The sequence below is a fragment of the Lichtheimia ornata genome (assembly GCF_029851405.1).
Source record: "Lichtheimia ornata isolate CBS 291.66 chromosome Unknown scaffold00088, whole genome shotgun sequence".
Taxonomy (NCBI): domain Eukaryota; kingdom Fungi; phylum Mucoromycota; class Mucoromycetes; order Mucorales; family Lichtheimiaceae; genus Lichtheimia; species Lichtheimia ornata.
The window spans coordinates 1-121,262 of NW_026695408.1; the positions used below are offsets into that span (position 1 = coordinate 1).

At 43.4% G+C, this 121,262-nt stretch overlaps 42 protein-coding genes and 1 non-coding gene across 43 annotated transcripts; 24 read left to right on the forward strand and 19 right to left on the reverse strand.

Moving 5' to 3' along the window:
- Positions 1-464: 464 nt before the first annotated feature.
- Positions 465-547, reverse strand: O0I10_011345. Its single transcript has one exon. It is a non-coding gene; the product is annotated as a tRNA-Leu (tRNA).
- Positions 548-4,724: 4,177 nt separating this feature from the next.
- Positions 4,725-8,017, forward strand: O0I10_011346 (uncharacterized protein; the record flags this gene model as incomplete). The annotated part of the gene is made up of 4 exons (XM_058491314.1): positions 4,725-6,076; positions 6,130-6,530; positions 6,597-7,704; positions 7,762-8,017. The coding sequence occupies 4 exons, from the start codon at positions 4,725-4,727 to the stop codon at positions 8,015-8,017; spliced, it is 3,117 nt and encodes a 1,038-aa protein (XP_058337879.1).
- Positions 8,018-10,115: 2,098 nt separating this feature from the next.
- Positions 10,116-10,516, reverse strand: O0I10_011347 (uncharacterized protein; the record flags this gene model as incomplete). The annotated part of the gene is made up of 3 exons (XM_058491315.1): positions 10,116-10,254; positions 10,313-10,396; positions 10,452-10,516. The coding sequence occupies 3 exons, from the start codon at positions 10,514-10,516 to the stop codon at positions 10,116-10,118; spliced, it is 288 nt and encodes a 95-aa protein (XP_058337880.1).
- A 4,096-nt stretch (positions 10,517-14,612) lies between these two features.
- Positions 14,613-14,945, forward strand: O0I10_011348 (uncharacterized protein; the record flags this gene model as incomplete). Its single annotated transcript, XM_058491316.1, has 1 exon — positions 14,613-14,945. The coding sequence occupies one exon, from the start codon at positions 14,613-14,615 to the stop codon at positions 14,943-14,945; it is 333 nt and encodes a 110-aa protein (XP_058337881.1).
- Positions 14,946-15,497: 552 nt separating this feature from the next.
- On the reverse strand, positions 15,498-17,513 carry O0I10_011349 (uncharacterized protein; the record flags this gene model as incomplete). Its single annotated transcript, XM_058491317.1, has 7 exons — positions 15,498-15,920; positions 15,979-16,215; positions 16,279-16,504; positions 16,567-16,850; positions 16,903-17,106; positions 17,165-17,241; positions 17,354-17,513. The coding sequence occupies 7 exons, from the start codon at positions 17,511-17,513 to the stop codon at positions 15,498-15,500; spliced, it is 1,611 nt and encodes a 536-aa protein (XP_058337882.1).
- A 278-nt stretch (positions 17,514-17,791) lies between these two features.
- On the reverse strand, positions 17,792-19,222 carry O0I10_011350 (uncharacterized protein; the record flags this gene model as incomplete). The annotated part of the gene is made up of 3 exons (XM_058491318.1): positions 17,792-17,897; positions 18,083-18,585; positions 18,680-19,222. The coding sequence occupies 3 exons, from the start codon at positions 19,220-19,222 to the stop codon at positions 17,792-17,794; spliced, it is 1,152 nt and encodes a 383-aa protein (XP_058337883.1).
- Positions 19,223-20,314: 1,092 nt separating this feature from the next.
- Positions 20,315-21,244, forward strand: O0I10_011351 (uncharacterized protein; the record flags this gene model as incomplete). The annotated part of the gene is made up of 5 exons (XM_058491319.1): positions 20,315-20,331; positions 20,425-20,518; positions 20,580-20,787; positions 20,865-21,020; positions 21,111-21,244. The coding sequence occupies 5 exons, from the start codon at positions 20,315-20,317 to the stop codon at positions 21,242-21,244; spliced, it is 609 nt and encodes a 202-aa protein (XP_058337884.1).
- Positions 21,245-25,101: 3,857 nt separating this feature from the next.
- Positions 25,102-26,265, forward strand: O0I10_011352 (uncharacterized protein; the record flags this gene model as incomplete). Its single annotated transcript, XM_058491320.1, has 2 exons — positions 25,102-25,473; positions 25,537-26,265. 2 exons carry the CDS (start codon positions 25,102-25,104, stop codon positions 26,263-26,265), a joined length of 1,101 nt encoding a protein of 366 aa, XP_058337885.1.
- A 3,809-nt stretch (positions 26,266-30,074) lies between these two features.
- O0I10_011353 (uncharacterized protein) lies at positions 30,075-31,407 on the forward strand (the record flags this gene model as incomplete). Its single annotated transcript, XM_058491321.1, has 4 exons — positions 30,075-30,273; positions 30,345-30,733; positions 30,794-30,851; positions 30,917-31,407. 4 exons carry the CDS (start codon positions 30,075-30,077, stop codon positions 31,405-31,407), a joined length of 1,137 nt encoding a protein of 378 aa, XP_058337886.1.
- A 208-nt stretch (positions 31,408-31,615) lies between these two features.
- O0I10_011354 (uncharacterized protein) lies at positions 31,616-33,664 on the reverse strand (the record flags this gene model as incomplete). The annotated part of the gene is made up of 8 exons (XM_058491322.1): positions 31,616-31,990; positions 32,058-32,148; positions 32,203-32,501; positions 32,566-32,710; positions 32,766-33,021; positions 33,085-33,210; positions 33,280-33,483; positions 33,556-33,664. 8 exons carry the CDS (start codon positions 33,662-33,664, stop codon positions 31,616-31,618), a joined length of 1,605 nt encoding a protein of 534 aa, XP_058337887.1.
- A 717-nt stretch (positions 33,665-34,381) lies between these two features.
- On the forward strand, positions 34,382-35,307 carry O0I10_011355 (uncharacterized protein; the record flags this gene model as incomplete). The annotated part of the gene is made up of 5 exons (XM_058491323.1): positions 34,382-34,384; positions 34,458-34,622; positions 34,691-34,795; positions 34,852-35,112; positions 35,173-35,307. 5 exons carry the CDS (start codon positions 34,382-34,384, stop codon positions 35,305-35,307), a joined length of 669 nt encoding a protein of 222 aa, XP_058337888.1.
- A 447-nt stretch (positions 35,308-35,754) lies between these two features.
- On the reverse strand, positions 35,755-40,320 carry O0I10_011356 (uncharacterized protein; the record flags this gene model as incomplete). The annotated part of the gene is made up of 24 exons (XM_058491324.1): positions 35,755-35,888; positions 35,948-36,027; positions 36,085-36,266; positions 36,323-36,431; positions 36,493-36,643; positions 36,704-36,793; positions 36,854-36,953; positions 37,012-37,101; positions 37,164-37,252; positions 37,310-37,393; positions 37,452-37,636; positions 37,690-37,791; positions 37,854-38,158; positions 38,212-38,318; positions 38,386-38,490; positions 38,542-38,702; positions 38,759-38,880; positions 38,931-39,178; positions 39,227-39,395; positions 39,451-39,656; positions 39,722-39,791; positions 39,851-39,936; positions 40,000-40,129; positions 40,186-40,320. The coding sequence occupies 24 exons, from the start codon at positions 40,318-40,320 to the stop codon at positions 35,755-35,757; spliced, it is 3,240 nt and encodes a 1,079-aa protein (XP_058337889.1).
- A 615-nt stretch (positions 40,321-40,935) lies between these two features.
- On the forward strand, positions 40,936-42,809 carry O0I10_011357 (uncharacterized protein; the record flags this gene model as incomplete). Its single annotated transcript, XM_058491325.1, has 4 exons — positions 40,936-41,333; positions 41,421-41,654; positions 41,725-42,078; positions 42,140-42,809. 4 exons carry the CDS (start codon positions 40,936-40,938, stop codon positions 42,807-42,809), a joined length of 1,656 nt encoding a protein of 551 aa, XP_058337890.1.
- A 171-nt stretch (positions 42,810-42,980) lies between these two features.
- On the reverse strand, positions 42,981-44,216 carry O0I10_011358 (uncharacterized protein; the record flags this gene model as incomplete). Its single annotated transcript, XM_058491326.1, has 4 exons — positions 42,981-43,651; positions 43,708-43,801; positions 43,873-43,957; positions 44,014-44,216. The coding sequence occupies 4 exons, from the start codon at positions 44,214-44,216 to the stop codon at positions 42,981-42,983; spliced, it is 1,053 nt and encodes a 350-aa protein (XP_058337891.1).
- Positions 44,217-44,759: 543 nt separating this feature from the next.
- Positions 44,760-54,397, forward strand: O0I10_011359 (uncharacterized protein; the record flags this gene model as incomplete). The annotated part of the gene is made up of 22 exons (XM_058491327.1): positions 44,760-44,873; positions 44,939-44,984; positions 45,051-45,151; positions 45,205-45,480; positions 45,551-45,889; positions 46,034-46,278; positions 46,400-47,096; positions 47,158-47,376; positions 47,437-47,523; positions 47,589-47,817; positions 47,885-48,207; positions 48,271-48,321; positions 48,374-48,398; positions 48,468-50,700; positions 50,760-51,045; positions 51,114-51,582; positions 51,642-52,238; positions 52,289-52,423; positions 52,490-52,685; positions 52,755-52,774; positions 52,841-54,181; positions 54,255-54,397. 22 exons carry the CDS (start codon positions 44,760-44,762, stop codon positions 54,395-54,397), a joined length of 8,172 nt encoding a protein of 2,723 aa, XP_058337892.1.
- A 165-nt stretch (positions 54,398-54,562) lies between these two features.
- O0I10_011360 (uncharacterized protein) lies at positions 54,563-55,206 on the reverse strand (the record flags this gene model as incomplete). The annotated part of the gene is made up of 2 exons (XM_058491328.1): positions 54,563-54,871; positions 54,958-55,206. The coding sequence occupies 2 exons, from the start codon at positions 55,204-55,206 to the stop codon at positions 54,563-54,565; spliced, it is 558 nt and encodes a 185-aa protein (XP_058337893.1).
- Positions 55,207-55,439: 233 nt separating this feature from the next.
- On the reverse strand, positions 55,440-58,557 carry O0I10_011361 (uncharacterized protein; the record flags this gene model as incomplete). Its single annotated transcript, XM_058491329.1, has 7 exons — positions 55,440-55,682; positions 55,742-55,925; positions 55,989-56,330; positions 56,385-56,551; positions 56,616-57,431; positions 57,493-57,741; positions 57,802-58,557. The coding sequence occupies 7 exons, from the start codon at positions 58,555-58,557 to the stop codon at positions 55,440-55,442; spliced, it is 2,757 nt and encodes a 918-aa protein (XP_058337894.1).
- An 879-nt stretch (positions 58,558-59,436) lies between these two features.
- On the forward strand, positions 59,437-59,961 carry O0I10_011362 (uncharacterized protein; the record flags this gene model as incomplete). The annotated part of the gene is made up of 1 exon (XM_058491330.1): positions 59,437-59,961. The coding sequence occupies one exon, from the start codon at positions 59,437-59,439 to the stop codon at positions 59,959-59,961; it is 525 nt and encodes a 174-aa protein (XP_058337895.1).
- Positions 59,962-60,333: 372 nt separating this feature from the next.
- Positions 60,334-61,848, forward strand: O0I10_011363 (uncharacterized protein; the record flags this gene model as incomplete). Its single annotated transcript, XM_058491331.1, has 6 exons — positions 60,334-60,488; positions 60,548-60,758; positions 60,821-60,877; positions 60,924-60,972; positions 61,039-61,197; positions 61,247-61,848. The coding sequence occupies 6 exons, from the start codon at positions 60,334-60,336 to the stop codon at positions 61,846-61,848; spliced, it is 1,233 nt and encodes a 410-aa protein (XP_058337896.1).
- A 5,291-nt stretch (positions 61,849-67,139) lies between these two features.
- O0I10_011364 (uncharacterized protein) lies at positions 67,140-68,332 on the forward strand (the record flags this gene model as incomplete). The annotated part of the gene is made up of 3 exons (XM_058491332.1): positions 67,140-67,395; positions 67,466-68,210; positions 68,272-68,332. The coding sequence occupies 3 exons, from the start codon at positions 67,140-67,142 to the stop codon at positions 68,330-68,332; spliced, it is 1,062 nt and encodes a 353-aa protein (XP_058337897.1).
- A 397-nt stretch (positions 68,333-68,729) lies between these two features.
- On the forward strand, positions 68,730-69,482 carry O0I10_011365 (60S ribosomal protein L12; the record flags this gene model as incomplete). The annotated part of the gene is made up of 5 exons (XM_058491333.1): positions 68,730-68,784; positions 68,842-68,871; positions 68,941-69,147; positions 69,209-69,405; positions 69,474-69,482. 5 exons carry the CDS (start codon positions 68,730-68,732, stop codon positions 69,480-69,482), a joined length of 498 nt encoding a protein of 165 aa, XP_058337898.1.
- A 269-nt stretch (positions 69,483-69,751) lies between these two features.
- Positions 69,752-71,868, reverse strand: O0I10_011366 (uncharacterized protein; the record flags this gene model as incomplete). Its single annotated transcript, XM_058491334.1, has 7 exons — positions 69,752-70,111; positions 70,258-70,578; positions 70,730-71,104; positions 71,192-71,250; positions 71,305-71,351; positions 71,416-71,702; positions 71,782-71,868. The coding sequence occupies 7 exons, from the start codon at positions 71,866-71,868 to the stop codon at positions 69,752-69,754; spliced, it is 1,536 nt and encodes a 511-aa protein (XP_058337899.1).
- A 904-nt stretch (positions 71,869-72,772) lies between these two features.
- On the forward strand, positions 72,773-73,814 carry O0I10_011367 (uncharacterized protein; the record flags this gene model as incomplete). The annotated part of the gene is made up of 4 exons (XM_058491335.1): positions 72,773-73,053; positions 73,118-73,385; positions 73,449-73,563; positions 73,621-73,814. 4 exons carry the CDS (start codon positions 72,773-72,775, stop codon positions 73,812-73,814), a joined length of 858 nt encoding a protein of 285 aa, XP_058337900.1.
- Positions 73,815-73,936: 122 nt separating this feature from the next.
- O0I10_011368 (uncharacterized protein) lies at positions 73,937-76,266 on the reverse strand (the record flags this gene model as incomplete). The annotated part of the gene is made up of 7 exons (XM_058491336.1): positions 73,937-73,984; positions 74,038-74,453; positions 74,524-74,685; positions 74,758-75,367; positions 75,442-75,885; positions 75,986-76,158; positions 76,212-76,266. 7 exons carry the CDS (start codon positions 76,264-76,266, stop codon positions 73,937-73,939), a joined length of 1,908 nt encoding a protein of 635 aa, XP_058337901.1.
- Positions 76,267-76,561: 295 nt separating this feature from the next.
- O0I10_011369 (40S ribosomal protein S2) lies at positions 76,562-77,530 on the reverse strand (the record flags this gene model as incomplete). The annotated part of the gene is made up of 4 exons (XM_058491337.1): positions 76,562-76,641; positions 76,704-77,281; positions 77,340-77,421; positions 77,506-77,530. 4 exons carry the CDS (start codon positions 77,528-77,530, stop codon positions 76,562-76,564), a joined length of 765 nt encoding a protein of 254 aa, XP_058337902.1.
- Positions 77,531-77,923: 393 nt separating this feature from the next.
- O0I10_011370 (uncharacterized protein) lies at positions 77,924-79,314 on the reverse strand (the record flags this gene model as incomplete). Its single annotated transcript, XM_058491338.1, has 7 exons — positions 77,924-78,064; positions 78,125-78,197; positions 78,253-78,388; positions 78,458-78,573; positions 78,635-78,858; positions 78,913-79,145; positions 79,212-79,314. 7 exons carry the CDS (start codon positions 79,312-79,314, stop codon positions 77,924-77,926), a joined length of 1,026 nt encoding a protein of 341 aa, XP_058337903.1.
- Positions 79,315-80,131: 817 nt separating this feature from the next.
- On the forward strand, positions 80,132-81,042 carry O0I10_011371 (uncharacterized protein; the record flags this gene model as incomplete). Its single annotated transcript, XM_058491339.1, has 5 exons — positions 80,132-80,252; positions 80,306-80,371; positions 80,433-80,519; positions 80,577-80,854; positions 80,932-81,042. 5 exons carry the CDS (start codon positions 80,132-80,134, stop codon positions 81,040-81,042), a joined length of 663 nt encoding a protein of 220 aa, XP_058337904.1.
- Positions 81,043-82,884: 1,842 nt separating this feature from the next.
- On the forward strand, positions 82,885-85,442 carry O0I10_011372 (uncharacterized protein; the record flags this gene model as incomplete). The annotated part of the gene is made up of 4 exons (XM_058491340.1): positions 82,885-83,101; positions 83,192-83,290; positions 83,371-84,066; positions 84,139-85,442. 4 exons carry the CDS (start codon positions 82,885-82,887, stop codon positions 85,440-85,442), a joined length of 2,316 nt encoding a protein of 771 aa, XP_058337905.1.
- Positions 85,443-85,974: 532 nt separating this feature from the next.
- On the forward strand, positions 85,975-88,036 carry O0I10_011373 (uncharacterized protein; the record flags this gene model as incomplete). The annotated part of the gene is made up of 12 exons (XM_058491341.1): positions 85,975-85,986; positions 86,040-86,082; positions 86,156-86,193; positions 86,260-86,328; positions 86,388-86,508; positions 86,568-86,898; positions 86,964-87,200; positions 87,261-87,313; positions 87,368-87,402; positions 87,457-87,606; positions 87,671-87,827; positions 87,891-88,036. 12 exons carry the CDS (start codon positions 85,975-85,977, stop codon positions 88,034-88,036), a joined length of 1,392 nt encoding a protein of 463 aa, XP_058337906.1.
- A 158-nt stretch (positions 88,037-88,194) lies between these two features.
- Positions 88,195-89,012, forward strand: O0I10_011374 (uncharacterized protein; the record flags this gene model as incomplete). The annotated part of the gene is made up of 6 exons (XM_058491342.1): positions 88,195-88,297; positions 88,355-88,394; positions 88,470-88,579; positions 88,642-88,771; positions 88,837-88,928; positions 88,990-89,012. 6 exons carry the CDS (start codon positions 88,195-88,197, stop codon positions 89,010-89,012), a joined length of 498 nt encoding a protein of 165 aa, XP_058337907.1.
- Positions 89,013-89,272: 260 nt separating this feature from the next.
- Positions 89,273-90,477, forward strand: O0I10_011375 (uncharacterized protein; the record flags this gene model as incomplete). The annotated part of the gene is made up of 6 exons (XM_058491343.1): positions 89,273-89,638; positions 89,729-89,779; positions 89,850-89,940; positions 90,004-90,114; positions 90,171-90,311; positions 90,395-90,477. 6 exons carry the CDS (start codon positions 89,273-89,275, stop codon positions 90,475-90,477), a joined length of 843 nt encoding a protein of 280 aa, XP_058337908.1.
- Positions 90,478-90,584: 107 nt separating this feature from the next.
- On the reverse strand, positions 90,585-91,342 carry O0I10_011376 (uncharacterized protein; the record flags this gene model as incomplete). The annotated part of the gene is made up of 2 exons (XM_058491344.1): positions 90,585-91,220; positions 91,292-91,342. The coding sequence occupies 2 exons, from the start codon at positions 91,340-91,342 to the stop codon at positions 90,585-90,587; spliced, it is 687 nt and encodes a 228-aa protein (XP_058337909.1).
- Positions 91,343-91,428: 86 nt separating this feature from the next.
- On the reverse strand, positions 91,429-92,436 carry O0I10_011377 (uncharacterized protein; the record flags this gene model as incomplete). The annotated part of the gene is made up of 6 exons (XM_058491345.1): positions 91,429-91,487; positions 91,541-91,654; positions 91,712-91,783; positions 91,838-91,943; positions 92,008-92,250; positions 92,317-92,436. 6 exons carry the CDS (start codon positions 92,434-92,436, stop codon positions 91,429-91,431), a joined length of 714 nt encoding a protein of 237 aa, XP_058337910.1.
- Positions 92,437-93,072: 636 nt separating this feature from the next.
- Positions 93,073-95,526, forward strand: O0I10_011378 (uncharacterized protein; the record flags this gene model as incomplete). The annotated part of the gene is made up of 12 exons (XM_058491346.1): positions 93,073-93,150; positions 93,238-93,451; positions 93,516-93,883; positions 93,944-94,055; positions 94,121-94,187; positions 94,251-94,445; positions 94,514-94,727; positions 94,796-94,946; positions 94,999-95,074; positions 95,126-95,194; positions 95,252-95,347; positions 95,412-95,526. The coding sequence occupies 12 exons, from the start codon at positions 93,073-93,075 to the stop codon at positions 95,524-95,526; spliced, it is 1,755 nt and encodes a 584-aa protein (XP_058337911.1).
- Positions 95,527-95,596: 70 nt separating this feature from the next.
- Positions 95,597-96,572, reverse strand: O0I10_011379 (uncharacterized protein; the record flags this gene model as incomplete). Its single annotated transcript, XM_058491347.1, has 2 exons — positions 95,597-96,417; positions 96,488-96,572. The coding sequence occupies 2 exons, from the start codon at positions 96,570-96,572 to the stop codon at positions 95,597-95,599; spliced, it is 906 nt and encodes a 301-aa protein (XP_058337912.1).
- Positions 96,573-97,562: 990 nt separating this feature from the next.
- Positions 97,563-98,880, reverse strand: O0I10_011380 (ornithine carbamoyltransferase; the record flags this gene model as incomplete). The annotated part of the gene is made up of 5 exons (XM_058491348.1): positions 97,563-97,664; positions 97,730-97,883; positions 97,953-98,356; positions 98,430-98,563; positions 98,637-98,880. 5 exons carry the CDS (start codon positions 98,878-98,880, stop codon positions 97,563-97,565), a joined length of 1,038 nt encoding a protein of 345 aa, XP_058337913.1.
- Positions 98,881-100,146: 1,266 nt separating this feature from the next.
- On the forward strand, positions 100,147-101,776 carry O0I10_011381 (uncharacterized protein; the record flags this gene model as incomplete). Its single annotated transcript, XM_058491349.1, has 4 exons — positions 100,147-100,211; positions 100,295-100,451; positions 100,523-100,621; positions 100,676-101,776. The coding sequence occupies 4 exons, from the start codon at positions 100,147-100,149 to the stop codon at positions 101,774-101,776; spliced, it is 1,422 nt and encodes a 473-aa protein (XP_058337914.1).
- A 194-nt stretch (positions 101,777-101,970) lies between these two features.
- On the forward strand, positions 101,971-102,906 carry O0I10_011382 (uncharacterized protein; the record flags this gene model as incomplete). The annotated part of the gene is made up of 7 exons (XM_058491350.1): positions 101,971-102,058; positions 102,117-102,260; positions 102,330-102,350; positions 102,413-102,481; positions 102,536-102,571; positions 102,639-102,693; positions 102,759-102,906. 7 exons carry the CDS (start codon positions 101,971-101,973, stop codon positions 102,904-102,906), a joined length of 561 nt encoding a protein of 186 aa, XP_058337915.1.
- Positions 102,907-103,038: 132 nt separating this feature from the next.
- Positions 103,039-106,571, reverse strand: O0I10_011383 (uncharacterized protein; the record flags this gene model as incomplete). The annotated part of the gene is made up of 13 exons (XM_058491351.1): positions 103,039-103,152; positions 103,216-103,329; positions 103,399-103,806; positions 103,873-104,122; positions 104,184-104,309; positions 104,367-104,447; positions 104,512-104,684; positions 104,742-105,575; positions 105,630-105,726; positions 105,789-105,983; positions 106,043-106,145; positions 106,211-106,386; positions 106,444-106,571. 13 exons carry the CDS (start codon positions 106,569-106,571, stop codon positions 103,039-103,041), a joined length of 2,799 nt encoding a protein of 932 aa, XP_058337916.1.
- Positions 106,572-107,779: 1,208 nt separating this feature from the next.
- Positions 107,780-109,676, forward strand: O0I10_011384 (heat shock protein 60; the record flags this gene model as incomplete). Its single annotated transcript, XM_058491352.1, has 4 exons — positions 107,780-108,054; positions 108,111-108,333; positions 108,391-109,139; positions 109,199-109,676. 4 exons carry the CDS (start codon positions 107,780-107,782, stop codon positions 109,674-109,676), a joined length of 1,725 nt encoding a protein of 574 aa, XP_058337917.1.
- Positions 109,677-110,902: 1,226 nt separating this feature from the next.
- O0I10_011385 (uncharacterized protein) lies at positions 110,903-112,823 on the forward strand (the record flags this gene model as incomplete). Its single annotated transcript, XM_058491353.1, has 3 exons — positions 110,903-111,074; positions 111,178-111,774; positions 111,832-112,823. 3 exons carry the CDS (start codon positions 110,903-110,905, stop codon positions 112,821-112,823), a joined length of 1,761 nt encoding a protein of 586 aa, XP_058337918.1.
- Positions 112,824-113,373: 550 nt separating this feature from the next.
- O0I10_011386 (uncharacterized protein) lies at positions 113,374-115,440 on the reverse strand (the record flags this gene model as incomplete). The annotated part of the gene is made up of 4 exons (XM_058491354.1): positions 113,374-113,520; positions 113,574-114,679; positions 114,741-114,879; positions 114,949-115,440. 4 exons carry the CDS (start codon positions 115,438-115,440, stop codon positions 113,374-113,376), a joined length of 1,884 nt encoding a protein of 627 aa, XP_058337919.1.
- Positions 115,441-117,186: 1,746 nt separating this feature from the next.
- O0I10_011387 (uncharacterized protein) lies at positions 117,187-118,923 on the forward strand (the record flags this gene model as incomplete). The annotated part of the gene is made up of 5 exons (XM_058491355.1): positions 117,187-117,318; positions 117,380-117,672; positions 117,749-117,939; positions 118,001-118,393; positions 118,451-118,923. The coding sequence occupies 5 exons, from the start codon at positions 117,187-117,189 to the stop codon at positions 118,921-118,923; spliced, it is 1,482 nt and encodes a 493-aa protein (XP_058337920.1).
- Between the last annotated feature and the right edge of the window lie 2,339 nt (positions 118,924-121,262).

Genomic DNA, 121,262 nt, shown 5'->3' on the forward strand with positions numbered 1-121,262 from the left:
AGCAATAAAAGATCATCACTTATCATAGCAACACCAAAAGTTATATCTGTCGTGATCAAGAATGGCTGCAAAGCAAAGGCCAAGACAACAAATGATAGAAGATGACTTTTTACAAGAGATAAAGATGATGATTTATTTTAGAATACAACATGTTCTTATATATGTGTGTGGATGTAGATTCTAGAAACGAAGGGAAAGGGAAAGTGTTGGAAGGCTGTGACCGTGTGTGATGTGTAAAGGAATGTTGAGGAAACATGGATGGAAATCATGTGATCTGCCAAAAGGTAAAGAGGTGTGTCCGAAAATGTGTCAAAAGGAATGTCATGGAATCATGGATCAAGATCATGTGATCTCGTCAAAAGGATAAAGAAGTACATCCGACATATCATTGGCCACTGATCTAATCAGCCATACGATAACGACAACAAAAACAAAGTAATCCTTTTTGATCAATGGGAAAAGTTTGGTAACAGTGAGATTCGAACTCACGCCTCTTGCGAGACCAGAACTTGAGTCTGGCGCCTTAGACCAACTCGGCCATGTTACCGTATATTTTACGATGTTTGAGTTACATTTTGTTGCATTAACATACCCAAAACGGAAGGTGATACAGCGTAAAAACCGAATGGTAAACATAACAATATGTATACCATCATACAGCGGAATACCTACGGATTGCAAAAATAAAATCGTTGAATTTGTAGGGAAGGTCAATCAGGAGTAATGGGCGCATAAAGACATTTCAACATTGAGATCTAGCAATTTGCCCTCAAAGATTTCGAGCTCAGATCTGAGAAAGGCCACTTTCCCCACGCCGCCTGCCCTCTGATCTTCATTATGCATACAATGCTTGTTGTATCCAGCTAATGATGATACCATTACAACACGTTAAAGCTGCGACTGCATTTACAGAAGCCCAACCCATATACACCAAGCCATCAATACACGACAACCCGTACACCAATCATGTGTTGCCAATGGCAACTGCATCGCAACCACAATTGCACTCAAGGAAACCAACGTGTTAGCGGTGGATGTTATTCATGCGTAATAACGTGTTTATTTAACAAGTGCGTAAGCAGATACAAAAGTAACAAGAGCGTTGAATGATAATAAAAGCAAAGGCAACTTGGTTCATGTTGTTGTGTACGCGTCTGAGAAGTAGAAAGGATAAAACAAAGAAAGTACAGTGAGACCTAAAGATGGTTGTCTTTATTACCATGTCTGTATTCAGGCTATTTATATGGTGGTGGATTAGGATTAAGGAGTAAAAGATAGATAGGTTGGTATTAATGCATATACATGCATTCCACACATGTTGCTTCTTGAAAGTAGTATAAATTACAACACGGCGCATATGTAGACGTTCCAAATGACTCAATCACGTTGTTGCCACGCACAAAAGACATCTCTTTATTATCGTTCAAGCCAACGTCTACCCTAGTATGTCGCTCTTTGCATAAACAAACACAGGGGCCTCGTCTCCTTGTATTGGTCGAATCGGATTGTTGTAAACTTCTGCGAAGTTGAAGGCATCCAGCATGTTGTATTTCAAGTATGATCCATTTTTTCATTCAATAAGGCCAACAGTACAGATGTCGTGTGGGTGGTGAGTACAATAGATGAACCATGTAGATAATGTTGGGATGAATCTCGATATCGGCTACTGGCCGATGACGACTTGGAATCCATTGTATCGCAGCTGATCAGAATATGAGGTCATTGTTGTTCATTGTTGGTGCTTTCATTGTTGCTTCCCGTCATTCAATCAAGTAGTCATAACTGCTGCCGTGCATTCAATCACCAAATTTGTCGGGCGTGGTTCCTGATGCTCATGACCAATCTCAACGTTTTTGTTCTCTTGAAATGATCCATATCCATTGACAATCAATCATCATCGCTCTCGTCATTTATCCAAAGCGCCATGTACGATCCTCACGTATTCCTTTGCCACAGCCAACAACCTTGTCGATTTAAATCATGTGCCGCGATCCTTCAGGTGGAATCTCGGGTGATGTGGTAGTAGTACGTGAATGCAATGTCGAAGCGGCTCCCCATTTGCCATCATCTGATAACATAGCATCATCCACAATGAATCTCGGCATGTCGTACAGTTTCACTACACACTTTGGCGATTTCAATCAGAATCCGTTTTTAGCGTAACATAGCATCTCGTTCACCATTTACCTTGAAACCCAAGATCAAGAGCGAATGATCATTGCTTGCTGATAATTGATACAATGTGATGCTGTCCACTGTATCCAAACATCGCCTTGCGTAATAGCGAGATAATGGATCAACGTTGAAAGGCGTATAGCTCGTGTAGAAAAGTGAATGTGCTGTTACAAAATCACCCCTGGTTGCCGTTGACTTGAGTATGCATATCATCCGTAGTTGTAAAGTCCTTTGGTCATATAGACGAACCGCCGTATGTAATCCTCATTCGCATATATATGTGGCATGATCCATTCCCCCCTGCTGATGACATGAAAAGTAAGCCGTAGCATTCAATCTTGACATATCCATCCATAACTCCCATACGGAAGGCAAGGAAAGCATAGGCCGTAGGATGATGGAGCCGTACGAAAAAAGGATGCATATTCAAGTCCAAGCAGTATCGTAAGTCGCACCCATTTCAGCTAACACAACAGGGTCGTTTCCTCCCGACGGTACACTAAATTGGTTTCGTTGACGTGCTGCAGTGATAGAAGTAAAAAACCCGCCATCTATTTCTTGCCGTAAGTTCACTTGAATCCAACCAATCCCAGAATGACCCATTTACCTTGAAGTATGTTCCAATTCCTTTATCGGTGCTGTAAATAGCCTTGTATCCAATCCATCCAGCATATGCTGTTGCTTTTTCATTGTAAGACTCGTTAATCAACAAGTCATGCGTTGTAGACCCAATTCCATGCGTACAGTTTCCAGCCAACGTATAGCATTCTTGCTTTGAGATCAAGGCTTTGTTGCTGCCACTGGTATCATCATCCAACATGTTCAAGCTATATAGAAGCAATGTAAGAAGACATGGATAGCATTCGTTTTTGGTGTAGACATACCCAAAGTAACAACCTTGATGACAATCATGGAAAGAACGCACGTAACACACGACATCCCCTGGATCTTGTATGAACATAAGAGCAGCAAACTAAACGTCAATTTTAGTGTCCCAATGTCCAACTTGAATAATAAAAGAACTGTAGCGATGGAACGTACATGTTGTATTACAATCGGAGCTTGAGTCATGGGTAGATCGCACGCGTACTTGTTGTTGAATGTCTGCTACTGGAAGGTGTCGCCATGGACCACATGTCCACCTGATTGACGCTGTCCGTTGAAAGGGATACCAGCGGTTAGTAAGTTGTATTTTGTCAATGCAGACAAGCTTACCTTGCATTGTGAAGTGGGAGGGAAGAAGAAGCAGGTTGTTGTTCCTCCCACTTCCCAATTTGTGCACAACACGCCACCCCTTGGGTCTGGCTCCCTACTTAAACAACCTTTCTTGATTGAGGAAATCATAGCTTCAACACGTGAACAGCATCATCACCATGTGAACCACTCTCAACCAGCTGTGTCCATCATTATAGTCCATCAGTAGGAGCAACCTGCAGGTCAACGGCACTTGTATCGGAATAAAAAAAGGCTTGGTTGCTATCGGATTGCTATCAAGGATAACAATGGTGAGCTTCATGAAGAATCTCGTGGTCACATATACAGTCCTATTGTTTATGAAAGCACTTATAAAACCGAATACGATTACGCAGCGGTGGCAAATTCTAACTGCGTAGGCGTGGTTCATGAGCTGTGTGCATATGTCAAACCATTATGATTATGACTAAACCCAGATACGGGACGAGAATTATGGAGGCATTGAGGCTCACGTTAAGTTGTTGACATTGCGCGGCTAATTAATACGCATTGTTGTGAGGGTTGATGGATCAGCATATGCCACTCGTGACCACAGATGTAGTAAACGGTCATTGCATCTTCCATATCTGTATTATTCCAACATCGTGCCCTGTAAAATGATCGTCCCGTAAAACACACGCATATGGCGCGTTCGTGCGTTTGTTTTACGTGCCTATTTCATCAAAGGTCGAACCTATTCTTGGAGGGTAAAAGAAATTAGAACGGATCAACAACACCAGTATGGAGGTACATCATTATCAAGGGTTAGCGCCTCAGTAAATGAGCCATTATTATTGACTTGCATCGATAACCTAGCTACAACTTCACGTTTATTGTGTATACCGTCAAAAGCATCTGCATCGATAGAATAAAGAGTTTGTAAGGTATCCTATGTTTTGACAAGTGCCATGGAGAATAGATGATTGCACCTTCTTCAGGAGGCTGTTATTGTCGTTGTGATAACTACCCAAGTGATGGCAACATCGTTATGAGCACTTGTAGTGAGTTTTTCTGATTGAAGTTAAGCCTTGATTAGTATAGGATATAGCTTTATTACACCGAAGTGGACGTATTCTGCATAAGTTCGCGTCTCATTCCATTTGTATAATAAAGCTGGATTATCACATGTACACCGCATGCTGATAATAAAAGCGTGATTCACGTGATGTTGTTGCCATGAATCCATCACTCCATGAATCCATCACTGTTTGAAACGTCATGATGCAATCATCGAGCCAAGTTAAACAACTGGCAGACTTGTAGGTTTTACCTTACATCTTCCTTTTTATCACTTCCCCTTTTTTTATCAGTCAACCATGAGTCAGCATCGCAACGCGTACACGCTGGATCACTTACACGAGCTCAACGACTATGTTCAACTTGTACAAATTTTGAGGAATCGTCTTGATGATAGCCAAGTTGATATCAGCTTCGAAGTATTGTATCAGCTTATCGATCGCTTGGTCGTACGTGATACAAGGCATGCAAGCGACAATGTCTTGCGTGGTCTCCTTGATATCGCCAATGAATCGATTATCAGGCCAAATCAAGATGTAATGACGAGTCTTTCAGCATTACCAGCCACGTACAACAACACACCCTTTCCTCAGAATACCACAGTTTACTATGTACGATCATTACCTTTGACAATTGAGCAGCTACACCAGATTATGGAGCGTTATCATCATCATTATGCAGACAACTTGTTTTATGAATCTATGCATGCATTTATCCAAGCACACGTCGACCAGCCTGGTACTCAAGTGTGGATTCGATATGTTGGAGCAACATCGAATACGACACCAGCAACACGGCTACAGGACGACTTGGATGCTGCACGTGTCGTGGGTCGGCGACGCTTTAACAACTTTTATCGTACCATGACCGATATGGATATTCATTCTCAATTTCAAGTTCATGAGATTTTCCCATTACGAGTTCAAGGTCTATTTGGCCAACGAGGCCCCAATCAAGAGGTGTTGGACGCCACCGAGCGATTCTTGATACATCTGCTTGACCGCAATTTCTTACTCAACAGCCAACCTGGTGGCTATTTCATATCATATCAACCGTTGGCTCAGGATCAACAATTCATCCATACAATCAATGCTGCTTATGCCTATGATCATTGTACTGTTCTGCGTCAAGTGCAGGTGGCGCGTCGGGAATTCAATCAAGATGTTGTAGCCGCTTTCGATCAGTATACAGCACAACTTACACAGCATGACGAAGCTCTTGCAAATTCCATAACGCAACAATATCTACAATCAGTATATCAGCAAACCACTCCACATGCAGCACAACAATTCCAGCACGATCGCACCGGCATTATTTTTACCCCGCTGATCCTCTTTGGGAAAGACGTGACCAGACACGATTTTTCGACTGCTTCAGGCTTCTACGACTCCAGATCAGGAACTGTGACCAGAGACTTTATTGATTCCATTCTATCGGCTACATTACATGGAGAGGGAGTAGAAGGTGGTGATGAAGAACGACAACTTTTGCAGCCTGCAATGATCAATCTATGGCCTATACCACGACACCGTTTTTTGTGGGAGTTACACATCAACCATGCAGCAACATTGCTTGATATTTTGAGACCACTTGTCTTAGTCACGTTCAGTTTCGAGGTAGCAAGGGTAGCTCGCTCGAATTTTCATGGAAGGTATGGCTTGTCTTGTGAATTTGTTCTTCATGCCTCATACGCTATCATTATAGACACTCTTTGTCAAGGGAAGGTTACAGACAGCTGGCAGGAGAGGCACGCATATGCAACTATGACATGACTTTCAACTACGACACCGAACCCGAGAATGCTGAACCTGCACAACATTGGTGCGTTGTCGTTTACCATAACGATCCAGGGAATGCAAACTATGGTAGCGTTAATCCAATAATCACAAGATTCATGCATTTATGCTGGGTGCGAACCATCATCTTGCTCAACACATGCCTTGATTTCTTGCAAAATCCAAACCTTGTTACTGCTGCACCGGGAAGCCGAATGTTTTCTGAACAATTGCTTCAAGCATCCCAGGATCGTGAACCAGCGGAGTTGACAGCATCATTGGAACAAGCACGTGATGCATTGAATGAATATCGAACTAATGACGCTCGAGGTATGTATTTTGATTTTATTTCATCACTCGATTCACGTTGAATGATCACTAACTATTACATTCCAGATAAACATATGGCATTTGCGATACGTAACGAAGGGGTGGTGGATTTCAGAAACCGTGGCGACATTGGTGAAATAAGCCAAGCGACATTGCGTAGCCGTATTGACATGTGGGGTGTGTCAGCTGCTCGTGGTAGCCAAGAGCGTATACAACAATATGCAGCACTTATTCGACATGATTACCCGGACTTGTATTCCAGCCCATCTTTTACACACAATCGAGCTGCATTCCGTAATTGGTTTATCTACGTCATGAACGACAATATCAATATATTACAATCCTTTTTGAGACGTGTACAGGAAGAAACGACACCCACTTCCGAAGGCCTACCGCCTGGATTAGTACGGTACCTGTTGCAAGTCTGTCAACGTCCTCCCGAATGGCCACTGGGTGATGATACGTGGATAAATGTGAAAGAGCTGAGAGATATCGCCATGGAAGGGGCACGACAAAGATTTGTTGATAGAAATGGAGCACCGACCGGAAGACGGCAGGATCCTGCAGCAGCACGGGACCTTCGCAATCGTTATCTGCAATCCATCGGCAACGTGCCTTATCATCTATTCAATATGTGTGAACTGCATGTAGGGAGCCGAAAAGCAAGGTTCCGTGTCATCGTTGATGGACAAGAGCGTTATGAGACAAATGGTATTTACGTTGGCCAAGCCATCCAAAATGTTGGTCCCACTGTATACATCGACTACGATCCCCAAGTCACACGTCATGGATTGGTGTTCAAGGATGAACATGGAGACTTGCTACCTACACGTCAAAATCCCACTATAATATATGATCATAGCCTAGTGTGGCATTCCAAGGACTCTTATTTTCGTACGTTCATTAATACTTTGCATCACCACAATATCCAGCCAAGACAGCAAGTATTGGAGGAAGCAGATTTCAATGAAGGATTTACTTTGGAACGTGTACTCAAGCCGTATTGGATGGATGTTTGCAGAACAAACCACCATGATGTATACTTGCATGCGGCTGATTCTTTTGACAACGCAGCGGATTTTGAGACGGAGATTCTGGATTACATTGACAACCATGGTCGTGGTATTGATTTCCTTGTTTGGCATGAACTTCTTTCAAATCGGAGACATGGCATGTAAGTGGCATGATGGATAAATTAGGTTTCCTCAGTGTACTCATGTCTATGAAACAGGGTGACAATAAGCTGCGCTTGGCGCGATATGTTGCGAAAGTATGGCCTTGAGATTGAACAGTTGCAAGATGATAGAGGTGTAAAGCAGTGGAGATTACCAAGATATCCTGGTGAAGGAGGAGGGATGCAAGAAGAAGTAGCGGGTCGTGGCGGTGGTCGTCAATTACGTGCTAGGGATTATAGTAGGAGCTCACGTAGATATAGTCAACCACCTGGAACTCGACCACGAGGTAGCAGACGAGGAACCGAAGATTGAACGCTGGATACTTTCATCATCTCTTGTCAAAATAGTGTAGCACTTTTGGTATATGTAAAAGAAACGATAACGAGCTGCTCATTATTTATTGTTTCTTACATAATCCCATTTCATGTAATACATTCGTCATATTCGAAGTCTAATCCAATGTTATTGCATTTACTTGTCATGTTCTCTCTTACACAGCAACATGCTCTTGACAGTCTTTTAACAATAACTGCATCATATTGATGGGAGCATATTAACATCAGGAGGTAAACCAATCAATCAATCAATTTAATACGCGCGAAGATGACAGTATGATGTATTGATGGGTCCTCCATCCTGAAACTCAATGCACGGATCACTTCACTTTTTCTCTTCTCAAGGTCGTCCCACTACTCCTTATTGTATCACAAAAGCCATATACTTCTTGCATGACCGATAACCGGACCACCTTTATTATTCTATCTTCGAAGCTACATTATGTAATCCACAGTCAAGCAAAGTCCGTACGTAATAAACAATGCTTTATTGCATCTAGCTACATTGCCACCATCCTCGTCTTCGTCGTCTTCGTCGCCCCTCATCATTCGTACTCAATCTCATCGTCGCCCAATATCAAAAACACGCAAAGAGGTCGAATGGGATCTTGCAGGCTTCTTCTCTTTGAATCTCATTGTTGTTATTATTGTCATTGCTGTGAACATGGTAATCATCGTAATAGTCGTCATCTCTATAAAAAAAAACAGGCAAGTTATGCAACCTGATATCCACAGAAGATGGTAAGGGCAACATTGTCTCCCCAAGAAGACAGTGTACAGTACAATAACATTCCTGAGATACCAGTGATATAACCGAGGAAAGCCTTCTTGATCCTGTCATTACATACCTTCCACCGTAAGTGCACTTGCATGCGACGCATCCCATAATGAATACTCTTACCTGTGGTACTTCTCAATAGCATCCTTCCTTCAAATAAGAACCCTGTCTCCATGCCAACCACTCTCATGACAACCATACCATGCCGTGGTGTTCCATTGTAAAGCTCGTTAATTGATAGCACTTGTATTGTAGATCCAATGCTATGCATACCAATGAATCTCCAAAGGAAAGGAGATATACTTGACGACAAATGCCTTGAGCGATGGATAAACCTTGATAGCACCAAAAAGACATGTCTCAATGTTGCTTGTTGCTGATGTGACACCCATAAGAGACATGCGCTGCCGAATGTTCTTGAACGCAATTGGCAATAACGAGAATCACCAGAGAATTGAGTAAATGTGGCTGGCACTAAATGTATAGGCTTGATTGCTGGTTGTTGCTTTTTGGTGATTGTGCTGATATGATCTGCCGATAATAGGGATATCCATCGAAAGGACTGCTGAGAACCAGAACCACCAGAAGATGAAAAGCTTGCAGACACCAAAGCTATACAAGTTGTTCCTTGCTGCTGATGTGATCATCGATAAGAGAACTTCATTTCAGGACGCCCACCAAATTGCCGATAACGAGAAAACCAGATCATGGGATAAAGCTTGATGTGGAACCAACGATATGGATGCTGTTGCTAGTTGCTGATACAATCCACTCATAAAGACGTTCATTGGCTGACATTCTCCAAAGAAATCGCCCGTTGCTTGGTAACCAACCACCCGAGACGCAATAAAGGTTGACACCACCAAAGACATAAACACTTCCCCATGGCTGACATGATTCACCTATAAAAGATGCACCATAAACAATTGTCCAAACTCATCCAACAATACTTAGCAATCATAGCTGTGATCTTGTAAACTCCAAAGCACCAAAAGACAAGCAGCTCTCTGCAATAATCCCTCTAAATAATGGTAGGCGTTTCAGCAAAGGTCTCCAAAAAGCATGAGAGTCATACATACCTGAATCACGCAATCATCACCCGCAGACTTGGGAACCAAATAGGCCATCAGGATGTAAAGTAATAATCAAAGCGCACAGCCAAAGGAACATCATTGTACCGGTACCCTCCTGTGGATCGACGCGATGAAGTGCATCTATAGAGATACCATCTTCTCTCTAAAGGCAAGGAGATCAATAGCCGTAAAACGATGGAGCCGTGCGAACAGAGGATGCATTTTTAAATCCCTGAGGCCGCAACATGAGTCGCACTGTCCCCGAGCACAACATGTAGAGCTCCACAGGAAAGTGTAGTACAACGACGTCCTTGACGTGCAGCCTTGATAATAATAATAGTATCGCCGAAAGAGGCTCTGCCACTGTATGATGTTTGTAAGTTCACTTGAATCCAACCAATCCCACAATGATGCACTGTACCTTGTGGTATTCCCAATACCATTCCATTGATGCTTGTAAATAACCTTGTATCCATCCGATCCACTATGTGCTGCTGCTGTTTCACTGTAAGTGTCGTTAATTAACAGGTTTCGTTTTGTAGATCCAACACCATGCATACCATTGAGCCAACCATACAGCATTCTTGTTTTGAGATCCGTATCCTGTTGCTGCCAGAGGTACCATCATCTAACATGTTCAACCTACCATAAACGCAATGTGAGATAACGAGTAAAACCAACCCACACGCTTTTGTTGTCAGCATACCCAAAAGAGGCAATGTAAAGACGTCTTGAGAACTCTCATTGTGGACGACTCGATAAGGAAGGCACACGACGCCCTGAACCATGGTGATCACAAGGAATTGCAACCAAATACACCATCCGAAGGCAATACAATAATCAACCTGCAGCGCCAAGGTATGCCGCCATATGTACCATACTCTCATTGGATCCTGAAATTGGCATCATAAGAGATATCCACCTTCTCTCTGTAGGCAAGGAAATCAATAGCCGTACCTGGATGGAGGCCGTGCGAACAGAGGATGCATTTTTAAATTGGCCTTGCCATCGCATCTTGAGTCACACTGTTTCCGGGCCAAAATTCCCCAGGAGAGCACAGTACAATACAATGACATCCTTGACGTGCAGCCTTGATAATAACAGTATTGCCGAAAGAGGCTCTGCCACTGTATGGTGTATGGTAAGTCCACTTGAATCCAACCAATCCCACAATGAACACTCTTACCTTGTGGTATTTCTCAATAGCGTCTTTGCCTCAAATAAAACCGTATATCCATGCCATCCAGTAGATGCTGCTGCTGTTTCATTGTAAGGCTCGTTAATTAACAGGTTTTGCTTTGTACATCCAATGCCATCCATGCATACCATTGAGCCAACGTACAGCGTTCTTCCTTTGATATCAATGTCTTGTTGCGACCACAGGTACCATCATCCAACGTATTCAAGCTGCAGTAAATGCAATGTAAGGTAACAAGGATAGCATTTGCTTTTCATGTCGACATACCCAAAGTAACAATGTGCTGGGACGTCTCCTTGATGACTACCATGAAAAGAACACACACGACACACGACGCCCCCTTTGGAACTTGTATAACGAGAGAACAGCAAACTACACGTGAACTTTAGAACCACAATGTCCAACTTGAATAATAAAGTAATGCAGCGATTGGACGTACATGTTGTATTGCAATGGAAGCTTGAGTCATGGGCAGATCGCGCGCGTACTTGCTGTTAAATGTCTGCAGCTGGAAAGTGTCGCCATTGACCACATGTTCAACCCAATGAGCGCTGTACAATGTAAGGAATGCCAGCAATTAACGCGTTGTAGTTTGTAAATGGAGACAAGCTTACCTTTTTTTGTGAAGCGGGAGTGAAGAAAGGATTCTACTTCTATATTTTTTAATGTTTGAGTGCATATATAAACCACAAAATTTCCTAATTGAGAAAGCCAAAATGACATGAACGACATACCTTTCGTGGTATCAATGTGTAGCGGAGGCATGTGTGAATGCGATGGTACACTTCATGGAAGTCAATGGGAAGATGCGCAGGACCAATTTTGATCAAAAGAGATTTCGTTGCTGTATTTGAATCCATCACGGTGGTCAAGGGACGCACCAATGCATCTCCGACGCATGATTTATATCCACCAACTCAAAAACCTTATATCAAAGAGATCTTTTTAAACTAGGCATTGCATTAAAAGTGTCATTTTAAACATCATCCTTGGATACTAGTTTATGATCCTATGTTTTATTGCTCCTTAATTCTTGCTATCTTGCACATATATAGATGACCCACATACATCTAACTACATTTAAGTGATAAAGCATTGGTTGTTCCTTGATCTAGTTGTCTCATAGCCCACATCTCTAACCTTGTTGAATCCATCTAACACGTGTGTACATCTTCGCATTCATCAACATCATCATCCCAGTAGTGCAACTTGTACCTCAAAACCAATGCCCGTTTGTTTCATGTGTACCATCCACCCATCCAATAAAACAATGTTCAAATGTACATGGTATAAGACTTTCTTGTTGTAAAAGCGAAAAGTTAAATTCAATCTGATACTAGGAATGCTATTGTAAAGGGCGGTGTGCTGTAACAAAGTCAATGGATATAGAAGAGATTCAACCTTCTACATAGGCAGTATTCCAAATCACCCACGGCAGTAAACCATCTCCATCAAAGATAAAGCCATCTCAACCATGCCATTCCAATCCACCACCATCTTCAGCGGTATCCACATAACATGATCCATCCTTCCTGCTGACGACGCGATAACCAAAGCAACATTCGAGGATTCTTTCTCATCCCTGCACTTGATCGCATCCTTCCATCCATAACCATTGCAAGTACAATAAGAAGCTCTCCAACGCTGCCGGTATGCTTCCTTTCCCATCCTGCTGTTGGACTATCTCTTTCTTGGTCATGTTCCATCGTAGCTCAACCGTGTAAAGAGTCATTGTATTGAAGTGTACTTGATAGCTGATATGGCATCATCCATAGGAAGTCGTATGTAATAAAAACAAGAGGCAACACCTGAATAAGGCTGCTTCGATACAATGGCTATCTGTTGTTCGCGTAGAAAAAGGCTGGAAAGCAAGTTGCTGCAAGTAAAGAAAGTGTTCGAGGGAATGCATAAAGATTTCGCTAATAGCAACAGCTGCAGCGTTTGATCGTGGCAAGAGCGTGTGTTGTAGTAGAATGACAAGGTTGTGAACACTGTTTGAGACAATGGAGTAAAGACATCGCTAATAGCAGCTGCTGCAATGAATGCTGTTGCGTTTGATTGTAGCAGAGGAGTATGCAAGAGAGTGTGTAGTGTCAAGAGATGAGTGTGTTGTAGTGGGGTGCATACGCCATGGAGCTTGCCATTCAGTCGAAAGCATTCGGATCAAGAGAGTTGTAGGATTGACATGATGGGTCGAAGCAGGACAATCGTTTGCAGGTGGTAGTTGTGCTTGAATGGGTCAACAGTTAAGATTGGGAGGAAAAGGCAATACGCTAGGAGTGGAAGAAGTGGAAATTAAATAGGTCGGATACCTCTTGTATAAATGCATGAACACTGTACATCAATCCTTGATATTGAGATTGCCCCTCTGAAACATGAAACTTTCACACAAGGTGCTCTTTAGCATGCTGATCAACTCCATTCAAATAAAATTCGCAGACTTCATTGTGAAGATTTAAAATGCGGGGAGGTCCAAATGGTGGATGATGGGACAAAAAGAGCGGACGGCCCACCGCCCCGAAGTTGCCCACCTCCAACTTGAAAATTGGTCAGCAGGGTGCTCTCGAACATGCTGATCAATATTTTCTAATAACTACTTCACGCTTCATTAGAAAATTTGGAATGGGAGCGTCCATAAGTTTGAAAGACGGAGACATTCGCAGGGTCTGTCTTTCAAGAATTGACACATTCTTTGTTTGAGCGTAGTTCAGCCAAATCATCTCGGATCAAGAAAGTTGAAAGATGGGAATGATGGGCTGGAGCAGGAGAATCGTTCACATGAAGTGGATTTTGCAACAACGCTGATTGTGAAGAAATGGCTGCTAGCGGGCAGTATATGGGCTATTGTCAATAGTATACAGTATCATCCTTCCATCCTTCCAGTCATGCAAACGTAGCTGTGTTACACAACACGACCCTCTGCATCTTTTGCTCTGTCAGGGTCTAGCCACTTCACAATGAACAAAGACCACTTGTCATATAGCATCACGCTTACAAACATAAAGGTGCCTGTATCTCCAAACTTTACAATGAAGTGTGGTGTTTTTATTAGAGCAATGTGCTCGGCTTGGCCAACAGCACCTTGTGTGAAAGTTTCGCGTTCAATGTCGCAACTAGCCCAAAAAAATATTTTTTGGTCGTCGTCGTCGAAGAGGTCGACCCCCAGATCCAGTTTGGCTGGTAGCGACATTGCGAAATCTGGGATTGGCCACGATCAACTTGAAACTTTCACACAAGGTGCTGTTGGCCAAGCCGAGCACACTGCTCTAATAAAAACCCCACGTTTCATTGTAAAGTTTAGAGATACAGGCACCTTTATGTTTGTAAGCGTGATGCTATATGACAAGTGGTCTTTGTTCATTGTGAAGTGGCTAGACCCTGACAGAGCAAAAGATGCAGAGGGTCGTGTTGTGTAACACAGCTACGTTTGCATGACTGGAAGGGTCGATGCATGATACTTGCAACAGCCCATATATTGCGAGCTAACAGCCCATTCCTCCCATATACTATTGTTACCAATACAATGCATGTGAACGATTGTCCTGCTCCAGCCCATCATCTCCATCATTCAACTTTCTTGATCCAAGTGGATTTGATTGAGCAACGCTCAAACACAGAAGTATCATCCAACACCGAATCAACTCATTTAATTTCCACCTCTTCCACTCTCAGCGTATTTCCCTCTTCCTCCCATTCTCAACTGTTGACCCCATTCAAGTACAACTACCACCTGCGAACGATTGTCTTGCTTCAGCCTATCGATGTCAATCTTACAATTGTCTTGATCCGAAAGCCTGCAACTGAATGGCAAGTCCATGGCGTATACACAGCTCACTACAACACCCGCATTTCTTGACACTGCACCTTCCCTTGAACACTCCTCTACCACGGCCAAGCGTAACGACGTTCATTCCAGCAGTTGCTACGAGTGAGGTCTTTACTCCATCGTCTCAAGTTACGTGCAGCAACTAGCCTTGCAGCCTTTTTTACGTGAACAGCAGATAGAACGTAGCCTTATTTACGTATAGCAACTTACTTCAATACATACAACTTCTTATTGATATGAATATGAATATGGATATTGGGTTGGTGAATGAGATGGAAGGATTTGGGTATACGTATACATCACGTGGGAAAAGAGTGTATCCATTGGCAACTTGATCATTATGCTTGATGCTATCATCCTGAACGAGCGGTGCATCCAATTATCGTACTTTGCACGTTATATCATCACAGCAACAATCATCATCCTTTATGCAGCCTGTCAACCATGTATAACCATCATCATCCAACTACATATTTTGACACGTCATGCATATAGTTTTTATAATAAATATCTATCTGGTACATGGAGGAGAAAGAGGATGGGAGGGTGGAAGAAAAGAAATGGAACGAGTCAACAAGTGCCTTAGATTTTTCTGTTGGGCATCAATGATTGAGGGAGCTTTTCTGGAAGTTCAACACCGTTTTGGACCGCTCGAATAAGATGCATAGCAACACTGAATTCATCCACATCCATATATCCATCAGCATCCCAATCAGATAATCGCCAAATTTGTGCCAATTGATCGTTGGGTACACCGGATTCCATCAATACTGGCCTAATGCTTGCTCCCGGTACTACACCTTCACGGGGATGGAGCGATTGGAAAATGGGTGCATAGGCTTTCTTGTCAACAGCAGTGAATGACCAAAAGTTGGAAGGTAGTTGGCCATATCCAGTATTCTCTTGCTCAAGCATCTCATCGAAAGGATTCCGTTCATTCTCAGGAAGCTCGGCATTACCAGTAGGAAACATGGACATGAGTTTTGGTAAATCCACAGCAAGAGCCTAATCCATGGATTAGTCACCAACTCCCTTCGTTCCCTTTCTTGTCCTAATCCTTTACCTGATCCACTTTGGCAAGCAAATCTTCCTTGATCGTCTTGAATTTATCCATGTCATAAAGCTCAAGATTGCGTTTGAACTTTTCTGGGTTGGGGAAATCACCGGCTGGAAGATGATATCGTTGTTGGATCTTCATAAACTCTTGGTCCAAGTTGTTCAAAAGTGCGTTGCGTTTCTTCTTTTTACCAAACATGGATGGCATCTCCTTCTTCAGATGGCCGATAATAAGAGCATGTACCTATACAAGTAGCCATGGGTTAAAAACCATTCCCAGGGATAGTTTCAATACCAATTCACATACTCTTGCCAACCGAGCACGCTTGACAATCTCATTGATCTTTCGAATAGCAGCATTGCGTCGAAGTTCCTTAAGGTCCCGTAATAAATCCTTGGATTCGGCTTCAATAAGTTCACGGCAATCCTCAAAACAATTGGGAGGCTTCTCGACCCAGAATGAACCAAGATAAACGCGCATTACTTCAGGTGTTTGCACCACCTTGCCCAAAGACCACATCATGGCACCGTATCTATAACCAATACCCCATGTTAATTTCCTTGACCCAAATAAAGCAATCCTTTTTTTACTTACACACGCATCAATTGTTGCTGGCTGACCATATCACTCTTGTTAAGTACAACCCGTACTTTTTCTTCTTGGCCACGGAGACTGTGGATAGCCATCTTGAACTCGTTGGAGATATCAAGTTTGTGCGAGTCAAACAGTAGCAAGATCAGATCAGCTCGTTGAGAAAACCATTCGATCACTTGAGTAAAGTCGTAGCCACGTTCAATGCGTTGCTTATCGCCAGCCAAGATACCAGGCGTATCAACGATAGTCATGTTTTCCAAGACTGGTGATGGGGTTTGAGAAACCTAGCAATAATCATTGAGTATCCTCCCTCAAAGCTTTGCTATCCATGTTTACCTGAAAACGAGAAAGAAATGCTTGACCAAAACGATTAAGACCACGAAAAGGAAGTTCCTGATTGACAGCAGCAGCATTGCCTGGGATAACCCGATCTTCAGCACCATGCATGACTGAAACGAACTTGTCGGTGGTAGGCTCCACACCAATGTGTTCACCAGGATATCGCTTGTCCAACAAGTAACGGATAAATGTCGTTTTACCCTATGATGCCCTTTTAGTTCACCATCCACACCATCCTCCTTTAGGTTTCCATGGTTACCGTTGAATACTGGCCGATCAAGAGGACAATAGGCTTGGCTTCAATATCCGAGTCGGTAAGTGGTGCGGAATGAAATCCTATATCATGCCTTTAGTATTGAGCTTTTTCTATTGCATTCACAAGGAGAGCATGCTATCCACCATCATCCCAACATCCACTAGGAATATAAGCCATATAAAGTAGACGCACCTTCAAAGTTGTATGTCACCTCCAATGGGCGAATCCTTGACTTGTAAATCTTCTTGACTCCTTCAATGATTTGAGCATACTCGTCGTCCTCCCAACTCTGAGTAGTGTGTGGCGATGGAGGTTTGGGTGACCCGTTCGATTTCTTCACTGAAGTCGGCATTGAGAGAAAATGGGAGTGTGAGGACAAGAGAGGAAAAAAGAAGCGACCCAAGAGAGCAAGCTTATGCTGATTCAAAACGACGCGAGACTCTCCGAAATCCCCTGCAGCAGCAGCTATCCCATATCGCGTTTGGCACCAAAAAAGTTCTCTGTATCATCATCACTTTCTTTGTTTTCTCCCACATGCGTGATTGAATCATTCTTGCTCTATATGCAAAGATAGGGATCGACACTTCATGTAACACAAAACATGCCAATAGAGTTTCTGCAAATAAAACATCAGTGTCCTTGTTCATACAAATGGGTAGCTAACTCCATGTAAAAATCTGTAGGATCAAAGTTGCTATTGCTAGTTTTTTCTCTAGATGTGGATCGCCAGCGATACCTACAAAGAAAAATTCCGTGATAGATTAGTACATCTCTATCGTCTCTTGTTGTTGCAAGGGTGCATGTGATGGGTGTGTGTGTATATGTGTAATGTATATATACCCGCTTGTACGGGGAGATTGGTCCATGATCATACAAAAGAAGAAAAGACACCCATTTGATTCAAAGTACACGGATACAAACCTTTGCCCATTGAGGTTCCAGTGGTGGGCGTCGAGCGTTTTGATATACTTGCCCCATTTAGCGCTCTCCACTGATACGATGCCGTCATTGTCTCCTTCACGTTCATTCACAACTTGCCAAGTCATTCCTAGGAATGTCCATGGTGGAATGGCAGTGTTGGCTCCATACGAGTAATAGGCAACGGATGGATCATCAGGGGTATTGGGATTAAAATGATTCTTGCAGTAGTCGGTAGTTAGATTGGCATAGGCTGGAGTATCAAGTACTTGGATTACGGGATCGAAGAAATTGGCCATGCTCTTTTGCTTTTGTTGTTGATGGCATGGTGAGGTAGCATTGGCAGCAGCATCCATGATAGCGTACGTTACACCCACACCCACATGATCTCGAAACCAATCCATTACAGGTGATCCTTGGTGTGGTGTTGATATAGTGGTGAGTGATTGAACATGATAAGGTCGATTTCGGATATGTGACAAGAGACATCGACAATCCAATCCACCCTGTTGTTCGAGTACAAATTGTGATTAGCACTAAGCATCCTCAATGTGATACAAAGTATGCTGCTTGCCCTGAAGAAATAAATAGAACACTTACCATCGAATGGGCAACGAAATTAACTTGCCCACCAGAAAGGATACCTTTGAGAATATCATGCAAAGCTTGTGCACGCTCCCATACGCTACCAGTGCGAGGGACCTTGGTTACAATCACTTTGGCACCGAGCTTGGCAAGTGCTTCCTCAACTCCACCCCAGTAGCGTATTTGAAACATGGGTAATGATTCAGGGCCACGTCTGTCAAATCCATATAGCCCATGGCAAAGAACAATAGGAGCACGAGGTGGGCGGTATTGTGGAGTAACCGGTATATCAAGACCGTTACATAGGTTATTTTGCCGAGATGCTGTCGAGGGAAAGGTGAATGTAGAGTTGGAAAAGAATTGGGCAGCTGCAAGTGTATCGAACACCATGCTGTTTTTGCTATCTCGTCGTTTCATCAACAAGCGAGGATATAGTACAGCGAGTGTGTTTTCGTGTGCATTGTGTTTCTTGTTGGCTTTCGAGCGTCGTATCGGGAGAGAGTTGTGGAGGACATGTCGTATATTATTGATGAGCATAGATAATGTGATGGATACCATAGTGTGTAAATGAAAAGCAAGAAAAAGAGAATAGCAAGGTACCATTATCATGTGTTCTTTAACAAGCGTCATTACAATCGGTTGAAACCCAGAATCTTATTAGTGGTTCTCACAGTCCCCTTTGTTTGGGGGTTCCAAGAAACGACGATGGGGTCATTATTGGATGGTGTTGTGATTGAAAACATCGAACGACCATGGTCGAAGATGGATGGTTCTAGAAGAAAAATACTCTCAGTGGTAGGTGGTATGCCAAGCTTTTACTTATGATTGGTCGAATTTGTTTCTGGTAGAGGAGCCTTTCAAGTCCATCTTTGAATTATCATTTTCTTTTTTGAAATGGGGGTCGGCGTCACACAGCTGACAGTGTCAGGCCGCGGACACCTGTGGTCCTCTTGATGGCAAGCCAGAGCAAAAGGACCGGGCGTAAAAAATTAGATTAACAACGAGTGGATCGGAATCCACATTATAGTTGTTAAACTATAAAGAACAGATACTACACTTGATCTTAGCCAAAAGGCCTGAGAGGATGCCGTTCATCGAGTTGCAAGATGGGTGCCTTTTTATAGTTTTTGGGGACCAAAATCCCTTGGTGACACAACACATTCATTGGTTGAATTTGATCTGGGACCCCATCATATGTTCGGGTAACCCTTGTCCCTTACATTGCCTTTCTCTCCTCTCCTTTTTCCCTTTCCCTTGCCTACCGCAGTCTTATATGATCAAGAGCATTGAAACATTCGTATGAGAAAAGAAAATGATGAACATTTCAATAATGGATCCTTTGTTGTTCAATGATGCTACCCATATAGAAAATAAATCATGCATAAATGATACTCTCTCAACCTCATTTTCCTTCCCAGTATCATCATCATCATCATCTGGTGAACGAAGAACGATGCTCAATTGCCTATTTCTCTTATGGAAGATGTATAAAACGTTGAAGATGATAAAAGAAGAGGATTGGTTTTATGGATGGTTGATATTGGAGTGTGTCGGTATTCACGATGGCTACCATAAGCAGCGGGGGAGTAAAACTCTGAGCGCTCTTTCTTTATCCAAGCCTCTTTCTACAAAAGACCAACCCATTCATACATGCCAGAATCGTCAGTGTACGTCGATCTACAACACCATTGAAAGCGTCAATGCAACGAGGATACGTATTGACTCACATTGTGCTTATGCGATTGCGCCGATCGTAACAGAATACCAAGTGGCTTCGAAGAATACAAAGGCCAACCTCCCTTTGATATCGACGACGACGACAAGGAGCTCTGGCTTATTCGTGTTCCAGACAACGTAAGCATTGGGGATGACAAGTTTGATATGGAATGAGTATCTCAAGGTGTAATGGTGATAGGTCTCAGTTGAACAGCTATCAGGCATGAAGATCCAAGTGCCATCAGAAAAGAACCAGGCAAAGTCACTTGGCAAGCTCAACCTTGGTGATGAAGGATCATTTGGATTATATCAAGTGCCCAACGAGGATCAGGATACTGGTATCAGTGGACAAGAAATGAGTGGATTTACGATTATGATGCCCACCAAAGATGGCAAGCTGAAAATTGGTAATGAGAGAGTGATGCATGGCGGTTTAATCAATATTGTAAAAGGGAGAAGGTCACTAACGTAACATCCTTCACAGCATCCAAGGAGGTCAAGCACAAGTTGATCCTTGATGAACAAGTCGCTATCCCTGATTCCACAGAAGTTGCAAAGGAGATCTTGTCTCGACCAGTGGAGCCGCGACCACAACCTGATGGGCTCAAGATGCGATTTAAACCTTATGGCTTTGATACAGGTAACTAGGGTGATGATGGAGAGGAAGGAGCCAGCTACTCGCATATAGATCATCTTTGTACTAATGTGTCATGTGCATTCACACAAACAGGTGCACCCATCACAACCGAATCCACCAAGACATCCAACAAAGGGGCTGTGAGCAAAGAGGAAAAGAAAAGGAAACGATCAACCGAAGAAGCCAAGGAAAAGAAGAAGAAGAAATCCAAAAAGTCATCAGCATAAATCAACTAGGCAACCATTTACCTACATAGTCAATCTCTCAACAGCACATTTACACACACACACACACACATTATACACGCACATCCTACACTTGCAATCCCGAATGTAAAATCAACATGTTATTTTCGTCTATCATACATCATGTTTGAGTCAATAAGACGTCAGCGAGCATTTTGGAAATGGGTTGATAAGGAGTCTATTACTGCAATGGGGTATCAAAAAAGAAGTTTCTTGTGCATAGATAACTAGATGCACATCATTTGCCTTGTTCGGGATGTAAACAAGCGAGGGACAAAAGATGGAGTGTTGCTGCTGCTGCATATCCTGTGCGATGAATGGACCGGACGACGACTTGTTAATCCCGCGGTATTTGCATTCATCATAGTACAGCAATATCACACATCCATCCACGGCTCAAGCACGGACATGGTTACTTGTCTGGTCGATAAGGTTTACCAGTGGTGTGTTTTATCTGGTGAAACATTGATGATCTTGTAATGTTGCTATATTGTAATGCATTCGAAATGCGGGAATACAGCGGAGGATGTATTGATTATTGTGTTTACGCGGAAATAAAGGATGATGGTTTATAGCATGTGTGTTAGGTTGAACAGCAATCGTCCCTTGTAAAAATAGTTGGATGATGGTGGTGGTGGTGTGGAGGAGTTATTACAAACGAGTTGAGTTTCCATTCGTGCATGCGCTTTTCTTGATGCCCCAAAAAGAAGCTTTGTGTATGAATGTTTCACCAGCCAAGCGGCTAAAGGTTGGTAAGATCTTGGCGCAAACTCATAGTTGGACCATCATCACATTGTGTGTGCATGTTTAGCCTCTTCATCTGCCACACTTAATAAAGGTACCCAGTCCACATGTTGTGTATTGGCTAATCACACACACACACACACCACGTACGTAACCCACTACCTTGGCGCCCTTTTTTTTCCACATGAATCTTGATATCAGCACTTGCCAAAAAGAAAAAAGGAACTCATGACGATCTCACGCCCACGCAGCAGCAAGTTTGCATTTGGTAAAAGGCAACTTTGCTCCCTTGGGTGCTGACAAAAGAGAGGAGATGACGGTATGTGGTGGTTTGGCTGTTGTTCATGATAAGGCAAATCTTGCCTAAATTGAGCAAATATCTCCTTGATATAGTTGGATCGTGAGAGACGGATTGCTCGTGGAGCCAAAAAAAGGGGGGGGGTGTGAAAGAGAGCGAGAGCGAGAGCAAATGATAGATCAGTTTATCCATGTGGGGGTGTTTGACGTTGAACGTTCTCCGTTCAACTAGGCCAGGGACAACACAGGCATGAATGAACAGGTTTGTGGATGTGTGGATGTATATGCGTATGTAAATGCAGATATTTGTGGATCGCATATATACAATACCAATCCCTTTATTAGCATGTTGACCCCTTGTTATTAACAAAAAAGAAAAACTTGGCTGCAAAGACTGCAGGAACAAAACCAGCAGCAGGGCGCTAACTTTTGACAGTGGTGCGAGCATTGCATTTTTTTAATTGCTTGATTTAGTTTTTGGTGTACCCTACTATTCTCAGCCCAATTGCTTTCTTGCTCTCTCTCCTTCGAGTCTGTTCATCTCCTCAAGGTGCATGGTGCATATTAGACGCATCCACACGCATATAACATTGCTTACGCAATAACTGTAGGCGGAGTGCTAGCCTAGGTTTGTTGGGCGGGACCATCAACCAAAGGGATATCAACGCCATTTTGCCGATTCAAAGATAGGATAGATGGATTAGTTTAGAAATCCCCAATCATGGTATTACTATTATATGGCATGATGTTGTGCCTCGGTTGGGGTCATGCCAAGTGATCCATTTATGAAGGAGAAAAGAAAAAAGAAAACTGCAACCATGAATGGTGATGATGATGATGATGACACATGCTGCCCAATGGGACCACATCCCCATTTGTTACTGTTAACCGGTTCCGATAAAGTTCAAACAACAACAAAGCACACGAGGCGCTGCATGCAGGAAAGAGTGATCCTGATGCGTAAGCCTTTTTTGTCATTTGCCTGAAACACCACATTTGCACATGCCGATCAAACAAATCAGCCGGTTGATGATCTACCAAAAGGGCTTCGTACCAAAATGTTTTATCAAAAAAGGGGGAGAATTCTCAAGCACCAGGAACATAAGAGATCGATATTTCAATAGAGGGCAATATCATATTACACAGGGCAGGGGAGGAGCAAGAGGCTGTGTATGGTTGTACGTAACACCTCCCTTGTTTCTGTCTCTTTTTTTCTCAGCCAAGATGATGCATGAGGATACGCATGTACCAAAAAAAGGTAAACAGATGTATATCTTGAATCATCGGTAACACCTCAGGTGCAACAATGGTGTTGTTGGTCAAGGTCGGGTGTCGTTTGTTGATGGAGTCGGCACGTGGGATCTCACACAGGGACCATCATCATATCCAAAATAGTGCTCAGCTGTGGTTGTGGTGAAGAAACGTTTATACAATGAATAAATGCCAACTACCTCCTCAACGATCCTTGCAGCAAGGGAATTTCCATCAAGACGGCAGGATTGTTTAACCATCAAATCGAATTGGTAGGATGGAGGAGACTTTTTTAGCTGCGAGATCATTCTTTGTTCCATGTACACCAAGGTATCATCATACCTGTGGCAAAAGAGAATTCAAGGAGCACACGTTGATGGGGGACAAGAGCAGTTGCAAATAAATGGGGGGGGGTGATGTTGAAAGTGGAAACAAAGATCCAACAAGAGCAACCAACACAATCAAGCGTGTGTGTATGTATTGTGTGTGTGTGTGTGTGAGTGTGAGGATAAAGATGAGGGAGAATAAAGGGCGCGCATCATCCAATCACCCCCTTGCAATGCGTGTGCAAGTACCTTGTGTGTGCGTTTATGTATATGCGCCTTGCAAGCAGCAGCCCCGTTGTCATGGCATATGCCGAACAAGAGGGGATGAGAGTGAAGGAGTCAATTGCTTTGCTTGCTTGCTGCTGCTGCTGCTGCTGCTGTTGGCTTTCCTTCCGGTTACATCCCGCGCCCCTTTGCTCTCCATATTCCCGATGACACAAAGAAAATGAATGTGAGAGCGAACAAGGAGACCTGCAAATCTTAAACTTGCATAACAAGTAAGCCATGTTGAGTTGGTCAAGTTGTTATTTTGGTGATGGGATGGCAATCGTGGCGTTATGACGGCAATGGTTGTGGTTGTGGTAATGGTAAACTAGAAAATGCATGACTTGGTCATGCATATATGAAAGTGTTCAATAACAACATATGGGTCACGGCTAACGGCGGGATTGGGGAATGATCAGCATAACGATACTTTTGACATAGGCTGCAGCATGCTTTGATTGCGAGTGAATTGAGGGGGTACAAGGAGAAAGGGTCATACGCCGTGGCCCGAGATGTTGTCAAGTGTGTGTGCAACCAAAAGCTGGGCATCATTTCAGTCATCAGCGGGATGAATTGAGAATGGGCGATTGAAGATGTGCGTTTTTTTTTTTGTTTAGTTGGGGGGAGAATAAAGAGAAGGCTACTTTTTTTTGGGGGGGGGTGCATAAGAGGAGGGGAGAAAGGGACACACGGCTGTGTCACCATAGGGATTGTTATGGAAGGTAATGAAAATGCAGTGTGGTTGTGTGTGCTTCTCCCCCTTGCACACCCACACACAAGCGGTACATGGTGAGCCGAGCATGCACAAAAGCAGCGGAGGAGATAAAGTGGAACAATGGACAGACTCAAACTATAAATCCTCCGACTCTTTTTGGCAGATCGCCTTGTAAATAAAATTGATCCGGTTGTTGTGCACATCTTTCATTTCTCTTTCATTCCTTTTGCCAAACAACACACATGGCACCCTGCAACCAATACGCACAACCATCAACTTTTCTACTCGCTTGCTTATCTTCAATGCAACTTGCAGACTTGTGCGCTCTTGTTGTCCCTTCCATTTGGGCCGGTGCATTCACAACTCCACACCAACAACATCAATGGTCATCTACATCCACCAAACGGCATGAATCCTTTAAGGTCTTTTGCCATAAAGTGCTAAAGGCCACCCAAATCTCTTCTGCTTGCGTTTTGCTATCACTCTACTACATCCATCGTTTACGATCAGCTTACCCAGCCATTCATGCATCGATCGGCTCCGAGGTGCGTCTCTTTACCACAGCTCTTATTCTTGCCAACAAGTTCCTTGATGACAATACTTTCACCAACAAGGTAAAGACATCAATTTCATACACTTTTACAACATTTATATGCTCACCAATAATCTCATTATAGACCTGGTCCGATGTATCAGGCATCCCTGTACGCGAGCTTAACATCATGGAAGTGGAATTTTTGTCAGCTCTCAACTACAACATTTACATCTCCCATCACGAGTATTTTGCTTGGGCTAATCGATGCCAACAACACTATACCAATAGCCAGCAACAACAACATCATAATCGACCCATCAAAGTACCAGCACGATTATCTGTCAAGCCAACCTTGTCGATGCCATCCTCCATATCAATGCCTTCAATGTTACCATCACCTGCTGTCAAACGACCTGCATCACATCCACAGCAACGAGCAGCTAAGCGACGCTATCATGTACCTTGCACACCTCCAGATGAAAGTATACAGCATCAACCAGTGGTTGTTCATAGCAATCCACCACCACCATCATCCATGCCTTATACATCCTCGTATCCACGGACGCCATTGTACACACCATTGCTGCAATCAGAAATGCACTTGTATCCAACGACCCCAGCAACATCTACCTCATCTTGCAGCATCAGCTCTTCATCATCAGCATCCTCCACCACCTCTTTTTGTACTTCTACACCATCCATTTGCCAGCCTGTCTTAAGCTGGTCATCATCATCATCTGCTTTAGCGTCTTCACGCCATAATACAGTACTTGCTTCATCGATTGCTTCAGCTGCAGCAGCTGCCGCAAACGTATCCGCTAGCACCTCATCATTCTTGGCATCGCGTGTACGATGTCTAGAAATTGAGTAAATACAACACCAAAAACAAGCCTATACAACATCCATCGTAATTAGAAGCATTATTCCCATTTCCCCGATTCCCTGCACTTGTAAATACAAATCACGCATATACACAATCCAAATACATATACACACACGTTCTGATACTTGTACAAATGACAAACAATATCATAGCTGTCATATCACGCGGATCCCCAAATGTGGAATGTATACGTGCCGTAGGACAAAAGATGCCGCGGTGTTCTTTACAATAGGCCTAAAAAAAAGAAACGCCCCTATCCATCATTATTATTATTGTATCGCCGTGTGATATCTGTTTTGGGGGGCTGTGTTGATATGTTTATTAGAATAGCTCTCTAAACTCGTCAGCCGATCTCCTCTTGAAATCGGCATCTCCTCAAAAGAACCGAATGGATTTATTTTCAAGATCGACGTATACGCAGCACGGTGAATCTCCTATGCCGTGAATGGTTTAGCAAAGTCATCCGACAAAGGGGGAAAGGATTGTGTATATGCATGTGTGGCGATGCGGATACACAAAGGCACTAGAACCGCATATCTATAAAGAATATGGAGATAGCGTGTGAGAGATGAGGTATACAGCGTATAGAATGGGTATTAGTACAGCAGCTCCACGTGTGTTGCTCTCGCACAAACGTCATGATCGCATCGACGCTGTGTCACCATACGCTTTTCGGTCCAACTTGCAGATCGTTACATTGCAATAGGATTTGTCCAACAACGACCAAACGCATGTAAATTTGCAGAGGCAATGTATCATGGTGATGGGGGTCAAATATCATGGTTTGCCTTTTGGGGGGTATCATTGGTGTTAGACGTGGGGACCTTTAGAGCGGGCCGCTCCGCCTGAAATGGATAGCTGGAAACAATTCTTTTTCTCATCTCATGATTGGAAATCGGCCGGGCAAATGGTTACCCTCATTTCCGGTATAGCGGAGGAGCCAACTTGGTAGTGCTTCAAAATGCTCTAAACCACTGACATAATATAGTAACACTCATCTTCATTATCCCCAAGCCCAAACAGATGATCATATCCTTGTTCCATTTTACTAATATTATACCAGCTAGAGTTAACAAGAAACAAGCCAGGTAAATTCTCATCAAACTCTATTCCAGATCCGCTCCTTAAGCGGACGACGACGTGATGGCTTGTTTTTTAGCTTTCTCTTGCAGCAACGTATGTTTTCGGGCATGTGACACAAAAGTACAAACACACACAGATGCTTGCATAAGCTGTGAATGGATGTTGTGGTTTGATATGTATGGTGATGTTGGGCTGTGTGTGTGCGTTTTCGTGTCACCCGAGCCAAAACAGCTGTCTTAGTGCAAATCAGCTGAACGATACCGCACATAATAAATAATCGCTTTGGCTAATTAAATGGGCTTGAAAGGAATGAGTCTCCACAACTGAGTTGATTGTTCTCCTCTTGTGCGCGCAGCAAGATATCGTCATTTGATCTGCAGCAGATATCAGGATGACTTGGTCCACTCCCTCCCTTCCTCAAATGTTTCCCCCCTTGCTTTGATATAAACAGACATATCACTCTTTTTGCTTGATCAATGATGCATACAATAAAAGCTAATGTATAACATCACGGCATGTGACTAATTGCAAGAAGGGGGCTGGAATAAAAAAAAACGATGAGATCCTGCATGAAATCTCCGTTATCCTTGTGGGAGAGAAAGAGAGAGACAAAGGACCACGTCGTACACATACATCAACGCATAACAAATGACAAAAGGGGGGAGAGAGCTGATTTGCTTTGGCTCCGCCCATCGTAGTTAGGCGTTGCTTATTGAATTGAAACATGGTACGGGTTCATGATTCTTGTTGACGGCACCAGATGACTCGCGCTCTTGTCCAAACAATGCACACACGCAAAAACAAAAAGTATCCACCCACTTTTAGAACATTCTCACCCGTCAACTCACACTCGACAATGTGCATCATCATCACTTTTGCTGTATCACGGGGAACTACCATTTGCCGCGCCTTTGTTTTGGTTTGCTCGTGTCTCGGCCTTTTTGCTCATATTCAGAAAACCAGCATACGTTTCAACTGTGAGACAACCCTGTCAGCCTTTACATAATGAGTCAAAGTCGTCATCATCTTTACACCGCACAACCCCCACCACCCCATTACCCAATGTCACATGCCATGCTGCTCATGGTGATGATAATATTCATACGTACACGCTGACTCCGTATTTTTAGTCCATAATGCGACATAGGTTGCCTAGACTCTTATCGATCATCTCTTTTAGGCGCACTTGTATATGTGTATGTTTAGAAGAGGTCCCAAGTTTCAAAGGAACCTTATCACAAACGAAGGCTGTAATCCTCTGAGCCATTAGGATTGCCATTTTTGTCGGCAGGCCGTGCAAAAAAGGGAGACGAGTCGAGAACGTATGAATTGCTTTTATTTACCCAAAGCAACAAAAAACAAAGAAGCTCCTGTTCTTGCACCAAAAGGGCTCCTTCGCAAGGTTAGCCATCTCAAATAGTCATCAGCACCCAACATTTGAATCATGCAACATACCATGTTTTATTGATGTTGCATGCGACAAACCATTTGTCACATTGTTGGCGTTGTCTTTTTCATCCCCCAACTCAATCACGGCTGAAAGGGAGATGCAAAGGGCTGTTGTTGCTGTCCCATCCCTGGGTTTCTTCAATACGGTACTTGTGTCAGCCATAGATTACAACCACCGATTCGAATGAAGCCTTTGGCTTATTGCATCTTACAGAAACCCCTTTTTCTTTCGGCAGCTTCGCTCCGTACAAGATTTTTTGATTTCCTCTCGGCGGCATTTATCCTACAAGCATCTTCATTTGCTCTCTCATGACCCATTTATCATAGTAGTGCCAAGTCATACATGGGATCGGGATCATTTTGTTGAGCGTTGGATTGTACTATATACCGCTGTTCCCCGCGACAGAGACATTGCATTCATGTTTTTCTTTCGAAGTGTTATCCATTGTATGTTGTATTGCAGTAAAAAGGCATCTGAGCCCAAATCCAGAAAATAAGGTGACAAGGGGACATCTACAGTACTTCCTGGTTTTCCATGGTATGCGATTAAGACTAAAAATGGGCGGAAGGCACGAGAAAGGCAAAAGCAAAAAACGCCTTTCACCTTGCCATTGTTTCATTTTCGATGTTCATAAGACTACGTCAATGGGTATATGATTAAATGGTGTTCATGTAATAAAAAAAGACAAGGCTTAGTGGAATGTGTTGCTGCTGCTATGTTATTGGTAGCTCCTGTGATTCGATCGTTGTCAATGCACAAGCCCATATTATTATACCTGACTTTAGATTTCCTAAGAAGGCACAACTCTATTCACATATCAATGGTGCTTCAATGGGGCTAAAAATGGATGCAGCAAAACGAATTTGCATATGGTATACCTGCTGCGCCCTTAGTTGCTGATGAAAAACAGCCATTGCGGCTCTTTTTGTTGCTTTCACCAACCAATTGAATCCATAGGTAAGCATCACCATATGATAGGCTACATGTATCATAGGCACTTTTAGCACTTGAGACTTGGATGGATACAAATGAGCAACGAAGCAATGTCCCTCTCTTATGGCTGGAGGCTCGTGCAACTCGACTCCGTGGATTCCTAGAATTCATTGTGTTACACAAACGTAACGTGTAGAGATCAAAAATAAACTCGCATTATGATTATTTAAGAGGTTTCCTTTACCTTTTTCTTTGTCCATTACCTCGACAGTCTTTAACTTTCCTTGATCATTCCTTTCTCTCCCGCGTCACGTCACGATCTCCTTTCCTTATGTTGTCTAATAAGCTCTTTCTCATCGCCTCTCTCGGTCTTGTCGCCTTGACCAACGCCCAAGAAACATCCACATTCCAATTCAAGGATACCTACCCTGAACCTTACAAGGTGCCCCAACCAAAGAAGGAATGGCTTGATCTCATTGCCAATGCCAGCATTGCCGATGCACCCTTGTTGAAGACCGATGCCAATGGTGGTAAGCATCATTACAACCACTTTCAATGATCACGATTGGCTGACATGGTCTTTTTTTGTTTCGAATTGCAGGTCTTGTATTGCCTGAGAATCCTGAAAACGATCCTCATTGCTTGTGGACTACTACTCAATGCTTGGATAAGGAAGATGTTTATACTTGCCCTACCACTGGTGAATGGGGTGTCACCTTTGATGATGGCCCATCCGAATTCAGCCCTGCATTGTACGATTACCTCGATAAGAAAAACGAAAAGGTCACCTTTTACATGGTGGGTGGTCAAGTGAAGCAATTCCCTGAGTTGCTCAAGCGTGCCTATGATGCCGGCCATGAAATCGCCATGCACACTTGGTCTCATAGCTACATGACCACCCTCACCAATGAAGAGTTGGTGGCCGAACTCAAGTGGACTGAGCAAATTATCAAGGAAGTCATTGGCGTTTCACCAAAGTATTACAGACCTGTACGTAATCATTGATGCCTTATAAGCAATATCCATATCCACTCAAATTGCCCATATTAGCCATTCGGTAACATTGATAACCGTGTCCGTGACATTGGCAAGGCCCTTGGTTTTACTCGTAAGCATTAGTATACCACTATTAAGTAGCATGGAATCACTCATGTTTTTATGTATGTACTATAGCTGTTATTTGGTCTGTGGATACCAATGATTGGTACTTGCCTAGTGATCCCACCTTCCAAGCTCAATGGATCACCAACAATGTCACTGAATGGGCATCCAAGAACACCACCCAAGGCGGCGTATCATTGGCACATGACTTGTACAAGGAAACTGTTGATGCTGCTCTCAACTACTTGCCTATCCTCGAGGATGCTTATGATCTCAAGACCGTTGCTCAGTGCAATAGCCAAAACGCCTATAAAGAAGGCAAGGGTACTGCTGCTGGTGGCAACAATACTACCCAACCCTCCGCCTCATCATCCGCTGGAGCAAGTGGCAGTGCTAGTGAATCATCCAAGCCCTCTTCTGAAGCTGGTGGTGACAAGAAGGAAAATGCTGAAAAGGATTCTGCTACCAAGGGTCAAGAAGATGATGAAAGCGCTGCCTCCACCTTGGTCATGTCCGCTACTAGCATGCTCCTTGTATTGGCTGCTGCCGCCTTGTCCGCTTAAAGGCCCTTTCTCCCATCCCAATGGACCATCCCAATTACCCACATATAAACACACACACACACGACCATGCATGACCCACGACTATTACCTGTAATATCATGTTGTACCATTTTCTCTCCTCCATATTAAAAGATTTCCAATGATCGATGCCTAATTTGATCTTCTTTGTCCTCTTTAAACAATGCTCTTTATACATAGATCTCATGAATTATGCTTTTTGTTCCAAACTAGCTACCAAATCGTCACATCGGTTGAGTTGGCGCAAGAACCAATCACCCACACGACGGCCAACCTTGCTCTCAGCAATGTGAAGGACATCTTGCTTCAGGCAGAAATCGAGATCAGAGGTAGGGACATAATCACCATCCAACAAGTTGCCGTTTTCCACCTTTTTGATTTGACGGGACTTTTGCTTGTACATGAGAAGTTGCATGGTAAGTTGTTCAGGGGTCATTTCAAGGAACTTGGCCAACTTGTCAACACCCATGGTTGTGTAGAGCTTCATGAAGGATCGAAGAGTAGGGAGCATGATCTGGTTGCGGACATCAGCAGTGAACAACTTGACCTGAGTGGAATGGGGGTCCTGGATAGCATTACATTATTAGTTGTTGCTTTCCTATACACACATTACATTAAAGAAAGCCACTTACAGGGCGCTTGCCATCCAATTGAGGGGATGCAGAAATAAACTTGGGGCATGCGTGTTGGAACATGTCTTCAAAGACTTGAATGCCTTCCTCACTATATACACGCTTGAGTACATTGGTATTCCTTTTACATAGTCATTTTACTTACCCCTTTTGCATTTTTGAGATTTGTTCACCATATCGCTCACGGAGTTGAGAATGGACCGATTCATCGAGACGGGTGGGGCAAAGGGAAACGCACATGGCCAAGAGAGCATACATTTGATCCATCTTTTTGCCAACTTGCTCAGATTGGTAAGAGCGACCATATTGCTTGAAGCGTTGGATATAAATAATGGCATCAGAGAAGGTCTTGATAGCATCAGCGTAACGGCGCATCATCATATAAGCAAAACCGACGTAGTAATAAGTGGTCAAAGTGCAACCAGTGACACGAGCCATAAGAGACTAAGTGAATAGAAGATAGTTATTATCGATTCAACGCTCCTCCAATTGTTACTTTGATGCTTACCTTCCTGCTCAATGCAACATTATCCATCATCTTGAGGGCAAGCATGTAATCACCCATCAAGCAGTTGACACGAACGAGACCAATAATTGAAAAGTAACCGAGGGTCTTGTACAAAGGACGAGTACCATATTCACCAGCAGCCTCCCTAATCACACAAAGGTGAGCCACCTCGTTTGTCAAAATCCGTTTCTGATACTTACATCATATCACCGCCATTCTTGCTGACCAACATTTGTTCAATGATGCGTGACTTGGAGATGAAAGAATACAAGACGTTGAGGACACTGTAAGTGCTCCAGATTTGAGGATTGTCACGAAGCAAAGCGATTTCTTCTTCGGTCTTGCTCTTGAGACGGTCGCGATAGTTGCTGAAAGATTGGAATTGGTAGATGAATTCATCAATGATATCCCAAAGCCATTGGTTAGGCAATTCAAGGTTGACAGGGCCATCCGAGTCTAATGATGATATAGTAAGTGAGTCAAAGAATTGGATTGGAGATCAAGGGTTGGGATACTAACTCAAGATGTAGTTGAAGAGATCACAGTAGTTTTCATAAGAGCGGAAGCGGTGCTCAAGAGTGGGAACCATGCGGCGGTAAATGTGACGGTAGTAGAGCTCACGATAGAGGGTCAAGATAACCTCGTCTTTAAAGATACCTCTGTCAATGACATTGCTCATAGTTTACCCCCTCCATTTCCTTATACACCATTTACCATTGTTGACGAGCGGAGCAATCAACTCGGCTTCGGGCCATGGCTGCTTCGAATAGTGCTTGTCAGATAACTTGTTGAAGGTGTTGTCATACGCGTTGTGCAGATCCAAGACGTTGTTTTCCAAGATATAGCGGTTGAAGCAAAGGATAAAGTTACGGACGCCATCAGGAATCTGGGCAGGCGATGGTTGCTGGGTCGAAACGACTAGATTGTTGCAACGCGAATAGTATCAGATGAGATAAGGGTCTCTTCCAAACACAAATGTATATAATGTACCCTCGGCTTCAAAGTCGTCATCGAAATCAGCATGTTCAGAGTAGCGTGCCTGGGCAACAAGCTCGACCTCGGCCACCAAGTCGTCCTCTTCAAATGTGTCTTGGTACATGATTGCTCGATCAGAAAAGTGGAACTGGGCTATGCCTCACAAAAAAAATCTGGAGGTGCTGAGGACTGTTAACGGACGTCCAATCACGTTCCTAGACAACCCTCCATTTGACGACATTCATGCCAGGTCAACGCATCCATAGATCCCCCATCTTTTACTATGCTTCAATCAAATACAACACAATAAATCCTCCATGATCATCATATGAGTTCATCAGTTAACGAGGTCTTTCTTTGTTTAATCAAGCATGTCCCTTGACAATGAAAATAGTAGGCAACAATGGATACAATGAGCCATCTGAAGGGGTTGCTAATACGTACATGCAATAATGACATTACTCACATGTAGACTACTGAAAAAGATACAACCCATCCTCCCATAGACCTGTTTGTTATTCATAAGATGCATTAATGGACGTTGGATACGATCCTCTCAACCACTGATCTCCATGGAAACGGTATCCCTACGACTACGACGTTGCAAAGAGAGAGAGAGATGTAGGGTGAATTGGAATTACGGATACAATTTATTATAGTATGAGATGGATGAATGGGGATCACACAGTATTGGAATTTGACTTGTATCAAGATAAGGATTGGGCGGAAATGCAGCAGCAGCAGGCGTGTGAGTTACAAAATCGCCATTGATTTCTCTTGGCAAGAAGAGGGTTTACCTTTGGTCCTACTTTTCCTTCTCCCCCAACCTGCTTGTTTCAACATGGTGAATATCCCTTAGCCCTTCATTGCGCCGTGTCAGGTTCTAGTGCTTACGTTGATGGTTATGCTATGTTCAGGATTTCTTATTCGGACGTAAAAAGACGCCTGCCGAGATGTTGCGTCAACATCAGCGCACCATTACCAAAGCTCAACGAGAACTGGATCGAGAACGAGAGCGATTGGAACGACAAGAAAAGAAACTTATTGCCGATATCAAAAAGTCTGCCAAAGCAAATCAAATGGTAAGAGACAAAAGGATATGGTCGTGTAAACGCACCCTATGCAAGGTGCTGACATTGGAGTATTACAGAGTGCTTGCAAAGTGATGGCCAAGGATCTCGTACGTACAAGGAGATATGTTCAAAAGTTTTATCAGATGAAGACACAATTACAAGCCGTTGGATTGCGTATTCAGGTACATACAAAAGGCAATGTTCGTGATGCATTAATGTCTAACGTATGATTCATTAGACCCTACGATCCAATCAACAAATGGCTGATGCTATGAAAGGTGCCAGCAAAGCCATGTCTTCGATGAATCGACAAATGAATCTACCAAAGATCCAGCAGATCATGATGGAATTTGAAAAGGAAAGCGAAGTCATGGATATGAAGGAAGAAATGATGGGTGATGCCATTGACGATGTCATGGAAGATGAGGATGATGAGGTGGAAAGCGAAGAGATCGTCAACAAGGTCCTAGATGAAATTGGTATCAGCTTGAATCAAGAGGTAAAAAAGAGTTGGGATGGGGTGGTGATAGGCAACATTCGACTGACAACATAAATTTAGTTGGCAGAAGCACCCACGGGTATCAAGCAACCAGCAGCAGCAGCACCTGCTGCCGAAAGAGTCCCACAAGCTGAAGGCCTATCTGCGGATGATGCTGCATTGCAAGCGCGTTTGGATAACTTGCGACGAGAGTAGATAAACATCAGAATGATACCCTCGTTAACTGTGGACTATATATATATCGGGAAGGAATACAGCAACTAATATTGGTGCCAGCAGGGGAACATTACTACTATAAAATGTCTTTTTTTTGCCCTTCTTTTACACTATGTAGTGGTGTTACCCTTTCCATGATGATAAATCACAGTTCGACCTGCAACATAATAAAGGAATCAAAAGCTGTTGATTGATGCTAGCTCGATGCGATAGGCAATGGTCTCAGTGTTAGATGTTGAATTGTTGCATGAATTTCCTGTGGTCAGCGGCTGCTGATTCAACAATGTGACACGGCGATCTTAAGCATTCGAAGTAAAGCTTGTGTACTCAGCCATGGATACGCTCAATGGACACTATTTCTTGGTATTCACAAAAAAAGTTTCATCCTTTATACAGTATTTATATGTATTGATGTTACATTGCAGTCTATGTCAATTTGGTGTAGCTAGGTGGAGCGTAACGTCGCTTGATCAATTTCGCAACATATAGGGGTAAGCTGCTTACAGCCGTAATCACTGCAACCTTCCATACAAATCGCGTGGTAAGAATGAAGGACATGTCTATAACACAACCAATGCGTTAGATATACGTTTCAAATATCATGCATTCGTCGACTCACCGAAATAGGTAGGTAAGAGCCACATGGAACCAATATAAATAAGCATCGTCACTATTTCGGCAATCACCATGAGGCGGTGCCTGTGATGCATGTATTAGCATACAATTCCACACGATCCCTACGAAACCCAATCTTACCAAGTATTGATTTCCAAAGCGACCATCAGTAATTCATTGAAGATTAATGCTGTAAATGATATGGACACGATGTGGATGAATTCGTTCTCGAAAAGGATGATGGATAAGACCATGATCGCGCCTCCTTGGTATACACTGATCAAAAGCCACGTGAAGAATGTGCGGTATGATAATGAACGACCCTATAGAAACGGTCAGCAGCTTACTCAAATAATGGAAGGGGGCATTGAAGACTCGCCTTGGTTAAATCCTTATAGAGCTCTGGGTACAGTAATGCAATCTCTTCGCTCACATCTTGATCCAATACCAGTGAAAAGACAGGTGCCATAGTGTAGACCGTTGCATAACTAGAAATCTTTCATCAATGATCTGCAAAGATCGTATGTGTAGTTGGCTTTTTATCCTTACCCGACAATCAGCATGCCTTGGTAAATTGCGATGGGTGCAAAGTAAAATAGCGCTGAGAAAACAGCTTGCATGACCGATATGATTAAACCGCGATGAATGACGAATTGTGAAAGCTTTGCTGATCGTTTATAACTGTTTCGACCATGCCAAACTATATGCTTGAATTAGCACTTGTAATCCATGTCCCTCCAATATGAGATCTAGCACTTACGCATAAGCTTGGTGATATGGCTAAATTGGGTCACTGAGAAATCCGCTGCGAGAGACGCTTGTCGTCCTTCCTTTCCAACGATACCAATACCTAGAATTTTGCAATGGATAAGTATCCTACCCAAACGAAGGGTCAACATGTTCAACTTACCAACATTAGCTGCTTGAATCATACTCACGTCATTTCCACCATCGCCTATACAAAGGACGCGCTTTTGTGTATGATGTCGAATGATACGAGTGATCTCGGCCTATCATGGTGATGATCAATATTTGGTATCGAGACGATTAGGCTATGTATTCCATTACCTTTTGTGTTGGGGAGCATCGGCAACAAACCACGGCAGGTAGTAGGGTTGCAACGTCAACAAATTCATCTTGGAAATGATCCAGGCATAACTAATTGCACTTGGCGTAAGCGATCACCTACGCTACACCAGCCATCCATTCATCCATCATACCTGTAATGATTCACCATCGATGACTAGGCAGCAATCGACCTTAGATCTGAGATTATCCAGCTCGTTCAATACATCCACAGGATTTTTGACTGGGAAGATATGGTGAGCAAGAATAATGGAGTATGCATACGCTGCTTTCTACTTACGTTTAGCGATTTGGTGGATATTTTGATTACGAGAAACAAGCTTGGAAGAGACTGCGATACAAGTGGCGGTTTCGATCTTATCACCTGTAGCACCCATACATTAATGATCATCCTCACAAAGACATGTATCACATTCATTTACCTGTTAACATCCAAATCCTAAGACCAGCATTTCGCAATTGTTCGAGCGTATTCTTGACGCCATCTTGCAGCTTATCTTCCACACCAGTAACACCCAAAAGTTCCAAATCCGTTTCAAGCACTTCTTCAATAACAGCTTGCTTCCTTGCATTGCGATCATGAAGAGAGAGTTCAGCTTCTTGAAACCTACAAGCTTGATTATTAACAAGGTCCCGGTGTTATATAAAGGCGTAACTTACTTTGTCCTGAATTCCTCGTAAATGTCGACTGATAAACGTTTTTTGGCGACAACAAGCGTACGTAAACCTTCACGAGCCATGTTTCCACATTCTTCATCCAACCTATCATATATGTAAGAGAAAATACTACCTACCAATAACTGCCACCACCCCTCGATACATACCAGTCGTTGTATTGGACGATAGTGCTCATCACCACATCCGCACCCTTCTCATAAAAGGTGACTTCGTTGGTTTGTCTGTCACGAATAATGATGCCCATACGCTTAGTCTCGCTCGTGAAGGGGAAAATATGCAAGACGTCATAATCCAAAAGCGCTCCAGTTGCTTCTACACGTAGCTGGATCTTGCTGACATCACGTGCAACCAAAGCCAAACCCATTTGCTCCGTCCACTTGACAATAGCCACTTCATCGGGGCTGGATGCTTGATAAGTAAGCTCGCCATGGTCGCCAGTGACAGGAGTAACCTGTAAACAAGATGTCAATGGTTGATGGATCGATTTCGTTTATCACCTCTTACATTGTGACATAGTGCAAGCGCCTGAACGATATCCTTGATTCGGAACGAAATATTGCGACGACCTTTGCCAGAGATACCAACAACACCAGTGCTAGTTTGGATTAAACCTATATGGTCTTTTCATAAATCTCCTTTGCCTTACGCAGTGCATGTGTGGGTGTTTGGACCACTTACCCGGTTCTTGATCTTCAAATGCTGATGCGAGATGGGACATGATTTCATCCATAGTATCCAAGCTGTAAGACATGGTTCCCATATGTAACTTCTTCAATTCCATATCTATAATCCAATGTCAACAACATAGCCTCCAGATATCCCACATTCACTTACCATTCTTTGTCAAGGTGCCAGTTTTGTCAGATAATAAGTAGCCAATTCGACCAAGTTCTTCAGGAAGTGTGCTGGTTCGGACAATGGTGCCTTCAATGTCTTCATCATTCTCAATTTGGCGTGCATACACCGTTTTGCCCATATCCAGATTCACTCTCAAACTAATCATATCATGGTAAGTAATGATAGGCCTCAAGATAATTGGATGTTCTTTTACCTGATAGGAATGATGGATGAAAAAAGAATCAGAAATCGGAAAACGTAAATGTACCACAGGCCATGGAATCCATTGAATCCCACCATGGTCACTGAAAGTGCCAATGTGACAATAAAGAGAATCTAAGACTTGTATCAATACGCATGTCTTTTTTCAATCTCGGTATACAAACCTTTGCCAAACGATTGATTTCGGTATCAAGCAATCCCACTTTGGTCTTTGGATGATTGGTATTCATGACAGCTCGAGTATCCTTGCCAGTGTAAATCACAAATCCAATAGCTGATCCGGAAGCAAGCACAGTATTGGTCCACAATGTGTTCTCCACGCTCAATGGTTCCCGTTGTTCAATGCCTGTTTCCTCGTCGACATGGGTAAAAGTACCAATGAATGAATGGATATCCTTGTGAGGTGCATCGGCTATGATTTCATTAGTATAAATGAGAATAAAGGGTAAGCATAACCTACCATAGATTTCACCCCGTACTTGGATAAGGGAGTCATCAGCTGGTAATCGTTGCAAAGAAGGTACTGCCAATCGAAGCTTCCAATCCGTTTCACCATCAAGTTGATCCGTGCGAATAAAGCAAGAGCCATTGTCTTCAGTTGTACGCAATAAGATCATATCAGCAGGTATCTATTTATCACTTGAGTCAACTCATGTATGCATCTTCCTACCCCACATGACTTACTCTTTGATCCTTTTGTAAAATAACCATATCGCCCACGCGGATCTTTGAACTTGGAACATGTCGTAATCCACTCGGTGTCAATGTTTGATATAGCTGAGAATTGGCTTCCTTGTCGCGCTTATATCGCTGAAGATCATCCATGGCTTCTTTGCTGATGGTCACGAGTAACACGAAACATAGCGGTCCAAAGTAGGTGAAGATGTATCCTTAACAAGAAAAGTGTATTAGGATGTGGGTTGTTGCATGCATCATGGTCAATGCTTGGTGTTACCGATTTTGAGTGCTGGAACGAATTGTGATAATGCGACAAGTAAAAAGTAGAGGTTGAAAAAGACGACAAACTACAACATTGGATCAGCCTTCAAGTACACTTTAACGATTCCATTGTTCCATGCAATACCTGTTCAAAGAGAACCAAGGGGATAAAGGTAAAGATGTTGTACTTTTGGTTGACGATGATATTGGGCGTGTACTTCTTTTGCTTGTCTGACAACAACTGCCGATGAGCTCCTTGATAGTTCTCTCACACTCTCTCACGAGCGAACTTACCATTGGCGTGGAAAGGAATGGTCCTTGGGTTTTGTTTGCGTGGTGAACGAACGAATGGCCAGTAATTCAGTTTGAACGGTTTGCGTTTCCTCGTTGTCGGTCGACGCGTTCCTGTGAGTGGCGAAGATTCCTGCATCGAGCATCATGTGAATAAAAGGGTGGGTTGAGAAGAAGAGTGTCGCTTACAGCCAATTCCTCGTCGATAAGAGGATCTTCATCGCTGTGTATCGAATCAGACGTTCTGTACTTTTTGCTGCTTCCGGCACGATCAGAAAAAGGCATGAGCTTTCGAAGTTCAATGGATCGGGATTCTCTACGCATCACTTTGCCGTAAAATGGTATTGCTGGCTATACACCAGTCTTTTGTCTTTTGGAGAAAGAAAAGAGGACAAGAACAAGAGTGCAGGGTTGAATGTCAAGCGAAGAAGCAACAGCAGCAGTACAAGGCGCATGGATTCTTGGCAACCAATGACCTGGATTTTGAAATTCAGCTTGTATGATGCCCAACAACGCTTATTATCATGATCCCCAGAATAAAGGACCGTTCTTTCTTAACCGTCATACACTTTTATCATGGCTATTCCATGCATGTCTCTTTATGTAAATGCAACCTGATGCACTCTAATAATCAATTGGCTCTTTGAAGGTAAAGGGGAGGGGGGACTGCTGCTTCAATAACAGCAGGGCATTGCATGTTGAGGAGGTATGGTGGGGTATATATAATACTTTTGCAAGCAATGTCCATCTTTCATTCTTACACCCTTATTTATTATCACCTATGCTGTTTTATTATTGTAAGCCCATTCACATCATATCCATGATGATGTCTGATGCCTTAATGTAGTTGTTAGCTTCCTTGCCTTTTTCGCATTACCCATCTTGGCACAAGGAACCAAGTACAACGTGATTTCATTATTGACAAACAATGAGCATGGCATGGTTGTTATCGTTGATGGCCGACCCTACCCAATGGATACCACACCTTCTTCAAAGCTCCTATTCTCCGGATTAGCACCAGCAGCCAACAATGGATATTACTACGCCAAGATCGATTCATCTTCCAATATCATCGATCATGAGCCATTTATACGAGAACCATTTGAAGCAGATAGGTCACCCAACGAACATTATAATCGCTCTCGCAACAAGTGGGAAATTGCACAGTTACCCCAAGTACTCGAACCCCTACCCCTTATCCAACGCATCGATAGCAAACTGCACAAGGATGGGGAAATACCTACAATCCATATCACCGGCGACGCAAATGGTATCAACAACATGCATAAAAAGGCAGACGATGATATTCAAGTGAATACTACAATGACTTGGATCAGGTAAAACATCGATCAATAGGGAGGCCTTTGGTTTTGACACGAGGAGAATGGAAAGGGGTACCTACACTCATGCATTTGGCAATGTAGCCTTGATGATGTACAATCATTTTCTGGTGTCGAATTTGAAGTATCAGGCCGCCAAGCCCGTGAGAGCGCCAAATTATCCTACAACATCAAACTACCTAAGAAATCGTATCTTTATGGGTATCGTCGTCTCAAGCTGCGTGCCTTGGATACCGATCCATCCTACATCCGTGAAGCTCTTGGATTCAAAATGTTGCGTTCAGCTGGTGTACCTACAACTGATTTTAGCTTTGTCAGGTAGTACTATTCTCATTGTTGTTGATGATGAGTGGAAAATGGTCTCACATAGCGATTTATTCTTACAAAGGCTTTATATCAATGATCAAGCAATTGGGTTATTTGGACTGATCGAAAAATTCAAAGACCCTTGGCTGAGAAACGAGTTTGCTGATGGAGACAAGGATTATCAACAAGGGACATTGTATCAAGGCAAATACACCAATGTCAAAGCTGAGCTCTTGGGGGATCGTGTATCTGATCTCAGCTATTATGGCGACAATCCTTGGCCGTACAAGCTCGGCGAATATAAGATTGCAGAAGACCCATCCTCGGGTGAATCTAATTACAAGGCTCTTATCGAATTAACCAAGTTCCTTGCTTCTGCACCGGCCACGGTGGATGCATGGGAGGCTCGTTGGGATATGGAAAGCGTTCTAAGAGCGTATGTAAAAACTCCGATCCATGAGATTCATGCAGCAAAAGACTCACTTTTATGTATTCAGGATGGCTCTCGAGATGCTAATGGGCTTTGCTGATGGGTATCTCACGGTGGCAGATAACTTTTTTGTTTATCAAATGGCTCCCAACGGCACTAAGTTTGTGTTTATTTTGTGGGACATTGATCTCATTCTCGGTTCAACGGCACTCGTCAAGCTTTCACAAATGGAAACGGGTGATTGGAGAGAACTTGCAAGTACCCTTACCAAGCGTCCATTGATGCAATTCTTACATGTGCCTGAATACGCAAAGCGATTCGATGATTTGATCCGTGAACTTAATGATAAGCTCTTGAGCTTAGATGTACTCGGCCAATACATCGATGACACGGTTGCCATGATACAACAAGATGTTGCCTGGGACCTGAGTTGTCCTCGTGTCAGCCATATACCACTTTTACGTTCCCATGATTTTGCGGTGCTTGCTCATTTACTAGGCTTGATTGGTCAAACGGATGTCGACATACGTACTGTAAACGATTTTGGACGGCGCCAGCGTCGAAACGATGTTGGGCTTATGCAAGCTGTGAATGGGCCTACAGGTTACAGCTCCCTAGCTGGTGTCAAGGAGTTCATCAAAGTAAAGCATCAGAATGTCAAAAATCACTATGACGGTGTAAAAAGCGATAATGATAATAGACACAAGAGCAACCTGCTTGACATTCTTCCGATATAATAAACGAAGATTCATTATCAATAACAGCAGCAAGATTTTAGTGAATTGAGAATAGATGTATATATATATATGTTATTGTTGATGTGAGTGTTGAGATATAAAAAGAGGAGAATGATGGTACATGCTTTTGTCTCGATATAATGAAATGATGGTGGTGGATATCCTTTCTAACTACACAGTGACCTTCCAAAAGACCACGCGATGAACCAAGTACTTGGTAGCCTCTCGTATACGGGGAGCCATGTAGTGAGCAATGGCAAGTGCGATAGGCGACTTTCGTTTCAGTAACACCAAAAAGATAAGTAATAGGACAAATGAATTGATGAGGGTATGCTTGATCACCGCCTTGACGAGTCGTAACCATGACCAACGCACCATATCACGATCACGCTTTTCTCGATCCGCCAAACTTTTGCGCATCATATCCAATTGCTCTGAAAGGGCTGTGATATCGGTTTGTAATCCTTCAATTGCACGTTCGGATGGCGCTGGTTTGTAAGGATGGTAACTAGGTGAGCTGATGCCGAGCGAAGCTGTTGCTGCAGCTACTTCACGGTCAATGGTATCGGTATCAGAAATAACGCTGCGAGTTGCTAAAAAGTCGTTGGGTCGAACGTATTTGCTACGATGTTTGCGATAGGTGGGTGGAGATAAATCAGGTGTTTCTGGAAAGTTCTGATGCGTACTTCCATTGGAAGTAAAGGTCGCAAGGGATGGTGTTGGGAAATCTCGATAGCGATGTTGTTGTTCAGGCGATAACTCGAGCTGATGTGGTCCCAAATGAGCGAGGTAATATTCTTCTTTTTCTGCTTCCTCAGGATCCCAAGCATCCACAAATGTTTCTATTGGTAATAAGATAAGTCATTTCATCTTCTTGTCATAGCATCAAATAGGTTACCTGCTCCTTCTTCGTCAACCTCCTTCATATCAATGTATTGAAGGGCATCGCTCAAAGTAGATGTTTGTTCATGATCAGGGTATCTGTTAATAAACTTGAAGGGGGTAAAATGAGCATCACGTAAATGAATCACATGCATGAGAGAAAGAGAGAGTCTGACACTACCTCGACAAGTAATTCAACCAAAGAGTTAACATAAAGACGTTGTGCATCCACAGGGCTCAATCCTCGTCTACGCTCCCATGATTTCCTATTCGACCCCTAGTTACAACTACTTGTATCATAATAAAAGTCATTGGCTATTACCATTTGGCATAGCGGCTCATTTGCCTTGATGAAGGACGTGAAATGCTGCAGTCTCCTTGTGTTGCTTGCTTGTACAATCCATAGAGGTTGAGTTTCTCTGTCGAAGTCGGTTGTAATGCACCCTTGTCAGGTAGCGATCGTACGACGTTTAGTGCTCTGCAGAAACGTATTTGTGTTGTGTATGAGGCTGTCGATGCTGTCATTGGGTTGTGAAAAGGACAAGAGGAAGCTGCATTTACGATGAGTCAGTAAAAGAAGCGGTGAATTCTTTTTATGGAAGGGTAGATCCATGCTGTTTTCCCACCCACTCAGTCAAGGTATCTTTCGCTTACAAGGCCTAAATGAATAATCACGTTACTTGTGTGGGGTTGGTTGCTATGATACTTTTACATTTCCTTGGTGCTCTTATTACATGATGAGCTGCAATAGTAACATGTCGGCATTGTGAAAGAGGGGGCCCCTGAATTGATAATCGGTGGTTTTGCTGTTGCATAAAGTGATCAGGGTATTGGGCATATAATGGGTATGGTTGATGCAGCTTTAATCAGCGAGAGCCCAATGTGCATCGAAGGTTTATTGTATTAGATGACAATAAAATATGTGCTGAGGAGGATATGATGGTAAGTAGCCCATTCAATCAAGACTTTCCAAAAATGGTGATAGAAAACAACATCCAAGATTAACAGCTTCACAAGCATTCTTTCACCTGGTTCCTCTTTTCTCCTCCCTTGTTTATTATTCGACGCATGGATTACTTTCAACCACCAAAAGTTATTCATACAAGGCATCAATCCCTTCGAAAATGTTGTGGATGTGTGCATCTCCGTGTCGGTGCTGGGATCACATGTGCATTCTGGGCGGTAAAGGAATATAGAGAGATAGTCACTAATAGGAAGGTTCATACGCTGACCAAGTTTACAAGTAGGGGATATCGCTATACTTTGCCGTTTTATCATTTCAAAACAATAGTCGTGGGTGGAATTCCAATTGCTTTGATGATTATTGTAGTGGTACCTAACATGCATGCTTTTCTGCAGCCTTCTATTCATACATGGAGTCAGCGGCGTTAGTGGTGTATGGAGTAGTGAACTTGACCTTGGCCATGATTGGGATGCTGGGTTTAGGAGCCGTATATCTGGTCAGTAAGCGATACTACCTAAAAGTGATTGCTAGTGATTAACGACAACGTAGGATGTGTATAGCTATGTTCGTACAACATCTCACGTGATCATGGTGGGGGTAGCAGCTGTGCTTGCCGACAGCCTTATCAATGCCATCATCTTTATGACGTTACGGAGTAGCTATAATACATGGTGTATCGATAATGCTTCAAATCGTTTTCATACGGCAGTCAATGATACAGCAGCAGCCGACATGTTGGACCAAGACTTTTACAACTGCGATCGAGCATGGCAGGATGAACTTAAATTTGGACTACTATCATTCATGATGATGACAGCCTTTTATGCAAGTATTACTTCTTTTATGTAAAATTTAGGTCTCTATTTTAACATAGGGATGGATTTACATTACATAGGTTTATTGGGCTGCATGTTTCCGATCTTATCGTATCAAGAAAGCAATTCGATTATCACAGATCATGGGTATACCGATTGACCACCACGTGCCCTTACCGCAACATCAGATGTCCCAAATTCAAGGCGGGCCTTTACTCGATGATCCCAATATGATAATGGCACGAGGGGGTGGTGGTGGGGGTGGAGCTCCACCACCTCCTCCACCTCCACCTCCCACTAATAATGCTAATGTTGCTGGAATGAATGCTCCTCCACCACCATTACCACACGCACCCCCTGGAGGAAATCGTCCTAATATCATTGTACTAAATAATCAACGGCCCAGTAAGAATAAAGAGGTAGAAACATAAGAGAGTGGAGTGCGCATGATTCTATTTTTTGACCCGCATGTAACAATGTACGACATAACAGAAATGTCGCACTGTTTCCGGGATGTAAATCATCCCAACTTTTTTCTTTTTTTCTTTCTCTTTCTTATAAAGAACACACTTCTTTTACCCTTGTTTGCCATGTCGCAACGCCAGCCGTTTGCCCATTATAATAATGGTGGCAACAAGCGTAAATACACCTCACAAAACCTTGATCGTCTCCTCTCTCGGGCACCACCACAAGCAAACTTTAATATCAACTATGAGGCGTATACTATTCTGATACCAAACTACTCCTTTGGGAAGCCTACATTGCTCCCAGGTTCTGGAGGACTCATGGCCATTGCCATTGGGAAACGGTACGTATCGCGCGGAGGCGTGTATGTGTGTGTGGGGGAGGATAAAAAAGTGGGGTCTATGCAGGTCACCACCACCACCACCCTTTCTTCCCTTCTTTCGTGTTGACCCCTTCTTGTGCAGATTGAGCGATGAGTTGCCAGTATTAGCGAAATTGTCACCCTACACCATTCGACTTGAACGAGAGTACTACATTGCACGACGATTGTATTCACAGCCTGATGGCAAGCGGTACATTCCTCAGGTGGTCGAACTAGTTACCTTGTCACAAGACGGCTTGACCGCCCTTATTTATGCCGACAAGGGTGCCAACGATGACCTTGTCTATTTGGAACAACGTTTCTTTTCACATTATCGCCTTTCTGTCAGTTCACCTCCATTGCAACAATACGAAGGCAAATCATCATCATCACCATCATCACCACCACCCATCAATACCAGCCCGATACCTTCCTCTTCTTCTTGTTCTTACAACCCGTTAATCGATATCAACACGTTCCTCAAATTCGCCATTGAATGCTGTTCTTGTCTTCAATTATTACACTCAAACGGCATCATTCATGGTGAATTACGCCCTTCAGCATTCCATTGGCATACAACAGAAGATGATGGCATCACCGTCAAGATATGGAATTTTGGTGCTGGTCTCAAGTCTTACGAGGACATGCTATTGACAAGTTCAGGATGGCGACGTGCTGTCATGGCAGCAGCTACGCATGATGACCTATTGGACGACCCAACGATTTTAGATCCATCCAGCCGATTTCTTCCAACATCTTCAACACGTGGTTTCCAACATGCTCTTGCTTATGTTAGCCCTGTAAGATCACTCTTCAGAGTCATGTAAACAAGTCAAACTTACTTTATGTGGGACATGTTAGGAACAAACGGGTCGTACCTCAAATGTTCTCGACCATCGCACCGATCTTTATTCATTGGGCATCATGTTCTTTGTGATACTTACCGGACAAACGCCATTCGAAGGATCTCCCATGTCAGTCATTCAAGCTGCCTTATCACAAAATGTGCCTCTTGTTCATACCATACGATCCGATGTACCAACAGCATTAAGCTTGATTATTGATAAAATGACAAGGAAGGTGAGGTTGCAATACGTATCAGCAATGCAAATACCCGCGCTAATATAAACATACAACAAGGCAGTTGATGAAAGATACAATAGTGCCTATGGTGTACGGGAAGATCTGATCGAATGTTTGAGACGATTACAAGGAGAAGGAGATGAAGTGAGTAGTAGTCTTGTACATGGGAAACATGTTCATGTGTGTGACCAACCTTAAATCTATCCTAGTCATTGCTCTTTTTCCCTCTGGCGCTGCATGATATTAATTCTGTTTTCCAATTTCCAAGCGCAATCTTTGGTCGAGAACATGAGATTGAGTTGCTGCGAGCTGCCATTTTAAGATCAGCACAACGAGAATACGATCAAGTGTCATCGACATCCACTCCCACACGCATATCGTCACCTTTGGACAAGCCTTTATCCGAAGTCATCGTGATCACTGGTCCAGGCGGTATAGGTATGATAACATGGGGCAAATCATCATTGCATGCTGTGTAACCAATCCATCCTTTTTCTGCATTTAGGGAAATCCACCCTTGTATCCGCCATTCACAATTACGCACGACAATATGGTTATTTGGGAACAGCAAAATTTGATTCGAATCAACAACGTCCTTACAATGGCTTGCTACGATGCCTATCATCCATTCTACGCCAATTACTCACCGAGTCCGAGACCGTCATTCAAGACTTTTATTGCGATCTCAAACAGCAGCTGGGACCTCATTTTAGTAACGTGCGGCTCATGGTTGGAATGGTGCCTGAACTCAAGCCGATTCTCAGCGACCATGATCACAATGATTTGGATGAGGATATGATTCCCAATGCTGAAAGTCGTTTTCATGCGGTAAAAAAAGCAATCATGTATCTCAAATCGCCGTATGGTGTTTAATCTCATTTTACTATCCAGGTGTTCTTGAATGTATTACGCACGATCACCCAAAAGAAGCCCATCACACTGGTAAGAATACATGATAATGCATATATATAGATACTCATCCCTGATTTGCTAGTTCCTAGATGATTTATTGGAAGCTGGTAGATATCATCATGCTAATACATATCTGGCAGACGCAACGTGTTAATATGGGGTCGTGTTTTATCTAGATGAAGCATCTCTATACCTTATTTCAAGCTTGATTGACGCCCGAATCAAGATGCTTATCATCCTCACATGCCGAGATGTCGAACGATTACCCGATTGTATTCGAGATGAGCTGGTACCTGATAACGAAATGCCCGACGCTCACGTGACGACCATTAAGTTGGCACCTTTGGGTATTGACGCGATCCATCAACTTGTCAACCATACATTGCATCGTACACTTGACGCCGTTCGACCTCTTGGGGAAATCGTTTATCATCGCACCCACGGCAATCCTTTTTATGCAAAGCAATTTCTGTTGATGATGAAACGAAAGGGGGATTTATGGTTCGATTGGGATGATAAGCAGTGGAAATTTCGATTGGACAATATTGCACAGATTCTATATCCACCCAAACCATCCAACAACCGAGGAGGATCCAATAACAGCAACAACAGCAACGATCCTGGTTTCACAGGCGCTGTGCTTGACGTTCAACATCTTGTATCGTACCTCAAAGAGATGGATCAGCATACGCAAGCCTTTCTCATGTGGGCGAGCCTTATCGGTAGTGCGTTTGATTTTCGGCAGATAAAGTGGCTCATGGTTGCTACTGATTTGTCTACAATGGATGATTCGGCCACAGATCCTGCGTGCAGCGACTTTAGCGATTCTGTCAGTGTCAGCAGCTGTACGAGTGAACAACTACAACAACGGACCTCCTTTGTCGAGCAACTTGAACACGCTCCGATGGACGCTTATCATTCACCAACGCATGAGGATACGAAGCGAGGCAACCAAATCATGGCAGCTCTACAAATGGCTTTACATGAGGGTATCATTCAGACCACGGTTGGCAACAATCATTACCAATTTACACATGACCGCTATTATCAGGCTGCAGCCATGTTGATTGATGAAAAGGATCGAGAAAGGATGCATCTACGTATTGGACAAATGTTTATGGTGGATAGCGACAGCGATGATGTTTTCATGATGGCGGATCATTTTGTCAAAAGTGTGGATCTTATCAAACGCTTCCGTAATCGCACAAAGTATCGGCAAGTGCTGTGCAAAGCAGGTGAAGAAGCTGTCAACTCGGGTGCTTCAAGAATTGGACATACCTATTACTCGCATGCAATGGCACTGTTGCCTCCCAATCCATGGGTTGAAGATGAAGATATTTTCTCACGTGACAGCTCCTATCGTGAAACGCTCGACTTGTATTTGCGCATGGCGGAATTGGAGTGGTGGAGCAATCGTCGCACCGAGGCTGATCATTTACTCGATGAGATTATGGCACATACGGCGAATCGACCTGTTGAACGTGCAAGAGCATGGCGGGTTCAAGCACGCATGTATTTCCAACTTCAGCAAAATGATCGTGGCATCGAAGCTATTATTGACGCATTGAGAGAACTCGGCATGAATGATGTCTTTTTAAAGGATGAACCTGTACCTCTTCCTGCTGATAACAGCAATCCAGCCCATATTTTACTATTGTATACCCAAGTGAAGCAACAAATCATGGATATCGGATTTGAAGCCTTGAGAGATCGTGAGCGATGCAAGGATAGGCGTATTTTAGCCATCATGACCTTGCTGAATGAAGCGTGCACGGGTGCCTATTGGCTCAGCCCCCATCTCGTGGACTTGGTTGCTATCAAGCTCGTACAGTTATCTTTGAAGCATGGATACGGTGTTACCAGCGGCAGTGGTTTCACATGGTTGGGATGCACAGCAGCACGATTGAAAGAATATGAATTCGGTGCCAAACTTGGTGAGCTCGGCTTGGATATCAATGGAAAGTATGGAGGAAATCCAGAGATCGCACAAGCCATTGTCGTCTATCATGGCATGCTTTCACAATGGTCTGGGTGCCATTTTCGCAATTGCATTGCCCATTTCGAACGAGCATACAAGTATGCTGTGGCAGGCGGTGACAAGATATTCTCCTCCATGGCATTATTCCACATTTCCACAACACTCTTTTATACGGGATGCAACCTTTCTGAATTGCAAAGTTATCTGGATGAGCGCATCGATGAATCAGCAGACGACGAAAAAGATGTGGTGTTGACCCTCAATGTCTCTTTATGGCGTACCGTATTGGCTCTTCAAGGGAAGACGACAGTGGATAAGGATATGCAACAAGTGTTGGATGACTATGGCATTGCCGATTCCAGTTTCAAGGAACGCTTGTTTTTGGATGAAGTACATCGACAAAGCTCTAATGCAGGCAGCATTTTCAATTGGTGAGTCATCAATGGAGCAGAGTATCCCGAATGACATAGGCATTGACAACAAAATACAGGCATTGGAGTCTCAAGATCATTGTATTGGTGCATTTTGATCGCCACCACGAAGCAGCACAACTTGGATTTAAGATACTTGATACAGCCATTCATCATCCTGGACATCGACACATTGGCATTGCCATCTTTTATCACACGATTGCTTTGATTGCATGTCTTCGAGACGACCAATTGGATGACGCGACTCGCAATACGTATCATGGACAAATCGATCAGAACCGAGAAATGCTTCAAGAATGGGCGACACATGCAACAACAAACTACCAAATGTATAAAGTATTGGTGGTAAGCATCATGGTTTAATTCTTCCCGTTTTACGCCTTTATTCATAAACGATGTTGTTATCCACGTAGGATGCGGAGATGGCTACTTTGACGGATGATCCCAAGGCTGCACAATTATACAATGACGCACTTGAATTGGGCACCCAAGGCAAATGGTATCCCTTCTTGGCGTTGGCCTATCAATTGATTGCTGAGCAATACATTCGACGCAACATGCGAATGCTGGCGATGCCTATGCTACAAGAAGCGCTTGGCATGTACAATGCCGTGGATGCTTGGGGAGTCGCCCATCACTTGACTGAAAAGCATGACAGCGTCCTCAACAACAATGATGCAAAAATGGTACAACCTGTGGATGTTGCGGTCCAAACAGATGAGCAAGATGTATATCAATCGGTTGAACATGGTGCGGTTTGGGATGAGATTTTACCTACACCAACCATCAGCGAATTGAGTGGCAGTGACTCTTTGACTTCAGAGGCAGCTATTCTTTCTCTTGATATTGTGGATCTCACTTCTATCATCAAAAGCTCGCAAGGTAAAGGAAGAAAAAGGGATGTTGTCAATAACACGTATTAACTAGCTATTATGTTGTAGTTATTTCCAATGAGATGAATTCCTTTGATGAGCTACTAAAGAAGATGATGGGTATTATTATGACCAATTCTGCCGCTGAATCGGGTGCCATCATTATCAAAGAAGGCTCATTTGGTGTTGCGGCACATTCCAACCAATCTGGATGCGAGACGTACGACCCACCCATGCCATTGAATGACGACAAAGGCCTTATTTCGACATTGGTGGTGCACTATGTCATCCACACGCAAACGATCCTCTTTATACCCAACATACGCGAAGATACCCGATTCGCCACCGGGAATTGGTTTGCACACACCGGGCCAAAATCTGTCATTTGTATACCCTGCATACACAAGAACACGCTTGTGGGCGTATTATACCTTCAAGCCAACCTCAACACGTTCACTCCCAAACACGTGACCGTTCTACATATCCTTTGTCACCAAATTGGCATCTCTATCACCAACGCATTATTGTTCAAATCGGTTCAAAAGGCTACACAAGCCAATGCACGCATGATTGAAAAGCAACGGGAGGCTCTTGAGGAAGCTCGATCAAGTCGCGAACAAGCTCTCAAAGCAACCAAGCTAAAGTCCAATTTCCTTGCAAACATGTGTAAGTAAATAATGCCACTTTTGACACCATTTGCTCATTTACCTTTTCAGCACACGAACTTCGGACACCATTTTCTGGTTTTTATGGAATGATTGATCTTTTGACCGAGACACAATTGGATCCCGAGCAACGTGAATTTGTATTTATCGCAAAGCAAAGTTGTGAAATGCTTTTACAGATCATTGGTAGGTCGTTGTTATTTGCAAGATGAGTTATAGGAGGAGAGGGACTGATTGAACGTTGCTATATAGATGATCTATTGGATTTCTCAAAGTTGGAAGCTCGCAAAGTCAAATTGCACTGTGGACTATTCTATATCGAAGATTTGATCGAAGATCGCGTGGAGCTTTTGATCACCCTTGCGAGTAACAAGAAATTGGAATTGACGTGTTTTACCGATCCTGATGTGCCACCTATGATATATGGTGATGGAAATCGCATTGGCCAGTAAGTTTTTTCTCTTTATGGATGTGATGGCTGGTTTCATGCTAATCAGATTTATTGGCTCCTTGATAGGATTTTGATGAATCTTATTGGTAAGAACAAGCAATGGACTATAGGGTGGGAAATGATGAAGCTAACATTGGCTCATGTGCATATAGGAAATGCCATCAAATTTACGCAACAAGGAGAAGTTGTGGTGCGATGCAGCGTTGAGAAAGATCCACCAGGGCCACCGTTGAAAGAGGATGAGCTGATGCTCAAATTCTCTGTCCAAGACACAGGCATTGGAATGAGTATGGAATCTATCAAGAGCCTCTTTGTACCTTTTAGCCAAGTGGATGGATCGACGACAAGGAATTTTGGAGGAACAGGTCTTGGACTTTCCATTTGTTTGGAGCTTGTGCGGTTAATGGGTGGCGATATTTGGGTTGATTCAGAAATCAATCAAGGATCCACTTTCCATTTCCGAGTACGAGTGATGAAGCCATCCTCTGTGGCCGAGCCTGGTGTTGATTCGGATCGGCGTCATCGAGAGATTGAAGAATTGATTCAACTGGTGGGACCACGGCGTTTATTGCTTAGCACTTCGGCACGTCAAGCGGATATGATTAAGGGATTATTGCCAACATTGGATGTGGTTCGTGTCGATACGCCTCAACAAGGTCTTGAAGTAGCCCGTGTTCATGCCAAAGAGGGACAACCTTTTGATTGTTTCTTGGTGGATGCTCCACCCTCTGAAGCCATGCGAGAGATTATCGATGCGACTGAGATGGATCCAATATTACGTGGTCTCCATATCTTGTTACTATACGCACCAGCCATGGATAGTATCCGCCGCCAAATTGTAGCTGGAAAGGCAGTTCGTAGTGAACTTCAGCAACATGCATATGATGCCAGAGTCACACGCATCACCAAACCTGTACGTCGAGGCAAGCTTCTCAAGACATTTATTCAAGTGTTTGATCTCAAGGTGCCATCCTATTTATCCAATCATCACGAATCTCTGGAAACTGAACGCATAACACCACCCACGCCTTTGGTATCCACCATTGCTCGAGGTGCAGCAGCAGCATTGACACGACGTGTGCATGAGACGGAGGATGATACGATCCCAACCAATACCATTTCTGCCGAGAATGAACCACATGATATCAAGCCTTCGTTTTCATCTCCTTACATGAAGCAACGGAGCAATGAAGCATTTACACCCGAGGAGTTGGCCATTTTCCAAGGACAGCGTATCTTGGTTGCAGAGGATAATCCAGTCGCCCAAAAGCTGCTTGTCAAACAATTGGCCCGATTAGGCTTTGTAGTAGAAACATGTAATAATGGTTTCGAGTGTATCAAGACGTGGACAAAGCGAGGACCTGAGTACTTTTTACTTGCATGGATCGATCACCATATGCCTGGATGTGATGGTATTGAAGCAACAAAAAAGATTAGACAATTGGAAGCTGAAATGCATGTGGCAGAGCCAATGCCTATCATTGCTCTCACAGGTACGTACATATATAACATTCCCTCTCCCCCCACCCCCCACCTTAAGCATATCATTGACTCAATCTCTTTTAGCTGATGTTCAAAAAACAGCCCAACAAAAATGTCTCGATGCAGGAATGACGGATTATTTGGTCAAACCATTAATGCAAAAGGATCTCGCAGCTGTACTTCGTCGATATTGTAGTCCCCAACATTTATATACGCCATCATCATAAAAAAGCTAGATATTTGTACATATGATTTATCGCAAGGTAAAGAGAATAAAACGGCGTAATAGTATCGTTGTAACATATGCAAAGAAGACGATGAATGGTGTTGTTGCTAATGAGAATGGGATGGTTGTTGTTGTTGTTGTAAATCGGTATATGCAAGGTCTATCCCTATCGTTTTGTTGTGCGTCTAATAGGAATACGAGTAGTGGTGGAGGAGCGTGGTAGACTGGATCGCGATGATTCATGCTGCTTTCGTATCGTTGAATATCGATGCTGAGGCTGTTGTGGTTGGTTTGATGATGTTGATGATGATGATGCTGGTGAAGAAGATGGTTGTAATCTTGGTGCAAGTGGTGGTGTGCTTGTTCCTTGCCATCGTTCATTTTCTAACAGGAGTCTCGTATGCTCTGATTGTGATAAGATCGATGCCCACAAGTCTAATAGCTGTTCTGTTCGATCCACGGTTTGGGAGAAATTCTAGATATAGCAATCCCTCGTTATTACATTGTAACACACACGCACACACACACACGCACACTTTATTCAATCGTCGTCTTTCATACCTGAATGCTCTCTCGTGTCTGGTTGAAGTTGTCAATGACGGCTTCCATTGCTTCGTTCAGCTTGCAGATATTTTCATACTCGCGTTGTAGTTGGGTGTTGACTTCAGGTGGATTGTTCGGATTGGCGACGGGTGGTTGTGAATGGTCCAAGGTACGGAACAGAATGGTTGCACGTCGACCAGCAGTCAATGGCAAGCTTTGTCGATGTGTTGGCGTCTTGGCTTGATCACGGTCATGGCGGGGTTCCATAACAAAAGGTATGTACACGAAAAAGAAGTAGGAGCGTTCCTCTAAAACAAAGGCGGCGTGTTCTTTCTCTCAGATCCCACGTAGCACATAGCCTTCGATTGTTCACCCAAACCACCCCTTAGAATATATATACATAGACATGTCATCATTAAATACATTGAGGGAGATAGCTAAAGTACACGTGTTTATTCCATCTGCTGCGTGGTCTATGTATGTAGGAGGAGTGGAGTGTATTATGAGGTGAATAGCCGAAGCAAAAGATACATGACCGATCCCATAAATCGAAAAACGGCAAGCCCTGCATTAGCCCACAAGATAAAGGCCATGTAGGCGGTACCTGTCGAGCCCTTATATAAGGTATCGTATTGTGTAGATGTAACGAGTGCGATCAATAGAGCATTACATGCAATCCATGCAAGCACAAGATAGGTGCGGAATGATCGATAATAATCCTCCTTGCCATGCTTCTTAGGTGGCTGCACAAACACAAGCAAATGTAAGTGTATCTTCTAGAATATGAATAAACTCTACGAACCTCTTTTTCCACTTGTTTCTTCTCCAAATCTTGTAACGCTTCTTGATATTGTGTGTTGGCATCAAGCATATCGGCTGGCAGTACTTCCTCAAATGAATCGTCATCAGCTTGCCCATCCTTTGTCTTCTTTTTCTTGACAACGCCAAGATCCTTGGATATACTATTGTCGCCTTTGGTTCCCCAACTATAAAGGATATGATTCATCAACCAAACAGCGATCATGTGTACAGCCGAATAAGAAACTTACCTGACGTCATGGGTATTACAGAAGGCATAAATGTTGAGGATGTTGGTAAACCCAGGTAGCAGAATCAGGTACGGCAGGAAGCTGAGTATGATGGTAATAGGTTGGCGATACAACAGGCTTGATACGAGGTATAATCCATAGGTAGCAAGAACAGAGACAATCATATTTCGTAATCCAGGATTTTCAAGAGCAAGGACTATGTTGGTGCCACTATCGTCGGTCCATGCGATATCCTCTTTAGCGAGCTCAATGCCTTTATAAATCAGCCATGCCGAAGCAAATAGCATGTATGCCATCAAAAGTGAAAATACGGTCAAACATCCAATGAATAGCCACTTGGTGCTAGAAACGTTATCATTAGCAATGATCCAACCAATAGGGGCAATGATGACTTACACTTGTGGCCTGTTCCCCATGGAGCAGATGAACACCACCACGATGACAAATAAATAAATGTATCGAAAAGCATCGAATAATCTGCTACCCCATCCATTCCCAAAAGGATCCACCGTATCATCTGCAAGGCTCTTGGTGATAAAGTAGAATGCGATGTAAAAGTTGCCCTATAGGGAAAAAAATCCCCGCTTAGCAAGAGTTCCAATACTAGTGATAACATCCAGCACTTACCAATGCAATCCAATTAAATATTAAGCTGATAATGTTGTATAAGGTCTCAATCGTAAGCAGCACCAAGCGAGTAAAGGAGTGTCGACTACGCCACATGGATCGAAAGTGCCATAGGCTGTATACTCCAGCAAAAAAGCTACCATTCAGCCATCGACGTCGTTGTGAAATAAACTCTGGCAATCCATCCGGGACATCCGTTTCTGCAAAGGCACTGTTGCAATATTGTAGTAACCATCGTTCGCCCTTTTTGGCCACCAATTCGAAACACAAGATACGATCCTCGGCAAGATACATGTTGGCTTCGAATAATCCACCATCGGTATGCAATGTTTCACCCTTAAAGTACTTTTCCAGTGGTCCACGACCATTGACATCATTTTGCAATGCGGCATATCGATATGCTGAAAATGCACCAGGCAATACAGAAATGTATCCAAAGACGCTCTCCATAGGCTTGTCAAGAATGTTGGACATTTTGTATTCGAAATTTTGCGCAGCCACCAGTGGATTGATTAGATGTTGACAGCCGGGACCCAACATGGCTCGAATTTCACCACACGCACCACCAACATTTGGATGCATATCAAACGTTTTCCATAGTTGATGTATGCTGACATTGCCTGGTCGAGTACCAACATCGAGCAAAACGCAAACATTGGGCTTGAGTAAAGGGCCAAATGCATTAAAGAACCACCGATGAGAATTGATCTTTTTGGCGTTCTTTTCCTTGAGACAAAATAACATTTGGACGGGTACAAGGCCTTTGTCTGCACCTTTACGCACCATGTTCTCATCGAATGAGATTTGTGTTGTATACTAAGTAAATAAAGATGAGTACAAAAGGCAATAAGTTGAATGGTGGTGTTGTATTATATACCTCGTAGAGATGTGCTGTCACAGGCCTATCATCGACCTCGCTCTTTGCTACGCCTGATTGATATATCCCCATAGCGGCTAGCATGTTGAGTACACGCTTGTTGATCACTTTGCGACCATCGGCGACAATAGCGACGACCACCTTCTTCCATCCATCGGTATTCCATGTATTGCATCTCTTTTGCTTGCATAAATGTGCAATGTTTTTCATAACCCCGTGCATTGTGCGAGCAAATAGAATTTCATCTTCCTAAATGATGATAGATATAAGTCTTTTTGACCACATTCATCATCAAGAAGGTATACGTACATTGTACATTGTAATGACAATAAAGAGCTCCGTATCTCTCCCATAATGCTGTTGCCGGAGTGTATAGTTTTTGTATGGGAAATCATCTGGATCACATGTCACTGCCGTGTATCGCATCCTCGTGAATTCTTCACCTTTGCGTGGCAAATGCTGTTGCAAATCATCAGGGACATCTCTTTGGATGACAAAGTTTCCTTTTGTCAAGCGCACATGCTGGGTGGCATACCGCCTTGCAGTGTGAGAAGGTGCTCTTCCATAATGCATACGGGTGCTCGTGATATCATCGTTTGGATCCGTGTCGTCAACAAGAGTACTTGTCGTAGAGACACGATTGACATGTTGTTGATATCGAGGAAATAAAGTCGAATTTGGACGAGGAGCGGTTGATGTAGCTGACATGGGTGATTGGATGATAGGTGGAACAGATGATGAAGGACTTGTAGTAGTACATGCCATTTGTTGACGACGATGATGATTTCTACGTGGAGGTGGTACTGGTGGAGGACTTTCTGTTAATGGAGGAAGATTGGAAACAGCTTCTGTTGGTGGACGAAAAGGACTTGTCAAGACTGATGATGATGATTGTTGTTGTTGTGCTGGTGGTTGTGGTATTGGTGATGGTGTGGTTTCTGGTTTGCCAAAGAGAGTATCACACAACCAACTGGTGAAGCCTTGGTTACGACCTCCACTGTCATTGCTTTGCTGTATAGAATCATCTTCTTTTGTTGTCGTATGTTGTGATGAAGAAGCAGCCATTGAAAACAACAAGAGAAAGCTGTAAACGAGAACAACATTGAGAATCAAAGGAAAGGGAAAGGGTCCTTGATTTACTTACCCAAAATGGATCTTTGTTTTCACGCCCATATCGGTTCCTGTACAGCCAAATACTCATGACAGATACGCGTCATTTGAATATCCTCATTGCTTGTTCTCTTCAATGCAACTGCTTGATCGCCTTGAGCTTGTCGATTCGCCCGGTTGTTGATTGACCATCATGGCATTGCCATGGCGACGCATCGTTCAAGCCATGCTCCATTGTTGTCATTGTCGTCAATAACCTTGAAGGCTGCCAAGTATTATTAGAGTCAGAAGAGTACCAAGTGGATGATAAGTATGTACTATACACACACACACAATGGACTATGTATCTTGTAGTCAACATCCTTTTGCATGGATTCAACATCACGTGGAAGACCCAGACGCCAATTATGGAAAGACATTTCCAAGGCAGCAGCGACACCCAGATCCCCCATCCTCCTCCTCAGCTTTGCTTGGCATTCGGTTTCCTGCATCTATAGAACACATAGGCAATCCCTGAGCCTGTTACACGATTATTTGTATCTTGAAACAAGAGCAACGTATTTATTTGACACTCGTTGTTCATAAAAAAGCTAAAGCCGTGAGCGGAATAGGTTGATTCAATGGCATGATATCATCATGCAATTCATGGGCTGAAAGTGGTTGCTATATGCAGGGGCAATGTACAATATAGATAGCACATGCAGAGAGTTTATACATAAAATATAAAATACCGGCCGTATATATACCCTGGATACTGTAACGTTTTCTTTCCCATGAAGCTAAACAGTGTATGGTGTCTTCTTAACCATCAAATAGATGAATGAGCAGCAAACCATGGCCAAATCGATTTCTCTGTTTTATTTGGTAGCTGGAGCTTTGCAGATCATGGGTGCTGCTTCGACTACCATTACAACACCATATCCAGCGTCTCTTACTGTTGACGATGATGATCTCAAGGCAAATTCATTGGCAAACATCTACCTTGATTATGGCAACCGAGACATCCAAGGCACCTTGACACTTACCTTTGGGGACTGTGTGGATGATTTAGATACACCATACACCACGTTCATAGGATCCACTGATATATCCGACAAGTTTAAGCCCACCAAATTCGTATGGGCCACTCCTGGGTATACCAAATCAGGTTGCATTTTTGCCATCGACGATGAGGGCAAAGTCTTTGCCAAGAGTGAAAGATACACTATATCATCCAAAATGAGCAAACGTGGCCTTCCTGAGTTTGATAATATGCATTTTGATGCAGTCAATTTTCACAAGACCCAAACATCAAATCATGGCAATATGATTGCTGCAAGTGACAAATCAGAGAGTAAGTACTACTACTTGTATGCATGATGCTAGCTGATCCCCTATCCACGGGGTAAACTCGTATTTACTACTATAATAGAGATTGGTATCATTGGAGCTGGGATGTCAGGGATGTTCAGTGCTCTCTTGTTGGAACAAGCTGGCTTTCACAACTACGAGATCCTTGAAGCTAACAACAGACTAGGGGGGTAATTACTAATGCGACACTCACCAATCATTATCTTACACCATTCTCATCTCACATTTATCTAGGCGCGTGCATACAACCTACTTTAAAGGAAATACCCATTCCTTACATGGGGACGAAAATTCCATCACGTATCAAGAAATGGGTGAGCAGAAGCAATTGTGATGGATAATCATCATGTAGAATTACTGATACACAAATTTATAGGCCCCATGCGGATTCCTATCAGCGTCAAGTACAAAAACAAGACACTTCCAATTACCGATCATGATATCGTTTTTCAGATGGCTGATGAACTTAACAAGCTGAACAACAACAACCAGAAATACAAGATTGACTTCATCGATTGGATCCAAAGCACTGAAAAGTAAGTGACAATACGATTTCTACATGTCCATTTTAAGCTCAGCTATGCCGTATACGTAGCAACCTATACTACAAGCATGGCATACGCCTTCCTAATGGCAAGGTACCCACTGTTGGTCAGGTTGCTGCTAATGCCAGCTTATTCGCTGGTATAAGTAGTAGTGCCCGTATGGTCGACCGCATTGCTGCTAAAGTGGACGAAGCGACCAAAAAAATTTACGATGATAGTTGGTTCGAGTTGATGATCAAAGACTTGTATGCTGCACATGATGTAAGTGCAAATGTAAAAACAATTAATGTATCATGAATAGGACCTGATAAGTGTATAGAAAGCGATCAAGGAAGGCTATGATGATTGGTCCGAATGGGGATGGCTACACCACAAGATGGGTTTAGACCTTTATGTATCTGAATATGCCGCGAACCATCATCATAGACAAATGTGGAAGTCTATGTACACGAAGTTCGCAGAAAGTGCCGTGGATGTACGCACTGTTCAAGGAGGCATGTCGCGTTTAGCGAAAGCATACGAGCCCATTATTGGTGACAAGTCAAGTTTGGTGTGCGAGTAACCAAAATTGATCATGAGGGTGGCAAAGTTACAGTACAATGGAAGGATGATCCATTTAATACCACGTACAACAAGAAGTCTTTTGACAATGTAATTATATCCGTGCCCTTTTCGATTGTTCGCACATGGCATTTACCAGGTAAAGAAAAAGAGCTGTATCATAAGCTGGCATACCAATAATAATATAGAGCTGCCATACACACTTAGGAGTGCCATTGACAATCTCGGGTATGATTCCGCATGCAAGGTAGCTATGGAATTCAGGTCACGCTTCTGGGAACACTACGAACCACCCATCCTTGGTGGCTGCGACACTACTGATTTGTACGCTGGAGAAATATGCTATCCATCCAACAACTTGACGGATGAAGGACCTGGTGTGATGCTTGCTAGCTATGTCTCGCATGATGCTAGTCTTCGTTTGGCATCCATGACCGAAAAACAGCACGTTGCCCGTGTCCTTGAGGACATTGTTGAGCTACATGGCGATATTGCCAGAGAGCAGTACACAGGCAATTACGATCGTGTGTGCTGGATCTTGGATGAGTTTCAATCAGGTTCATGGGCTTCACCGGAACCTGGTCAACATAAGCTACACATGCAATCCTATTTCGAGATGAACAATGGCATTGTTTTCGTAGAAGAGCATACCGATATTAAGCATGCATGGATCAGTGGCGCTCTTGAATCCGCTATACGTGGCGTAGTTATGGTACTCATAGAACATGGCCACGTCAAGGAAGCTAAATCCTTGGTCAAAAAGTGGGATGCCAAGTGGATGAAGATCTAAATTTAGACATTTACAATGTAAAATCACAAAGAAAGTGGAAGTAGTTTATATTATTGAATACAGCCTTTGTTCAAGATACAATAATGGATCAATCAGACCCTTCCTCTTTCTCTCGTTTTCCTTATTAACAGCATTTGCAAGTGGATACAGTATACTCTTCTATAACACAGTGCATCGTGTGCACACTCACAATGAAATCAACTCAAGAAGGAAGGTGTCTTACACTATGCAAACTTAAGAAATGGTTGACCAATGCAATCATGTATTCGCCGCACTAACCCTTCAATCCAACATCATTCACAAGAGATAGATATGGGCACGAGATTCCTTTCCAATGCGAGGGATACGTCGTTATATGCCTTAGGGCATGCATTGTGCAAAAGTGGATGGATCAGCAGGAGGTGGCATGGCGTGTCTAAACACGCAGTTGGATGATGATGTTGTACATGCATGATGATCATTGTTGCTGCCATGGATTAACTTGCAAAGCATGGTAGTTGGATGCACCCCTCGCTCACGATGATAGCATCAAGCATGATGATCAAGTTGACAAGGGATACACTTATTTCCCACCTATTGTATACGTACTCCCAAATCCTTCCATCTCATTCACCAAACCAATATCCATATCCATATTCATATCAATAAGAAGTCGTATGTATTGAAGCAAGTTGCTACACGTAAATAAGGCTACGTTCTATCTGCTGTTCACGTAGAAAAGGCTGCAAGGCTAGTTGCTGCACGAAACTTGAGACGATGGAGTAAAGATCTCACTCGTAGCAACCGCTGGAATGAACGCTGTTGTGATTGGTCATTGTAGAGGAGTGTAGAAGAGAAGCGAACGAAACACGGGTGTTGTGGTGTGGTGCACACGCTCATGAGCTTGCCATTCAGTCAATGACAATCGAATCAAGACAATCGTAAGATTGACATCGATAGGCTGAAGCAGGACAATCGTTCGCAGGTGGTAATCGTATTTGAATGGGGCAACAGTTGGGAATGGGGAGGAAGAGACAATGAACTGGGAGCGGAAGACCAGGAAATTAAATGAGTTGAGCTGATACTTGAATGGTATTTCTTTGTTTGAGCGTTGTTCAATCACATTCCCCTGGATCAAGAAAGTTGAAGGATGGCCATGATGTGCTGGAGCAGGGCAATCGTTCACATGTATTGGGTTGGGTAAAAAAGGTGAATGGGTGGAATGCGCTATTAGCTGGCAGGTTACAAATAACTTCTGTGTATGAGCGTTTTTCAGTTAAACCCCTCGGATCAAGAAAGTTGAATGATGGACATGATGGGCTGGAGTAGAGCAATCGTTCGTATGCATTGGATTGGGCAATAAAGGTGAATGGAAGGAATGGGCTATTACCTTGCAGTTTACAAATAACTTTGCAAAATGATTGTTCTCAAATGGGATGATACTTCTGTGTTTGAGCGTTTTTCAGTCAAATCCCCTCGGATCAAGAAAGTTGAAGGATGGACATGCTGGGCTGGAGCAGGACAATCGTTCGTATGCATTGAGTTGGGGAACAATGGAGAATGGGAGGACTAGGTTATTAGCTGACATTTTGAACTATTCCTAAATAGTGTACAAGAATCATGCATCGCCTGTGCTGAATGACTCAAGTTACACAAACACTCCTCTGCATCTTTGCTCTATTATAGTCATACTACTTTACATTAAACAAAGACCACTCTTCATATAGCATCACGCTTACAACATAAAGGTGCCTGTATCTCCAAACTTTACAATGAAACGTGGGGTTTTTATTAGAGCAATGTGCTCGGCTTGGCCAACAGCATCTTGTGTGAAAGTTTCAAGTTGATCGTGGCCAATCCCAGATTTCGCAATGTCGCTACCAGCCAAACTGGATCCGGGGGTCGACCTCTTCAACGACGACGACCAAAAAATATTTTTTGGGCTGTTTGCGACATTGAACGCGAAACTTTCACACAAGGTGCTGTTGGCCAGGCCGAGCACATTGCTCTAATAAAAACCCCACGTTTCATTGTAAAGTTTGGAGATACAGGCACCTTTATGTTGTAAGCGTGATGCTATATGAGAAGTGGTCTTTGTTCATAGTCAAATAGCTAGAGCCAATAGACTCAGAGATGCAGACGGACTTCTTTGTGTAACTCGATCGCTTATGCAGGAATTGAAGATTCAATGCTGCAGGTGGATAAATGCATGATGGATCCTTCCCCTCCTGTCTATACTAAGGTACGTCTATTATAGCCAGTATGGACCATGGCTCATTCTTATATAAGGCTCCATAGGATAGCGTTAGCTGTCAGCTGTCATAGGTAAGCATTGTATGCTCTTGCACTTATGCCCCATTGTTGTATCACAGCTCACTGCTGTTCTTTGAAAATAAGGGATTAAGCTTACAATGAACCATGTTTATGTAACAAACATGCGCTATGTTGAGCATCATCGATCTTAGATTTATTATCTTTGTAAATCAAGCGTTTGAGAACCACCGCTGCCTTTCGTCGTTATGCAGGTGAACTAGGAAGCTTTAGGAAGTATAGTAATAATGTTGTGGCCAAAGAACAAAAGCATGTCGATACGATGAGTAAGTGATCCAACCCCTCCTTTCAATCCCAAGTGATCCACACCTTGCACGTATGAGCTGATAGCACGATACCCTTCTAAATGTTATGGTGAATACAATCTTCATTCAATGAAAAAGTAAAAGAATAGTACATGGCAGCGTGGGTGTTCACTAAGTAAATACGATCAAGGAACAGCATTGCATATAGAATAAGATACGAGTGAATCGCATAGAGGCAACAGGGGATAACTTTGTCATTGTGTTCTCGGTTGCTGCCCATCATAAACATCCTCCTTCCTCCATGTTTGAAAAGTAGCTGCTGCATGCATTGACGCGAGTGACCTAGTATGATCCATGGTAGAAAACTCCTCGTCAATGGCCATCTCAATCCATGATCATCCTCAGCCGTATCCACGTGGCATGATCCATCCTTCCTGCTGACGACGTACCAAGTAACCAGAACAACATTTCAGGATCACCTTTCACCATGCTTGGTTGCATCCATCCATCAAAACCGTTGCAAATTCAATATGTTGGTTGAAAGAAGCACCAGAGATCGCTGCTGATACGCTTCCTTTTCCATCCGGCTGTTGTCTATCTCTTTCTTGGTCATTTCAATGCTGCTCAACCAGGCGAAGAATACTTGTACTGCTTAATAGCTGATATGGCATCATCCATTGGAATCCGTACGTATCAAAGTATGCTGCTGTCCACGTGAAAAGGCTGTGAGGCAAGTTGCTGCAACTAAAGAACGCTGTTGGAGACAATGGTGTAAAGACCTTGCTAATAGCAGCTGCTGCAATGAATGCTGTTACCATTCGCCGTGGTAGAAGAGTGTACAAGAGAGCGCGTTGCCAAGAGACTCGTGTGTTGTAGAAAAGTGACAAGAAGGCTGTGTGCACGCCATGGACTTGCCATTCAGGCAAAGGCAATCGGATCAAGATAGTTGTAGGATTGACATGATGGGCTGAAGCAGTACAATAGTTCGCATGGTGGTAGTTGTTACTTGAATGAGGGAAGAGTAAAGAATGGGAGAAAGAGGAAATAAGGCGGGAGTGGAAGACCTGGAAATTAAACAGGGTATACTCTCAGACACTTTTACTAGCACTATAAAATCACATCAATGATCTTAGATTGCTCATTTCGATGGACACGTTGATCAACCTTGTTCTATTAAAGACCTCATGCTTCATTTTAAAATTTGAATGGGAGGGTGTAGTGTGGGAGAGGCTGTAAACGAACTCGTATGTTCGCTGCCCTGAACATTGTTTCATGGTAGCTTAATACAGAGATAGACCCCTATTTCGAACCTGGATAAAGCAAAAGGTGGCAGGGTGATGAAAGATGAATACTACGAGACCACGTAGACGTGTAAAATAATCACTCCATAGGTAGTGGTAAGAAGCCATTCAAACGAGAAACCAAAAGTAGATGAGTGAAGCAAGCAACCTGGACTGCTAGTCATTATTACTATTAGCCATATTATTCAATCGTATCCTTGTGCATTAAAGAGGAGCATGTAATAATTGACACGTATGCTATTGCAATCGCTTGTTGTCTCAGTAGCAGGGGGATAAGAACGATGTGAGGATTATGTAGTAAACAAGACGTGTGCAATGCATGATGGCTGCAGGTGGGCAGAACATCTAAAGGAAAGCACGCCGAATAGTGCATGCAAGAATTGCAAATGCGGCCAAGTGGACAACAGTAGCCACATTACACACAATCACGGTTTAATTTGTTTGACTCAACAAGCCCATTTAATCTAACAAAGAAATGATGATAGTGGCTAGGTATGGTAGAAGAAGTAGATGGGCGTTGGAAGATTAATAGTGGCTGCATGATAATGGTAGTAGTATTCCTTTGCATGTAGCAGCAGCAGCAGCAAGAGGAGCTGTTGAGCTACATACTCAGTCGTGTATGCAAATACGCTGCAACATCCCCCCTGACAACAAAAATTGGTTTCAACGTTTTCTAATACAATACCCAGCAGCATAGTGGTAAGCTGAAACAATGTGCCCAGCAATACCAGCCATGATGGTCTACGACATGCGATAAAGAAATTCTGTATTGTCGGTCGTGATTGTGATGATATACGGGAATGTCTAGCTTGGCTGAAAAGTCATTTAGGATTACCCATAACGCAAGGATGGTAGTGAAAGAGCAATCGAAACGGCAAATGCAAGCTCCAAAAGCTAATTTACATCCACTGTAACGATAAGGCATATCCTTTTCAATTCTATGTAGCATACAACAACAATAACAAAAACAAGAGAACGGTGATCATTGGCAATGGATATGAGCTGGGGGTGGGAGGAAATGGCACACCAAGCAACCTCTTGATTCGGACCACATTCTCTTCTAGCATGCGAGGCCAACGACTTGTAGCAAAAAATCCGTGTTTAAGGAATGGATGGATAGGAATCTTGACCATGATTGAAACGTATACACATACACACAAGCACACGCAGCGTAAATGAATGCTGTGCACTGATATCAATTTGCTCCGATCATTCCATACAACAATGCTTTGATGGCTACATACCAAATTTTCGCCGATACAATGCTTTTGAGTTCCCAGTTTGGTTGTGAATAAGCAACGTGGTGAATGGATCATCAAATCTATAAAATGAAGGTGATAAGAGCGGCGGTGAGAATGGAGTAAAACCTTGTAGATTTCCTTTTCCCGTTCCATCTCTTTCATATACCTATAGATTGTTCACTTACACATATACTATGCGCTTTACATTGACATACGTTGCCGCTGCCATGTTGGCCTCTGCAGTCATGGCTGCTCCCACTGGTCAACAAGAAAACAACAACCTCGAAGCTGATGCCAACATCAATGGTATCCAAAAGGTCACTCTTGACATGGGTGAGGAATTCCAACAATTCCACTGGCAATCTTCTGGTGACGAAAAGACCGTTGATCGCACCTTTTCCTTGAACCTTGCTGAGCCTGCTCAACTTCAAATCACCGATTACAAGCTTGGTATGTGTATTTGTTATGCATGATTTGTAGCACCGACCCCACTCACATGATAATTGATTATCCATATTAGGTGGTGACAGCTTTGAAGTCCTTGACAATGGTGAAGTTTTGGGCTCCACCAGTGAGGCTGCCAATGAGCAAGACACCTTTGTTGCTACTCCTGAGGAAGCTATGCAGGATGAGCGTTTCAGCCATGGCACTTTTGAATTGGCTGCTGGTGAACACGAGATCACTGTTAAGGTTGCCAACTCTCCCTATGCTGATGGCACTGGTGCTCTTCGTGTTGTTCAACAACTCCAAGCCTTGCACAAGAAGAAGGGTGGTGACTGGGACGATGGCAAGAAGAAGAAGAAGGGTGGCGATTGGGATGACGATGATGATGAAGACTGGGATGATGATGATGATGACAAGTGGGATGATGACGATGATGAAGACTGGGATGACAAGAAAGGTGGCAAAGGCGGCAAGTGGGATGACAAGGATGACGAAAAGTGGGGTGGCAAGGACGACAAGTGGGGTGGCAAGGACGACAAGTGGGATGGCAAGGATGACAAGTGGGGCAAGGATGACAAGTGGGGCAAGGACGACAAGTGGGATGGTGGCAAGAAGAAGTGGGATGGCAAGAAGAAGAAGACCGTCTACGTCTATTACACCGTTCCTGGTGACAACGAAGTGACCACTGTCAAGACCGGCACCAGCACTTCCACTGAATACACCACCACCACGCCTTCCACCGTCAAGGAGTCCCTTGAAACAATCACCACCACCTCCATCACTGGCCAAGGCAATGGTGTTTACACTGAATGGGAGACTGAGTATGTATCATCAATGTTGGCTTTAAGTGAATACCAATTACTAATATTATTGCATCAATAGGACTTCCACTTCCACTGAGATTCGCCCTGTTTTGTTCACTCTTCCCTGGCTTACTCTCTAAAAGCACAAGCATTAAACGTGCCTGATAATAATGACGTCTATCACTTTATTTAATTGTCAACTGGAAGTTGTCTGCATTACTTGTGTTTCTTTTTACTTATTGTGTTATGTAACGCACCATTGAAAAGGAATGGCTAAAAATATATTACTTTTTTATATTTTACATTGGGATTGATGTGAGGATGATTGGGTAAAAGGGCAATGTCCCAGTGGCAGTATACGCCTCCCGATTTTGTTGATTGGTAGCCCGACGGCAGTGTGGGTGGAAAGCGAAATTGAGCACCATTGCTGAATCTTCCTCTTCTTCAATCGTCTGACCAAAGGTGAGACATCCAAAGACAAGCAAGCATCCATCGATTCATCCATCGTATTCATCCATCATCTTCCATGTAACATAGATGCCTCCCAAGTTCGATCCCAACGAGGTCAAGATTATCTACCTCCGTGCCACCGGTATGTTGTTTTATCATTGTTGAACATTGCATTGGTTCTTATGTACTCTTCTTCTAGGTGGTGAATTGGCTGCTTCTTCCGCTTTGGGTAAACGATCGCAACAACATGGCCTCTCAAAACTTGACAGCATGAGCTGAATGTCCTTTTGTTTTATAGCTCCCAAGATTGGTCCTCTTGGTTTGTCGCCCAAGAAGGTTGGCGAAGACATCATGAAGAACACCAAGGACTGGAAGGGTCTTCGTGTCACCATTCAGTTGACCATCCAAAACCGTCAGGCTCAAGTTGCTGTTGTTCCTTCTGCCTCCTCTTTGGTCATCAAGGCTTTGAAGGAGCCCCCACGTGATCGCAAGAAAGACAAGAACAGTAAGTTTTGGATGGTATCCATGGAGACCGTAACTCACACACACATGTGTCATCTTAATAGTCAAGCACACTGGTAACATCCCTCTTGATGAGATCATTGAGATTGCTCGCACCATGCGTTACAAGTCTTTCGCTCGTGAGCTCAAGGGTACTGTCAAGGAGATTCTTGGTACTGCCAACTCTGTCGGTTGCACTGTTGACGGCCAAAGCCCCAAGGATCTTTGCGATGCCATTGATGCTGGTGAGGTCGAGATCCCTGTAAGTGTTTATTTTGCCATTTAGCAACAATATCTTTACATCAACTCACACGCTATTGTGTTATGTAGGAGAAATAGATTTGACGGGTATCTACAGCAGAATAAAAAATGTCTTTTGTACAAAGCCAAGCAATGGTGATGACGATTTGAAAACAACCTTGACTGAATATAATGTTGCATGATTTCACCAGCTTTATCATTCGTTGGGAGGGATTTTATTGGACTTTTAAAGGGGATATGGTTATATTGTAGAGGGTTGATGTATATAGATGGGTGCGTTATAGCTACAGTACAGCATGGAGGAGAAAGAGACAGGATGATGGATATGGGTGCTCTATTATTGATGACTATGATTTCGAGCTGGATGCCTTCTTTTCTTCTGTGCCACTGGGTATGCCATCTCCATAGGCGACTTGGCCTTTGGCTTGTCGTTCCTTGAGCTCCTTTTCAGCTTTGTATACCAATATTGACTTTGTAGAAAATACAACATCAAGCTCCTCCAATCGCTTGTTGCTTGTTTCAGGATAGAATGCCCATACAATAGGAATGGTTAAAAAGTTAAGCCCGGCGAATACCAAAAAGGATGCCCATCCCAATGATGAAAGCATAGGCGGTGTGATTTCCATGATAAGGGCGTTACCAATCGACCATCCAACTACGCTCCAAGCACCACCCCTTGCCCTGACATTGGTGGGATAGATCTCAACCTGTTATACATGCATTATGCACAAAAGTCAATAAAACTCAGCCAACGATAATACCATTTTGATGCTATTTCCCCTATGCAAAGCCGACTTCTCCTCTTACCACCCCAACACCTTCCCCTCCAAATCAAAGATAGAATTACACTTACAGGGTACAACCATGGTACGCAAAGCCATGTCATTCCAAATACGCCGGTGTATCCAAACGTAAAGACTGTGGCACCAATACCAAAAGCTTCAGGATTCATACCCATAATGTCGGGTTTCGTAAGGACGGCAACAAGGATCAAGCAAATGCCTTGTAGCACCGCTCCGTAGAATAAAGTGAATCTTCGTCCTAAGCGGTCAACCGTAAAAACCGGAACAATGGTGCAAACCATATAAAACATGTTGTTGAATCCTGATAGCAATTGCGAGACACGTTCCGAGAAGCCTGCATTGATAAACACAGTGGGTGCATATACCGTGATCTATATTTTGTATCGTTAGATGGTCGTTTTTATTCCTCTTTCATTTATACTTACCACCTATTTGTCATGTTTACATGCGCATAATCGATAATCGATATGATTGTGAGTGCTGAAACCACATGATCTAGTATGTATTGCACATGACGCTTACCCCGATGCCTGCTAATTCTTGAAGGATTTGTAGCCATATGCTAAGATGCACACGTCGTGGGATGTTGAACTCATCATACTTAAACAGCATGTCCCAATAGGTGGGATCACCTTCTGCAGCTTCAGCTTGGGTAGCTTCAACGATTTGATGGTATTCCTTTTGGACGTCTGGATGATCCGGATCACCATTGCCTCTTAAAGAGCTAAGGATATCGATGGCTTCTTGGTGGCGACCCACACGAGCAAGCCATCGAGGGGATTCTGGAAAGAAGTTTATACCAATAGCAAGGAATACCAAGGGCACCAATTGAAAAGCAATAGGAAACCGCCATCGAATGCCTCCCTCGGTATAGCTCATACCATAATCCAACCAGTACTATAAACACCATGCATTAGCTATCTCTTTCCAATTAGGGTGGTTTCTCCTCCACCCCCTTTTTTCCTTCTTTATCAGCACACTTACAGCCACAACGACGCCAAAAATATTGAGCGAGAACTCCATGGCGATAAACATACCACGACCTGCATATTACATTAGCCTAGTGATCCAAGCATGATGTAAAAGGAGACACGTACTAGTATGATGGCTTGTTTCAGCACTCCACACTGGCACAATGGCATTTCTAAACATGGTGTGTGTGTGTATGAGTTGCATGTGGGAGCATAAATGAGATAATCATGACTTACAAATGGCCTGTCCCAATGCCTGTAATGATACGAGAAGCCATCATCCAAGCGACGTTTTGGGCAGCTGTTTGTAAAACGGCACCGAGAATGGCAATAAGAGAGCCAACCACCACTGTGCGAATACGACCGATCTTATCACCTATCCATCCACCGATCAAGGCTCCAATAAGGGTTCCAAAGTAATAGACTGCTACAATGCCGCCTAACAATGCATCCCTTCCTCGGAGTCCCATAACATTGATATAGTCGGGTGATATATTGACACCGCTCATCACGCCTTGATCATACTATGTATTGGTGGTGTTAGTAGTGAAACTTTAAAGTGCACCGTAGATGATCTAGAAAGAAGGGAGGAGGATACATTACGCCAAAAAAGAAGATGCTGAGGCCAGCAGCAAGGTTAATGATGAGTACGAGGTCACCGTTGTGGAAGCGGTTATGAAAATTCCACATGTGAGTATATATGTATGTGAGGGTTGCAGATTAAAAGTACACAATCAATGCTATACAACTCGTCCATGGCTTTTATAGTGTTTCTGACATTGACATTGACCGACACCTTTACTCCTTATTTGTTTATACACATGATTTACAGAGCATGGCTTTTGATACATTGGAATAGATGCGTCTTATCCTCAGCAATATTACTCTCCTCCCCCATTGCCATGGCAACCATTGTTGCCCTTTGATACGATTGATGTTGTTTTATTCCATATGATGATGTATACTACTACGCGCGTATAAAAAAAAGAATGATGATAATCCTTTTTTGCTCATTGTTCCCTTGCATGAACAAGAGGAGTATGTCAAGGAGACTGCAATGGTGGTGATGGTGATGATGGCGGCGAAGATAAGAGAAGGGACTGGGTTGAGCTGCATGCTGCATGCGGGTGCAGCCAACGGGTTACCATTTAACGATAATGGGCTACATCTAACGAAATGCGTCGACGAATCGGAGGATTTTTGTTGCCAAAGCTGCATGACCGTGCCCCAATATTCAATGAGGGTGTGATTAAGATTGATACAGTGAGTTATTCCACGTGTTCTTTCCATTCAATGCATGGTTAGCTCAGCATCGACATCATCATAAGCATCATTTACCGACATCAGTACGCATGATCCTTTATTTCATATTGTTTCAATCATATTCTAAGATGCCTCCCCCAACACGAAATGGAAGATGAAACAACCATGAGATGTATGTGTGATGTCGTATTTTCATCATCGTTCATATCAGTGGAGTTGACAGGTTGACTTTTTGCAGTGAATTTGGGACTTTGGGTCAAGTCACAGCTTCTTGGTTGGTTGGACCCCAGCACACTTCCTCCTTTGCTTTCCTTTTGCATACATACATACAATGTCCACATTCCTGCGACGCTTAGTTCGCCCTCAACTTGCAACCTCTTCTCCATGGCGTCGAGCATTCTACTCCACATCAGCCTCCGATGGTGAATCGTCACCTGTATTTCGTCCCAAGCGTCGCTTTGGCTTTGGCACCATTCTTTTATGCACCGTTCCTTTTGTCGCGTTTGGTCTCGGCACATGGCAAGTTCAACGACTACGCTGGAAGGTCAATCTCATTCAAGAATTGCACGATCGTATGGCTATGCGTGCTATTCCATTGCCTCGTCGTATCAAGTAGGTTACATTCTATATCAGCTGATTATCGAGATATTCATTCACCTTTTCATTTATCATCCAGCAAAGATGCCCTTCCTGATTACGAATACCGCAAAGTAGCAGTGGATGGTGTATTTCAACATGACAAAGAGATCCTTTTGGGGCCAAGAACTCGTGGTGATGGTCAAGTTGGATACTTCATTATTACCCCTCTTGTTCGCGAAAATGGGACCACTATCCTTGTCAAGCGTGGTTGGGTTTCCATGGCAAAGAAGGAACGACATACACGACCCGATAGTTTGACACAAGGCGTTGTTCACGTTGAAGGTTTACTTCGTACCTCTGAAAAGGTAAACAATGGGATTTACTTTGTGGATAAGGGGGGAGTGAATTGACTCATTCATCTATTGTAGACCAACACATTTACACCCGACAATGATCCTGTACGCAACCAATGGTATTGGGCTGATGTGGATGCCATGGCAGATCTTACAGGTGCAGAGCCTATGCTTGTAGAGCGCGTTACAGGTAAGTAGTAGCTTATCATGTATAAAGTTGCATGAATCTAACATGTCGTTTGTTTAGATAAATCCCCTAGCACTGAATTTTCTCTCATTGATTGTGGGATCCCAGTGGGCCGACTTCCTAGTGTTGAGATACGCAACAACCATCTGCAATACATCATCACATGGTACTCGCTTTCTATTGCCACCTCCATCATGCTTTGGCGTTTGTTGCGACGACCTGTCAATCGACCCGTCAAAGTCAAAAAGCTCTAGGATCCCATTTGTATGTATATAATTTAGATAAAAGGATGATAACTCTACAAACAAAACGAAATGGGGTATATGCCAATGGGATGAGGGAAGTTCTTGATGGTGGATAACTCGTTCAATGCGGCCTAATATGCATTAGGATCATGACCAGATTTTGCAGCGACTTCACGAGCCTAACGCAATATCGATAAGTATATTGTTTGATATATCAAAGTTGCTAGGTTACCTCTTTTACACGTTGAGCCATCATCTCTGAAGCACGTTCGGCACGGTTCATTCTCGGTGCTCGTTCTGTCGTATTACGCTCCACAACATTTGCCGCAGCTCGAAAAGCGGATGTCTTTGATGAGAATTCTTGTGCATGATTACCATCATCATCAAGCATGGATGATTGTCCCTTTGATACGGATGTCAAACTATGTGGATGTTCCTTGACGATTGGTGTTGTGGGCATCATAGGCGAAGAAGAAGTCGAGGATGAATCGGCATCGCACGAAGATGGTTCCAATAAACCCATCAATGCATCTCGACCCGTTTGCCAGTCCACCACCATTTGCATTAGGTCTTGTTCCAAGGACATGTATTCTTGCTTTAGGCGCTCACGCACATGGTGCTCATCGTTTGCTGATGCGGTTCGTAGACCTATGGCAGTACATAAAGAGAATAAATATCTATATCGATATCATCATTTGTCGCCTTGGCAACGACGTACTTGCAGCAAGTTCTCTTAAATCATCCTTGCATAAATAAAACTTGGCTTCCAAAGTGCGAGCCTGTTGATCCATTAATGATAAACGATCGATAAGAGGTTGGAGTGAGCTGTCGCTAGGTAAAGGTGATTGGTTGTTTGGTGAAGCTGGGTGATGTTGGTTATCTATAAAAGAGTGAGAGTGTATAAATAAACATGTGCGTGTCTTCGAGACCCCCATTTCTGTGACATCCTTACATTGTTCATCCTCTAAAGCTTCCATTGCATCAGCAGCGAACTTGCTTGTCTCTTGAACAAGCGTGTCAAGCACGGCGTTGATGCCTTTCCATTCATTTGCGTAATCACGTCGTACCGAGTCGTGTCGTTCGGATACGATATCAAGGGCAAGAAATTGGACCAAACATTCACGGCGCTTTGCATGCATAGATTGCGCTAATACTTCAAGACACTCAAAGGAAGGTACATCGGATCCATCGACTTCGACACGGTCGACAGCTGATAGGGTAGCAAAAGAGCGCACATTGTACATGCCATAGAGATGGGCAAGGTTTTCTTTGTTGACATGGGATCTCAAGTCAATGATCGCCTCCTCGTAAACAATGAATGCTCGTCTCAATAAAGCTGCAAAGCGGTTTCGCATCAGAGCGCAGGGGGGAGATGGTGTTACGTTATTAGGTTCATTGTTGCTGCATTTGGATGATGATACGCGTTTCTTCATCACCCATTCAATGTCGTATATCAAAGTCAATCCACGCTGGATTTTGTTGTCGAATGCTTCACAATGTTCCATGAATACTTGTAAATGGCTCAATGCAGTATGATACAATTGCCGAATACCGGACCGCCTCTTTTTGCACAAGAAGGTTAATGCATCATGTACGCTCACATCCTTGTACCTTGAGAAAAAGAAACTCAGCTCACCAGATGCCTGTAAACAAAGAATATCGACATGCCTCCAGTTAACAACATGGTCCATGATAATACGGGACTTGCAAGGATTTGCAATGGATGGTTTGATTGTTCTTGACTCCTTTGTTGCTGTTGCTGTTGCAGCATTACAGTTTCTGCTCCCAATGCAATCAATAATCCGGTCATCGTAGCCACGGTTCCGAAACCTGCACTTGCTCCTCCTCGAGATATCCGTGTATTGGAAATAGCTGCAGCTGCAAGATCCATGTTGGCCACAGAGGCCATATGCTGCAAAGAACCTCGTTTTTTCTTCTTTTTGTTGGTGTCGTTGTTATGATGATGGGGTGTGCTAGGACACGATGACTCGTTGATAAAGGATGATGTGACAATGAGATATTTGAATTTCTCCTCAAACTCGGCTTCTTCGGCATGCGGAAGACAAGTCGAAAAAGTGGCCTGTTGCACAATAAAACCAAGTAAGCATTCATTCACCCAACAACGCATCTTCTTTTTCCTCCTTGTGTCAGGGCAACGAGACACAAGGCGTAAACCTTACGTGCAACATCGAATGTCTCCAATAATGATACAATGCATCCCCCCAGCTTGGTGGTCGTCGAGTTTCAACGGGTGATGGAGTCACTGATTCGGTGGCCTTGTTAAGGCCAATACGTAATGATGGCAGCTTCACTGCATCAGGGTCAGTGGTCGTCGTCTTATTGCTGGTGGTGGCTAATAAATAGCAAGTTAGCTGATAAAAAGGACATTAGCTTGGTATGTTTTACATAAAGATTGACGAGAGAAACGAGCTCGTTGTTTATGAGTGTCAGAGTTTGTCATAAGCGAATGAAAGAAAGAGAGGGAAAAGAAGCGATGTGATGCATGTTGGGTATCGGGTGATGCGAATATCATGACCATTTCAAGACCGCTTGTGCAACTCATGGTGGACATGTCATGCGGTTTTTATGTTCATGCATAGACAAGCCATTTGCTGCAGAGGATAACCTTATGATTGTTTTGCACATTTTTATCCATTACCCCCATTAACATGTATGTAGACTTTTGGATTGTTGTAGTTTTATCATTATGGCTACATATGCAGACATCATCTTTTATTGACATGTTGCTATATGATTTACTTGCGCTGCTTTTGGGCAAGGAAGTCGGTGTGTTCCTGGTAAGGAGCCTTGGTGAACTCGGTCTTGGACCAGAGATCTAGGAAGAGAGAGGTGATTTAGTTATGTAATCCCATGTATGCTATTATCCTTAATGCTTACCAGGAGTCAAGAAACCATAAGTGTTACCAATGGCGGCAAAGGTAGCCTTGACAAAGTTACCAAGAGTGCGAGTGGAACCACGCGAGGTAGTGTAACAATCGACGATACCAGCAAGTTGCAAGACCTTCTTGGGAGTAGGAGCAGCAACGAGACCAGCACCACGAGGAGCAGGGATCAAACGGCAGAGAGCAGAACCACACTTGCCAGTGACCTTGCAAGGAACAGTGTGGGGTTCACCAAGAGCAGTACCCCAGTAACCACGACGAACGGGGATAACGGACAACTTGGCAAGGATGATAGCACCACGAATAGCAGTGGCAACTTCCTTGGAGCACTTGACACCCAAACCAACATGACCATTCGAGTCACCAATGACAACGAAAGCCTTGAAACGAGTGCGTTGACCGGCACGGGTTTGCTTTTGAACAGGCATGATCTTCATAACCTCATCCTTAAGGGAAGGAAGGAAGTAGTCGACGATTTGGTATTCCTTGATGGGCAAAGAGAAGGTGTAGATTTCTTCCATGCTCTTAATCTTGCCAGCCTTTACAAGACGACCAAGCTTAGTCACGGGAACCCTTTTCACATGCCAATGTTAATATCGATATCCAATTCCCAACCTTGTTGCCTGCTTACCATTCAGTCTTTTCGTCACCACGGCGTCCACGTCCGCGACCACGGCCACCACGACCACGACCACGTCCGAAACCACCACGTCCTAAAGCAACAATTAAGATTCATATTCATATTCGGTCGTGCATATATACATCGTATACGCGTGTGGTATATCGCGATAACTTACTCTCGGCCGGAGCAGATTCAGCCATTTCTATTCGAGTGTGAGGAAGACAAGTAAGTAATCCAATTTTCTCATAGATCCATCCACATCCATCGATCCATCCATCGATCCATCCCATTCATCCATCCAGGAAGGTATGATTTTAAATGATGAATCAATGCACGTATCTATCACGCATACTTACTTCTATAAATTAAGAAGGGGGGTTTTGTCTCTTCGCCTTGCCAGTTCCCTGTTACCTTCTCCAAGTCTGAACGCCGACTTAAGTCTCTCTCTCTTTTCCCCCCGCTCGCTGCAAGCCCGACACAACGACGACAACATCATCATTCTCCTCTCTTTCTCGTGACCAATCCACACATGTATTACATCCATTCCTTCTATCGTCATCCTTAATAAATTATCTCTAAAGCGGTTTCTAGCTTTATTGCGTATTCCAACCAATCTCTTTCCTTTTGCTACTCTCTAAAGCGCCTGAAGATGATGATGATGATGACCTTGAAGCTGCAGCTGCTGCTGTAGACCGTGTCCAAAGTAATGCAAATGTAATTCCAAAAACAAACACCTATTCCATTTTAGAATGTATGAGTCATTGTTTGTACATCGAACCACATGTCACTCTTACCATCGTTTTAAATGATATCGTATCAAAAAATCCATTGACAATATCACCCAATGTCTCTGCAAGCACTCTTGTTCTATGGAAACCAATAAGATGTTTGCATACTCTCTTTCGTGTGATCATCTACTTACTTTCCTACCCACATGGGGCGATACAGGCATTGTTGCCACCGTCGGCATTGTTCATCCATAGCTGGTAAACGTGTTGAAGGATCACAGCGATTCTTTGCATATTCCATCCGACAATGGTAATGATCCTCAAGAATATCTAAACAAGTGTAAGTCCTTGCTGCCTTGTTTTCCTCTTCCACACACACAGCACACCATACCATCCTACCTGATTCATATATAGCCATCCTTTGAGAAACATCGCGACTAAGAGCAACAGCAAATTGGACAATAACGAATACGGCCAGCGTAGTCAAAGCGATCCGGCATCCGACATGTAACATTCTACATCAATAGGGTAATTTAGTATACGGACTTGCATTGATGATCCCATTCCCACAATTACCCTGTAGCCAAGATGATCCAATTATCTCGATGCTCTTCCTGTGTTGATGGTGCTGAAGGGTATATATGCTGATGAAGATGTTGATGCGAAGGTGGTGGTGGTGGTGGTGGTAGTGGTAGTGATGCAGGAGCTTGGATGAGTGACAAGTCATTGGGGGATGTTGTTGAAGGTGCCTCCACAGGTAGATCAGGTGGTGTTTGTGGTAAAGATGACGATGACATACTCTAAGTTCTCCAATGAATATCCCATTGTTCTTTGTGAATGCATTGTTTCCTTACAGATGATTGCTTTTGTTCAATGTCTTGAATCGGGGATAGTGGTGTTGAAGGACATGGTGGAGGTGGTGGTGGTGATGATGATGATGCTGCTGCCTGTGGTAAAGTGTCGTTCAATGTAATATCATCCAGCTTTGTTGATACATGGTTGATTTCAGGTGGATCTCGTTTGGTCGATCTTGATTCAGGCACATAGAAACCACTTGCTACAGAATGAGCAGCCTTCTTTGCAAGATCTAGGGTGCATCATGTGTTGGTGAGTACAAGAGGAAAAGAAGCCCAAAGGACATTGCCAAGCTTACCATGGGCGACGTTGTTGTAGGAATTAAATACGTTATAGGAGAAATGGGGTGCATGTTCGTACTCAAAGTCCATGGGTGCCTCTCGCGTACGTTGGAAAGCCATGATAGGCAACAATAAGCGGCCCACTGATTTGGAAGGAAGGAAGGAAAGGAAAGCAAAGGCTTTTTCTTGGTCACCTGCGTCGGCATTATCCATGCCACCACCACCACCTACAGCTAATTGCCAGCCACATTATATGCAGCGCTACCCATATTAAAACAAGAAGGATCAGTCAGGCCATGACAAAGCATTAGAAAGTAGCTAGTTTGTATACTTCATCATCATCCAAATATGTGTTCATTGTCATTCGTTTGATTCAATAAAGATCTCCAGGCAGCCACAAACGCAATATGACCATTCATTACGACGATAGAGGATTGTGTCATCATGCAGGCCGTACGTCTCTTTACGATACTTTGCAATCGAGGTTTGGAAAAGGCATGGATCTCCACTTTATATAGCGACTATAACGATCATTGTTGTTGTCAGGAAGAGAGCCTTGCCTACTAGGGAAAATGCAGTGATCTCTTTGTAGTGAAATCGGATCTTTTTTATAGAGCTCCTTTTCTTTATTATTACAGCATCTTAGCTATCAGCAATTATACGTACACTAGTATACTAGTAGTAGAGGTGAAAGGATGGCAAAGGTGGGCATGTGCTCGACTATACAACCAGTGACTCGTTGATGGATAATCCCACATTTTTCCCCTGATTCCAGTCAATAGTAGCCTGTATTTTTGCCCACGTTTGTAGGCTGATAGTAAGTTTGTACGCCATGTTGGTGCAACGTAAGCCGTCTCATCTGTGTGATATAAAATGTGGCTCAACACGCTTGTAGTATGCAAAGACACCTCATCCTCAACAGGCACTGATAACCCACATGGTCAATCTTGTCGCTTTTGCACTCACGTGTTTTTCTTGTATCTTGGTTTTCTGTGACCTGGGCTATGCCTTTCCCAATGGCAAACACAAACAGACTCCTCTTGGTGTCCCTTATCAAGGTAAATACAATGAACATTGTCGATCCATTCAATATTCTAATCGATCATTCTAGGCTCCCCCGTGACTCTTTCGAGACGTATCTATCACAGCTCCTCAATCCCCTTCAAAAAGAATGACGGTAGGATGGTGAAATGAAAAGTGCTCATTGGGGTCAATGGCTAAGTGCATTGGGTGGGTAGGCTGGTTGGGGATGAACCTTGATTACAAGTATGTGGAGCCTATTGCCAACAAGTTGAATAGCACCGAACAGCCATTGTTCAATAGAGGTACGTCAAACAGCCCTTTTCACGTTGAGTGTTGACTGATATCATGGTTTCAACTAGGCGAATCCCACATCACTGTGGTCACACCGCCGGAGTTCAATCTCCTAGCCAACGCTGGTGTAACCTTGGACGAGATCAACAACATTGCCCGGCAACACAAAATTCAAGCTAGCCGCTTCCGTGTCGTATGTCTTGGTCGTGAAGATGTTAAAGTCGACAATGAGCAATACATCGTTTATCAACTTATTGTCGATTCACGCGACCTGCTCAACATTCGACGAGCCATCTTCCGGTTGTATGCATCAAAAGGTGGTAACACGGCACTCTTCAATCCCGATGTGAGTTTAGACATTTGCCTTATTTGTGTGGTGATAACGACGATGGCTTACTCATGTGCTCAAATGTTGTTTAATAGAACTATAACCCACACATCACTGTTGCATTCTCGGTGAATGATTTGTTTGAGGCGAATGGTGTTTCGAAAGGCTACAATGTTTGCTATAGCCCCATCCATTTTGTTCATTAAGTTCACAAGGCACGTTAAAGAAACGATTTATTTCTTTGAAAAAGCTGCACAACACGGATCGGGCAGTTACCTGATCTGTATTACATGTGTGCGTGTGTATGTGTGTGGGGATTGTGTCACCATGCATGCTCGAGTCGAGCTCTCTTTTCTCCCCTGAGTGTGCGAGTAGAATAATCACCAGATCAAAAAGCTGCTCTTTACTGTTCCTGGAAAATTGCAAGCCCAACAGGTATGCAAGGGTGGTCAAAAGAGGTCTTTTTTGAGGGAAATGACCGGTGATGTAAAGTAATGTACATGTCATGCACGCAGCCAGAGCAGGTGCAAATAACGGAGCAACATCCTATTCGGTGGTAAATACGTCTTTCTTTCAATATGCACCATCGAAGATGCAAAAGAAATAGCAACCAGATGACGCCAGCATTTACCATGTGCACAAGAGGGGACGACGTAACTTGAACGCCTTTTTGGCGGTCAACGCGCACAAGACGTCATTGCTGGTGATAAGCAGCTACATTTTGTACCCGTGATCACATTCCTGGAAACCAACAAATTTATTCTCTATGTTTAGGAATGACCGAACAGGTGTAATAGTGTTTGTGTGTGTGTGCTTGTGCTGCTTGTGCTATGGTTCAAAATGAGCCAATGAGTTTGATGCATTACAGGTCATCCTAGCGGATTCTGGTATCCATATATGGCTATTGACATCCACATGGGCTTGTTGCGGTGGTAAATTATTAAACTCCCTAGATCACCTTCTTGCTCTTTATTCGCTTGCCATTCCGAATTAAGTAGTCAAACAAAATATGCAGCTTCTTCGATAACCAATGGTGACCGGCAATGACCCCGATACCCTACCATACTTCTATGCTCGGTTTAGCGTTGAGAAAAGTAATATACATTGAGCTGCGAATTAGATTTGACGCGCGTGCATGTGCATTTGCTCATGTTCACAAGAGGTAGCTAGTATCAAAACCTTATTACATTGCATCGCAGTAACTATGTGGCTGACAAAATGAATAAAGAAAACGATTTGAGAGCTCACACGGCCAATTTGTGTCCCACTCACCATCATAGGTTTTCTCATCCCCCCCACCTTATCATGGCCCTTATGATTTATCGAATCGTTGATTGAAAATCTAAAGTATCAGCTGGGTTGTGCGGTAACACCACAATTACCATCATCCAATTTTCAACTGGCAAACATCGTACAACCGATGTCATCGTGCGTACCTGTACCATGTGAGCTGAACATATAGTATACAACATACAACAGCCTTTTCTGCACAATCCTGGGTAGTACACGCACACGCACACAAACAATAGCATGCACAAACATAAACTATAATGTATTTCAGATTGAGCCGACCAACGCCACTATGGCATCGGCGAAGGCGTTTAAGGTTTTTCGCTATCTAAATAGTAGTTTTCATTGTTGGGAAGTGTTCCCAATCAGTAATTGCGCTATCGTATGTTTCAATTAGTGCCTTCCAATGGTACTCCAAAGTTCAGTCTCCCAGGCGCCTTGTGACGGAGATCATACTACTATCGCCTTCCCAAAAGGAGTCAGCAGATCAATGACGTGGGAGGGGGAGAATATTGTACTCTGAAACGTAGCAGAATAACCTTATCTGTTAACCAGAACTGGTGAAAGCGCAAGCTTGGCTTGTGGCCACTGGTTCAAACGTCAATCAAATATTTTGTACACCATAGAGATCTGAGAGAAATCTTGCTATTGAATTGGGATGTATATAAACAGCGACATTGAGCAATCTTTCTTTTGCCATCCACCACCATCACCATAGTCATCATCACCTTCTCCCGCCTCAATCCACCTTGCTTGCCATGTCAACCACCGTATACCTCGACAACCCACCACCCAAATATGGTGACCAAGCAAGATCCTTTTCTCGTCACTTGCCATCCCATATCAAATCATACTTCAGCGGCTGCCTACCGATAATACATTGGTTGCCTCAGTACAAGTGGAGTTGGGCTACCGGTGATTTGCTTGCTGCTATTACTCTAGGCGCTATTGTTGTCCCACAATCGATGGCTTATGGTATGCAGCATTCGTGCAATGCACATGCAAATACATCAACACATGGCAAAGGACATACGAGCTAATGCGAGCAATAATTTGTATATGCAGCCAAACTTGCTGGGTTTACTCCAGAATACGGCTTGTACTCCAGCTTTGTGGGCACAGCACTTTATCCTTTTTTTGGCACTTCCAAAGATATCAATATCGGTAAGCACCTCATCACAAGCTGCAACACGCACGATACTTATGCACATGTGTGCATTGCATCTTTTTTTTTCCATCCATAGGCACCACTGCTATCAGCTCGTTGTTTGTTGGCCAAATCTTTACGACTATTGAATCGACCCCTCAATTTACTTCTGGAGAATGGACATTACATCAATTTGCTACTACGATGGCTCTCTTATCAGGCATCATCCTATTTGTCGTCAGCGTTTTACGTCTTGGCATCCTTTTCCGGTTCATTTGTCAGCCTGCTATTGCTGGTTTCATGGCAGGTAGTGGCCTTACCATCGTCATTTCTCAGCTGCCAAAGATTCTTGGTGTCCATGTCAACAACCACGATGTCCCATACATGGTCTTTGGCAATACGCTTAAAGCACTCCCAGAAGCGAAAATCGATGCCCTTATTGGTATCCTCTCTCTTGTTTGGCTATACGGTGTAAAGTATTCATGCAAGTACCTTTCTCGCCGATACTCGAAATACGCTCGACCCTTGTTTTATTTCAACATCGCTCGTAACATCATTGTGCTCGTATTTACAACGTTCTTGTCCTGGTTAATCAATCACTTTGGCCACTTGGAAGAAAGTCCCTTTCAAATTCTCGGCCCTGTGCCTTCTGGTTTCAAGCTGATGGGTGTACCAGAGATCAAAACGGACTTGCTTGGGCAAGTGACATCATTTCTTCCAAGCATGGTTGTCTTGTTGATCATGGAACATTGCGCCATTTCCACCAGCTTGGGTAAAAAGAGTGACTATCGCAGTAAGTATGACACATGCACACATGCACATGCCTCATTATGGATGACTGATTTTAAGTTTGTGATGATAATAGTTGAGGTCAACCAAGAAATCTTATCCATTGGCTTAACCAACATCTTTGGATCCTTCTTTTCCGCTTATCCCTCCACAGGATCCTTTTGCCGTTCAGCTGTCAATTCCAAATCGGGTGTACGAACCCCCCTCAGCAACATCTTAGTGGCCATCATCGTGGTGCTTGCACTCTATGTATTCACGCCAGCTTTCCAATTCATCCCTACATCAAGCCTTGCCGCTGTGATCGCACATGCAGTGACCGATCTTATTGTGGGTCCCAAAACATGGCTCAAGTTTTGGCGTCTTAATCCTTCGGAGCTTGTCATTTTTGCAGCTGCTTATATCATTTGCTTGGTGACTCGTATCGATATCAGCGTTTACGTCCCTGTTGGCTTGTCCTTGATTGTACAACTCTATCGCTCTGCTCGTCCAAAATACGCCATCTTGGGTCGTCTTGAATCATCACCAACACAATTTTTCTCGGCAACTCATCCTACTATGGGTCATATGGTGCATCCTGTTGCTCCTGGTGTGGTGTGTTTCCAACCACAAGAGAACCTTGTGTTTGAAAACTCGATCTTCTTTTTCGAAAAGCTGATGGATGAGATCAAGCGTACCACACGACGAGGACATTCACAAGGCTATGATCGTCCTTGGAGCGATACTGCCAAGCCTGATGAAAAGGATGCTGAGAAACCAATGATCAAAGCCATCATCATGGATCTCACACATGTGGACCAAATGGATTATACCGCATTTGAGGAAATCAAAGAAGCTGTACTTATGGTGGAACGATACGCTGGTGAAGCTGTGCATTGGTACTTTGTCCTCAATGACTCATTGGCCGTACGTAAATCACTGCTGCTTGCAGGATTTGGCACTCAACACCGCCGCAGTGGCAAACATGGACCATTCCATTCGGACCTTAATGCCACCGTCAACGATGATGATGATGACGACAATGATGTGGATGAAGATGGTCCCCCACAAGACGGGTCAAGTGATGACGGCAAGAATAAAACGGATGTGGTGGTCATTGAAGATGTACGACGACCTCCTGTTTCTCGACGTACCACTCATCACAGCGTCGTTCCCCAGGCTGGTACTGCAGGCGTTGATGGCAAAGACACTATCGTCGTTGATGTTTTCCCTTACTTTTTCGTCACCATGGCTGATGCTGCTGATGCCGTTGTTGCCAATCACGCGCTCACTCAAGAATCCCAAATCATCACAGCTCCCGAGCTACCTGATCAGGCACATCATCATTCTTCTCAGCTGAATGATGAAGAAAAGAAGATTGGCCAATCCAATGCAGCAGTATAAACATCCAAGTACACTTTTCACACGCACATGTATATATATAATACCCCCACCCCATCTTGTATGCGTTTTTCTTTTCCTTTTTTTGTAAATTTCCTTTGTATGATAGAACCCCATCCAATATAGTTATTTATAAAGCATCAGCTTCTTCAACATAGCAATCCGTATATAATAAGGAGGGGGTGTTGGTGGAGGGACGATGATGTATACACATTCGATTGAGTAAAGGGGGATGATCTACTGCTGGAGGAAGGAAGAGCCGGTCCTAATGAAACACATCCAGTAAGCCCCAATGAATTACTATGTCCAAAAACAAAGCATTCCAATGTACCTTGATGATGATGCGCCAAAAGCTATTGAACATCCCCATGGTGTAAGTAGCCATCCATAGCTTGATGTTAGATCGACGTCATATCATGTGCTTCCAAGACCAAGCAGCATTTTGAACCCGAGAGTACAATCAATACATGAGAGCTGGAAGTGAGATACGCATCAAGCACCGCTTCTCTTCTTCGTCCCTGCAGCATACTCACATATGAATCCTCCAGTAATGCATTGCCGCCTCGACCGATCGACTCTAGATCTCACACATGCCAATAGCCCTTCATATTTCCATCTGCTCCTCCGATCCGATCGCCTGAAAGTAAGCTCTACACGTGGCCATTCGACCTCTGTTCCTGCCATTCTCCAACACGCAGCATGCGTTTCATTTGTAGATCACCTGTGGGTTGACAAGCATAAACCAACACTTGGTGTAAGTATACTATCAAAGATCCGTTGTATCTTCCATGTACTGATATACGAGTATACATGCATGTAGACACTCGCTGTACGACCAGCCAAAGTCAAGGAAGTGAGAGCAGTAATCGATACGCTCAGTCATGTGAAGGTATGTGAATGGGGATAAATATCAATGCGAAGAGCTAGTCGAATGACCAATCCAATCAGCTTCTTGTATTATCAGGACCTGCAGGATCAGGGAAAAGCACCATGATACGGTTATTGGCGGCAGAAGATAACATCCCCGTTGTTGAATGGGAAACCATTTTGGATCGATACAATGAACCAGGTATGTCGTATTTGCATTCATTGTTTGCAAGGATCCTTACTAAACGTATCGATTTACAGAATATCAATCAAGTATTAGCAAGCTGGAACGATTTTTACACGAGGCAACATTGTATTCTTCGCTTGGGAGCCAGCAACATAACAACATGAGTCGACGACGTCAAATCATCTTGCTTGATGATCTTCCTTATCTCGGCAATGACGCACTTCAAACCCGATTTCATCAATTGCTATTCAATTGCCTCTCTTCAACAGAGCCTTTTTTAATCGTCCTCATCGTGACAGAAGCAACCATGCCCATTGAAGGTCGACGCAATGATACGCAATTAACGAGTCTCAGGGACCTGATACCACAGCATATAACGACCCATCCAGGATGCCATACCGTGGAGTAAGTGGTCTTTTTATATGCATTACGAGCAACAAAGTAATTGATCACACCTTTTAATCTGCAAGATTCAATCCAATCACATTATCAGCCATCAACAAAACACTGAACCGGATATACGACCTAGAAAGAAATGCTACACCTGTCGCTTTGGCCAAAGATACAATATCACGTATAGCCGAGTCATCACGTGGAGACATAAGAAATGCCATCAACAACTTGCAATATTACTGCATCCCGTCAACATCTCGATCAAGGGACAATACCAAACGGCGAAGAACTGATATACAAGTGGCAGAGTCAAGGTAAATGTGGATAAGGGAAATGCTACGTCAATTTCTTATCAACATGTGTTTTTCATATAGAGAAGAGCCTCTTTCTTTATTCCACGCAGTCGGCAAAGTGCTTTATGCTAAACGTAAGTAGTTATTCTTGTTGGCTTATACATACATGCTAATCGAATCTATAACAGGAAGCCCTGATGGCAAGCTTGAATCATTACCAGAGGTACAAATCAAGAGGGGTATACCAATCCCGAGTACTAATATGGAAGTATTTTAGGTTATTCTGGAACGACTAGCGGATTGGCACCATTTAACACCCTACATCTACGAGCACTATCTGAACTTTTTTACACACATTGAGGATGCTTCCAAGGCAATTCATTGGATGTGCGAAGGGGATTATTTGGCATCTCTGGATGATTGGAGGGTGAGTATCACACATCAAACGAGAGAGATTGTTAGCAAAAAAGGGGCTCATTGTGATTATATAGGATCATGCGGGTGATGAATACGAGGCGTTGATAGCGATGTATGGAACGATGGCACAAGCGAAACATGGGCGAATCAAGAGTCAGGGGATTTTCGGATTTGGGCGACCACAGTATTTGGATGTTGTATACCAGCAAAGGACCAAAGAACCTAGCATTGGTAAGTAAAACCTTGTGTATGCGCGGCTTTCCGGAAATCCTGATTCCGATTTGAATTGCATAGGGCTTTGGAACCGAGGTGCCGCACTACTTGATCCTTCAGCTAGCACAGAGGATGTAGATGACCCTATTGAAGAGTTTATTAGTGATGAGGAGGATTTTGATCAAGTATTTGGTGATGGTTCAGACCTTGCAGATCTTGATGTATGAAATATAAGAAAAGAGTCATAAATGACACATTTCCTTCTGTCTCTCTTTCATTTCGGAGATTCATAGAACCGATGGTTGCGGGGCATGCCTCTATATCCGAATAGCAAAAACACACAGATACTTTTTTCCACGTTTCTTCTTTCTCCTACCAGTATATCATGCTTCGTCTATTCACCAGTAAAGCTTCTACCGTATCAGCATCCTTTCGAAAGTCTGTAGCCGCTCAACACAACTGGAAGCGCACGATCGCTACTGCACCAGGTAATGGGCAACACTTTTCTTCCATGAATCGATCTACTCACTCAATCGTCTATCCAGTATTGTTGCATGGCAAAGGGGGTATTTCTCGGGGAGAAGGGTGAGTATTCACACTATAAAACGATCAATGTACAAAGCATGCTGATATGTTGTTTATGGTGCAAACCAAAAAAAGACCATACACTGTCCACTTTATTATGCCGGATGGCGAAGAGATCTCGGTTAAGGCTGTAGAGGGCGATTCGATGCTTGATCTTGCACAACGTTATGACATTGATTTGGAATGTAAGGGAGCAAATTGTATAAAGTAATCAATGTGGGATGCTTATGGATGATGGAAACAATAGGTGCCTGTGAAGGATCTTTGGCATGCTCTACTTGCCACGTGATCTGCGAGCCCGATTATTATGACAAGATGGAAGAGCCATCAGACGAAGAAAATGATATGCTTGATTTGGCATTTGGCTTGACTGAAACGTAAGTGGGAGTGGGGGAGGGGGGAGGGTAACATGGCAACCGGTGTTCCTGATTACTTTGTATAGATCACGGCTAGGTTGTCAAATCTTTATGAATGATGAATTGGATGGATTGACGGTTCGTTTACCATCGGCAACACGGAATTTGAGAGTAGATGGTAACGATGGCAACCAGGAGGGTGGTCATGTGATGGATGAGAAAGCTAATCTGATCTGTAGGCTCGAAACCCGTACATCATTAAGGGCAAAAAAGTACATGATAAAAGAGAAGACGATGTTTGAATACCTAGATCCCCTTTCTTTATACGTCATATAAAAAGCATATATAAAGGCTCGTTTTTTGTACACTATATTAGCTGATGGATCTTGTAAAGATGTTCATAATAGATGAGCGGGGCTTCTGGTTCAATGAAAATATTGGTCGTGTCTCAGTAGACATGGATGAACACCACACTTCTTTTCGCCCTTTTACACTTTCAAGATTTCCACATTGAAGAGGCCAATGTCTGACGATTTAAAGGCGTCCGCCGAGACAAGCGTGACCAAGAAAGTCAAAGCCGAGACTCAAGAGCCACGCGAGACCAAAGAGGCACCTTCGTCTTCTTCTTCTTCGTCGTCTTCAACAACACAAAAAGAACAAAAGCAACAGCAGCAGCAGCAGCAGCAACAGCCTGAAGAAGAGCAAAACAAAAAGGACGACAATCAACAACTCATTGTCATTTTGGAGAATGCCTCACTGGAAGCTGCTCGTCTCAATCCATACCGGTTCGACTCGAAAATGCAGTTGCTCAATTGCGACGAACATCAGTCGATCTTGAAGCGTTTGGGTCGTGATATTGCTGACGCTCGCCCCGATATTGTGCATCAGGTAAACAAAAAAGCCTTTGGTTTGAGGGATTTGGTATATGGGAAGGTAAAAAAAAAGCCATGTCATTAACATCATGTATACTCGTTCCAGTGTCTCTTGGCTCTATTGGATAGTCCATTGAATAAATCAGGCCATTTGCAGGTATAGGATTCTCTTCCAATGTCCGTGCGTTCGAATCGATCGGGTCTCTCATATCTATTTTGCTACTTAGGTCTATATCCACACAGCTAAAGGTGTCGTTATCCGCATCAATCCCGAATGCCGAATTCCACGTACCATCAAGCGTTTCTCTGGTCTTATGGGTAAGTGATTGGATTGTATCCCTTTTTTATTATACAAGACATTCATCTTTGGTATGTTCCTAGTACAACTTTTGGAAAAGGGATGCATTGTCAGTGGAGATGACAACAAGAAGCTATTGGAAATCATGCCACCACCTGTCACTCAATATATTCCAGAAAACTCAAAGAAGATTGGTGAGTAAAGTAGGGAGTGGCCATCAATACATGAAGCTCATTTTGGGATGTCATAGCATTGTCATGGAACGCTACCAAAGTGCGTTTATATCCTTATTTCAAGCAGGTACCCAAGGATAAGAAGATTGTAGTCTCAGTCGGAGCAATGGCTAAGGGTGCGGATACTTTTGCCGATGCCTATGTGGAGGAAAAGATTGGTAAGTGGGATCTTTTTGTACAAGATTGGGGTATCGAGATGAGATTGATTGATTGAATGATGGTGGGATTATTATTATCATAGGCATTTCAAGTTTTGCACTATCAGCATCCGTTGCCTGCAGCAAAGTGTGCTGTGCATTGGAAGACCTGTGGGATATCATGTAGCATCGTTCATCATCATCTTTGTTCTTATCGCATATCGTGTTATTATAGTTGTTGAAAAAAAGAAATGAACAATGAATGTGTTTATTGTCTTTTGTGGATTTATCTTCCTATTCGCAACTACAGCCGACCCATTTCTCCACTGTTCGTTTAGCCCATTGCTTTGGTGTGCTGACAATGACGTTGTACGCACTCTTCCATACTGAAGGAACTCTGAATTCATCAAGGATGTCATCGGCTGATAATTCTTCAAATACACGTCGTGTTGGTCCTTGCATCCATGCAATAGCAGCCAATTCATTGTCAGCTTTTGTAGGGTCTCGTTCCTTTTGAGCTTTCTCGGCCCATTGTGCTAATTCTTGTCGTTTCTCAGCGTCGAGTTCTTCCCAGAGTAATTGGCGACGGCGTTCAATCATTGCTTTTATCCTATCATCACACTCTTGTTCTCCTTGTTCTTGTGGTCGATCCTCCTCCTCCTGCTCCTGCTTCGTAACAACGAGTGTCTCAAACATTTCAAACATCTCAGGGAACATGCGTCGTAGATCAAAGTAAATATCATCCCATGTAAGCTGCTGCTTTCGTCGTCCCAAAGTGGTGAGCTCTTGTTCAGCCTGGTGTGTCAATAGCTTCAGTCGTCCCAGCTCTTTCTCTATAGCATCTCGCCAATCGAATGGAGGTGCTGGTAATGTAAGTACAACGGGTGGTGCTGGTGATGGGGGTAACGTGTCAATGGGCTGTTCAGTTGACTATGACGGAATGGAAAGCGAGCTTTTAGGTGGATGGACCAGACCCTGAATCTCCTTTACAATTAGCTTACGGCAAACCCGATGGATAGAATGGTAAATAGCAAGATGAAAGCACTTTTCATTGGAATAAAGGTGGAGATAAAATGTGAGGATAAGAGAGTGGATGATGTAGGGAATATAAAAGAGAGGGTGATATTATAGTACAAGTTTAGTGATAGACATGGAGTACGCCAAATGAAATGTTGATGAGCATTCCTGCTACGATACCTACGCGTAATAAAGTCAATACCATCTTCCTCTTCAATGATGAATACGCTTACCCATTTGATGCCTTCGCGTAAAAACAGACTCCCTGAACCAAAATAAGCATAGAATACCGAGGAAGAATCCCAAGAGTAATCCCCACATCATCTCTTTGTATGTACCCTGAATCACTTGTTATAGCGTCAACCTTGGGTTCTTCTATTGCCCTCATCATCATGTTTACTTACATCCATCCGGTAACATCTCGCCTGTATTCTCCATCCATTGCTCTTCTAGAGCCATTGTTTGTTCTGTCGCTTCTATAAAATAGAGTTACTTAAAGCAATCCACAAAGAAGGCGATAGAATGCTTACCACCATCGTAAGAAGAGCCATGTGTTCGATGAAATTGTGCCCGAATATCCCGAATCTCTTCTTCATTGAACCCTGACTCACGTAAACGATCGAATCCCATCAACGGCTATGGAAGAGGAGAGCATGTTGAGAAAAAAGAGTTGCATAACGTGAAACGTTTTTGATCTTACCCTTGTATTGTTTTCTCCATTTGCATTGTCATTGCTATGTTGATCTGATGATCGATGATCTGAAACTGAGCAGTGGATGTAGACCGGTGATGGTGGCGGGATAGGTAATTTGGAAGTGTCGCTTCGCATAAACTTGCCCAGGCCATAGTGACTCAAAGTCTGTTGGTCGTTGTCAAGGATACGGCCTGTGTGAATGAGGCGAATGTACTTTTGACTGGTTCGTTCAGGCACTAATTGTTGAATCTAATACCATAGAATGAGATTGGTGTTGTTTGGTGGAGGAGGGGTCGTCCTCCATGTTGCTCGTACTTTGTGCTTTAAGGTGCCGACCGTGTCTTGGGTAGGTGAGATAGTAATCACTAGATCAGTGCCATCAGCCCACCGAACATGGACGTCCAAAGAGTCGTAATAGTCGACGCTTTCGGTCATTGTGTTATTTGGAGATAGAGAGAATAGATAAAGAATGGATCTTGGGTGTGTGTGTGTGTGTGTGTGAATAAGCGGAAGAGGAGTAAAGTTGCAGAGTTGAAAGAGAGCGTCTTATCAGAATTGGCAACCCATGCGACATCTTGTGCAACACCCAATTCTTGCATTGAAGCCTATGGATAACCACCCAAATGATTGGTTGCATTGTCTTGTTACTCGTCATCATCTTGGTCAAGCTTACAACTATCCACCCATTTACGTAATTTGTTGCCAACAGGTGCAGACTTGAGGGTATTATAAAGTAATGTTCGATACGATTCTGCAATCCATATATCACTCTAGAGCCCACATCACCGAATAGTAAAGAAACATTTGATTGCTTGGGTCTCTCACATCAGTACCCAGTATCCAACATAGATGAGACTTTCCCTGAAAGAGAGAGAGAGGGAGATAGAGACCATATAGAGCACGACAAAAGGATGTTTATTGAATAGCAATTGTTTCTAGCTAAACACGTGATGGCTTTAAAGCAAATGTCCTTTTACATACAAAAAGTCACGAGGGTGGAAGCCGACCTGCTGCTTTTATGAGCGGAGGAGTTGACCCAGAAACCAAGTTTGCTAAAAACCTTTACTGCCAATGGATCTATTCAAGCTACTGGGTAACGGTGCACATTTCAACAAGAAGCAGTTCGGTCGCGACATTGAGCTCTTTCAGGTAAACGATCGCCTTCAATGGAAGCGGCATGGTGAAGATACCCTTTGAGAAAAGTACATTGACATACCTTTGTGTTGTGTACCATAGGGCAAAAAGGCCAGCGACAAAAAGAAACGAGCTTCCAGCAATGCAGCAGCGATTGATCCCAAGTTGCGATCCAAGCTGTTGAGCGAGATCGATCCACTTAACGATAAGCCTGTCGAGGAGCAGTCTATGGATGTTGATTCTGAAGACGAGGAGAAAGATGATGATGATGCCGATAGCGATGATCATAGTGATGATGATGACGATGCTGGTCAAGGTATGAAGAAGGGATATTGGGATGTATCATGTGTGTATATTAAGTGATGTGGAATCCTATATAGCAAAGACATGGAAGACGATCAACAATCAAAAGGAAGCTCAAGCATTTCGCAAAGCAAAGCGTATTCGAGTCTATGGCACCGACATTCCCAATCCATTCTGCGCGTTTCAGGATCTTGCATCAGAAGCCTACAACTTGAAGCCACAACTGTATACGAATCTCCACAGCAGCCAATATAAGACACCGACACCAATTCAAATGCAATCCATCCCAATCATGCTTAAGGGCCGAGATCTCATGGCTTGTGCACCCACTGGTTCCGGTAAAACGCTCGCTTACCTCTTACCCATCCTCCAAGACCTGGATGAACCATCCAAAGTGGGCTATCGAGCATTGATCATTGCACCTACACGTGAATTGGCACAACAGGTATAGTTGGAGGAGAGGATCAAACCTAAAAGAATGCATTCTAAATAATACAATGGATAGATTCATCGAGAATTGGTCAAGATTAGTGCTGGTACGGGTATCAAAATCAATGTCCTTACCAAGGCATCGGCTGCATCCAAATCACAAAACCCACATTCACGACAAAAGTTTGGTACGTCAATGAAAAGGATATCCCAGCTGTCTCCCGCTCCCAAAATCTCATAAAATTTCTATTAGATATCCTGATAAGCACACCCAAACGTCTTATTTTCGCTGTGAGGGAGAAGCAGATCGATTTGAGCGAGTAAGTGGTAATGGCAAGAGTCACATATGGGTGATACTGACAACATTTCTTTTTCTATCGAAGAGTGCGGCATCTTGTGCTTGATGAAGCGGATAAATTGATGGATCTTGGATTCTTGGAGCAAACGGATGAGATTTTTGCAGCATGCTCAGGACCCAACGTACGCAAGTACATGTTCAGTGCTACATTCACCGGACAGGTGGAAGATCTCGCCAAAACCGTTATGAAGGATCCTATTGAAGTTGTCATTGGTTCAAGGTATGTGCTAAACAATTGGGGGAGTGTTTATGTGCCTGCTGATCATTCATTCATTATGGAAAATATAGAAATGCTGCAACTGAGACAATTAAGCAAGAGCTTATCTTTACTGGAAATGAAGCAGGCAAAATGGTGGCATTACGACAATATATCCAAAAGGGCATCAAGCCTCCTGTGCTGATCTTTGTGCAGTCCATTGACCGTGCCAAGGAGTTGTTCCATGAACTTGTGTATGATGGTATCAATGTTGAAGTGATTCATTCGGATAGAACACAAGCACAGGTATGGGAAAATAGCGTGTTTCATCGTGCCACGTGTACTTATACTGCTTTATTATGCAATGTACCTAGCGTGACAATATCATCAATCAATTCCGTTTGGGCAATATTTGGGTGTTGATTGCAACCGAACTCATGGCACGTGGTCTTGATTTCAAGGGCGTCAATCTTGTTATCAATTACGACATTCCGCAGACTGTAGCAAGCTACATTCATCGAATCGGTAAGCTTTGTTGACTCCTTTTATCGTGAAAGGCACTAACAATGGCATATAGGTCGTACCGGTCGTGCTGGTCGTGCTGGTGAGGCTGTTACTTACTATACCAAGGATGACATGCAATATCTACGAAGGTAAAAAAAGGAGGAGATCCCGTTTTCATGATGCTAATATTACATGCATAGCATTGTCAATGTCATGAAGGAATCAGGATGCAAAGTTCCGGAATGGATGCTTAAGTTAAAGAAGCCAACGTGAGTTTCAATGAAGGAGGATGGAAGCAAAAGGGTACTCATACATGGTTTATCTAGTTTCCAAATGAAGAAGGAATTCAAGCGAAAAGGACTTGAGCGAGAAACCATCGATACAACACCAAAACGTGAGAAAATCAAAGCAGCAAGGAGAAAGTGAGTGTTAGAGAATGGTGTATATGCACTTTATTAGGATATGAAACTGAATATGCAATTTTAGGGAAATGATCGAAGCCTCTAAAAAACGAAAGAGAAAGCAAAGGCAGGACGCCAAGAAGAAAATGAAAAAGGGCGAGGAGGAGCAGCAGCAGCAAAACGACAGTGATTCATCATAATACTTGGGCATCATCTACAAGCTTGCATCAACTCTAGAGGAGCATTAATTCTACATGTACAATAAGACCTTCATATATGACCTAAAAGCCTTTGATATGAATGTTGATGGGGATGTGATGATTTACAACGTTTGGATGTGGGTGGGCGAAAAGCAGAGGAGGAGGAGGAGGAGGGGGAATCATCATGGTCGCGATATCGTTTGTCACGCGGATGAGATGCAAATGCGCCACCAACATCATGCGTTTGTTGATGTTGATACGCCAACATGTCTCCTCCGATAGTTGCATTGGCGATAGATGCTCCTGCAGCGGCGGTGTTCTTTTTACATTTGGGATTGTAAATAAAAGAGTAATAATGGGATGGAGTAGTAGTAGTATTAGTAGCAGCAGGAATAGTAGGATTAGGCTGCTTGTTGTTGGTTGATATGATAAGCAAATGGGGATGAAGATGATGATGACCACCGAGAAGTTGGGTGAGTTGATACGCAAATTGTCGATGCAGCTGATCGTAGGCCTCGGGTGACACGTAAAGCCGGTATTGACACATTTGCAGAAACACACGTTCGGCCAAGTTGACCTCCTGCACAGGTAGTTGTGCCATGCTAGCCCAGGCCGAGTTGCGATACGTTTTATCATGCAGGAATTTGGAAGCAACAATCAAACTAGCCAAAAACATACGGCGTCCACAGCAATGTATACCATGACGTTGAAATGTGGATCGCTGCTGATTATACTGCTTTATCATCTGAAACAGGTAAGCAATAGCAATTTGTGCTGTCGTATACGTTGTTTGGGATCGTTTCAAAATTTCGCGCACAAAGTGGCGTATCGTTGATAGGCCCTGTTGGCAAACTCGTCGCCACATTATTTCAATCATATTGGTCATGATGTCTTTTTTTGAGGGTCATAGTAGCTGAAATGAGCAAAGGTGCGTTGATGACTTTTGTTGCTATCCATTTACCGAGAAATGCTTCCATACGAACGAGACTATCATGGTGATGTGGTGGAAGAACATGGTGATTCATCGTCTTGAGATATGAGTGCATAAGAAAATTGGGGAGACAAGAGTAAAAGATGAAAGAAAGAGAAAAAGAAAGAAATAAAGAGAGAAGAAACAACAAAAACACAATTGAACAGCCTAGATCACAAGTTCTCGTATTTCTTTCAAGCCAACCTTCCTATGTACTTGATACACAAGTGGTGATGCTGCCCTGGTGATGCGCCTGCAATGATGTATGAAGATCTAAAACAGGATAAAACCCATCCCTTATCTCCCTTTCCATTATCCTGGTTTATTGTATTGTAGTGGATTGTTATCCTATGTACGTACAATAAAAGTTTGTGTGAATAGGGCATTGCCTTTTCTTTAGCAGGCGAATACCCTAGTTGACCCCTACCAAGGTATGGCCTACGTAGGGGAAACTATCAGTGATCATATACCTCCTCAAAGAATGGCTTGTGTAAACATCGGCTGTAATTGCTATCATTGGGGTAATGGAAAGATAATATACCTTGATTCGTTCATTGATAGTAGCACAATGACCACGCACATTTTCTTTCTCTTAAGAACGGGAGATATCAAGAGAGGGAAGGGGGGATAACATAGTGATGTAGGAGGCCGTTCAAAACATTGTGTATACATATTAGTGGAAACCAAAAGGAGGTAGGGGTCTGGAGTGCTTCTTTGTTCAAGGCTGCAGCAGTTGCATACATGACATGCAAGTTGTTTGTGAAATCAATGCATCATTCTGGGAATGGATACATGCAGGGTGACTTTTTGGCTTGTAGATGGTACCATCACTGTGTATATATATTATACTATAGCTGAAGATCCTAGTGAAGTCAACAAAGACATAAAATGATGAGAGGAGCAAAAGTGTGAATGTATCAGGAGCATCTCCTAGGGTAGACATCCTTGCATCTTCGTGTGCATGCAAATCTCGTTTCATGTTTATGTATGTACTTTATGTGTCTTATTTCTTTATACAAATGGGGGGGGGTGGTAGTTGAACATGTTCACAAATGAGAAATCTAATCTAGATACCTCCTCGAACCATCAAAGCATCGATAACAGAAAGAATGGTCCATTTGCGATTCTCTGCTTCGGAGAAAACAAGCGATCGATCAGAGTAAAAGACCTGAAAAAAGAAAAAGGTTAGCATCATCGTTTGTGAAGAGTAGCTCTCTCTATGTATGTACGTACCTCATCATCGACCTCCTCAGGCTTACGGGGCAAGCAATGCATGAAAACCCAGTCAGGCTTAGCACCACCCTTCTTGACCATATCCATAGTCACTTGGTAACCAGCAAATTCTTGGAGACGCTTAGCCTTTTCTTCTTCTTGACCCATACTGATCCTATAATTTCAATCCCCATTAGTATACGCTCAATTTTTCTCATGGTGTAATAATAATAATAATACGTACCAAGTATCAGTAATGATGATATCAGCATCCTTAAGGGCTTCGCTGGGGTTGGTAGTGAATGATACGGAAGCACCCGTCTTTGCAGCATCGGCCTTGGCAATCTCAATGACGTCCTCATCACACTTATAGCTTGGTGGGCAAGCAGCAGCAACGCTGATACCGACCTTGGGGAAAGCGACGAGGATTTCTTGAAGGATGTTGTTTGCATCACCCACCCAAGCAGCCTTCAAACCGGAAAGAGTTTCACGAGGGTGTTGAGTATGTGCAGTGTAGCGATCGGTGACATTGTTCTTGCGATGATGATAGTGTTCGTGGATAGTCATCAAATCAGCCAAGATTTGAGTCGGATGATACTTGTCTGACAAGGCGTTGATAACGGGTACACGAGATTCACGAGCAAGAGTCTACTTTTGATCATTAGCCATCCATCCATCCATCTCCATCTCTTTTGTGTGTGTGTGTGTGTGTCCTACATACCTCAATTTCATCATGACCCTTGACACGAGCCATGATACCATCAACCATGGAGCTGACAACACGCGAGGTATCCAACAATGACTCGTTCACACCCAATTGAATATCTTGCGAACCCAGGAACATGGCGTGACCACCTATACATACACACATCATCATCATCAGCAACTTGTTTGTTGTATCACAATGGCTGGGCGTAAAAATATTTACCGAGATAGGCGGTGGCAGTTTCTGTAGCAACACGAGTACGCGTTGAGCGCTTGGAGAACATGAGAGCAAGCGTCTTGCCACTCAATGGGCGTTCGGTGCGAGGTTGTGGGTGATTGTACTTCGACTCCACCTTGAATTGAATGGCGCGATGCACGAGATCAAGCAACTGCTCGGCAGTGTAGTCAGCGGTGGTGATGAAATGTGGGGGCTTAGGAGCCTGAGTAGAGTATCCTTGTTGAGCCATGGTGGAAAAGGGAAAAGAAAGAGAAGGAGAAAAACAAAAATTGGAAGCTCTAGTGAGATGGGCTTTTGTAAGTGTTTTGCTAAAGCGGAGCATGGGTGAATCGAATGAGAGTGTTCCTGCTAGACTTCTTTTGTGTGTCGATGACTCACATATGTTGTGTGCAGGTAGCACATGTGAGTCATTCATCATCATCACCATCACCTCTTCTACAACAACAACAACAACAACATGGATTCATTGTTTATCATTACGCTTTCTCTTTTATCAATGTAAAAAAAGAATCAATCTATTTTGACAGGAAAACTTGATCTTGGCTTGTTTTCTTTCAAATCAATCACTCAACTGACAGGTGACCAGTTTTTTCCCCACACAAAAAGATCGAGATATCATTTCTCTCCTCCTTTGACATCAAATCCGTGTAACACCAACTCGCCCCATTTGCATGGTTCTACTCCTTTTCCTTTTCTGATTTAACCCTACATTCGAACAAGCTGTACCAACACTTTCACTTTCTTTGCCCTTATACTCATAAAGGCTGCCCTACGATCGACATGGGGGTCTATGACGGACGTTGTTTCGGGCTTAAAATCTGGAAGCATGTCGCGGACATAATCGGTGAAATCCCTGGTATGTGTGTGGAGCAAGTTCTTTACACCATTGTTATTAGCGTAACACCGCGACCCTACATAGAGCAGCAAGAGCCCGTAACAAGGCAAAAATTAAACTTCAACCCACTCGTTGAAATTCTACACTGAAAGCAAATTAGCAAAGGTATTGAATAAAAACCACGTGGCTGATTGAAAGGTTGCAAATGTTGGGGGATGAAAAAAAGGCGTATGATATCATCTTGAAAGGGAAAGAGACAAGTGGGTTGTTGGGCCGCGTGGACACAAGAGTCCTAAAAATGGGATTAATGGGTCGGTCCGAAACCTCCGGATAGTACCGGGATTGTGGAAGCCTAATTGAATAGAGCGCGAAGATACTACTTACGCATGTTGCACACATTGCATTGATCCTTTTGCTCCCAAGTGTAAGCTTACATCAGCTTCATATCATCGTTGATCTAGACGTAATACTATAGCTTACACAGCATGTGGTAGTATCAACTCCGAATATCTCATATACTCAACACCCACCACTACCATCATCACCACATCCAAGGGTTTTGTGCACTCTGATTTTTTTTACCTTTCTCCTCCTTTTCCCCCCATCTATTATTACTTTTTTTTACACACGTACAAAAACACGCATACATACACACCCACGATGATGCGTTTAACTCGATGCAGGATGGCTACATCAGCCGCTTTTCGATTATCAATGGCGCGTCGGTATATGCCACAAACCAAGCGCACCTTCACTGTAGCAACGAGGGTACTAAAAGATGATGGTGGGTCACATTCGCTATCATCAGCAAGCAAGCTGCTAATCCAAACCAAACATTAGCTGAACGCACGTATACTGTACGCCCAACGCATTTTTGGATGGATAAAATCCTTGAACGTGAAAATCAAAAACCAATTGCAGATTCAAAAGCACCACCCCAAGAGCGCCATTTGATTGAGAAAACGGTAAAAAAGACATGTGTGGGTGCATGAGCACAGACGAAAGGTATAGCTGACATCGTGTAACTTGATCACAGATGTCCGATAGTGCCATGGTACAATACTTGCCGTTTAAATCATCACCGGAACTGCTGGATGAGTATATTTTTGTGGATGGACGAATTCGTACGGGAAAGGTAAATGGATCTTCTTATTCGCATTCTGATACAGCTAACATGTAGCATTGATAGCTGCTTGAAGACTTGGATAGAATGGCAGGTGCTGTGGCCTACAAGCACATCGATAACAATGATCCTAATGCACGACCTGTTACTGTGGTGACGGCGAGCGTCGATCGATTGGATTTGCTGCTGCCAAAAGCCGTTGAAGATTACAAGTTGACGGGTCAGGTGACCTATGTGGGAACAAGCTCTATGGAAATCTTTCTCAAAGCTGAAACGGTACCTAGTGGGGAAGATGAGCATTTATCACCCACAGAGCCAACATCAGCAAAAATCCAACATCCCGGTGAGTTGGGTCCCAATACAGTGCTTGCAACAAGGTTTACAATGGTAGCTATCGATTCTGCCACTGGAAAGTCCGTGCGCATCAATCCACTCAAAACAACAACACCAGCTGAGGAACGATTGTTTGAATTTGCCAAAGCTAACAAGGCACGTAAGAAACGTAATGCTGAAAGTGCATTGACGCGTTTTCCTCCCACCCCTGAGGAACGATTGGCCATCCATGACATTTATCTTGAATACTCTAAATACGATCACAGCGATGAAAAGTCGTTTATGATGCAAAATAGTGCTGATAAGCAACCAATGCCTAGCAACCTTGTATGGATGCAAGACACCAGCATTGAAAGCAATTATCTAATGCAGCCCCAAGATCGAAATATCCACAACAACATCTTTGGTGGCTACTTGATGCGTCGTGCCTATGAACTTGCTTATGCAGATGCCACTGTATACTTGGGCTCTCGCGATGCTATTTTGTTGGCTATGGACGAAGTTATCTTTCGTAGACCTGTACACGTTGGTACGCTTCTCCATCTCAAATCCGAAGTCATTTATGCAGAAGGTGCACCCCATCACTCTTTCCAAGTGAGAGTGGTAGCTGAAGTCGTTGATATCGAACATTCAAAATGTGAGACAACCAACATCTTTTACTTCACTTTGGCTGCTGAAGGGGATGTTCAACCTCGACGTATCCTCCCACGCACTTATTCAGAGACCATGTTATGGCTCGAAGGAAAACGTCGTCGAGAAGAAGGTGTTCACGCACGCCACATGTTGCTCGAATCCTTATCACGTAATAACAAGACCAATAGCAATTCACAATAAAGTCAAGAGAGTGGGTTTATGGCATTTTCTGGCTATTACAGTGTACTATGCTAATGGATGAAAACAGCTGTTCTTGCCTTTTTGGTAATCGGATGATTGCTGCAACTTTATCTTGGTGTCACAGACACAGTTACCCTGTTGCCCACCATTCCACACACACGCACCTCTCTCTTTTCTCGTTTATCGCGTCTCGAATGAAACTTGCCTTGGCTTCCATCGTCTGTTTATTACTGGCAGCACTTTCTCTTGCTTCGGAAGAACAACCAACTACTTTGAAAGGAGGTACAATCATATACTCAAAACGCATCTCGAAACGCTTGGTAACCATCGTGGCATGTAGCCATCTTAAGGCCTTCTGAAAATTGTAAACGCACAGTTGGGAGCAATGCCAAGGTTACGATCCACTTTAAGGCACGAGCATGGGGAGAAACCGAGTACTTTGAAGATACCTATAAGACCAATCAACCTTTTACATATAAGCTCGGTAAGTTTTTGTCGTACATCCTCTTTTACTATTGTTGCCCCTGACAACCTAGTACCATTTACCGTGTAGGTCGTGATAAAATGATGGAAGGTAAAGAATGAAAGTGTAGCCTTAAGATATGATTGGGTTAGACTCATAAGCATTCTGTAAAGGATTGAAAAATGGATTACAAGGCATGTGCGAGGGCGAGATTAGGCGCGTGTTAATGCCGGCAGATATGGGTAAGTGATCTCATTCATTCATCAAAAGGTACATTTATTAATGGGTGGATCCAGCTTTTGGTGAACTAGGTGTCCCAGGCAAGGTACCTCGTAAGTAGAGAGAGGATCGATTGTGTGATCTTACATGTCACAAAGCTCACCCACCCTACTATCTTAGCCAATACCGCCGTTGTATATGATATCGAGGTGATGGAAGTCAACGCCCCCTTCACGTGAGTTATTGTTGAATCTTTGTTACTGCTTCCTACATCATCTTACCAGCAGACATTTATGATAGGAACCCATGGTTTTATGCTGGATTGGGAGTGATTGCACTTGTGTATGTATATATGGATCGGATGGCCAAGGCTGTAGATAATGCGAAACTTTCAAAGTTCATGGAGAAGAAGGCTGCTCAGGATAATAATAGCAAGAAGGAACAGTAACAAATTTCTTTATACAATGAAATGATCTACTATAATGGGTTCATGGTTTGTGTGGAGTGATTGTATGGCTATTTTCGGAAAGTGAAGGGGACAATGAAGGAGGGGGGATAACGGGAGATTGTTGTATCTATATTACTTTTGGAATTTGTTCACATATGCAAGCCAAGTTCCTGGTGGTGCAGCTGGTGATGATCTACTACGTGTACTGCGCGTTGTGGGGACTTGTAGTTTGGGAGCATTTTGTTCCTGAAAATGAAATCCATGAGGTTACTAAAAGATACCCATAAAGACGAAATCAAAACAACTTACAGATGATCTCTTTTTCATTCCATTCACCATTGTGTGCATGTTCTTTTCGATTTCTTTTCGAAGCTTGTGTTCACGAACACCTTTAGGATTGAGCCAAGCCAGCAATTTTTCAATCTAAGAAGTAGGCATATATGCATTTAGAAAAAGTCACGTGTGGGTATCTCATTTCCCTTTTATACATACGTCCTCTGGATCATCAAAACATTTCCACCACTCGGAGTAGTTGTTTGTCGTTGCAGCATCCGTATTATTGAGACCACTCATATCTTTGATGCGGCTTTCCAAGAAATCAGCTTCTTTGTCGAGACCTTGCGCCCGCATCAATTGTCCCACAAATTGAAGACCACCACCGTGTCCAGCAGGTTTGTTGGTATTCTGTTTCTCTTCAGTGGCATCCAATGGATCATCTCGAGAACGTAAAACTGTGATATCGGTACTGGTGGGGCTTTGAACGAAAAGACGGCCCGTGCCATGAGCATTCGCTCCACCGATATTGTCAAGATAAAAGTAACGGTTGAAAAACTTGTCGCGGCCAAGTGGTTTCATCCGCAGGATGTCGTATTTACGCATATTCTGTTCTACCTGCTCCTCCTATATGTACATGAAGATACTATTAGTACCAATGTACATTTATGGAATAATAAAAATTTGACAAACCTTCTTGAGCAGCTGTCTTTCATCTTCATCCAGTTGCCTTCGAATGGTATTGCGTGCTTTGAGCTCCTTGCTTCTCATCCTTGCCTGCTCACGTTGCTGATGAAGCAATTTGACCCTCTTTGCCTCTCGCTCCTCTCGCTCGATTTGCTTGCGTTTCAATATAGCTTGTCGCGAAAGTTGTCGAGTCTCTTGTACCGGGGGAGTGGATCCTTCATCAGAGAAAGGTGTGTCTGCTCGATCAGTAGAAGCACTATCATCAATAAAATTAATACCATGCAGTATACAACAATGACCCTTTTCATATCGCTTACATGCTAGCTTCTTCACTCTCCCCATCATCACTGCCATCATCCTTATTGGTTCCATTGGCACTGGGGCTATTTCCATTGCCATCTTCCTCTTCAATTCGGCGTTCCAATTCTTGTCGTTCAGCGTTACTATCCATGCCTATTAGAAATCTCACTCTCTTTCATCGGCATCCACATTCTACTTACATCCGTTTACGTTCACGTCCAATCTCGATCTTTTGCTTCCGTAATTCAGTCATTTGCTCCTGGCAAATATCCATGTATTCTCTAAAAAGATGCAATTTCATAATTAGAACATCAAAGTCAAGCAACTTGATTCGATGTCGCCTACCTGATGAATGAGCACTCGTTGACAACATTGATAAGTAATTCCATCAGCAACACCTTGTCCTTCAGGCTGAGATGTAAATAGGCTTCTTCTCTGTCTGCGAGTGTTGTGCCACTTCTTGGGACCAATTGCATAAAGATTCTGTCAATATCAGCACCCAGTTCTGGTGGAGCGATCTATATTAAAAATGATTAGTCTGATAAGCACCACCGTCATCACACAATACAACTTACATCATGGATACAGCCAACGAGAACATCCTCCCAACCTTCACGATCATCACCCACTGGAATGGCACGTGCATCCCACCCTGAGCCAACTTGGTAGATTTCAGGACGACCCCAAGTAATTCCCACAGGTACTTTACGATCCTCTTCTTCATCCTCCTTATCACGTGATTCGGCGTTTGCAGGCGATTGATTTTCTGGCACATCATCTTCACTGGAATGGGATCGACTAAGGCTGGGTGTTGGTGTAGAGGGTCGTGTGATGTATGTTCCAAAACTGGTTCCTGCTGATGCACCGCTTAAGCTGCTTTGGCTGCTGCTACCACGTGGCTTCCTCCTTTCATTGATGATCGCGTTCAAAAGGCATACATTGCTCTCGATCAAGATCTGGGATTTGATATCACGTGATGAATGTCGTAGTGCGTTTTCAAAGTCGTCAAGAGAAAATGGATATAAACCCAACTTGCGAGCGAACACCATGAGAAAAGAGTAGACCATAAGAAAAGGGCTGATGCATTCGGCAGGAATCGATTCAAGCGTTTTGCTGTCAGGATAGGTTGGCATTCCACCTGTTGGATTGGGTACAGTGATGTTGGCGTGACGCTTGCCAGGAGCCATGTCAATGATTGGGCCTTCGCCGGTAGGTTGACGACGATACAATGGCAAATCAAGATCTTCAATAGGATAGCGCAAAGATGATTCGATTTTACGTGCATCCGACACTTTGGCTTTACGGCCATCCGATAATGCAGGACGTCGTTTGGCTTCCACACGATTCTTGATATTCTGTAACTCTGTTGGCAATGTGGTGTCGATACCATATTTCTCTGCAATTGGTTTCTATAGGATAATCATAAGGCAAACATCCTAAATCATAATCAAAAGTAACCATACCTTCACAGTGTAAGGCGATCCGGTATACGATTCTCTTGTCAAGCAATCTCTCAGGAACTTTTTAAGCAGATTCTTGCTGAATTGTAATCGATCACGTCTACAAGAACAATCAAAGTAAGTTCATTGTTGATTGTAAGTAACAATGAAATGTATACTTGCTTTATGTCCTTCTTGTTGACAATTTCTTTGTATTCGGGTAACCCCGTCAGGTCATCGTCCACCAATTCGACAAAGAAACGAGGGTGCTCGATGCCAGCCTCATCTGCCTTCTTCAATGCCTTTGCCAATTCATCGGATATCTCGTCCATGTCATCCTCATCTTTTGGAATAACTTTGAGAACTCGTGCGTTGTACCTGTCAAATGCATTAGATCAATATGGATTATGCTGATCTCTCTCATTCTTCCTACGTACTTTACACCATCAGACCATCGACATGTGACGAGATCACCGGTATCAAAGCGTTCGATGTAATAATCATAGACATCATCAACGACATTGTCAAGCCGCGTTGTCTCTATATAGATTTGCTATTGTCAATGATGATGGAACACGTGAAAAAAACACGAAAACAACACGTACGAAATTGAGCACGCTCCAATACACGCTTCTGCAGTTCCTCGGGTAATTTATCCTTGACGCGACCTTTCTCGATTCGTTCACTTTCCAACGCTTCTGCAAAGGTGAGACCCACACGGCCAGTCATTTCACACTGCCAAATTGGGCGCTTATAGAGGATCGTGCGTTCAAGATAGGCTCTACAACAAGGTGTATCAGTGGGATAGAAGAACGATCGTGGTTGCATTGTGTCTTACGGGTACATGGTGAATATTTCACCGGTGATTGAAGAGACCCAGACTTGACGATCTCTGGATTCCTTGCGTTCAAGGTCGCATTCGGGTGGTGACAAGAGTGGAAAAGGCTTCTTCTTCAGCAAAGGCATGGAGAGCTGACGTTGCTGTTGGAATGGAATGGTATCAGTGTGAGTGTGTTGTGGCTTGTCAGAGAGAGAGAGATTGCGTATTGTAATAAAGAGGAGTTGTGTTCAAAGACACCGAATGGTAAAGGTGCTACTACCTTGAGGACGTGTAGCTGGCGATCGATGAGTTGTGTGGACGTAAATGGAGCGTGTGCTGTGTAATGTGGATCGGTTGTTGAGAGGAATATGACCAAAGGACACTTTTACACGGCAACTGAAAAATGTGAATCGAAAGATAAAAGGAGAGAGAAAAAGAGAAGCAGCAAGACACATTTAGGTCACTATGCCTCAAAGAGAGAGAGAGCTGACAATGAGGCACGAGCGCCTCGTGACTTGCCAATTCCCGAATTGCATTGTCTTGATCAAAACCCACCCACCCAACCAACCCCCACCTCCCAACTTCCTCCTCCTCCTTAGAAACATGAACTCATCCATAATAAAGAACCATGGTTCTTTCTCAAAATAGATCAATAACGTCCTCACCATTTGATTGTCATTGATTAAACCCGATCCATTGGATTATTATGCATTTAGGTTACACCATTTCATCCGGTGCATGATCACCCACACATTCTATTACATCTTTTATGGGAACAATGAAATATTGGAATACGCATACTACTCTTAGCTATACTACAAGAATATAGACGCTGGGATGTCTTGTGTTATGCATGCCTTATTGCTAGCGTGCCTATCCTTACTACAGCAGCTGATCCAACTCCGCGAAAGAAAGTAGTAGTAGCAGTAGTACTAATCTTTCCTTGCTCATATTGCAGATGATACAACGCATGTTATCACATGCACTTGAAATGTCAATGAAGGATCTTGAAGATGATGACAGGGTGGGTAGTCGTAGTAGCAGGCCATTGCATGACATGTCAAGGATTATTATCTAGACAGCGACTGCTGGGTCTGTGTGTGTCACAAACGTCCGCTCGATTAGGATACAGTCGCATGAAATAGTAGTAGACTCAAAAGACACTCGACCACACATACACAAAACCACGAACTTCAAATCATGCACGTATACTTAGAAAGGATGGGGGCGTGTGTGTGTGTGTCATCATCAGCGAGTCACTTTAAAGTCAACGCGGTGGATTATGTGTGGGAAAATGTCAACACGAACACCCGTCAAATGTCATTCCATATTCTCTCTCTTTTTCACACACACAATGTTTCGTTTTGCACGTCCCACAACGCGTTCATTAGCCAGTGGTCTTTCTAAACGCTTTTATTCGCACAAGGAAATCAAGTTTGGTGTTGATGGTCGATCGGGCTTGCTTCGAGGCGTCGATGTGCTTGCTAAATCAGTGGCTGTCACCTTGGGTCCCAAAGGCCGCAATGTCCTTATTGAACAGCCATACGGTTCACCCAAGATCACCAAGGATGGTGTCACAGTTGCCAGAGCTATATCGTTGGAGGATAAATTTGAAAACCTAGGAGCAAAGTAAGTACTCTTGTTGACAATAAAGAAAGCATGATGGTGACTAACGATGTCAATAGGCTGGTAACGGATGTGGCAAGCAAAACAAATGAAGTTGCTGGTGATGGAACGACTACAGCTACTGTTCTAGCACGTGCTATCTTTGCTGAAGGTGTCAAGAATGTTGCAGCTGGATGTAACCCAATGGACCTTCGTCGTGGTGTCCAAGCAGCCGTTGATGCCGTTGTTGATTTCTTGAAGGCGAACAGCCGCGTTATTACCACGTCCAGTGAAATAGCTCAGGTATAAAGCACAATGGATGGCTAAAGGGGACGTATCACTGATAGCAAAGGCTTTTAGGTGGCAACCATTTCAGCCAATGGTGATAAGCATGTGGGCGATATGATTGCACAAGCTATGGAACGTGTTGGCAAGGAAGGTGTGATCACCGTCAAGGCTGGCAAAACGATCGAGGATGAGCTTGAAGTGACCGAAGGCATGCGTTTTGATCGTGGTTTCATCTCGCCCTACTTTATCACGGATACCAAGGCCCAAAAGGTGGAATTTGAGAAACCATTGATTCTTCTCTCGGAGAAAAAGATTTCATTGTTGCAAGATGTGATGCCTGCCTTGGAGACGGCTGCCACGCAACGCCGCCCGCTTTTGATTATTGCCGAGGATGTCGATGGTGAAGCTTTGGCAGCTTGTATTCTCAACAAACTCCGTGGTCAACTTCAAGTGGCAGCTGTAAAGGCACCTGGATTTGGTGATAATCGTAAATCCATTCTTGGTGACATTGGTATCCTCACTCAATCCACTGTCTTTTCGGATGATTTGGAAGTGAAGCTTGAAACAGCAACACCCGATCTTTTTGGTACCAGCGGATCAGTCACCATCACCAAGGAAGACACTATCATTCTCAATGGTGCTGGATCGAGAGATATGATCAACCAACGTTGTGAACAAATTCGAGGTGCCATGAACGACTCAAGTACATCCGAATATGAAAAGGAAAAGCTACAAGAACGTCTTGCCAAATTGTCTGGTGGTGTAGCTGTCATCAAGGTCGGTGGTGCCTCTGAAGTTGAAGTTGGCGAAAAGAAGGATAGGTATAAAATGGGCACCCTATTCGTACCGAAAAGGATGCTAATCAATGTCCATTTTACAGACTTGATGACGCGTTGAATGCTACACGTGCTGCTGTTGAAGAAGGCATTGTACCAGGTGGTGGTGTCGCTCTTTTGAAAGCTGTGCATTGCTTGGACAAGGTCAAAGCCATCAATTTCGATCAGCAGCTTGGTGTGAATATTGTTCGTCAAGCCATTCAACACCCTTGTCGTACCATTGTTGATAACGCTGGTGGTGAAGGTTCGGTTGTATCAGGCAAACTCTTGGAGCAAGGCAAGGACAAATTCAATTGGGGCTACGATGCTGCTGCCAATGAATACGTGGATATGATCGAACGAGGAATCCTTGACCCTACCAAGGTACAACGTACGGCGTTAATTGACGCTAGTGGTGTTGCTTCCCTCCTAACTACGACTGAATGCATGGTGGTGGATGCCCCTGAAGCCAACAATGGACCACCAGCCGGTGGAATGCCGGGTATGGGAGGTATGGGAGGCATGGGAGGCATGGGTATGTGATCCATTACAAAAGATAGACGTGTCTTTTTCGATTACACACGTATAGTGTAGTGTCCAAATCCCCGCTCCGTCATGTATCCTTTTTTTCTTCCATTGAAATTTGTATATAAAAAAGTTGTTGTTGTTGATTACCCAATTTGAAGTTATTCCGGATAAGACATTTATAGGAGGTAAGCGTAAACAACAGTATTCGGCAACAACGAAAAAAGCAACAGCAGCCCCATGCATGCATGCAATAGCAGCGATCGGTATGCGCGTGTGCACAGCAGCAGTGTTTGGTGCTGCATGTAAAAATAAGCTCTCCGCCATTTTAAGGATCCTAGAAAGAAGAAACTTCCTTGGGTAAAAGAGAAGCAATGGAGAGTTGTATGTACATAGTGATCAGACCCCGTTAACTTGCTCCTTTGTTTCTGCTTCCAAGAGTTCGTTTCTTCATTGTGAATCAAGATAGGCTCCTATGTCATGATCCCCTAGTGTATGCGTGTTGTAGATCTTAGGCTTATATTTACGCCCAAACATACTACTAAAGTAAGTAGTAAATACCATCCAATCAACTTGACAAAGCCAAGTGCCCTTTTTTACTAAGGGGCAACTTTTTATTTCTCCTTAATCCAGATATTTGGGTGAGTGTGAGTAAACAAAGAGAGAGAGATGAGAAAGAACAAGAGGTTGGTTACTTATGCACAATGACAACTGTAGACAGTTGTAGGGAAAGAGAAAAGGAGGAATGTGATTGGGGGGAGGGGGGAGGTACTAGTGGGAGAGACAAAAGAGTGGAGCCCCTGGTGATGTGCTGCTGCTGCTGCTGCTGTTGTGATGGGGGAAAGAGAGAGTGACACACACTGTGGAGAAAGGACTAAATATGTGGCAATATCGAGATTTCCTCGGATTTAAGCAGTGACTATGTGTGATACTCTCAGGGGTGAATCGAATGTTATTTGCATATCAAGATCGGTGCTATCCGACGACTACTTGCCACATTGACTTTTCTTCTCTTGCTCTATAAACTTGCGCTTCAGCATAGGCCAGAAATTTCAGCCGCGCTGACCAACGACTTGCTTGCTAGCATCTTTCTCTTGTTCTTTTCTTCTTTTTAACCCCACACACAGACTTTTTCCTTTTGTGCGTTTTCCTTTTCCTATCTCTTTCTTCCTCTCTTTCTTCTTTCTTTCTTTCTTTCTTTCGATCGCTTTCTCTTTTACGCATCAAGAATTGGACTTTGCAACATGCTTGTAACCGAGACATTCCATGGCTACATTGAAACGACCCAAGATGTCCTTCTCATCTTTGAAGGCTGTCGTCGGGGGCTACTTCCAAGAATATGCAGACGACTACAAGAGAAAGAACGCAAAATGATTCAATCTGGATCTGTTTTTGTATTTGATGAACGAGAGTCAGGTATGTGTGTGCGTGCGTGTGTATGTAGGAAGAGGAGCAAAGTTATTCAGGGGAAGACAAGTGACAAAGGAGTACTAGAGCTAACATTGATAATGTTATTTAGGCATTAAACGGTGGACAGATGGATTGGTGTGGAGTCCTTCTCGAATCTTGGGCAACTTTTTGATTTATCGTGAATTGGACAAGCGTGCCACTGGCAAACGAGGTTCACTTTCAGGCGATGCATCGAGACAACGCAGCTATAGTGTCGATCATAGCAACGCAGCATCATCATCAGCAGCAGCTATTGCCGCGGCAACAGGAGGTGCATCAGCAAATGTGGATCGTAATCGAGAGCGTCAACTTGTGGGGAGTCTTTCAGATTCATACAAATTCCGTAAAGATGGGTTGATCAAAAAGACAATGTCAATTGTGGTGAATGGCGTATCACAGCATTTGGTGTCGTATTATAATCCACAAGATGTGCTTGAAAATAGGCTACGCACCCCGTCATCTGTGCCTGAACTTGCTGGTTTGGAGATCTCCCCCGAATTATTGGCAAGACAAAACTTCCGTATTCCGCCTATGGTTGAACCTACTTTTGAAGGTGCAGATGCTGCCATTACTGCTGCTGCTGCTGCTGCTAACTTTGGTGGTGGTGGTGGTGGAGGAGGAGGTGGTGGCGGAGGTGGTCCTATTCCAGCTGCATATGCATATGGCCGTAAGTGGTTAATGGATGCTTTACTATTTACACGTTTATCTCACCATGAAAAAATAGATCGTCGTGCTCATTCTTTGCGTAGCATGTCACTTGGATCGATTCGTTCATCAACAATGGATCAATATCAAAGCCGTCACCATGACAACAACGTCATGTATCACTATGACAACAGCAACCAGAAACAGCAATCACCCACCATTTCGCCCTACGCCCATCAACAACAACCCACCATGATGTACGGCGTTCCACCTGCATATCCTGGAATTCCTTCACCTTCCAGCTTATCTTCCACACCTGGCACACCGTTGATGTCTCCTGTACGCGCTCAACATCAACAACATCATCAACGACATTATTCAATTTCATCGACCTCGTCGATATCAAGAGTGGATACACGAGATATGCTCGCATATAGACCAGAACATCAACGCCCATCAGATGCTGCAGCAGCAGCTTCCTTTGGCCATCTCGCTGGCGATATTGGCTTTTTTGATCGTTCTCCACATCAACAACAACAACACCATCACCACCACCAACAACAACAACATCCTGATACCGTGAATCATCAGCAACAGCAGCAGCAGCAACATCCTGACAACACTAAAGGAACCAACATAGGGCAATTGCTTAACCCTGTCCACCCATTGAACTCGCCTACTACTACCACAGCCACAACAACCACACCTACTACCACCTCATCATCATCACCGCACATGTTTTCTCAACATCAACAACAATTACCTGGTTCTCACATGGTAACATCCGCTTCATCCTCTTCCACTTCATCCTCCTCGGCATCCATGGCACATCCATATGAAGTCAACAACAACAAGGACAACAAGGATGATTTGGTAGATTATCGACATCATCATCATCATCATCATCATCATCAAGATGCTGGTTTATCAGCCAACAATTACAGTGTGATGCATCATACCCCTCCACAAGCTTTTCCCAATGCTGTTATTCACCCCGCATTTACCACTGGTCACCATGATGAATTGACACCAGGTCATCAAGATATGGCAGGTCCCCTCATGCTAAAGTGAAATACACTACAAAAAGCTATTGCTCTCCACCGCCCCCCTTTTTCTCAATCCATCCGCTTTATTTACCCATCCATAATATTCTTGTTTATAGTCTATCGTTTTCTCACTCTCTCTCTCTCTTTCTCTTGTATACAAAGATTCTGCTTCCTTTTGTTCCCGTTTCACATACTTTGTGTAGAAATGATGTGGTCTGTGTGTCTTTCTTTTTATGTTTCGGGATACATCCATTCGTGTTACTTGGCAAATGCAATGCGTGAATAAGGGAGAGAGAGAGGCCATGATCATCGTGGTGCATCTTGAAACCTGTTTTCTTTTCGATGTAAATGAGATTATTGGCTATCATTTGATGCAGGGGAGATGGATCGTCGAGATGTTGAAATGCATGCTGGGGGTTTTTTTATACATAATAGAAGAATCAAATAGATGCGATATTCACTAAGATAGATAAAGATGTGGAGATGATAACTGCAAAAGATAAAAAGATAGAGAGAAAGAAAATGATGCTGTCAATGTCTACAAATGGTGTGTGTGCTGTTAAAGAGTCTCGTCATCAATGGCTTGCTGAGACTTGAAGCACGGGCCCATTACTACTACTACTGCGGCTGTTGCGTTTCGCGGCGGTTGAGGAGGAGGATGTTGATGATGGCGGATGCGGGTGATGTATGGGTAGTCCTTGCGTTCGGTTATGAAGCGGTATCTATATAACGAATTAGCTATTTTCAGAGTGTAAAATAGTAATGATAGATTTACCTGATTATGCATCACAGCGTTGTTGTTAGTAGTAGAGGAGCCATTGCCAGCCGATGAAGTGGTCGTTGTTGTTGTTGTTGATGATGATGGATACGAATTCTCAACATGATGCGATCGTGTAGTAGTAGTAGTAGAGCGACCATACGTATTAGATGCCGATCCTGTTGCTGGTGTTTGCATATAATAGTACATGGGTTGTGGTTGTTCTCCAATCCCTACTACTGGGTTCACAAAACCTCCTGGTGACGCCGTTCTGTACGAATACGCCGCGCCTTCATTAAACTCTCCCATCGACGTGTAGGATGCTACATTCGTATCATGGTTCATTGGATGTCCTTGTTGCACTTGTGATGATGGTCGAAGAGGATACGAAGGATGCGATGCATATTGTTGGGTATCAACGGGCGATGGTGCAGCAAATGATCTTTTGTTATCGGTTGTTGCAGAGAAAGGAGGCGGAGGATGACCTGTTGACATGACAGCTGAAGATGATGATCGCATCATATTATCGTAAATGGGTTGATGAGGATGATGATGATGAGGATGGTGTTGAAATTGTGATGGCGGCGGTGGTGGTGGTGGTGGAGGTGGAGGTAACGGTAATGGTGCCTGAGTACCATGTTGAAGATGGGATGATGAATGGCCTGCATTCATATATACGGGATGAGCAGGTACCCTTAAAGGTACTCGCATCAGGGGTTGATTGATTCGTTGCGTAGGAAAGTGTGGTTGCTGTGCTTTTGACAAGAGATAAAAGTATTGTGGATGAGGATATTGTTGCTGCACATCAGCCTGTTGTTGCATATTCCATGGCTGCTGCTGTTGTTGTTGATCTTGAAGCATCGATACGCCCACGCTCTTCAAAGATGCTTCAATCATCTTTTGTCGTTGTTCGAGTTCTTGTGCTTCGTACACTGAATGCAGCTGATTCTTAAAGTTGACTAGTGCCATCTTCCATCGTCCAAACTCATCCTTGTCGACAAACAATCCAAAATCCAACACGTCAAGAAATTCCAACTCCATAATGTTGAGATCAGTCACTTTCATGCAAGAGATATCTGCCCATGTCTTGTTGGTGAACGTGTTATCATCAAGGAATTTGTTTGCTATATATCGATTGCATTAGCATCCTTGCATGTATAATACGAATAGCGTCATTGTTATTACCGAGCATGAGCGCCACTGTAAACAATCGATACTCTGATCCTTCAGCTCCTTGAATGTTTGGATTCTTTTGCAGCAGCATTGCAATGTACTTGAGTGATAGCATGACTACCGATTCGGATAACTGAGTAGCGTACAAAATCTAATGTAAATGCCATAAGCCAAAGATGGACTAGTAATAAGCTGATGCGATGATGATGATGATGCTTGCCTGTCGAGAGAACTTTTTAAAGGCATTGCTAGTTCCATTGGCAATATGAGCAGTCTCACGATGTTGTGTCTCTTGCTGCTGATTAGAGTGAGATAGTGTCGTATCGTCATCTTCAGTGCTTTGCTCTTCTTTTTCAGCTCCTGGTTCGGAGGATGATGTAGGAGACAAGGATTCACTATGCAATGCCATCACCGAAGGACGTCTAGCATGCCACATTAGGTATACCATGGATGATGCAAACTCGGCCAATTGATGTATCGGTAACCCTAGTGTCTGTGGTACATCGGTTGCACTTGGCAACGGCTCAAGCGGAGGAGGAGCAACCACACATGGATATTGTTGGATCGGGTGTGCTACTGCCGCTGCTGCCGCTGGCTGAAACGACGCTGGAGTCTGATATGAATACTGCAACGGTGGCTGATGGTACATTGCACCTGCTGGAAGCATGCCATGGATCGGATCAAGAGCAGGATGAGCGTATTGTGGATACATTACGGCGTAGTGTGTGGTGCAAATAGGAAGGAGTTGGTCCGTAATGGTAAGCTGGCGAAAGCTGCAAAGAGTGGAATCGTATGCGAATCAGCAGCTGTTGAGAAAAGCATAGACGAGTCGAGTATCTTCTCGCTCGTTAACACGTTGCCGTTCTTCGTATGTGCTGTTGCTAAGATATGTGGTGTTGCTTAATCCAAAAGACTGTACGACTGGCTGAGAAAGGGCTGTTGTTTGTGTAAGAAGGTTAGTCAGGCGCTTTTGTTTTTTGCGAGGTCACACTCACAACCACACCATTGGATGCATTAATTGCAAGTAAGCTTTTATTGCTTGAACCCTGAATGGCTTGGCAGCTTCTTGAAAAGGAATGGAATTAGATGAAATAGAAAATCACTTATAAAAGATTGATCATCGATGTAGAGAAAGGATGAAGAAAGGAAAGGATATCGTAAATGTTGATGCCTTGTAATGGCATCATTAGCAATTTTGTATCAAAACCATTATACACGATCCGACAACAACTTTAAGCTTTCAACAACTCGCCTCTCTAATAATATTCTTTGCTTAGATATGTCTCACCACCAGCTGATATTACAAACAACAGACCCGGGTCACCATTTGATGACTGAAACGTCGTCTGGTTCCTTATCTAAACTATATGCTCTACCACCAATCATTTCCTCTCTCGATGAACCACTATGCTTTGAACATGATGTATATGAAATGGACATATAACTCTATGATGGTAAAAGTGGATTGGAGGAAAAATGCAATGCTACTGATCTTTATTTGACATTCCAGGATTCGAAATATGCATATGGTGCAAGCCTTCCGCCACACTTTCACGAATATGAGTATCCAACGATCCCTGTCTTTCTTGAGCCGTTTGTAGTTGCTGTTGTTGCTCTGATACCTCTTGTTCTTCTTTTATTTTTTGCTCCTTTTGTCTCTCTTGCTCTTGCTTTAGTAGCCTGGCTCTATGCTTTCCATGTGCGATTCTTGCAGGTCGTTGGAACCTATACCAAACAGGATGACTTGCTTAGTCGGATACAGTATTCTCATGATGATGTTGTCGTACATGCACGTATACCTTTGGTAACATCAACTTACATTTTTAAGAGAGCAGTGGAGAAAGGGACGTGGGAATCAGAGAAACAGGGTACATTGGCTTTTAATCTTGTATGGAATAATGATGCAGTTACTTCTTGAGTTAAAGGGGGGTAATGATACACTTTCATTGTCCAAGGCGGAGATTTGAGTGTCAAGGTCTCATCACCGTGTTCAACATTGTATTGTATAGCTTTTTGTAGGGTAGCATACTTAAGATTTTGTGCCCTTCAAACAGAGGCAAAATGCGTATTAGATGTTGATAGGTAGTATCAGAGATCTAGGTCCTATTACTGTGACATCTTCGGGTAACAAAGTAAACCTGCTTCGCCCACATTGGGCAGTAGCGAAGCGTAGATTGCATCAAAAGTATAGAAGCAAGCATATTATACATAGAGTACTTTGCGTTTGAAAATACAAAAGTGGGAAACACGATACAAGATCCATATCAATTATACAACAATAGAAGCTCGAACATGAATGCTCGCTTTAATGGTGTATTTCATGCCTAATAAAACAGCTATTGGTGATACAAAGGGGATACTACCGCAGCAGATTGGATATGTTGTCAAATGAAATGCCGGGGATTGATCTTGTCATTCCTTTCTCTTGATTTGTATTGTCACCCGCTTTATCAATACGATGGATAACGACTCTTGGGCTGTTCATAAACTGAGCGAGTTTCTCGGCTTTGATGATGAAACGCTTAAAACTCAAGTGCTGCCGTACTTAAAGACGTTGAAGACTGCTGACGAATTCTCAAACCATTTGATGGTAACATGGCAACGCTTATTACTCCATTCGACAACAGCTAACTCATCCCTTGTCCATTTAGGAAATGCTTGGATCAGATCAAGACCGCATTGCTTTCATTCAAGAGTATACTACGCGTCACTTTGCTGGACCCAAGAAACAAGCACTATCACAGCCATCATCATCACCGCAGCAAAGGCAACGATCGACACCAACACCACCACCACCACAGCCACAGCCACCGCAGCAGAAGCAACCAAGTACTGGAGTACAGCATTTCCCATCACTTCCAGCAACCGAACGACAAGAAACTGAATGGCCAAGCAACATCAATGTTTATATGAAAAAGGAGAATGAAGGGGATTATTTCCGTAGGTGAGTCCACTGCATGCATAAACGAATGCCGTAGCGGGATTGGATCGATGGTATCTAATACTACGACCTACCATAGTTCTCGCAAATCACAAGCGAAGCAGAAGACGACGTCTCAAAATCAATCTTCATCCACTGAATCCACCAACACCACTGAAAAGAAGAAGAAAAAGAAGAATGAAATGACCTTGGAAGCTGCATTGAAAGAGTTGCACATCAAAGCATCCACCACAGAGAAGAATGGTAAAAGACGTGTCTGCCATTGTCAAGGTATATATGAAAAGAGAAATTGGTGATGTTATTCGATGCTAACATTGGCCATTATTATCAGCGACGAAGCATCCTTTGTTGACAGTGGCACCAAATTGTCTCAATTGTGGCAAGATCATTTGCACTGCTGAAGGTCCAGGGCCATGTACGTTTTGTGGCACCCCGGTTTTATCCAAAGAGCAGCAGGTTGCGTTGATTGCAGAAGCCAAGCGGAAACGTGCAGAGCAAAAGCAACGTATGAATGCTACACAACAACCTCGTAAAGCGCCTAGTGCAGCAACACCATCAGTCGGCTACGCTTCCAAAGTTAGTGGAGATATCGTTCCAAAGAATGCATATCAAGAACCAGTTTGGGATGAGAAGGTTGAAGATGAACGACGGAGGCGTGCAGAGGCTCATAAGGAAAAGCTGCTGGAATTCCAACGTACGAGTGCAAAGCGTACTACAGTCATTGGTAAGTATAACCCATCTATCTCGTTATGTTATGGGTGATATTGATTATCTTTTATAGATCAAGCTACGGATTTCACTCTGCCGTCGGATCAGCTGAATCCCTGGTTGTCACCTCAAGAAAGAGCTCTTTTGCTTAAGAAGCAGCAGGCCAATCTCAAGAAACTTCAGAATACCGATTCACATCGTCGTGTTATGACTATCGATGTTCAATCCCGTCAAGTCGTTGTCAACGAGGAAAGTGCAAGTTCGGATGAGGACTCGGAGCCAGAAGAACTACCACAGCCATCGAAGATGGAGCGCCCTAAACAAGATGATGGTTCAGCAGGGACCTATGCACACAATCCCTTGCTTAAAGGTGTTCATGCTCCCAAGTTTATTGGTAAACAATCAACAATCAAAGGAGGAAAAGCTAGAAGGAGAAAGGAACGGGTGCAATTCGATGATATGCTTGATGATTACGAATATGCAACTAGTGTAGCTGACGATCGTGATATCCCTGTTGAGCCAAATTCATGCATCAACAATTATTAGACTTATTGGACAATAAAACGTTGGCTTACAACCTGTCTATTGCATTCAGTTATGCAAAAGTAATGTAACTTGCAAAGTAAGGCTGCCAATAGCTATGCCATCATCATGTATGTTTTGAAAGTCTCTGTCATCGTAGTATACTAATGAAGTAATTATCCTATGAGAGTCCAAATCACGCATGTTACGATGTATCGACAAGGTCTAATCAAGAAAAAAGGGAGATGTGTATACTATTGAATGCAGCGTTTATTCAAGAAAACAATGAATCAATTAGACTCTTTCTCCTCTTGTGCTCTTTTTCCTCCATCATAGCATTTACAGGTGGATACAACAACCTGCATCTATCATATCATACATCTTTCTAAAATACAAGGCATCAAGTACCCACACACACATAGGTAGACCAGCTCAGCAAGAAAGAAGGTCTCTTACACCATAGAAACTAAGAAACGATCAGCCTTTTATTAACCCAACATTAGTCACAAGAAGAGTTAGATTGAGGGGTACAACGAATTGCTCCAATAGGGAGATAAATCTATCTAGGAAGTTCCTATGTATCCTTTGAGTGTGCATTGCGTAAAGGTCGAAGGATGTATGTGAGGTGACACTTGATGCATGGCGTGTCTAAACATGGTGTTGGATGATGATGGTTGACATGTCGCACAAGTATGATGAAAGTAGCTGCCATGGGGTAGCGTGTAGAGTACGATAATTGGATGCATCGATCGTTCAGGATGATAGCACAAAGAATAAGCCCACATTGGATACACTCTTTCCACGCGTTGTATATACCCAAATCCCCTTCCATCCCATGTAGCCATATCATATGTATAAGACTTCGTTTGTATTAAAGCAAGTTGCTACAGGTAAATAAGGCTACGTTCTATCTGCTGTTCACGTAAAAAAGGCTGCAAGGCAAGTTGCGGCAAGTAACTTGAGACAATTGGAGCGAAGACTTCGCTAATAGCAATTGCTAGAATGAATGCTGTTACGATTGATCGTGGCAGAGAAGTGTGCAAGAGCGTGTGTTGTGTCAAGAGACTCGTGTGTTGTAATGGGGGTGCACACGCCATGGACTTGCTCATTCAGCCAAAGGCATTCGGATCAAGACACCTGTTGGATCGACATGATGGGCTGAAGCAGGACAATCGTTCGCAGGTGGTAGTTGTACTTGAATGGGGTCAACAGTTGAGAATGGGAGGAAGAGGGAAATACGCTGAGAGTGGAAGAGGTGGAAATTAAATGAGTTGATTTGGTGTTGGATGATACTTCTGTGTTTGAGCGTTGCTCAATCAAATCCACTCGGATCAAGAAAGTTGAAGGATGGAGATGATGGGATGGAGCAGGACAATCGTTTACATGCATTGTATTGGGCAACAAAGATGAATGGGAGGAAGAGGCTATTAGCTGTAATTTATGAATGGTTACTAAATAGTGTAAAAGTATCATGCATGAACCCTTCAGGTTGGTCCGATCGCATGTGTTACACAAAGAAGTCCGTCTGCATCTTTTGCTCTATTATAGTCATACTACTTTACATTAAACAAAGACCACTCTTCATATAGCATCACGCTTACAAACATGAAGGTGCCTGTATCTCCAAACTTTACAATCAACTGTGGGGTTTTTAATAGAGCAAGCTGCTCGGCGGGGTCAAAGCGATCTTGTGTCAAAATATGAAGTTGATCGTGGCCAATCCCAGATTTCGCATTGTCGCTACCAGCCAAACTGGATCTGGGGGTCGACCTCTTCGACGACGACGACCAAAAAATATTTTCTGGGCTGTTTGCGACATTGAACTTGAAACTTTCACACAAGGTGCTGTTGGCCAAGCCGAGCACATTGCTCTAATAAAAACCCCACGTTTCATTGTAAAGTTTGGAGATACAGGCACCTTTATGTTTGTAAGCGTGATGCTATATGAAGAGTGGTCTTCGTTCATTGTCAAGTAGCTGGACCCTGGCAGAGCAAAAGATGCAGAGGGACCTCTTTGTGTAACTCAGCTACTTTGCATGACTGGAAGGTTGGAAGGATGATACTATATACTGTTGACAAAAGCCCGTACATTGCGAGCTAACAGCCATTACCTCACAATTGGCAATGTTGCCCGTTCTATGACAGTGGAACGATGCTCCTGCTTCAGACATTCATTTCCATGATTGGATTATGTTGATCCGAGTTGATTTGACCGAGATACAGCCAAAGAGGGATTACATCAATCCACACATCTAACCATGCTCTATGTTGCTCAACTGAAGTAACCTTGTATGAGCGTAGCTCAGCCAAATCAACTCGGATCAACATAATCCAATCATGGAAATGAATGTCTGAAGCAGGAG